We start from the raw sequence: 123801 nt of genomic DNA on the forward strand, positions 1-123801 counted from the left end.
GTTAACTGTTCCAAATGTCCGAACTGAATTTGGTAAAAGGGTTTTTATGTACTCTGCGCCATCGGCTTGGAACACCTTACAAAATACTTTTAAATTGGAAGAACTTGTTTCGATTGGTGTTTTTAAATCACTGATGAAGGATTTTGAGACTGATTCCCTGACCTGTCACTGTTTTTAATTTGCTGTTTTATGATTTTGTTATACTCTTGTGAATTCAATGTTTTTTACTAGATTACCTGTAGTTTTTCATGTTGTCTGTCTGTAATTGTGTAGTGACTTGGTGCTGCCTATCTTGGCCAGGACACTCTTGAAAAAGAGATTTCAAAACTCAATGAGCCCTTCAAAGTAAGGTTAAATAAATAAAACATTTTTTAATAATCTTCAGAAAAAAACAACCAGTCCACCTGTCTTCTCAAAACTGTCCAATAGATGGAGAAAGAGGATCCTATGTGGTCATGCCTTTCACTAATACTTGTTATTCAGACCTGTGGGATCAATAGTACTCTGTTTATTTTTTCATTCAAAAACGCTCCTTAGTCTGTCTCTGTGTTAACGTCCCCCCTTGATTAGATTCTAACCCTGCTATTTTAACTGTCGTACTATATGAGATCTAAAATGTGTGGTTAGTGTGGTTGTACCTGCATATCTTTCACAGTTTTGTTTTGTCAATATGCTGATATATATATATTACTCTGAATTGTTGGAGAACCTCATCATCCTTTGTCTTCTAGAAATGACCCTTTTACTACAGAGTTAAACTTCATAGAAGACAGAGTATGTGGGGACAAATGGGAGTTTGTCACCATATACTAGTCTTAACCCTACCAGAACATCACCATAACCCTAACCCTTGCAGAACCTCAATCCTAACTTCAACCCTATCCCTAACCTAATGCCTTTTCTTCCTCTCATTGTTGTATTTCTCTCATTGAACCATCGCAGGTGACCCCTCTGAGCTCTCGGCCTCCATTGACCCCTCAGACAAACAAACGCCCCATGTTTTCCCACCCTCTCCTGACCAATTTGCAAAATGCAGAGCAGGAAGTTGGAATAGGCCTGTGCAACCCAGGGTTTGATACCAGCACAAACAGAAACCCTCTGAAACCGAATACTAGCACTAACTCTAACCTTAACCCTTACCCTAGCTTCATGTCCACATCCCAGCTCAACCCTAACCCTTACCCTAGCTTCATGTCCACATCCCAGCTCAACCCTAACCTTAACTTCATGTCCACATCCCAGCTCAACCCTAACCCTAACCCTTACCCTAGCTTCATGTCCACATCCCAGCTCAACCCTAACCCTTACCCTAGCTTCATGTCCACATCCCAGCTCAACCCTAACCTTAACCCTTACCCTAGCTTCATGTCCACATCCCAGCTCAACCCTAACCCTAACCCTTACCCTAGCTTCATGTCCACATCCCAGCTCAACCCTAACCCTTACCCTAGCTTCATGTCCACATCCCAGCTCAACCCTAACCTTAACCCTTACCCTAGCTTCATGTCCACATCCCAGCTCAACCCTAACCCTTACCCTTACCCTAGCTTCATGTCCACATCCCAGCTCAACCCTAACCTTAACCCTTACCCTAGCTTCATGTCCACATCCCAGCTCAACCCTAACCCTTACCCTTACCCTAGCTTCATGTCCACATCCCAGCTCAACCCTAACCCTTACCCTAGCTTCATGTCCACATCCCAGCTCAACCCTAACCTTAACCCTTACCCTAGCTTCATGTCCACATCCCAGCTCAACCCTAACCTTAACCCTTACCCTAGCTTCATGTCCACATCCCAGCTCAACCCTAACCCTAACCCTTACCCTAGCTTCATGTCCACATCCCAGCTCAACCCTAACCTTAACCCTTACCCTAGCTTCATGTCCACATCCCAGCTCAACCCTAACCTTAACCCTTACCCTAGCTTCATGTCCACATCCCAGCTCAACCCTAACCTTAACCCTTACCCTAGCTTCATGTCCACATCCCAGCTCAACCCTAACCTTAACCCTTACCCTAGCTTCATGTCCACATCCCAGCTCAACCCTAACCTTAACCCTTACCCTAGCTTCATGTCCACATCCCAGCTCAACCCTAACCTTAACCCTTACCCTAGCTTCATGTCCACATCCCAGCTCAACCCTAACCTTAACCCTTACCCTAGCTTCATGTCCACATCCCAGCTCAACCCTAACCCTTACCCTAGCTTCATGTCCACATCCCAGCTCAACCCTAACCTTAACCCTTACCCTAGCTTCATGTCCACATCCCAGCTCAACCCTTACCCTAGCATCATGTCCACATCCCAGCTCAACCCTAACCCTTACCCTAGCTTCATGTCCACATCCCAGCTCAACCCTAACCCTTACCCTAGCTTCATGTCCACATCCCAGCTCAACCCTAACCTTAACCCTTACCCTAGCTTCATGTCCACATCCCAGCTCAACCCTTACCCTAGCATCATGTCCACATTCCAGCTCAACCCTTACCCTTACCCTAGCATCATGTCCACATCCCAGCTCAACCCTAACTTAATGTCCATACTCTGGTTCAACACAGCCTAGTTTCATGTCCACACCCCGGTTCAACCCTAACACTAGTAAACTGTTTCATATCAACAGTTGTGGTTGATAGTTTAATGATTGAGTATCTATAGACCAAATAAGGCTCTCCAAATACAGTTTGACCAACACGTCTTAATTTTTAGCTTCTGAATTTCTCATTACCACTTAGCAGACACCTTTATCCAAAGTATTTTAGTAACTACACTGAACAAAAATATAAACGCAACATTCAACCATTTCAAAGATTTTACTTACAGTTCATAAATGGAAATCAGTCAATTGAAATACATTCATTATGCCCTGATCTATGGATTTCACATGACTGGGCAGGGGTGCAGCCTTAGGTGGGCTTGGGAGTGCATAGGCCCACCCACCTGGCAGCCAGGCCCAGCTAATCAGAATGAGTTTTCCCCACAAAAGGGCATTATTAAAGACAGAAGTACTCCTCAGCACACCAATTCTCTTGCAACAGCTCTGGTGGACATTCCTGCAGTCAGCATGCCAATTGCAAGGCTCCCTTAAAACATAAGACATCTGTGGCCTTGTGTTGTGTGACAAAACTGCACATTTTAAAGTGGCCTTTAGTCCCCAGCACAAGGTGCACCTGTGTTATGATCATGCTATTTAAATCAGCCTCTTGATACGCCACACATGTCAAGTGGATGGATAATCTTGGCAAATGAGGAATGCCAACTAACAGGGATGTAAACTAAATGAGAAATTTGCTTTTTATTCATATGGATCATTTCTGGGATTTTTTATTTCATCTCATGAAACATGGGACCAACACTTTACATGTTGCGTTTATATTTTTGTTCAGTGTACATAGGATCCCTGCGGGACTGGAACACACAACCTTAGGCCACGTAATGCAAGTTTTAAAGGCAATGTTTCTGCAGGCAATGTTTGCAGAGACAACATTCACAGTTATATGTTGTCTCAATCGGAAATATTGCATTGTCTAAATCGGCGATGGGATTGAATCCGAGCTTTGATACTGCAACTTGCTAGTGTGCTATACTCTTATCATGGTAATATATCATTGTCAAATTATAGAATATTTCACAAAAAGACAGACACCACATCTATGTAAAAAAAAATATATATATATATATATATACATATATACAATTGAAATCGGACGTTTACAAACACCTTAGCCAAATACATTTAAACTCAGTTTTCACAATTCAAAAATCTAATCCGAGTAAGATTTCCCTGTCTTAGGTCAGTTAGGATCACCTCTTTATTTTAAGAATGTGAAATGTCAAAATAATAGTCGAGAGAATGATTTTCTTTCTTTCATCACATTCCCAGTGGGTCAGAAGTTTACATACACTACACTCAAATAGTATTTGGTAGCATTGCCTTTAAATTGTTTAACTTGGGTCAAACGTTTCAGGTAGCCTTCCACAAGCTTCCAACAGTAAGTTGGGTGAATTTGGGCCCATTCCTCCTGACAGAGCTGGTGTAACTGAGTCAGGTTTGAAGGTCTCCTTGCTCACACACGCTTTTTCTGTTCTGCCCTCAAATGTTCTATAGTATTGAGGTCAGGGCTTTGTGATGGCCACTCCAATACCTTGACTTTGTTGTCCTTAAGCAATTTTGTCACAACTTTGGAAGTATGCTTGGGGTCATTGTCCATTTGGAAGACCCATTTGCGACCAAGCTTTAACTTCCTGACTGATGTCTTGAGATGTTGTTTCAATATATCCACATAATTTTCCTCCTTCATGATGCCATCTATTTTGTGAAGTGCACCAGTCCGTCCCTCCTGCAGCAAAACACCCCACAACATGATGCTGCCACCCCCGTGCTTCACGGTTGGGATGGTGTTCTTCGGCTTGCAAGCCTCCCCCTTTTTCCTCCAAACATAACGATGGTCATTATGGCCAAACAGTTCTATTTTTGTTTCAGACCAGAGGACATTTCTCCAAAAAGTACCATCTTTGTCCGCATGTGCAGTTGCAAACCGTAGTTGGGCTTTTTTGTGGCAGTTTCGGAGCAGTGGTTTCTTCCTTGCTGAACGGCCTTTCAGGTTGTCGATAAAGGACTCGTTTTACTTTGGATATAGATAATTTTGTACCCGTTTCCTCCAGCATCTTCACAAGGTCCTTTGCTGTTGTTCTGGGATTGATTTGCACTTTTCGCACCAAAGTACCTTCATCTCTAGGAGACAGAACGCGTCTCCTTCCTGAGCGGTATGACGGCTGCGTGGTCCCATGGTGTTTATACTTGCATACTATTGTTTGTACAGATGAACGTGGTACCTTCAGGCGTTTGGAAATTGCTCCCAAGGATGAACTAGAATTGTGGAGGTCTACAATTTTTTTTCTGAAGTCTTGTCTGATTTCTTTTGATTTTCCCATGATGTCAAGCAAAGAGGCACTGAGTTTGAAGGTAGGCCTTGAAATACATCCACAGGTACACCTCCAATTGACTCAAATTATGTCAATTAGCCTACATGAAGCTTCTAAAGCCATGACAATCTTTTCTGGAATTTTCCAAGCTCTTTAAAGGCACAGTCAACTTAGTGTATGTAAACTTCTGACCCACTGGAATTGTGACACAGTGAATTATAAGTGAAATAATCTGTCTGTAAACAATTGTTGGAAAAATTATTTGTGTCATGCACAAAGTAGATGTCCTAACCGACTTGCCAAAACTATAGTTTAAGAAATGTGTGTGGAGTGGTTGAAAAATGAGTTTTAATGACTCCAACCGAAGTGTATGTAAACTTCCGACTTCAACTGTATTTATTCAGTTACACAGTACCAGTCAAAAGTTTGGACACCTATTCATTCAAGGGTTTTTCTTTATTTTTACTATTTTCTACATTGTAGAATAATAGTGAAGACATCAAAACTATGAAATGACACATAAGGAATCCTGTAGTAACCAAAAAAGTGTTTAAAAAAAATTCAAATCTATTTTAGATTCTTAAAAAGTAGCCACACTTTGCCTTGATGACAGCTTTGTAGAGTCTGGGCATTCTCTCAACCAGCTTCAATGCTTTTCCAACAGTCTTGAAAGAGTTCCCTGCTTTCCCTTCACTCTGCGGTCCAACTCATCCCAAACCATCTCAACTGGGTTGAGGTTGGGTGATTGTGGACACCAAGTCATCTGATGCAGCACTCCATCACTCTAATTCTTGGTCAAATAGCTCTTACACAGCCTGGAGGTGGGTTGGGTCATTGTCCTGTTGACAAAAACAAATGATAGTCTCACTAAGCCCAAACCAGATGGGATGGTGTATCGCTGCAGAATGCTGTGGTAGCCATGCTGGTTAAGTGTGCCTTGAATTCTAAATAACTCAGTGTCACCAGAAAACCACACCATCACACCTCCTCCTCCATGCTTTACGTCGGGAACCACATATGAGAGATCATCCGTTCACCTACTCTGCGTCTCACAAATACATGGCGGTTGGAACCAGAATTTACACTGGTCTAATGTTCATTGGTTATGTTTCTTGGCCCAAGCAAGTCTCTTCTTATTGGTGTCCTTCAGTAGTGGTTTCTTTGCAGCATTTCGACCATGAAGCCCTGATTCACGCAGTCTTCTCTGAACAGTAGATGATGAGATGTGTCTGTTACTTGAACTCTGTGAAGCTTTTATTTGGGCTGCAATTTCTGAGGCTGGTAATGAACTTAACCTCTGCAGCAGAGTTAACGCTGCTGCTACTCTCTTTTATCTATGCATAGGCACTTTAATAACTCAACCTACATGTTCATATTACCTCGACTAATCTGTGCCCCCCCATACATTGACTCCGTACTGGTACCATCTGTATAGAGCCTCGCTGTTCTTATTTTACTGCTTGTCTTTCATTATTTGTTACTTTTATCTTTTTTTTCTTTTCTTAAAACTGCATTGTTGGTTAAGGGCTTGTAAGTAAGCATTTCACTACCTGTTGTATTCGGCGCATGTGACAAATACAATTTTATTTGAACTCTGGGTCTTCCTTTCCTGTGGCGGTCCTCATGAGAATCAGCTTCATCATAGCACTTGAAGAAACTTTCAAAGTTCTTGAAATTTTCCAGATTGACTGACCTTCATGTCTTAAAGTAATGATGGACTGTCGTTTTTCTCTGCTTATTTGAACTGTTCTTGCGATAATATGGACTTGGTATTTTACCAAATAGGGCTATCTTCTGTATACCAACCCTACCTTGTCACTGATTGGCTCAAACGCATTAAGAAGGAAAGAAATTCCATAAATTAACTTTTAACAAGGCACACATGTTAATTGAAATCCATTCTAGGTGATTACCTCATGAATCCAGTTGAGAGAATGCCAAGAGTGTGCAAAGTTGTCATCAAGGCAAAGGGTAGCAATTTTGAAAGCTCTCAAATAAAAAAATTAATTTGGATTTGTTTAACACTTTGACTACTACATGATTCCATGCGTTATTTCATAGTTTGATGTCTTCACTATTATTCTACAATGTAGAAAATAGTAAAAAATAAAGAAAAACCCTTGAATGAATAGGTGTGTCCAAACTTTTGACTGGTACTGTATATAAAGATTAACACCATACACAGTCCCTACTGAATCCTAAGATCCCATACAGTATCGTGTTAATGTTCCACACTGTTAGACAATGATTCAAGGCCACACTTCCCCCACTTAAAATGCAAGGCCATTTTTATTGGTCATAAACCGAGCAGCTGAAGATATGAGGACAGGTTGGGTGGAATGGACGCAGTAAGGCCATACAGGGTTTTGGACACCAGCCTGGGTTTACAGACCATGGGTGTTGTTATGCAGGCTCAGTGCAGGTCCCTGAGTGGTCCAGCTCTGACCTCTGACCACACCTCTCCAGAGGGACCCTGGGAAGATCTCAATTGCATACTCCATACTCCAAATCCCATTGGATGAGAAGGTCAGAGGGGAGGGTCCTATGACTTTCTCATCCAATGGGTTTTGAGAAGGAGACAAGGCGAGAGGACACGGAGTATGCAATTGAGATCTTCCCCCTGTGACCATGCTCAGTCTAGGATTGTCAGTGACATGCTGTAGATAGCTAGTAATAATATATGGTGTATTACTATTCCCACCAATACAGAAAGTAGCCCTACATTCCATATGACAAGTGGCTTGAAATGTAATGTACAAGGCCACAAACATGGCTGCTGAGCTGATGGCATTCACTAATAAAGTTACTGACAACTACAGATGTCATCCTCATACACTCCCAGTCTGAGTCTCACACACACACACCTCCTACCAATCCACATCTTACAATGGTGGCTCACAGTCAGCTGCATAGTCCAAGTTAATAAAAAGCCAGGTTCGTTTCAGTAGCATTGAAAGTGTAAAGTAAAACTGCTCATGGTGATTTGGAAGGGACCTTGGTTCTATGAAGAGAGTCAGATGTTCTAGAAATTAAAATTAAAAATGGAACCACCATAACCACGTTTCCAAATAGAACCACCATAACCACGTTTCCAAATAGAACCACCGTAACCATGTACAGTAATGGAACCCCCGTAACCATGTACCCAAATGGAACCACCGTAACCATGTACAGTAATGGAACCCCCGTAACCATGTACCCAAATGGAACCACCGTAACCATGTACCCAAATGGTGCCCCCGTAACCATGTACCCAAATGGAACCACCGTAACCATGTACCCAAATGGAACCACCGTAACCATGTACCCAAATGGAACCACAGTAACCATGTACCCAAATGGAACCACTCCCTGAACAGAGGACTGATGCTCAAGAGAATTCTAAAAGGTGGTACTATCATTTAATATCCACAATAAACCTTAGAAAATATTTCACTGACCTTGATAAAATAATGAATATACTTAACATTATACAAGTTGCCTATGTCCTGCATATTTCAACATTGCTCTGGGGTGGCTAACCATAGTAAACCTACAGATTGTGCAGTATATAGAATAATTTAAAATACCAGAATCTCAGTGAAAAAAATGACAGTTTAGGCTAGGCGTAGAAAAAGACAGTAGGGGTCAACTCCACTTCAAGTCAAGAGATTCATTATTATTCAAAAAGAGAACATTTAATTGAAATGGAATTTAACCCAACCCTGGTAAAATATGTTCTGAGCTTGAAATAATGTTAACCAGAATTATTGGCCCTGATCCAGAAGTTGTACAGTAGTATTTTGCTCATGTTACAGTAAATTAGCTTAATACAAAACAAAAAGGTGATAATGCATTCATTCTTACACACGGTGTTCATTGTCTAACGTTGTTTTTGCATCAATTTGGCACTTCTCCTTCAGAGAGAGACAAGGTTTGTGAACAAACCTCCAGACACATTATGAAAACAGTATGGCACATAGAGAGCGCCAAGTTAAGACTGAGTGTATCTTGGGTATCACTTTGCAGTTGTCTTTACAGTGCATTTAAAACACTACATTAACATGGTGCCCCATTGCAGCCAATTCAAATATGAGAAAAAATACAATATCGATTTAAAATTGGAAATTATATTTGAGGCATGTGGCTCGTGGTAAATGCTTGTCCAGGTTGGTCCTCCAGTCTGCCTGCTGAGTTCTTCAGACCAGTAGCACAGGTGATATTAAAAAGGGAGCGCCCAATCAGGCTGCAGACAGTGAAAGCCTGTTGGTTTCACCTTGGTAGTGACCATAGTGCCGCAGTCCTGCAGTCCATAGGTCTCCAATCGAGAACAGAGAGTCTGACCTGATCATCAGGGCATTTCTACATCAGTGGTCGAGTCACTAAACCTCGAGTCCCAAGTCCCCTGTGCTCGAGTCCGAGTCAAGTCACGAGTCCCTATGGCTGAAGTCCGAGTCAAGTCATGAGACAAGTCACTAGTCCATCAATTTATAATAGGTCTTATTAAGCCATTGTTTCTAGTTGCCACCAAATGGCTGATTATCACCACTCCCCCATGAAGAAAAAAACCTCACTTACTAATCATCACTACCTCACAAGTTCTACTCTATACTTGTGTTTCACTACTTATTTACTACATAAATTAAGTCAGGCTCTCAGCTACCGCCCACTGACATTTGATTAGGTTTTTTATTGCAGAATGAAAACTAAAGGGAGACTTGTCAGAACCAGGGCTATAACCATTAAAGTTTTGCAACAGAATCGGTTTTCCAAATCATTTACTCCAAACGGACACCGCAAACAAGAGTTTCTATTGGACAAATTCAGGTACTTCCCTCCCAGTTTCCTTTTCTCTGTTTGGTTCTTAAACTGTAAGTGGTTTCCGTAATGAATACACCCCTGGTTCTTAAACAGTAAACAGTTTCCGTAACGAATACACCCCTGGTTCTTAAACAGTAAACAGTTTCCGTAATGAATACACCCCTGGTTCTTAAACAGTAAACAGTTTCCGTAATGAATACATCCCTGGTTCTTAAACAGTAAACAGTTTCCGTAATGAATACATCCCTGGCGATGGAATGCAGGGGGGGAAGTGGGCGGCTAGAGCGAGACGACAAATTCAAAGACAACTTACTTCTCTATCCTCAGGGTAGAGAGAGAGAGACAAAAAGCTACAATGTTGTTTAACTATTAAACTCAACCATAGTACTGTTTTACATTTCAAAAACCAAAAACCAGGCAAAGCTAAATAGTAAGCTGGTGACTAATGGTTATGGGGAAACAAGAAAGTTGCTTGCGCGATGTGTAGCGGCCAATGATTGGAGGCGGCGCCTGCCTTCCGGTCTTGCTCCCCCGCAACTCACCAGCTGATGTAGGCTGTGTGTGGCACGTCCTTCCCACTGCTAGAGAACAGAACCCTCGATGCTCTGCGCACCCAGTGCTGCTAATATTCTCCTTATTATTGTAGCCTATCCAGTCCAAGTGCAAATACAAAAAAAAATACACAAAAAAATACAACAAAATAATCAGGACTTGAGTCAGACTCAAGTACTACAACACTGCCAGAGCTCATTGTTGGTTTGAGAGGCCCGTGTTAGCACAATGTGTGTCTGCACGGTCACAGTCCCACGCTGCAGACTGACTGCAGTCTAGTTTCCCAGGCCAATCAACAACCTTCTTCTTGGTCCTAGCTCATTTAGTCCATCCCTTAAAACAAGGCCAGTTTATTTCCCCCTCTGATCAGTTGTAACAAGTCCGAGGGGAGTGAGGCCCTCCTAATACTAATGTAGCTAAATGGCCCCCTGTGAGGCTGAAGGAAAACAGGCCCCCTCCAGTCTTAAGACACTCTGATCCAGGCAGATTTGTTGAGTCTTGGGGTCATTTTGACCATGGAAACCAATGTCTCTCTCAAGTCCACTCTGCCTGGAAGGAATGCAGTTACAGTTACAGGGCTGAGACTGCAGCTCCGCAGAGCACTGTCCGGGCTGGGGTCTCCCTCCCTCCTGAGCCACCCGTCAAGCTAGTGTTACTCCATGGAGTTGACTGTGAAATCAGACGTCTGTGTGGCTCCCTTTGATTGCTACCTGTGGCTGTGGGGTTCTGCTGCCGTCGGGGCCTGATAGTCATAAAGGCTTGTCTATAACGGATACACCTTGAGTGGATATAGCAGGGTATATCAGGACAACGATTAATAACACACTAAATGCAGCATAACACATTCAACACCAAACAATCTCATGACCAACATGTCTTAATTCTTCAAAGGAGAAGGTTCTGAGTTTGGATGCAGAGACAAGCATTTGAAAGGTGGTATGAAAGGTAAAAGGTGAAAGGTTACCTGCATAGCTTCGGCCGTTTCTCATATTGGTGGGTATGAGGCTCCACTTGTCTGTGGCAGGGTTGTAATACTCCACTGAGGAGAGGTTACAAGAGCCGTCGTCTCCTCCAATCACATACAGCAGTCCGTTTATAGCACACACACCTGCATGAACACAGGGGAGGAGATTAGTGAGTCACACACACATACATCTGCATCAACACAGGGGATGAGGTTAGTGAGTCACACACACACACTCTAGAGACAATGATATGCAGAACATTTGGGCATAGGGGAGTGTGTGTGTGTTGCATCAGACTACTCACCAGCGTTCCTCCGACACATGTTCATGTCACACACCTGTCTCCAGGTGTTACTAGGTGGGTCGTACACCTCCACACTCTTCCTCACCAGGGGCCCATCATGACCCCCTGCTGCATACAGCTGCCCACTTAGCACCCCAACACCTGCACACACACACACACACGTCTGGTTATATCTATTCCCACAAACACATGTACTTGCACAAGCTACAGATGTTTCCCAGCAATAACTGCAGTCCATTAACTACCCACAAGGAGGAGCGATCACTCCCAGTAATTCTCTTGTTAAGTGGGCCATCTACCTCTATGGCAATAATCTTATTTCAGTGCTCATTGGGTTTAGATTGGTGTATGCCTACGCAAAGAAAATATTGCTTGCAGTGCATTAAAACCACATCCTGTATTGTCTCATTTTCAGTGATATGGTTGTGCTGTTCCTTCCTAGCTAATGGGCCAGTAAGTTAGTTAGCAGTAGAGTCCTGGATGAACCCAGGCAGTGTCCATAGGAATCAACGGGCTGCATTGTGTTGGTGCTACTTCCTCTGGCCAGCTGAGCAGACTGCACAATGAGCACAGGACACTCTCACACATTCAGAGCCAGGAGGCTCACACACAGAGAGGCCAATGGACCTCCACCAGATCACATTCAGAACAACAACCTTCACTGAGACAGAGACACTCTCACAGGACCAAGCTAACAGAACGGGGGGGAATACACAACAGAACCCTTTGGGAAAGAGAGAAACCATCCCAATAGAATATTTGTATGTACAAGACCTTGGGTCTTGTGACACCTTGCCTATTTCCAAGGATCTCTGTAGAGAGTAAGAGTTACTGTGTGAGGTTAGTCGAGCCCATTACAACTCTATATATAGTCCTATACCACATATCATACTGCACAGCTCCATTACACATTCCCTGGACTTAAAGTCACAGCACTCCCATGTCTCTGTGGACACTGACAGTGTGAGTGCAGTGTGTCTGTGCGGCACAGAGGTAGCATTGCCTGCTTCTAAACACGTAGGATAGCTAGTCTGTGATAAGGAGAGGGTTGTTGATGATGAGGACTGTCTGCACCTGCTCCGCTGCGTCTGGTGCTCATGTCAGCCATGTAGCCCCACTGGTTACTGACTGGGTTGTACTCCTCCACCGTGCTGAGACACTGCCGTGACGCCCCGTCGTAGCCACCCACCGCATACAGCTTCCCTGTACAACACAATACACACCCACTGAGGAATACAACGAGGAACACATACAAAGAGATGCTCAAAGTACAACCACAGACAGGAAACTGACAAATACACAGGCACAGAAACACTATAGACACTAAGTGCACAAAACATTAGGAACACCTGCTCTTTCTATTACATAGACTGACCAGGTGAATCCAGGTGAAAGCTATGATCCCTTATTGATGTCACTTGTTAAATCCACTTCAATCAGTGTAAATGAAGGGGAGGAGACTGGTTAAATAAACTTTAAGCCTTGAGACAATTGAGACATACATTGTGTATATGTGCTATTCAGAGGGTGAATGGGCAAGACCAAGAATGTAAGTGCCTTTGAACGGGGTATGTTAGTAGGTACCAAGCGCACAAGTTTGTGTCCAGAACTGCAACGCTGCTGGGTTTTTCACACTCAACAGTTTCCCATGTGGATCAAAAATGGTCCATCCAGACAACTTGACAAATGTGGGAAACATTGGAGTCAACATGGGCAAGCATCTCTGTGGAACACCTTCGATACCTTGTAGAGTCCATGCCCCAGTGAATTGAGGCTGTTCTGAGGGGGTGTGGGGGTGCAACTCACTATTAAGGTGTTCCTAATGTTTGGTATGCTCTGAGGAGAAGCTCTCTATAGACACTGAGGAGAAGCTCTATATAGACACTGAGGAGAAGCTCTATATAGACACTGAGGAGAAGCTCTATATAGACACTGAGGAGAAGCTCTATATAGACACTGAGGAGAAGCTCTATATAGACACTGAGGAGAAGCTCTATATAGACACTGAGGAGAAGCTCTATATAGACACTGAGGAGAAGCTCTATATAGACACTGAGGAGAAGCTCTATATAGACACTGAGGAGAAGCTCTATATAGACACTGAGGAGAAGCTCTATATAGACATTGAGGAGAAGCTCTATATAGACACTGAGGAGAAGCTCTATATAGACACTGAGGAGAAGCTCTATATAGACACTGAGGAGAAGCTCTATATAGACACTGAGGAGAAGCTCTATATAGACACTGAGGAGAAGCTCTATATAGACACTGAGGAGAAGCTCATAAGAAGCACTGTTGACACTATTCTTCTCTTACCGTCCACCACTCCCACTCCGACACTACTGCGTCTCGTGTTCATGGGAGCAACAAACATCCACTCATTGGTCTTATAGCTGTAGGTCTCCACTGACGACAGGCCTGAGACGGAGGGAGAAAAGGAAGGAGGGAAAAGGGCGAGAATAAATAGTTAACAAAGCAGCTCTAAATTACCTTCTGAAAGCAGGGCACAACACTTGGCCAACACTAATGCTCTCTCCTCTCCCCTGCCCTCTTTCCTCTCCACTGTATCAGTAACACTAATGCTCTCTCCTCTCCCCTGCCCTCTTTCCTCTCCACTGTATCAGTAACACTAATGCTCTCTCCTCTGCCCTCTTTCCTCTCCACTGTATCAGTAACACTAATTCTCTCTCATCTCCCTTGCCCTCTTTCCTCTCCACTGTATCAGTAACACTAATGCTCTCTCTCCCTCCCCTGTCCTCTTTCCCCTCTCCACTGTATCAGTAACACTAATGCTCTCTCCTCTCCCCTGCCCTGTCCTCTTTCCTCTCCACTGTATCAGTAACACTAATTCTCTCTCCTCTCCCCTGCCCTGCCCCCTGCCCTCTTTCCTCTCCACTGTATCAGTAACACTAATTCTCTCTCCTCTCCCCTGTCCTCTTTCCTCTCCACTGTATCAGTAACACTAATGCTCTCTCCTCTCCCCTGCCCTGTCCTCTTTCCTCTCCACTGTATCAGTAACACTAATGCTCTCTCCTCTCCTCCTGTCCTCTTTCCTCTCCACTGTATCAGTAACACTAATGCTCTTTCCTCTCCCTGTATGTCCTCTTTCCTCTCCACTGTATCAGTAACACTAATGCTCTCTCCTCTCCCCTGTCCTCTTTCCTCTCCACTGTATCAGTAACACTAATGCTCTCTCCTTTCCTCCCACTGCCCTCTTTCCTCTCCACTGTATCAGTAACACTAATTCTCTCTCCCCTCCCCCTGCCCTCTTTCCTCTCCACTGTATCAGTAACACTAATTCTCTCTCCTCTCCCCTGCCCTGCCCTCTTTCCTCTCCACTGTATCAGTAACACTAATTCTCTCTCCTCTCCCCTGCCCTCTTTTCCTCTCCACTGTATCAGTAACACTAATTCTCTCTCCTCTCCCCCCTGCCCTCTTTCCTCTCCACTGTATCAGTAACACTAATGCTCTCTCCTCTCCCCTGCCCTGCCCTCTTTCCTCTCCACTGTATCAGTAACACTAATTCTCTCTCCTCTCCTCTCCCCTGCCCTGCCCTCTTTCCTCTCCACTGTATCAGTAACACTAATTCTCTCTCCTCTCCTCTCCCCCACTGCCCTGCCCTCTTTCCTCTCCACTGTATCAGTAACACTAATTCTCTCTCCTCTCCCAGTCCCCTGCCCTGCCCTCTTTCCTCTCCACTGTATCAGTAACACTAATGCTCTCTCCTCTCCCCTGTCCTCTTTCCTCTCCACTGTATCAGTAACACTAATGCTCTCTCCTCTCCCCTGCCCTGCCCTCTTTCCTCTCCACTGTATCAGTAACACTAATGCTCTCTCCCCCCCTGCCCTGCCCTCTTTCCTCTCCACTGTATCAGTAACACTAATGCTCTCTCTCCCTGTCCTCTTTCCTCTCCACTGTATCAGTAACACTAATGCTCTCTCCTCTCCCCTGCCCTGCCCTCTTTCCTCTCCACTGTATCAGTAACACTAATGCTCTCTCCTCTCCCCTGTCCTCTTTCCTCTCCACTGTATCAGTAACACTAATGCTCTCTCCTCTCCCCTGTCCTCTTTCCTCTCCACTGTATCAGTAACACTAATTCTCTCTCCTCTCCCCTGTCCTCTTTCCTCTCCACTGTATCAGTAACACTAATGCTCTCTCCTCTCCCCTGCCCTGCCCTCTTTCCTCTCCACTGTATCAGTAACACTAATGCTCTCTCCTCTCCCCTGCCCTCTTTCCTCTCCACTGTATCAGTAACACTAATGCTCTCTCCTCTCCCCTGCCCTGTCCTCTTTCCTCTCCACTGTATCAGTAACACTAATGCTCTCTCCTCTCCCCTGCCCTGCCCTCTTTCCTTTCCACTGTATCAGTAACACTAATGCTCTCCTCTCCCTCTCCACTCTCCCCCCCTGCCCTCTCCCCCTGTCTCTTTCCTCTCCACTGTATCAGTAACTTTCCTCTCCACTGTATCAGTAACACTAATGCTCTCTCCTCTCCCCTGCCCTGCCCTCTTTCCTCTCCACTGTATCAGTAACACTAATGCTCTCTCCTCTCCCCCCTGCCCTCTTTCCTCTCCACTGTATCAGTAACACTAATGCTCTCTCCTCTCCCCTGCCCTGTCCTCTTTCCTCTCCACTGTATCAGTAACACTAATGCTCTCTTTCCTCTCCCCTGCCCTGTCCTCTTTGTATCCTCTCCACTGTATCAGTAACACTAATGCTCTCTCCTCTCCCCTGCCCTGCCCTCTTTCCTTTCCACTGTATCAGTAACACTAATGCTCTCTCCTCTCCCCTGCCCTCTTTCCTCTCCACTGTATCAGTAACACTAATGCTCTCTCCTCTCCCCTGCCCTCTTTCCTCTCCACTGTATCAGTAACACTAATGCTCTCTCCTCTCCCCCCTGCCCTCTTTCCTCTCCACTGTATCAGTAACACTAATGCTCTCTCCTCTCTCCCCTGTCCTCTTTCCTCTCCACTGTATCAGTAACACTAATTCTCTCTCTCTCCCTGTCCTCTTTCCTTTCCACTGTATCAGTAACACTAATGCTCTCTCCTCTCCCCTGCCCTGTCCTCTTTCCTCTCCACTGTATCAGTAACACTAATTCTCTCTCCTCTCCCCTGTCCTCTTTCCTTTCCACTGTATCAGTAACACTAATGCTCTCTCCTCTCCCCTGCCCTCTTTCCTCTCCACTGTATCAGTAACACTAATGCTCTCTCCTCTCCCCTGCCCTGTCCTCTTTCCTCTCCACTGTATCAGTAACACTAATGCTCTCTCCTCCTCTCCCCTGCCCTGTCCTCTTTCCTCTCCACTGTATCAGTAACACTAATGCTCTCTCCTCTCCCCTGTCCTCTTTCCTCTCCACTGTATCAGTAACACTAAGGCTCTCTCCTCTCCCCTGTCCTCTTTCCTCTCCACTGTATCAGTAACACTAATGCTCTCTCCTCTCCCCTGCCACTGCCCTGTCCTCTTTCCTTCTCCACTGTATCTCCACTGTATCAGTAACACTAATGCTCTCTCCTCTCCCAGTAACACTGTCCTCTTTCCTCTTTCCTCCACTGTATCAGTAACACTAATGCTCTCTCCTCTCCCCTGTCCTCTTTCCTCTCCACTGTATCAGTAACACTAATGCTCTCTCCTCTCCCCTGTCCTCTTTCCTCTCCACTGTATCAGTAACACTAATGCTCTCTCCCCTGCCCTGCCCTCTTTCCTCTCCACTGTATCAGTAACACTAATGCTCTCTCCTCTCCCCTGCCCTGTCCTCTTTCCTCTCCACTGTATCAGTAACACTAATGCTCTCTCCTCTCCCCCACTGCCCTCTTTCCTCTCCACTGTATCAGTAACACTAATGCTCTCTCCTCTCCCCTGCCCTGCCCTCTTTCCTCTCCACTGTATCAGTAACACTAATTCTCTCTCCTCTCCCCCCTGTCCTCTTTCCTCTCCACTGTATCAGTAACACTAATTCTCTCCACTCAGTAACTCTCCCCTGTCCTCTTTCCTCTCCACTGTATCAGTAACACTAATGCTCTCTCCTCTCCCCTGCCCTGCCCTCTTTCCTCTCCACTGTATCAGTAACACTAATGCTCTCTCCTCTCCCCTGCCCTCTTTCCTCTCCACTGTATCAGTAACACTAATGCTCTCTCCTCTCCCCTGCCCTGTCCTCTTCCTCTCCACTGTATCAGTAACACTAATGCTCTCTCCTCTCCCCCTGCCCTGCCCTAATGCTTTCCTTTCCACTGTATCAGTAACACTAATGCTCTCTCCTCTCCCCTGCCCTCTTTCCTCTCCACTGTATCAGTAACACTAATGCTCTCTCCTCTCCCCTGCCCTCTTTCCTCTCCACTGTATCAGTAACACTAATGCTCTCTCCTCTCCCCTCCCCCTGCCCTGCCCTCTTTCCTCTCCACTGTATCAGTAACACTAATGCTCTCTCCTCTCCCCTGTCCTCTCTCTCCACTGTATCAGTCCCCCCTGTCCTCTTTCCTCTCCACTGTATCAGTAACACTAATGCTCTCTCCTCTCCCTGCCCTGCCCTCTTTCCTCTCCACTGTATCAGTAACACTAATGCTCTCTCCTCTCCCCTGTCCTCTTTCCTCTCCACTGTATCAGTAACACTAATGCTCTCTCCTCTCCCCTGCCCTGCCCTCTTTCCTCTCCACTGTATCAGTAACACTAATGCTCTCTCCTCTCCCCTGCCCTCTTTCCTCTCCACTGTATCAGTAACACTAATGCTCTCTCCTCTCCCCTGTCCTCTTTCCTCTCCACTGTATCAGTAACACTAATGCTCTCTCCTCTCCCCTGTCCTCTTTCCTTTCCACTGTATCAGTAACACTAATGCTCTCTCCTCTCCCCTGTCCTCTTTCCTTTCCACTGTATCAGTAACACTAATGCTCTCTCCTCTCCCTGCCCTGTCCTCTTTCCTCTCCACTGTATCAGTAACACTAATGCTCTCTCCTCTCCCCTGCCCTGTCCTCTTTCCTCTCCACTGTATCAGTAACACTAATGCTCTCTCCTCTCCCCCACTGTATGTCCTCTTTCCTCTCCACTGTATCAGTAACACTAATGCTCTCTCCTCTCCCCTGCCCTGCCCTCTTTCCTCTCCACTGTATCAGTAACACTAATGCTCTCTCCTCTCCCCTGCCCTTTCTTTCCTCTCCACTGTATCAGTAACACTAATGCTCTCTCCTCTCCCCTGTCCTCTTTCCTCTCCACTGTATCAGTAACACTAATGCTCTCTCCTCTCCCCTGTCCTCTTTCCTTTCCACTGTATCAGTAACACTAATGCTCTCTCCTCTCCCCTGTCCTCTTTCCTCTCCACTGTATCAGTAACACTAATGCTCTCTCCTCTCCCCTGTCCTCTTTCCTTTCCACTGTATCGGTAACACTAATGCTCTCTCCTCTCCCCTGCCCTGTCCTCTTTCCTCTCCACTGTATCAGTAACACTAATGCTCTCTCCTCTCCCCTGCCCTGTCCTCTTTCCTCTCCACTGTATCAGTAACACTAATGCTCTCTCCTCTCCCCTGTCCTCTTTCCTCTCCACTGTATCAGTAACACTAAGGCTCTCTCCTCTCCCCTGTCCTCTTTCCTCTCCACTGTATCAGTAACACTAATGCTCTCTCCTCTCCCCTGTCCTCTTTCCTCTCCACTGTATCAGTAACACTAATGCTCTCTCCTCTCCCCTGTCCTCTTTCCTCTCCACTGTATCAGTAACACTAATGCTCTCTCCTCTCCCCTGTCCTCTTTCCTCTCCACTGTATCAGTAACACTAATGCTCTCTCCTCTCCCCTGTCCTCTTTCCTCTCCAATGTATCAGTAACACTAATTCTCTCTCATCACATAAAGTCAGGGTGACATCACCACTGTGCCCAACCACACAATCTAGACATTCATCCTGGGGGTACTACTGTTCCCTGCTCCATTCAGTCACACTGCAACACGCTCCACTGCCTCTCAAAGGACTGCTGGGACACTTAGACAACACACTTTCTTAGACTACACACTGGTCTTGGGCAGTGGTGATGCGAGGGGAGAAGAGCGGTGTAGGACTGTGTACCTGTGCTCCCGTCGAAGCCCCCCACAGCGTAGAGCAGGTCCCCCAGCACGGCTGCACCCAGAGTGCTGCGCCGCTCTTGCATGCTGGGAACTGTGGTCCACTGGTCTCTCATCCCGTCGTACATGTCCACCGTCCTGACCCGCAACGAGCCATTGAAGCCTCCCACAGCGTACACCCTCCCTGCCATGAACACCACACCTGAGAGAGAGAGCGCAAGAGGAAGGAGAGAGAGAGATATTAAAAGCTTTTAGGTTTGCCCAGTAGAACAGACAAGTCAGAGAGGAGTGTGTGATTTCAGAGGTAGCAGCGGCCAGAGGGAGGTGTGTTTACCTGCTCGACAGCGTCTGGACGGCAGGTCAGCCACCTGGTACCAGCGGTCCTCCTGGAAGTCATAGCACTCCACACTACGGATGGCCTTAGGAGCCTGCCCACCCACCACTATCATCACCTAACACAACAATAGGGCTCCGGTTGGTTCAGTCAGTGGGTATGAATAACTGTGTGTGAGCTTGTATTGCTCCCCTTGAGGGTACCAGAAATCCCCACAAGGATACTAAAACAAGAAACATTCTCACTCGTGGGGACATTTCCCAGTTCCCCACAAGTAAAGTAAAAAAGGCTAATTTAGGCTTAGGGGTTAGGTTTAGAGTTAGGAGATAGGGGTTAAGGTTATGTTAAGGAAAATAAGATTTTATTTTAAAGGTTTTATTGGAATAAATGTTTTGGTCCCCACAAGGATAGTAAAACAAACGTGTGTGTGTGTGTGTCCATGTGTGATGCAAGTGTTGTCTGACCTTGGGCATGCTGATAGGCGTGCGTGGGCGTGTCCGGTCGGTCTTGATGAGGTGGCGCTGGTCAGCGGGTAGGAGGTGGTACTTCATGGCCTCGATCAGGAAGTCCTTACAGGAGTTGTTGTTCTTGATCAAGGCCTCCTTCTCCACTATCTGCTCCACAGGACACAGCACAGTGAGCAATACAGACACATGAAACAAGTTCACCATCTGTCAAGTACACCATCTTGAATAAAACAATGCAGTGGGTTTTCAAATATCACAGTTTGATTTGTATGATGGAGCATGTGGATGCTTGATTAATTATTCATGCTATCTGACAACAAGGTGAATGGTGGTGCTGAGTGACCCACCTGTACTAGGTAATCTCTGGACCGTAGTACCCACCTGTACTATGTCATCTCTAGACAGTAGGACCCAGCTGTACTAGGTCATCTCTGGACAGTAGGACCCACCTGTACTAGGTAATCTCTGGACAGTAGTGGCAGACGAACGTGCTCCATCAGCTTTGGCATGTGCTCCAGACGAGCCTCCTTGTCATGCTTTATCCATGCAACAATGGCCTCAAATACCTGAGGAGAGAGAGAGAGAGCACAAAGGGTTAATTACATTTACCAAGAGGGGAACAGGATCTAACTTGTGCTGACTCCCCTCCTTTATCTGAACACAGACTGAGACAGCCATCTACCATCCCTCGCTATTTCTCATCCAACCTGCTCCTCCACTCTCCTGCTCTAATCCCTGAAGATAGAGGATCAGAGCTGTGAATGGATAGATAGGAGACGGGGGCCAGATAGAGACAGGGCTGGTGTCATGTTGCTGTGTACATCGGTTGAAGAGGAGGCGGCTACTTTGCTTTGTAAGCACATTAGCAAGTGGAGCCTGAGGCCTGGAGTGGTGGGTCCGCAGCAGTAGTGCCAGCAGTAGTGCCAGCAGTAGTGCCAGCAGTAGTGCCAGCAGTAGTGCCAGCAGTAGTGCCAGCAGTAGTGCCATCAATAGTACCAGCAGTAGTGCCATCAATAGTAACAGCAGTAGTGCCATCAATAGTAACAGCAGTAGTGCCATCAATAGTAACAGCAGTAGTGCCATCAATAGTAACAGCAGTAGTGCCAGCAGTAGTACCAGCAGTAGGAGTAGCAAGAGCAGCAGCATCAGCAACAGTAGGAGTAGCAACAGCAAGAGTAGCAGTAGTGCCAGCAGTAGTAAAAGCAGTAGCAGCAACAGGAGTAGCAACAGCAGTAGGAGTAGCAACAGCATCAGCATCAGTAGCAGCAGTCGGAGTAGCAGCAAGAGTATCAGCAGTAGCAACAGCAGTAGCAACAGCAGTAACAGCTCAGGTACAGCTCTCTCTCCCTCTGTGGTAAGTCACTCTGAGACTTGGACCAGGCTGTTTGTGACAGGGCTGTCCTCTATTACAGCAGGACGGGGACTCTGCCGTCACGGGGAGCGATCGGGAGTCGGATCTGTTGTCATGGTGAGAGATGGGGAGTCGGATCTGTTGTCATGGTGAGAGATGGGGAGTCGGATCTGTTGTCATGGTGAGAGATGGGGAGTCGGATCTGTTGTCATGGTGAGAGATGGGGAGTCGGATCTGTTGTCATGGTGAGAGATGGGGAGTCGGATCTGTTGTCATGGTGAGAGATGGGGAGTTGGATCTGTTGTCATGGTGAGAGATGGGGAGTCTATTGTCATGGTGAGAGATGGGGAGTCTATTGTCATGGTGAGAGATGGGGAGTCTATTGTCATGGTGAGGATGGGGAGTCTATTGTCATGGTGAGAGATGGGGAGTCTATTGTCATGGTGAGAGATGGGGAGTCTATTGTCATGGTGAGAGATGGGGAGTCTATTGTCATGGTGAGAGATGGGGAGTCTATTGTCATGGTGAGAGATGGGGAGTCTATTGTCATGGTGAGAGATGGGGAGTCTATTGTCATGGTGAGAGATGGGGAGTCTATTGTCATGGTGAGAGATGGGGAGTCTATTGTCATGGTGAGAGATGGGGAGTCTATTGTCATGGTGAGAGATGGGGAGTCTATTGTCATGGTGAGAGATGGGGAGTCTATTGTCATGGTGAGTGATGGGGAGTCTATTGTCATGGTGAGAGATGGGGAGTCTATTGTCATGGTGAGAGATGGGGAGTCTATTGTCATGGTGAGAGATGGGGAGTCTATTGTCATGGTGAGAGATGGGGAGTCTATGGTGATGGGGAGAGTCATGGGGGGAGTCTATTGTCATGGTGAGAGATGGGGAGTCTATTGTCATGGTGAGAGATGGGGAGTCTATTGTCATGGTGAGTGATGGGAAGTCTATTGTCATGGTGAGAGATGGGGAGTCTATTGTCATGGTGAGAGATGGGGAGTCTATTGTCATGGTGAGAGATGGGGAGTCTATTGTCATGGTGAGAGATGGGGAGTCTATTGTCATGGTGAGAGATGGGGAGTCTATTGTCATGGTGAGAGATGGGGAGTCTATTGTCATGGTGAGTGATGGGAAGCCTGTTGTTATGATAAGTGTTGTCTGAGGAAGACCAGGAGGAGAGAGATTGAGAGCTGAGCTGTACTGAGCTCATTGATAGCAAAGAGAAGAAGGAGTTGCCACAATCCTCACTTCACAGGTTAGAATAGGATATGAGCCTGCATTGTCCCTGAACAGAAAAGAAGGGGTTGGTTTGGGATGTTCTGGTAGCTGGCCTACCTTCTCCTCTGTGGACACGGTGAGTTTGTCGCTGGATATGAGACCGCACACATGCTGCAGAGACAGGCCCATGAACTCCTCTCCCAGCATCACCTCGGAAAAATGCTGCTCTGTTAAACAAACAAGCACACAGTTAGACAGACAACTAGACTGTTCACGGTCTGTTACACCCCTGAGCAATGACAAAGGTTATCAGCATACGGCCAGCAAGCCCCAGCAGTTTACCACGTCTCTACAACGTAAGGTCAAATTTGATATTCTGTTGACATTTAGATGGGTTACAAGGTTTGAGCAGAACGAGGTCCATGCAAAACAGAGCCAGGGTGGGTCACATCTTCTAAAAGCAGTCTGAGTCAAGAACTCCCTTCACTTGAAGCTCAAAGTAGTCTGTCATAAATACCCACTGTATGCTTTTTAACGGCAATCTGTTCATACTGACTGACCAAGACAGAGGGCAGTTTCTCCATCCCCTCCGCTAAGCTTACACTCTCTGCCTGGTGAAACGTAAAAGTGAGGTGGGGCTCCACTAACCAGAGTAGGCATGGGACTGGTTGAGGAGCTGTGTGCAGGTGTGGAGGTCGGCGAAGGCTTGAATGCCCAGACAGTTGGTGGGGTGCAGCTGGCTCTGCAGGAACTCGCAGCACACCTGCCTCACGTCCATCAGCTGCAGGAGGCTGGCTGCAGGCAGGAGCACCTACAGAGACACAACACAGGGATCAGAACACGCAGCAGGAGACTGGATACTCTCAGTTCAGCCATCAGAGAGAGAAGGCGGGCCCAATACAAGACAATATCATTTGGTCAATTAATAGAATACACAGCAGGAAAATGCTCTCCTTGTCATTCATTTCTAACACCAAACAAATCTCCATGTTTTCAATTAGAATTCAGAGGATTTGAATACTATTCAATGGTTTGAGGAATCTATGGGAAGCAAACTTATTTCAGTCGGGTTAATACCAAAATTAAGGGCAACCCAAACGGAGCCCCAACTTCATCTACAGGGGGCCATGATCCATAATGTCAGTGCCACTCAGAATGGACAATGAGTCAGAAACAGCCACATATTTACTAGGATAAGAGCTTAAGCTGTGAAAAACCCAAAACAGAGACAGCAGGGATAACAGGAGAACTCTGCAGCCCTGGCTCTCAGACTATAGCCGGACAACTAGAATGATGTGTACCGGTGGTACACGGTGGTCAATTCTAAAGGAGACATTTGGCTTCTCTGGTTTATTAGCCTCCAGCCTGCCAGTCCTTCAGTAATATTGTGTCCTTTAACAGGCAGCCCAGCTCTCCCATTTGTCCACATCCCCACACAGGCAGGCACACAGAAACTAGGTCACTCAGCCAGGCTCTCCTTTAATTTAGGCCTGTAATTTCATTTTTGCCTGTTGCCCTTAGGTCTGAACAGGGAACTGCAGGCTAACTATTATAGTGGGTGTTTTCAGCAGTTGTGGCCCACACATTCTGAGAGCTAAAATGAAAAATACCGTAGCACCACACACACATACAATGAAAAATGAGCCAATCTAATGACAAGGCTTGGATGCCATTCTAAAACAAACGCACACACGCACACAAAGCAGGCATGTTGCAAACATTGAGAGCATTTCCTCTCCCTCCATGCACATTTCCTGAGCTAATAATAAGAGGAAAAGCCCTGCCTGCAGAAACCTTGGCCTCAACAGCAAGGAAGGAAGGAGCAGACTGGTAATGCTGGAGAAAGGGAAAGGGCTGGTAGGGAGAGACAACTTCATGCCACATAAAAAGTATAATTCTAAAGAGACCAATGAAGGAATGCCAAAGCAACATGAAAGAATCACATGACTCCACTGCTGTAAGCACTTAGACATGTCGGAGGACACAGATAGGGACGCTGTAGCTCACCTGAACGTTGTCCTCCGTTACTTCAATCATAGCTGTATAGATATAGTCCACCAGTTTTTTTAGTGTTTGGCCATCCACATCCCTGATCTCCACCTGCTGGGCTTTGCTCTCACTCATGTCCCCTGTCCACCACACACAGTGAGAGAACCCACTTGAGAAGGTTTTATGTGACATGAGGAAAAAAATAATCTCACTGTCACAATAAAGTGGGCTTCACATTCACAACATCTTTCACTTGACCCGCGGCTTTCACAATGATTACAAATGTAGCCTATATACACAAATACCTGTGAACATGGCACAGAAGTAGGGGCTGCAGGAGGCTAGCACCAACTTGTGAGCTGTCACCTCTACATTTCCTGCCACCAACAGAACGTCGCACAGCATATTCTTACTGTAAACACAAAAGATGGTTGAACAGTGTTTTCCCAAATCACCATACTGAGCGATTTCTAAATAACTGTCAACATCATACTGATGATTTATAAATAACTGTCAACATCATACTGAGGATTTATAAATAACTGTCAACTGTAAATAAGTGCTCCAGCTGTGTGCCGAGGTTACTGTAGTATTAGGTCATTCATTGCAAAGTAGACTATTCGGTGCCAAGGATAAGCCATTATGGATAATGTGAAGGCTATTACTGTGTCTAATGACACTGGGTTATATCAACATCTTACAAAGGCCATCACATGGCTTATTTTCAGTGATGAAAAAAGGGGATACTAGGCAGGGGTGAAACCAACCTACCTCCTCATGTCATTCATCAGCTGAAATGCCTTTCTCATATGGGTGTGGTTGAAGGTGTGCATCCCCACATCCATGGCATCTTCCTCGGGGTCACAGGTTGGCTGCTGGTCATTAGATTCTCGACTGGTCAAGGACAATAAACTGGACATTAACAGGCCCACCCAAGATAACTCAAGATCATTAACCTCATTCATAATAACCCCAGCCCTTTGACTTGTACAAAAATGGTATTAACAAAACTGTCATTCCAAAGACAATGCTAGAGATAAGTTCGTGTTACTCAAAATAACTGAACACGCATTTTAAATTACAATGAAGTATTGTAATGTATGCTTCAACAGTAGCTAGCTACAGTTGCTAACTGGCTAACACAGTAATTTAGCAGTTGATTTTCGTAGCTAGTAATTTGTCAGCTCTTTCGCTAGCTAGTAACGTTACTTGGTTACTAGAACCACGTTACAATAAGTATGTGCCACTCTTATTGACGAACGTACTAACAAAGTAAGGTAGGTAACATACAGTTGTCTTGGGCTACCTTTTACTCACGCTGTTCGCTTAGATTGCTAATACTAGAACTACATTGACAAACCAACGAAGCAGTGCAGTACAGTAACGTTAGTTAGCTAAGCTAGCAAGTCATCCAGCTATCATGGAATATGCCAAATCTCTCCAAATCATGTAGCAAGTAATCCGACAACAGCTGTACTGAATTCATCGGAAGCGTACACTTTCATCCCGACTATTATGTCAACTTACCCCAAGGTTATACAATCCATGATATCAGATGTGCTAAATAAATACAGGGGCTGGCAGCGGGCATATGCACAAAATGTCTCGTCCAAACTAAGTCCAACGCAACACTAGCATGAAATTGCTTATAATCGAATATTGACTCATTCATTAGCTGACAATTAAACCTAGCAAATAATAAGCAAGCATCTTCCCATGGTTACTGCTTATTTCCTTTTTACCTTAAACTATTACATGTATTTTCTGAGAACTGATTAAGGAAGGGTAGAGAATGTTTTCCCCAGTCACCACTGCTGCTTCATGCGGCCCCATTTCAATCGGCAAAGCGTTGTTCCACGGAGGAACATCTTGGTTCCACTTGCTTCCGCGTTGCTAGGTTACGGAGTGTCGGGTGAGGAGAAGAAGAATCCACCCAAGAGAAGTCGTTGGGACAGTCGGTTACAAAGTAGCCATTCATGAGGTAACTTTATAGCTAATAGTATCAATATTCATCATATCAACTTTAGAATATTGATATACATACAGTGCATTCTGAAAGTATTCAGACCCCTTGACTTTTTCCACATTTTGTTACCTACAGCCTTATTCTAAAATGGATCAAATGGTTTTTTCCCCCTCATCAATCTACATACAATACCCCATAATGACAAAGCAAAAACAGGTTTTTAGAAATGTTTGCACATTTATTAAAAATTAAAAACGGAAATATCACATTTACCTAAGAATTCAGACCCCTTCCTTACTCAGTACTCTGTTGAAGAACCTTTGGCAGAGATGACATGACAGCCTCAAGTCTTCTTATGTGTGAAGCTACAAGCTTGGCACACCTGTATTTGGGGAGTTTCTCCCATTCTTCTCAAGCTCTGTCAGGTCGGATGGGGAGCGTCGCTGCACAGCTATTTTCAGGTCTTTCCAGAGATGTTCGATCGGGTTCAAGTCCGTGCTCTGGCTGGGCCACTCAAGGACATTCAGAGACTTGTCCCAAAGCCACTCCTGCATTGTCTTGGCTGTGTGCTTAGGGTCATTGTCCTTTTGGAAGATTAACCTTCGCCCCAGTCTGAGGTCCTAAGCACTCTAGAGCAGGTTTTCATCAAGGATCTCTCTGTACTTTGCTTCGTTCATCTTTCCCTCGATCCTGACTAGTCTCCCAGTCCCTGCCGCTGAAAAACATCCCCACAGCATGATGCTGCCAGGTTTCCTCCAGAAGTAATGCTTGGCATTCAGGCCAAAGAGTTCAATCTTGGTTTCATCAGACCAGAGAATCTTCTTTCTCATGGTCTGAGAGTCCTTTAGGTGCCTTTTGGCAAACTCCAAGTGGGCTGTCATGTGCTTTTTAGTGAGGAGTGGTTTCCATCTGGCCACTCTACCACGAAGGCCCGATTGGTGGAGTGCTGCAGAAATGGTTGTCCTTATGGAAGGTTCTCCCATCACCACAGAGGAACTCTGGAGCTCTGTCAGAGTGACCATCGGGTTCTTGGTCACCTCCCTGATGGGCGGCCAGCTCTAGGAAGAGTCTTTGTGATTCCAAACTTCTTCCATTTAAGAATCATGGAGGCCACTGTGTTTTTGGGGCCCATCAATGCTGCAGACTTTTTTTGGTACCTTTCCCCAGATCTGTGCCTCAGCACAATACTGTCTCGGAGCTCTATACTTCAATGGCTTGGTTTTGCTCTGACTGTAAGACATTATATAGAGAGGTGTGTGCCTTTCCAAATCATGTCCAATTAATATAATTTACCACAGGTGGACTCCCAAGTTCTAGAAACATCTCAATGATGACCAATGGAAACAGGATGTACTTGAACTCAATTTTAAGTCTCATAGCAAAGAATCTGAATACTAATGTAAATAAGATATTTTGTTTAAATTTTTTATACATTTGCAAAAATGTCTCAAAACCTGTTCTCGCTTTGTCATTTTGGGGTATTGTATGTAGATTGATGTGGATTTATTTAATCCATTTTAGAATAAGGCTGTAACGTAACAAACTGTGGGAAAAAGTCAAGGGGTCTGAATACTTGTATAAGCTAAACAACATTACTTTATTTAAGTGAACTATTGTGAATAGCCTAACTATCTCACTCAACGCTTTAGCTAGCAAAATAGCGTAGAAGCTATTGGCTGGCCTGAGGGTCAGCAAACTTGAAATGTGATCATGTGTTTCACTTTGTTTACAAGACATGGTTCAAGGTGGCTTACAAGATAAAACAGCATGCATCTAAAATGACATTAAAAAAAGGAGCTTAATACACAGTCATAAGCACCACTTGACAGTTTAGAAGAATTATCAATGTATACGTTTTAAAAATATCGATATTTATTGAATTGACTAATAACCATTAGAGTACAGTACAAGCAGTGCAATTGATTCCACATACTGGAATACAAAACAAGGATACACATCTGAATGATTCAGTGAAAGTTTCAACTTTCCCAACAGATGGATATTAGGTCCTTCAAAAAACCTGCATCTTTCACAGACATCTTTTTTCATCCTGTGATGACAGGACCACAAGAGCTGGATCAGCACAGTCTTGGGTCACACCTGTCAAAATACATTGGAATTTGATAACCATTAAAACAATTATAAAACCCATGTAGTACCCAGTTAGCTATCCATTGGCACTTTAACCAAAATAGTCATTAACCCTTTATGAGCAAAGAAATGCTGCCCTCCATAGGCTAAAGACAAAACACATAAGGAAGTTCCTTTGACTTAAATTAAGCACTGTGAATCAATGAAAATGTGTAGGCCATATCAAAGTATGTGCATGTAAACAAAATGCATCTGTAATAAGAGAATTATTAAACTCACCTTAGTCGTCCCGATGCCATAGACAAGAGTTTTCCTCCTCATAGGAACTTGTCCTCATCTTGGTCCAATCAATCCCTGGCGATCCATTAACCAGCAGGACATAGGAAGAATGTGTCATAATCTATCAATTTTGATAACTCTGTGGAAAGTAAGAGAACATTTTTGAAATTGTCATCCAGACAGATAAAAAATATGTTTCCCAGTGAAGTGGAATAGGCCCAGGACTATTTCAATTATGCATGTATTGTAACAAACCTGATATCCTATGGAAGTATATCCTATGGACTTTCAGCTGGAATTCCAGAGCTCGGAATACCCTGGAGATTCCCATGACATAGAAGACACAGCTAAGGTATCCAGCCTATTTGTTCACCAAGGGCCCGATTCCAACCCAAGTTAAGCGTGTGTAAATGGAACATAATTCCCTTTTTATGCACCTCTCTCTATGCGTATTCTGAACTTGAATATAAGCATGAGAATAGTATTCTATTCACCTACTATTTGTTTGGGGTGGAGATTGAATAAATGAAGGTGTGGCAGAGGTGTGTCAACAGATACGCTGTATTCTGACCTTGACTTAATTCCACCACTTTTACACGTGAGGAAACCATGAATAAGGTCTAGCAAACCTACAGGTTTCAATTGGGAAAAGCATCCACTTTTTTATTAGAAATAACATTGACTGTAATTTACAACTTAAGAGCTAGGTAAATGAGTAATCCGTTTGGATAAGGGAATTGCAAATATAAATGACACTCGGTTTAGATATATTTTTACCTTGTAGTCGCTGGAGACAAATGTACAACAAGTCATATGGCAGCAAACTGAAGCATATCAACTTTCCTACTGTAAAGTTTATAAAATGCTGTGCCATTATGCAGAATTTAAATTGTACGGCCATTTGACTTGCAGGGATGGCCACTCAAATGTCTTAAACATAGGCTACCCCATCTTTCTCAGTTTCCTACTTCTATCATGTTAAATGTTAGCCACTAGTAGTATCGATCGTCAGTAGGCCTAATAACACATATTCAACTGCCAATTTACTGATAGTTCCCTTCAGTTGGTATAACCTACATTATCATTCGATTTAATGACATTGTTTCGTTTACCTTAATTTGCTTCCTGTGTAAACGCCGTCATGACCTTGTGGTTGTTGCTGAGGATCATTAGTAACAGTTGATTATACACACTACATGACCAAAAGCATGTGGACACCTGCTCATTGAACATCTCATTCTAAAATCATGGGCATAAATATGGAGTTGGTCCCCCCTTTGCTGGTATAACAGCCTCCACTCTTCTGAAAAGGCTCTCCACTTGATGTTGGAACATTGCTGCGGAGACTTGATTCCATTCAGCCACAAGAGCATTAGTGAGGTCAGACACTGATGTTGGGCAATTAGGACTGACTCGCTGTCAGCGTTCCAATTCATCCCAAAGGTGTTCGATGAGGTTGAGGTCAGGGTTCTGTGCACGCCAGTCAAGTTCTTCCACACCGATCTTGACGAACCATTTCTGTATGGACCTCGCTTTGTGCACGGTGGCATTCTCATGCTGAAACAGGAAAGGGTATTCCCCAAACTGTTGCCCCAAAGCTGGAAGCACAGAATCGACGAGAATGTCATTATATGCTTTAGCGTTAATATTTCCCTTCAATGGAACTAAGGGGCCTAGTTCGAACCATGAAAAACAGCCCCAGACCATTATTCCTCATCCACCAAACATTACAGTTGGCACTATGCATTCAGGCAGGTAACGTTCTCCTGGCATCTGCCAAACCCAGATGCGTCCGTCAGGACTGCCAGATGGTGAAGCGTGATTCATCACTCCAGAGAACACGTTTCCACTGCTCCAGAGTCCAATGGTGGCGAGCTTTACACAACTCCAGCCGACGATTGGCATTGTGCATGGTGATCTTAGGCTTGTGTGCAGCTGCTCGTCCATGGAAACCCATTTCATGAAGCTCCCAACGAACAGTTATTGTGCTGAAGTTGCTTCCAGAAGCAGTTTGGAACTCGGTAGTGAGTGTTGCAACAGAAGACTTTTATGCGTGACACGCTTCAGCACTCAGTGGTCCTATTCTGTGAGCTTGTGTGGACTACCACTTTGTGGCTGAGCCGTTGTTGCTCCTAGACGTTTCCACTTCACAATAACAGCACTTACAGATGACCGGGGCAGCTCCAGCAGGGCAGAAATTTGACAAACTCACTTGTTGAAAAGGTGGCATCCTATGACGCTGCCACGTTGAAAGTCACTGATCTCTTCAGTAAGGCCATTCTATTGCCAATATTTGTCTATGGAGATTGCATGGCTGTGTGCTCGATTTAATACACCTGCCAGCAACGGTGTGGTTGAAATAGCCAAATCCACTCATTTGAAGGGGTGTCCACATACTTTTGTGTGTATACATACAGTTGAAGTCAGAAGTCTACCTACACTTAGGTTCGAATCATTAAAACTCGTTTTCCAAACACTACACAAATGTCTTGTTAACAAACTATAGTATTGGCAGTTAGGACATCTACTTTGTGCATGACACAAGTCATTTTTCCAAAAATTGTTTACAGACAGATTATTTCACTTTTAACTCACTGTTTCACAATTCCAGTGGGTCAGAAGTTTACATACACTACATTGACTGTGCCTTTAAACAGCTTGGAAAATTCCAGAAAATGTAATGGCTTTAGAAGCTTCTGATAGGCTAATTGCATCATTTGAGTCAATTGGAAGTGTACCTGTGGATGTATTTCAAGGCCTACCTTCATACTCAGTGCCTCTTTGCTTGACATCATGGGAAAGTCAAAAGAAATCAGCCAAGACCTCAGAAAAAAAAATGTAGACCTCCACAAGTCTGGTTCATCCATTGGAGCAATTTCCATAAGCCTGAAGGTACCACGTTCATCTGTACAAACAATAGTACGCAAGTATAAACACCATGGAACCACGCAGCCGTCATACTGCTCAGGAAGGAGACTCGTTCTGTCTCCTAGAGATGAACATACTTTAGTGCAAATCAATCCCAGAACAACTGCAAAGGACCTTGTGAAGATGCTGGAGGAAACAAGTACAAAGGTATCTATATCCACAGTAAAACGAGTCCTATATTGACATAACCTGAAAGGCCGCTCAGCAAGGAAAAAGCCACTGCTCCGAAACCGCCATAAAAAAGCCAGACTAAGGTTTGCAACTGCAAATGGAGACAAAGATCATACTTTTTGGAGAAATATCCTCTGGTCTGATGAAACAAAAATAGAACTGTTTAGCCATAATGACCATTGTTATGCTTGGAGGAAAAACGGGGAGGCTTGCAAGCTGAAGAACCCCATCCCAACCGTGTAGCACATGGGTGGCAGCATCATGTTGTGGGGGTGCATTGCTGCAGGAGGGACTGGTGCACTTCATAAAATAGATGGCATCATGAGGAACAAAAATTATGTGGATATATTGAAGAAACATCTCATGAGATCAGTCAGGAAGTTAAAGCTTGGTCACAAATGGGTCTTCCAAATTATACAATGAACCCAAGCATACTTCCAAAGTTGTGGGAAAATGGCTTAAGGACAACGAAGTCAAGGTATTGGAGTGGCCATCAAAAGCCCTGACCTCAATCCTATAGAAAATGTGTGGGCAGAACTGAAAAAGAGTATGCGAGCAAGGAGGCCTTACAAACCTGACTCAGTTACACCAGCTCTATCAGGAGAAATGGGCCGAAATTCACCCAACTTATTGTGGGAAGCTTGTGGAAGGCTACCCAAAACATTAAACAATTTAAAGGCCATGCTACCAAGTACTAATTGAGTGTATGTAAACTTCTGACCCACTGAGAATGTGATGAAAGAAATAAAAGCTGAAATAAATCACTACTATTATCCTGACATTTCGCATTCTTAAAATAAAGTGGTGATCCTAACTGACCTAAGACAGGGATTTATTTTTACTATGATTAAATGTCCAGAATTGTGAAAACTGAGTTTAAATGTATTTGGCTAAGGTGTATGTAAACTTCCAACTTCAACTGTATATATAGCATGTAGGCTAATTAAATCGTTATGGAGCAGAGTGCAGACCAAGCCATAACTGTTTCAACCCAACAAATGGTGGAACACTTTGCTGTATCACAGTTCAATGGTTAGTGCAGGCAATCGATAAGGGTATAACCTACTATTGTACACTATTCTCCCTATTATAATGTGCTTGAATTAAATGTATTAGGAACCACACCTGCAATGCCTGTTGCACACCTTCATAAGGTAAGTCTGAATATCAGCTACTGAGAAGTGCGTAGGAAAGTCGTGTGTAAGAAAGGCGTTATTTCCTAAATCGGAATCGGGCCCGTGGAGCTTTGGAACAGAGCTCTAGCATTAATTTCATGGAGGAATAAAGACATTCTGGATGTAATACATATATGTTCAAAGACAGATATATAGTCTATTCATTACTCTACCAAATCTGATTGATTTAATATATTTTTTGGGACCTAAGAGCTACTTGAATATCAAACATGAGTGGCTAGCAAATCCAATTAGTATGAAGAATACATTCATCAAAATCTAGGAATTAATTTTAAGGTGCTTAAAGAACAAACCCTGATAACGTTTTCTGTACCACAGCAGGTTACTTACTGTTGTTTCATACCCTAAGTTTTACCTGATTTAATTCAAAGTACTTAAGGTCTAATTCATTTCTATATAGAAGGGTTTATTAGATGGATATATTACACACAGTTTACTGAAAAACAATAATAAGTTTAACTCTGTTCACCAAAAATACACAAGACAGAAGCATAAAGATATATCCTTGTTACTGAAATATTTGTGGTTCTACAGTAAAATAGAAAAACCAGAAAGCTTAGGTAACATCTGTTTACAGAATTTGAAGTAGTTGAGAAGTGAGAATATGTAATGGTTAACAACTATAACATAATGATCATAGTAATGTTACAATTATTTAATATTCAAACTAAATGGGAATTACAAATCAAACACTACAACAAATAGCCTATATTTCAGTAACAGCAGTGAACCTTGAATACTTAAAAAGTGTGACCTAGTCCTTAGTCCAAAATAAATACTGTGTGGAGATTCCCCTTTGAAACCAAATGGTATTGGGCAGATATGTCATATACTTTGGTATAGTGCAGGGGCAAGTAAGAAATGTATGGGCAAAATAACTTAAGTTACCTTTAAACTACTTAGATGCAGAAAAGGACGTCATCAAGTTCACTGCAATTGACTACATGGCTAAGTCAAACAAGGGGTCCCAAATTAATAACACTCCAACTTAAATACAAATATTTTAAAACAAAATGTAATTTAGTTACAACACATTAAGGTAAATATAACAGATCTACGATAACAAGCAGAGACGTATTAACTTAATTTTTACAGCATCTTGGCAAAATATAAACAGTGGTCCACTGCTCAAAATAAAAGAATCCAAAGGAGTAGTCCTATTACTTGTGGTGGATGGACAATGGCCATTTACAGCTAAGATATTTGAGAACTTTGGAGTGATGACATCTGCCTCTTAGAGCTCAGTAGTTGCTATGGGGTGAAGACATCTGCCTTCTAGAGAGAGATCTGTAGTTGCTATGGAGGTGAAGACAGCTGTCTCCTAGAGAAATGTTGTTGCTATGAAGGTGGAGACATCTGCAGTTGCTATGAAGGTGGAGACATCTGCCCCCAAAATAATCTGTAGTTAGTTGCTAGATGGCCCTAACGTTGCCTATTTGGGTCATCTTTGAATAAAGAATACTGTAGTAACTTTCCTGTCTGAACCACTCGGGTTGCGTTCAGTCACTCTCGTACCATTATAGAACGCTTGGTGGGAACTATGTTATGAGGGTGTAATCATTTTTGCTAAGGGAACGAGGCTGCTTTGAGTAAGATTTGCTGGGGCTCTAGTAAGCGCCATCGTACCCCCCCCTGCCGTAACCACCACCACCTCGGGTGTAAGGTGCGCTGCTTCTGCCCGAGTAATTACCTTTCATGGGGCCATAATTAGATGACTGGTCGCTATAGCCACCTCCAAAATCACTGTAGCCGTTCCCACCGTAGCCACCCATTTGGTCACCATAGCCTCCACTGTACCCCACGCCGTATCCACCGTCACTGCCTCCATAACCTCCTCCATAGCCACCACCGTATCCATTTTGAAACCTTCCTCCCCTCCCGCCACGGGTGCCAGCAGCCTGCATTTCTTGCTTGGTGAGGGCTTTTTTCACCTCTACTTTATGGCCATTTATATGGTGGAACTTCAGTACCACCGCTTTGTCGGCAGAATCATAATCTTCGAAATAAACAAAACCAAACCCCCTCTTCTTACCAGTTTGATTATCGCTAATAACCTCGGCCTTCTCGATAGTACCGAACTGAGAGAAGTACTCGTTCAGATGTCCATCCTCTATGTCTTCTTTCAGACCCCCGATAAATATTTTCTTAACCTTAGCCAGAGCCTCAGGTTTTCCCGCATCTTCACGTGCCACTGCTCTTTTCAGTTCAACATTGTTGCCGTCCAGGGCATGAGGCCGGGCGGACATTGCAGCGTCTGCCTCATCAGCAGTAGCATAGGTTACAAAACCAAAACAGCGAGACCGCTGTAGTTGCTGGTTCTGAACAACTACGCAGTCGGTCAGCTGGCCATACTGTTCAAAGTGTTTACGAAGACCACCGTCAGTGGTGTGAACATTTAGTCCACCAATAAAGAGCTTGCAGAGTTGATTTTCCATCTCGCTTTGATGCAATTTATATGGTTATGTCAACGCATAGACTTGACAGTGCTTTTGGTGTCTAAAATGGCGGATGTAGATAAATGGTTGGCGTCGACGTAATGCTTACACGTCTACGAGCCTCCTAGGGGCGAGCTATTGTAAATTGATTAACTCCAATAGAACTACATTCTAGCAAAAAGTTACCCATTTTGCAGTTTTCCATAATCATAAGGACACAATGATCGGGCACATTGGAATCAAATTTGGACAGGACAAAAAACTAGAATACAATCATATGGACTGGTTTACATTTGGCACGTATGTAGCAAAACAAAAAGGTATTGATAAGTTTTATAAACTGGGTGGTTCAAGCCCTGGCATAATCAGACAACGCAGAGTACCTGGATACAGCCCTTAGCCATATACCAGACCCCTTGATGCCTTATTGCTTGAGTATAGCCAATGTACTGGAGAAAAATAACAATCCTCACTGCTATCCAATCAAATTAGATGTTAGACAACCAAAAATCCCACATTGATGAGGATAGACCTAGTATTAGAAAAGACAGCCTTTGGTAGTGTAATGGTCTTGCCTCCAATCAGGTTTGTCACTCCTCCCTCAATGAGGACTGGTTGTAGACAGCGTAACAGGAAATTCTGGAAGGTCTGAAAATTTTGTTTTTTTATGCATGAATGTAGGCCAGTTTCACATGTGCCAGATTAGTCTATTCTTGAACAGGAAAGTAACCAGTGATGGTGTTTCATTCTGTAGGGTGTGCAACCGCTTCATGATATAACCAATCCTGAATAATCCTTTTGAAACAAAATGCCATATGGTTAAATTGACAACATTAAAAACTTTATTACAGGCAAAGGAGTGAGACTCAAGAGTCAACTAATTCAGGATTTTAGTAACATTCCACAACTGCATTGATTTACAAGGTATTGAACAGCACATATTGGACGGAGAAAAGCATTAGGAGGTAACCATTAAAAACAATAACCATAGTTCTTTCAATTCCTCAAAACACTGTCACGAAATTTTATGATCTTAAACCACTCAAGCATTCATGAAGATTGCTTTAAACTCCACTAATACCCCTGAGTTTCATGTTGCAAAGCAATTTGACTTGTTATTAACCTTGCTGGTACTAAGGACAGAGCACAGGTGTCAAACTCATTCCACAGAAGGCCGAGTGTCTTAGCTCCTCCCTTGTACTTGATGAATTAAGGTCAATAATTAGTAAGGAACTCCCCACACTGAAGCCTAGGGCGTAATTGAAAAGGGGGGGAAAAGGCTGGAAACACTAGACCCTCCATGGAACGAGTTTGACACCCCTGACATACAGTATCATAGGAAAGTCTTGAAGCAGGGAAGTTAACTACAATTTAATAAAAAAAAATGTTTAAAGAACCACGAAACTACATCGACAAGTCATAAAGTTGAACTGGTAACAAAGTCCATAATGTCTTTAGTAACGCCGCCTAGGGACAATGGTGTAGTCCAGATGGAGGGAGTAGGATAGGGGGTTAAATCAGGGTGGGTGAGGGGCGCGAGTCCTTTTAAATTGGAGCAACAAAGAAATAGGGCACTCTGGCCCGTGTGTAAATTCAGTTCATTGAATCAGAAATTATGAACATTTCAAATTGGGGGGGTTGAGAGGTCAACGGCATCTAATAACCACCATATCCACCCCTACCATAGCCACCGGCACCTCCACGGGAGTACGGTGCAGCGCTCCTGCCTGAATAGCTACCCCCCTTCATTGCACCATAACCGGAAGATTGCTGACCATAATCTCCGCCAAAGTCATTGTAACCGTTCCCACCATAACTGCCCCCCATTTGATCGCCATAACCTCCTCCGTATCCCCCTTGGTTACCGTAACCACCTCCGTTGCCGTATCCTCCACCGTAGCCGCCATCGTTTCCTCCATAGCCACCGCCATAGCTGCCGTAGCCGCCACCTCTTCCGCCGTCGTAGCCATTTTGAGACCCCCTCATTCCTCTCCCACCCCGGCCACCACGACCACCGGCTGACTGCATCTCTTGTTTGGTGAGGGCCTTCTTCACCTCCACTTTGTGTCCATTGATGGTGTGGAACTTCAGCACTACCGCTTTGTCGGCAGAGTCATTATCTTCGAAGTAGACAAAGCCGAATCCCCTTTTTTTGAAAGTCTCTTTGTCGCTGATGACTTCGGCCTTCTCAATTGCGCCGAATTGAGAGAAATAATCATTCAGATGTTCGTCTTCAATGTCGTCTTTCAGCCCACCAATAAATATTTTCTTTACTTTGGCGAGTGCCTCAGGCCTACCAGCATCTTCCCGTGCAACGGCCCTTTTTAACTCCACGTTGGTACCATCGACGACATGTGGCCTGGCGGCCATGGCTGCGTCGGCCTCCTCCGCACTTGAGTAGGTTACAAAGCCGAAACAGCGGGACCTTTGTAGCTGCTGGTTCTGGACCACTACGCAGTCGGTTAACTGGCCATACTGCTCGAAATGTTGACGAAGGCCATCGTCTGTAGTCTCGACGTTCAAGCCACCGACAAATAGTTTGCAAAGTTGGTTAGTCATGATTACTAGCAGAGTTGTTTTACAGCAAATAAAATGTAACCTGACAAAATCGCATCGCTTTAAAAGAAGCTACCGGCGACGCAATGACGTCTGGCGTAGGTTTGGAAATACGTCAACAGTTCTGATTGGTTGTTCCCTTCAAATCCCACCTAATTTTATTCAAATTGCCGTTCTCATCGTTTGTAAATTCATCCTTCTCGTTTTATACAATCTCTTCATATATGATCTGAATATCCATTATCTACTTAGCTTTCACTAATCCAGGTCTTTATTCACATCAGTACTCTGGTCTCTGGCCTGACATTCATGTCAGTTCTGTTCTAGCACATGACACTGCTGTGCGCATTCAAAGCAGTATTGATGCCAAAGATTTTTGGTTGATGCTCATTTGTGGACGACCTTTCATTCTGAACTACATCTGTTACTCCTTTGTTCCCCCTAACCATTAAAAAAGACTGGCATTGAACATTCAAGTGTAAAAAAAAAAATAGGCAACTTGAAAACATTCATTCAGCACTCTTATCCAGGGGGTCTTACAGTAAGAATAGCATAAACTATAACACGAGAGCTGTAATGTTTTGTACATTTTGACATTCGAGGAGAAAAACATCTTACCTTCAGAAGAGTATATATTTTTCATACTGGTCCACTGTAGGAATTGAACCAAAAACCCTGGCTGTTGGCAGCACCATGCTCTACCAACTGAGCCACAGGGGATTAGTGTGAGTGCGAGTGTGAAAAAAGATGTGAATACATTATAGGACATGCAGATGATCCTGGCAGTGCTCAGCATGCCACAATGCTGTTGAATTTGCATATTTAAATTTATTTTGCTAAGAAAACACTAGTGTCCATCTTTCCTATTCATTTAGGATTGAGGTATAACACTACAGATACCATGCAATATAGGCCCATTTCAGTATTAAGTGGCTTTTGAGATCTGAAGACATCTGCCTAAATTTAATTTGAATTAAGTTACAGTACAAGTAAATGTGCATCAATAACTGCATGAGACAGGCAGCCCAATTCAGAGCATTCACTTTGAACTGCATCTTTGGAGCTCAGAGGTTGAGTCACTGTACCTGGCACTTAACTATGAAACTAAGATCTAATGACTGCTCAAAATAGCAAATTAGTGGACTAATAGAATTGGGCTGCATGTCCAAAGTTCAGTAAATGTAACTTGAACATTGGATTGCATTAACTCTTCCAAAGGCAAAAACTACCATAAAATAATATTGCCCTTCAAACCCATTGCACATGTCCCAATAAAACAATGTAAATATTTTAAAAAAAATAGTTTTATTTAAATTGCAACAAATTAAAAGCATAGCACACCAAAGCCATCATTGGTGTCCATTTTTCCATAGTATGCAATGATCTAACATTTATAACCCACTTTCCTACAATGGGTAAGAACAGAATAAGTAGTCAATTACATCACCCTCCTAGATTGACTAGAATAAACCCACTGGCAATCATTGAAACCTGGTAAATACAATAAAGATTTTAATGCACACATTAGGCAGAATGTCCAGGGGTTCCAAATCACCCATGGAAGTGGGACAGCCTTAACTGCAATCCCCCAGTCCTGAAGGAAACCAAGGCTTTGCCAGATTGGTGTCCTGGCAGTCAGGTCACCATGGCTACCTGGAGGAGAGAGGAAAAGGGTAAAGAATGAGACAGTGCAGATAAATACATCAAGCCAAGTCAGGAGGTAACACCATGTGCCATTCCATATATTTGCATTAATGTAGGAAGTGCACTTAGTCTCCTCAGACCATTATTTTAGATTTAGGACCAAGTGAGTGGAGTAAAATCCCCTCTTAAAAGATGCATAAGGCCAAAGACCAACTACTGATAAATGCAAAAAACTATCAATAAATTAATCCTAATCAGTACAGTTGAGTACCATTTCAAATCCATATCTTTAATACTTGACCAACACATAGTGAAGACAGTTTGATTTACATACCTAGTTTGCTGATGTGATCCTAAAGAGATATTTCAGAGTCCTATGACAATCGACCCCAGGTATAGAACAGGGTCCCTGTATAAAGTCAAACTGCTACTGCTATGTTGACGTACTTGGATAACAGTATGAACACCTAAATGTAGGAATCAAAGATAAATATGAGAGCCCTCAGGTCCACAAGTTAAAAGCCAGTTAACTTTATGGAACAATTTATGTTAATGCCAACCAACAAAGCCTCCATGCATTGGTCATGGGCAAACTTAACTGCAATCCATTCTTCACCCCCTTAGCTGGGAAGAGCAATGGAAGAAACGCCATGAAGCTAATATTAAATATATAAAATAAGTCACATAATATAACCAATCAGAAGTAGACTTAGATGGATAGTTCAGGATTTTTTCCAGTGATATTTACTTGTAGACACCATTTATATGCACCTGCGTGCAGCTTGAAGGAAGTATTGGCGCTCGAAAGCACCAACTGCCTTCATACTGGACGCTGATGATTACAAATGGTATACCTTGATTTGACTTTGGGGAAGTAGATCAAGCTGTCAAAAACCCGAACTATCCATTTAAGACATCCTGGTAAAATGAGTAAAATAACTAAGTTTGTTTAACTTTTTATTTAAAATGAACATACATATGCATACCAATGCTTAACAATTGTAGTTTGATCTTCAGACAGATTATACAATATACATGAGATATTGCTGAAGTAAATGAAAGGAACATTAAGCTGATAGCGGACGCTATGTATGTGTGTTGGGAAATTACTGTGACGTACTTCGTTGATTTACAAAACATTGTCAAGAATGAAACGTTTAAACTGGATCCGCCCCACCACCTAAGCGTCACCTAAAACCTATAGGCTAGTAGTGGATAGAATACAAATTTACATCAGAGTCATAGCTAATAAATACAACTCCATAGCACATGCGTCCCATTCCCCAAACATTGAAAAAAAGATTAGATCCCAGGGAAATTCGGAACTAATTGCTTAAAATGTAGATAAGAGAAAATATAGTATCAAACAAAACAATCCTTGACTAAACTCAAAAACGAATGTACGCAAAACTAAAAAAAAAAAAAGCCAACTAACGACAGCTACACGCCCTCAACTTGGAACAAATGATAAATGGGTTTTGCAATCGAACTTTTCTTACAGCAACAGCTGGTCGTGCTAATCAGGTTCTGGGTCGGAAGTCATCTTCCTACCTGTTTGGTTTTGAGGTCTTCTTAATGATTAGGTTTCACAGTGTCGGCATTTTGCCAGTACTTTATGGCAGATGCCCGATGACTGAATTTTTTTTAGTTCGGTTTGAGGTCGTCCGATCCGACGGTTGAGGGTGTAAAAGACATTTCTTTGCAAATAGTCTGTCGTAGCCACGGGTTTAGTAGCCGCCATAAGCCCCTCTGTTGTAGCCACCCGCACCGCCTCTGGGGGCGTATGGAGCGGGGCTCCTACCGGCATAGTTGCTGCCGCCTTTCATGGGCCCATACCCGGAGGACTGCTGGCTGTACCCACTGCCAAAGTCACTGTAGCCATTGCCGCCACCATAACCTCCCATCTGGTCGCCGTAGCCACCTCCGTAGCTTGCGCCCCCATAACCACCGCCATAGCCTCCACTTCCGTAGCCGCCGCCATAACCGCCGCTATTGCCTCCGTAGCCCCCACCGAAACCGCCCCCGTAGCTGTCGTAACCACCTCTGCCGCCACCGAAGCCATTTTGTCCTCCTCTCATGCCTCTCCCCCCTCTTCCACCCCTGCCGCCACCACCAGCTTGCATCTCCTGCTTGGTGAGGGCTTTCTTCACTTCCACCTTGTGCCCATTGATGGTGTGGAACTTAACAACCACTGCCTTGTCGGCCGAGTCGTTATCTGTGAAGTGAACAAAGCCGAAACCCCTTTTCTTTCCGGTTTCCTTCTCCGCGATTACTTCGGCCTTCTCGATCTCGCCGAACTGGGAAAAATAATCATTCAGATGTTCATCTTCGATGTCGTCTTTCAGTCCACCGATGAATATTTTCTTGACCTTGGCGAGTGCCTCGGGTTTACCAGCATCTTCACGAGCGACCGCTCTCTTCAACTCCACGTTGGTGCCATCAACGACATGTGGCCTAGCCGCCATTGCTGCATCGGCCTCCTCCCCGCTCGAGTAGGTAACAAAGCCGAAACAGCGGGACCTCTGTAGCTGCTTATTCACAACCACAACGCAGTCGGTCAGTTGACCATACTGCTCAAAATGCTTGCGGAGCCCGTCATCGTCGGTATCTACGTTCAATCCACCGACAAAAAGTTTGCAAAGTTGATTTGCGGCGTCCATTTCTTGACAGAAAATACTGCGTAGCTAGCTCGACAGAAAACCTGTATCAGCAAAGCTTGGAGGTAGGGAAATGGCGTCCAGGCCGTATTTATAACACAGTTATAGTGACGTCAGACTACAGCAACATCACCGTTACGCCCCTGACATTGGAGTTGTTCAGGAGGGTAAGGTTGAAGCAAAACGCTGCGCAGATGATCGTATCTGTCGATCACCACAATTTCCGAAGTACTCCTTTCAATGTAATTCATATACAGGGAGGATTAGCGAATTTACGCAGCCCCTAGTCACCCGTTGATTGTTGTGAATAAACTGATAATCTTTTGTTCTTTTGAGGGTTGGAAAGTAATTTTGCGGGACAGGGGCCTGGGATTAAAATAAATAAATACAATATTAATATAGGACAAAACACACATCACAACAAGAGAGACAACACAACACTACATAAAGAGAGACCTAAGACAACAACATAGCAAGGCAGCAACACATGACAACACAGCATGGTAGCAACACAACATAACAACAACAACATGGTAGCAACACAACATGGTACAAACATTATTGGACACAGTCAACAGCACAAAGGTCAAGAAGATCGAGACAACAATACATCACACAAAGCAGTGAATTTCGACCACCCATTCACATACTTTACGTAAATTCCCCTCCTTGTATAACCCTACCTACATGTACAAATTACCTGACTAACCTGTACCCCCGCACCGGTACCCCCTGTATATAGCCTCGTTATTGTTATTTTGTTGTGTTGCTTTTTTATTAGTATTTTATCTTTTACTTTAGGTTATTTAGTAAATATTTTCTTAACTCTATTTCTTGAACTGCATTGTTGGTTAAGGGCTTGTAAATTAGCATTTCACGGTAATGTCTACACCTGTTGAATTCGGCCCATGTGACAAATAAAAATTACTTTTGTTTTCTTTGTATCCCTTCAAATTGCTTATATAAATTGCAGTGTAAAATGATACCCCAAGCCAGCTTCCAACCAGCTATTGTATGGTTAAAGACTGTTTAGAGTGTGTTGATGTCTGCTTCAGACTTAACATTTGAGAGAGAAAAAAACAATAACAGACATTTAAGCTTAATAGTTTTCCTATGAAGTTAGTGAAAAACATTAGCCTTTAACTTTGACATAATCTAAACTGCATTTGGGAAAAATAGTAAAAGGCAACAAACTATTTATTTTCAAGGTCCACTATGGAGCTAGTGCATAAAACAAAAGTCATAATTTAATAGCATATAACCTTTACATAATCTAAAATTTAAATGATGCTGTTCCTGATGTAAATGGTTAGACTGATTGGATGTATTTGCACAACAACAGAGGTAGCTTCTGTGGTCAGCTCCTCAGACAATGGCATGGTATGCTGCTGCTCATTTGTGTTTGAATGGGGAGGCCCCTATTCTCTGGAGATGCGAAATCGGGGCTTTTGGTCCCACCAGTGTTCAAACTATTATGTTCACTGATGAGCAGCCTTCATCATGTGCATCATCTTCCACATGTTGATTTAAGTACTCTGTCTCTCTGAATATTCCTGTTTTATGAGCTGAATGGTTAGAGACTGTTCAGTGCTCTATATATTATACACAATGCACAATCTGGAAATATGTGGTGTTAAATATGGATATATATATATATATATATATATGAATATATATATTTTTTTATTGAAACTTTTTTAAACTTATTTAACAGTTAAGAACAAATTCTTATTTACATTGACGGCCTACCGGGGAAGAGTGGGTTAACTGCTCTGTTCAGGAGTAGGATGACATATATTTACCTTGTCAGCTCAGGGATTCAATCCAGCACCTTTTCGGTTATTGGCCCAATGCTCTAACCACTACTAGGCTACCTGCCGATATTCAGCTTATTCAGCAATATCTCCTTGTCAAACAATTATTTTAAGACTACATGAATTAGATTCAGGCTAGATGGTAAGAAATAACTATTTCTTTCAGCTTATGGTTAGAATATAAAAATCAAGCAGAATATCAAAGAATAGTAATACTTCCCTCTAGTGGAACACATTTGGCAACTCTGCAACACTAAGAGGCAGTACAAATGAGATAAAAATATATCCGATCTGCTAAACCTACTAAATAAGTATAATAGTAAGCCTTCATGATGAGATTATTAAATTATTTTGGAGTAATTACATGTAGCTAAAACCAGTTGACAAAGTGGCACAGGGTTAACATAGGTTTTGTTCTTATATGAGGTTTGTGTGCTACTTTGATTTAATTTTAGTGTTTTAGTGTTTGGTCCTGCAGTCACTATAGTCTAAGCTTTAGTGGATTGCAATAGTTTGGAAGATTGGACATGGTTTCAGTATGAGGTGAAAGAATGCATATTCCATTGAATTTCCACCACAACAGGGGGTGTATCCCTGGACATGGTTTCACAAAGGTTATGTCACACCCAGAGATGCATGTGAAAGTGTCTGGTGCTCAAACCATCTCGAGCACCAAATCAATAGGCATAGCCTACATTGTTTACCATGTCTGTTTGGCTCAATGACTTTATCCAAATGCCTAGAATAAAATACAATATGTTAGAAAGACAATGTAAGTATTGTAATAGTGTTCATATTAAGTAAATCATGCTTTTTTTAAAGCCAAGAAAATGACACATTGACACAACTGAGAGAATAACATCAGATTATTGGATAATATAATCATAGCAATAAACATGGTGGACTGTATTATATGTTCATAACATTTTCAAACACACGTTGTGCATTATTGACATAAAGTATTGATCCTTGTAAAAAGGCAGAGCAACAGACGTATCATTATCTGTCGCGATATTTGGCTTGTGGCTGGAGCTGGATCAGAATTCAAATCGTGTTTCGTAAATGGTGGAAAACCTAATAATATTTGAGGTGTGGTGGTTCGGTGCCCTATTTGACGGCATGTGGAAAGGTATGCTAACAAGCTAGGCTGCAAGCTAAACAGTTTGACAGTTATCCTCTTCAAATATGATCACTTACAACTTTTCGGAGGATAACTGTCTTTGTGCAATCAACAGTTAGCTTGCAACTTTGCAAGCTAGCTAGCTAACCGTGTCCCCAGGCTCGATTGCTAGAGAGACAGCCGGCTGGTGGACGAGATTACAAGTTTAGCTATCGGAGCTAGTGAACTTGAATATCAGGAGGGGAAAAAAAGCTTGATATCGTGTTACTAGCTAGCTATGAAGCCTAGCTTGTCAGATAAACATATTTGATCTAATGTTAGTTTTGTTTATCAGTTGTATGTTGCATTGTTCACTAGAAAGCATATGTATACAATCGTTTTATCCAGTTTCGTGCCTACTGAAAAGGACCCAGTTACTGAGTCCAAGTTATAGAGCAGTTACTACTAGCTACAACCTTTATCCATTGTTCTCTCAACACGGTTTAGCTCCAGGTTTGTCTTTAGTTCACCATTAGACTCATATCTATTTGGCATCCTTGTTTGTTCTGTTCATTTAAATCAGATATTGTAATCACAGAATAGCCCACATGCGTTACATAATTGAACAACTATTCCACCTAACACCATATGAGCCATTGCTGGACTTAATGGGTGTCCCACACCTTCCTTAATAAGTGTTCCTGTTAAGTTTCTCTCTTTTTGCTTCTCTTCAATTGTAAACGATGTCTACTTCAGGAGATGATTTTGATCCAGCGACTACAACACAAGTTGAAAGAAGAAGAATGTGGACTGCAGAAAGCAGCCCAATATGGCCTTCAGCTGCTGGACGGGCAGCTGGATCTGCAGAACAAGTTGGATAAACAGAGGATAGAGATTACCAACAATGTGGAGGTGATCATTCACACTAGGCAATTACTGACATCATTAAAGATCATCCTGATATTGCATGACAGGAATCTTGTTACTATTGATATCACAAGCATGTTAAACAGGGTTAAGATGAGAACACAGATAGAGTGGGTTGATGTTAGAGGTATGACTATAGTCTCTTGTGTGTCGGTTCTCAGGCCCTGAAGGAAGAGAAATACTCTGCAGGAGAGGGATGAAAAGCCGTGTGCTGGACAGCCTGCGCTCCGACTACGACTTGGTCAACAGCCAGCGAAGGCTGCAGTGGGAGAAACAGGAATCCATGCTGGAGAGGAACCATGCTATGGAGCTCAATGAGAACAAGGTTGGGCTGCCAGTGATGTGGTTTGGGTTACCTGTACATCTCTGTACACCATTTGCAGTATTTGGGGGATGTGCTGAATCTAGACGAGGAAGAATGAATGCAAAGTTAATTGTTGTGGAATTCTGCACACTGAAATCATCTCTGCTAAGGACATCACAAGTTGTCTTTGAGTCAATTCGTTTTCCCTGACAATACATAGTGTGTTTGGCCATAGGTGGAGAAAATGACAGCTGAATTGGATGAGGCGCAGCTCATTGAGAAGCAGCTGAAGCATAAACTGGAGCTCCAGACAGAGACCCTGAGGAACAAGATGGAGGACCTGCGTTTGGTCACAGAGCGGACTCATGAAACCATGTCCTTAGAGTTGATAGAGTTGCAGGAGGAGTGGATGGAGCTGGAGGATGCTAAGGTGAACAAAATATTTAATATTACACTCTGTAAAGACCCATAAAGACTCAGGATAAACAGAAAAATAATTTGTTCATCCATAGCTGATTAAAATCTTGGTAAACAATGATTACATGTGGTACAGTATAGGTAGCCAATTTCTTTTTGTCCACTCAGGCCACCTTGGAGCAGGCACTTCAGGAGGCCCAGTACAAAGACCAGCATCTGGAGCTGACCACTCTTTCTACGGGTGATTCTCTGATCCATCTCTATGCAGACGACACCATTCTGTATACATCTGGCCCTTCTTTGGACACTGTGTTAACTAACCTCCAAACGAGCTTCAATGCCATACAACACTCCTTCTGTGGCCTCCAACTGCTCATAAAAGCTAGCAAAAACCAAATGCATGCTTTCAACCATTCACTGCCCATACCCGCCTGCCCGACTAGCATCACTACTCACTAATCACTACTCGTGGACAACTACAAATACCTAGGTGTCTGGTTAGACTGTAAACTCTCCTTCCAGACTCATATCAAACATCTCCAATCCAAAATCAAATCTAGAATCGGCTTTCTATTTCGCAACAAAGCCGCCAAACTTACCCTAGTAAAACTGACTATCCTACCGATCCTCGACTTCGGCGATGTCATCTACAAAATAGCTTCCAATACTCTACTCAGCAAATTGGATGTAGTCTATCACAGTGCCATCCGTTTTGTTACCAAAGCGCCTTATACCACCCACCACTGCGGCCTGTATGCTCTAGTCGGCTGGCCCTCGCTACATATTCGTCGCCATACCCACTGGCTCCAGGTCATATATAAGTCTATGCTAGGTAAAGCTCCGCCTTATCTCAGCTCACTGGTCACGATAACAACACCCACCCGTAGCACACGCTCCAGCAGGTATATCTCACTGGTCATCCCCAAAGCCAACAACTCCTTTGGCCGCCTTTGATTCACGTTCTCTGCTGCCAGTGACAGGAACTAATTGCAAAAATCGCTGAAGCTGGAGACTTACATTTCCCTCACTATCTTTAAACATCAGCTATCTGAGCAGCTAACCGATCGCTGCAGCTGTACATAGTCCATCTGTGAATTGCCCACCCAATCTACCTACCTCATCCCCATATTGTTTTTATTTACTTTGCTGCTCTTTTACACACCAGTATCACTACTTACACACCATCATCTGATCATCATCTGCTCATCTATCACTCCAGTGTTAATCTGCTAAATTGTAAATACTTTGCTACTATGGCCTAGTTATTGCCTTACCACCTCATGCTATTTGTACACACTGTATATAGGCTTTCTTTTTTTTCTATTTAGTTATTGACTGTACGCTTGTTTATTCCATGTGTAACTCTGTTGTTGTTTCTGGCACACTGTTTTGCTTTATCTTGGCCAGGTCGCAGTTGTAAATGAGAACTTGTTCTCAACTAGCTTACTTGGTTAAATAAAGGTGAAAATATATATATATATTATGCATGCGTTACACTAGATTCATAGTCATTCATGCTAATGACACTATTGTTCCTATTTGCCTGCTTTAGAAAGCCCTGGAGGCCAACGAGATCTCCAGATTCAACTGGATCAGGTGTTGAAACAGGCACAAGATCCAAACAGCAAGGGAAATTCTTTATTTGGAGAGGTAGGTGCAACATTTCTCTTTAGCTTGAGGACAAGCGAGCAGCGATTAAAAGACAGTTGATCAGTATGAAAGTACTGGCCCCTTCAGAAGCAGCATGTGATCTCAGAACAACATCTTCATCATATGAAGGTACAATACAAAACACTTTCCCTCATGTTTCCAGTCAATCACTCCTAGTGACAATGTGAGACTGAACCAGAGGTACATTTGGAATTTATCTGCTTTTTCCTCTTGTTTTTTCCCTCCGGGTTCAGATAGCCACAATGATGCAGCTGCAAGGCTCCAGGGCAGGCCCTGCTCACTTGGAGAGCCTTCAGTCCATGCTCTCAGAGAAGAACAGTGAGATACAAGCTCTCAAGATCAAACTACGTCGCCCGGAGAAAGTAGAGGTGATATCCTCTTGTTTGGGGTCACTTTGATAAAAATCCATAACACTACAACATGTGATAGGACAACAGATTCACAGTATGAAGTGATTGTGTAGTTATGTCAATTGTTGGTTACTTTGTCTATGCAGATGACATTGAAGGCACAACCCTCTTCAGCCCCAGTGGAAATGGGACTTACTACACTGACCTGAAAATCCAACTTTTGAACTCTGTGTTATCTCTGGTTTTAGTGTAGAGTTAGTATTTACATGCTGAGTGGATGAAGGCCTTCAGTTTAACCCATAAACGGTCTGCATTTAAAGTTCACTATACAAATTGGAGCTGTCATACCTGCGTCAGCATTTGATTGTTGTGATGTGTGATGTTTGTGTGTGTAGGAAGGATGCAGAGCGACTGGGGGATGAGTTGTTCATGCAAAGAATTAAGTCACTCTCTGAGAGTCAAAGAGCACTGGAGCTGGAGAGAAAGCTATTCAGTGTAGTGAGGGCCCTCAAACAGAGCCAGAGTGACAACATCAAGCTGCAAGTCAAAGTGGAATAGTTTAGGTGGAAATATGAGCCCAATGGTAAATTTGCCTATATAGTGGCATTCACTTGAACACAGGTGCAGTGATTACTTACATATTTCAAACATTTAGACAATAGGTAAGATGTATTAATTCAATGATGTTGTGTTTTTAGTATGGAATAAATATCTTATTCAGAAGCGCAAGTGCGAGAAACTCCTTATAGACATGCCTAGTGACCTCCCAGAGGTGAAGAAAGAGGAGCCCATGGTCCTGGAGATGGAGCTCCCCAAGCACATGAAAGAGGAAACGGAAGCAGAGGCCCACCCTTGTGTAAAGGAGAGGCCCACCGTTACCCCTCTGCACCCCCCCCCAACAGCCCCAAGCCTAACCCTGCCTTGCCTGGAGACAGCAAGTGTGTCCGCATCTGTGAGGAGCCCCCAACCACTATCCCCAACCCCCCCCATGTCAGTGTTCCTATGGTGCTGCAGACCCCTGTCTGTCCTCCGCTGTTCAACTTTGGTTTCTTGGTGTTCTTCCTGGGTTTTGTTTGGGCTCTCGCGACTCGTCCACCACTGCCTACCCTTCCCCTGCCTTTCGGGAGGGCTGTCACAGGAAAGAGTATTCACTGTTTTGTACTGATTTGCCTTCGACTTCCAGTAGGGGCAATTATGCTGCCACCTGACCTAAAAATTGTATTAAGATACCTTTTTATAAGTATTATACTTTTCGGGACATTTTTCCTACAAAGCTGACCGCCTGGATTAAGGATAGAATTGCTATTAGGAGAACCGTTGTAACTTACTGTATACAGTGTACCATGAGTCAGTGTGTAACTTGTTCTTCCGTTGTATGTACTGTATTAGATGCATGTCATTTAAGTACTAATAATGGTTTACAGCCTGCTGCCTTTGGGAACAGTTTAAATTATGTTTTTCATTGTTTTAGCATTTTTTTTGTTCTTACTAACACATGTACTTGAATTTTGTCAAGTGGTTTTGGAATTAGCCTGTTTACCTTCAATCTAATGGGGTTTATTGTATGGCGTACCACGTAGGCCTAGAAAATTTGTTTGTAAATTAATTGTTTTATATTTATACTATAAATGAAGACGACAGGGTTGTAAACCTCATCTGTATGGCTTTACATTTGACCATCTTTATACAAACGGAATGGTTTGCAATTGCCTTTAGGTCTCTTTTAGCTGACTGTAAAATCAAGACTAAGGAGATGGAGGAGGAAGGCACTTAAACATTTTGTCTTGCTCATTCACTCTCTGAATGGCACACAAACACAATCCATGTCTCAAAGCTTAAACATCCTTCTTTAACCGGTCTCCTCCCCTTCATCTACACTGGTTGAAGTGGATTTAACAAGTGACATCAATAAGGGATCATAGCTTTCACCTGGTCAGTCTGTCATGGAAAGAGCAGGTGTTCCTAATGTTTTGTACACTCAGTGTATATTTTAACAGTTTGTAAATATATTAATACAATTACCAGAAAATATGGATTTGAGTCTGATTTAATCTAATTTAAGTGTTCAAATTAAATATTTGGTGAGATGCCTTTTAACCCCTATCTGATATCAAAGCACAGTCAATTAGCATTTTTTTTAAATGTATTGTTAAATTAGTCTATGGGCAGTTTTGGGAGGTGCTCTATCATCACTTAGTACTTAGATGATAACTAACACAATGTCACACGCAACAAGGAGACCCATTGAGAAAGTTTTTTTGGTTGTATAGTCATCATATATTAAGCCAGGATTAAATTATATTGCACAAAAATATAAAAGCAACATGTAAAGTGGTGGTACGATGTTTCATGTGTTAAAATAAAAGATCCCAGTAATGTTCCATGCGCACAAAAAGCTTATTTCTCTCAAATTTTGTGCACAAATTTGTTTACATCACTGTTAGTGAGCATTTCTCCTTTGCCAAAATAATCCATCCACTTTACAGGTGAGGCATGTCAAGAAACTGATTAAAAAGCATGATCATTACACAGGTGCACCTTGTGCTAGGGACAATAAAAGGCCACTCTAAAATCTGAAGTTTTGTCACACAACACAATGCCACAGATGTCTCAAGTTTTGAGGGAGTGTACAATTGGCATGCTGACTCCAGGAATATCCACCAGAGCTGTTGCCAGATAATTGAATGTTAATTCCTTTACCATAAGCCGCCTCCAACATCGTTTTAGAGAATTCGTCAGTATGTCCACCTGCTTCACAACCGCAGACCACGTGTAACCAAGCAAGCCCTGGACCTCTAGTATAGATCAGGGTTAACCCGCTATAACCGACACACGCAAGAGTATTAGTCTCTTCTCCTGCTTATCTCTGTCTTCTGAGAAGAAAACACTATAGTTACTTTTTCATATGTTGTAACATTCATATACATGTTTACAGTACCGTAACTGTTTTGACAAATGGGCACATGGGCTATATGTACAGTTGTCAGTTCATGAAATAAAATGAAATAAAACTTCTAAAAAGACTGATGAAATGTCACGTAATTGCGTCACAACGATTATACAGGGATCTCCATTAGCCAATCCGATCGCATAGATTTGAAAACGAGTGACACTCTTTAAAATACGATTGGCTCCCGGTCGTGATGACAAATACGGTAGGAGTGGTCTAATTTCTGACAAGTATCAACGTTACACGTCCATGCTTAAATCTGAAATGGTGCGGTCGGGTAAATAAATAGTGCAATGCGTCGTAGTTCACATGAATTGTATTTGTTACTCTATAGTGTTATGATATCGATATTTTCACCATCAATATATTAGTTGTGTTAGCTATACAACAGCCAGTATGTTGACCGGATGCCTGAGAAAAGGAAGTAAATCTACCAGGCTGAAGATGGCACTCATGCTCTTAGTACTGAGTTGTCAATTCGTCTATGTTCTCAGCGAAAAAGTGAGTAATTAATGAGTTAATGATATACTACTCGATATACTACTGTATAAATATATTGTTAAACAGTTTGTGTGTAACCTACCAGAGTTTGATGAGAGTCTGTAGCCTACACGAGTCTGATACAATCCCCTGGCCCTGTAGTCTTCCTCTGCGTTGACTGTTGTGGAGAGCACTGAGACCAGCCTGGATGATGAGGATGCGCACCACATGGAGGAAGAGAGCGATCCTGAGGATTTGGATGTGTTCCGTCCCACGGACCAGTGGCAGTCTCTCAAACCAGGTGATTGTTTTGTTTTTTTAAGTATTAATGCACAGGTGCCTCATGAAGTACACACAGTAGTAATACATGTATTTTATTAGGATCCCCCTTAGCGACTGTTAAAGCAGCAGCTACTCTTCCTGGGGTCCAGACAATATAAAACATGACATAATACAGAACATTTAATAGACAAGTACAGCACAAGGACAGAACTACATGCATTTAAAATAAGAATGCACACATTCATATTTGTGCCTTAGCATTCCATGTACTCAGTATAGTAGAAATACTGCAGCCATTTATTTTCCCATATATTGCAATCCTTTACTCTACTGTTACAATTGCTTTGTCTAAGCAGGTCCTGATATCATAATCTCACAGCACTAGTTGTTCTGTAAACACCAGAGAGAATCTCACAACATCATGAACCATCCATGTCCTTGGTTCTTCCATTTGATGTCAATAATAATATTAATAATCATGTGATTCATAGATGCCACTGAATGCAAGTGCAAAACACAGAAACAAGAAACGGCATGGAGTATTAATGTGTATGGCAGAATCAAAAGTATTCACTGTACAATATTGTTATCACTCAGGCCAGGCAGTCCCAAGGGGCTCTCACGTAAGGCTCAACCTCCAGACAAGACAGAGGGAGGTCAAACTTGGGGAACATCAGATTCTCAAATACCAGATCGATGGACAAAGGTAAGGATCCTGTTGAAGTGTTTCTGTCAGTTTGAAACACTGTATAACATTTTTGCCATGTAGCTATTGTACAGAAGAGGGCCATACTATCTTTGCTTGAGATTACAACAGACTACCCACAGGTGTTTTCTCTGAGTCAGACAGGGGAAGGAGAACACACCAGGCCCATCCTTCAATGCTGAGGAGCTGAAGAAGGCTCTGAAAAATATAAAAGAAGGAGTGGATCCTGAAACTAGTGACAAAGAAAAAGAAGAGAAGGTATGGCCTGATTTGATGTGTCTGTAGTCTCTTTTCACCGCGAAGACACGCAGCTGTGAAAAGAAATGGGTTCACAGAGGCATTAGTCTATTTTTGATTTCCTTCTCGGTTGGCAAACTATTACTTACGGTTCTAGTGTGTTTCCCTGTGTGTTTAGGAGGCTCTCAGAGCCCAGTTTCGTCCCATGGAGGAGCTGAAAAGAGACATGGCCAAACTGGACATGCTGATGGAGTCAGACTTCCAGGTTATTAGCAGACTGATGTCCCAATTCAACAGCTCAAACACCACTGTGGAGGAGAAGATAAAAGCTTTACATGACCTAGAGTACCTTGTCCATCAGGTGAGCAACGAGATACTAATGAGGTGGGAGGCAACGAGATACTAATGAGGTGGGAGGCAACGAGATACTAATGAGGTGGGAGGCAACGAGATACTAATGAGGTGGGAGGCAACGAGATACTAATGAGGTGGGAGGCAACGAGATACTAATGAGGTGGGAGGCAACGAGATACTAGTGAGGTGGGAGGTGGGGTGGGAGGCAACGAGATACTAGTGAGGTGGGAGGCAACGAGATACTAGTGAGGTGGGAGGCAACGAGATACTAGTGAGGTGGGAGGCAACGAGATACTAGTGAGGTGGGAGGCAACGAGATACTAGTGAGGTGGGAGGCAACGAGATACTAGTGAGGTGGGAGGCAACGAGATACTAGTGAGGTGGGAGGCAACGAGATACTAGGTGGGAGGCAACGAGATGTGAGGTGGGAGGCAACGAGATACTAGTGAGGTGGGAGGCAACGAGATACTAGTGAGGTGGGAGGCAACGAGATACTAGTGAGGTGGGAGGCAACGAGATACTAGTGAGGTGGGAGGCAACGAGATACTAGTGAGGTGGGAGGCAACGAGATACTAGTGAGGTGGGAGGCAACGAGATACTAGTGAGGTGGGAGGCAACGAGATACTAGTGAGGTGGGAGGCAACGAGATACTAGTGAGGTGGGAGGCAACGAGATACTAGTGAGGTGGGAGGCAACGAGATACTAGTGAGGTGGGAGGCAGATACTAGTGAGGTGGGAGGCAACGAGATACTAGTGAGGTGGGAGGCAACGAGATACTAGTGAGGTGGGAGGCAGAGATACTAGTGAGGTGGGAGGCAACGAGATACTAGTGAGGTGGGAGGCAACGAGATACTAGTGAGGTGGAGGTGGGAGGCAACGAGATACTAGTGAGGTGGGAGGCAACGAGATACTAGTGAGGTGGGAGGCAACGAGATACTAGTGAGGTGGGAGGCAACGAGATACTAGTGAGGTGGGAGGCAACGAGATACTAGTGAGGTGGGAGGCAACTACTAGTGAGGTGGGAGGCAACGAGATACTAGTGAGGTGGGAGGCAACGAGATACTAGTGAGGTGGGAGGCAACGAGATACTAGTGAGGTGGGAGGCAACGAGATACTAGTGAGGTGGGAGGCAACGAGATACAGTGGCTTTGGAAAGTTTTCAGACCGCTTTACTTTTTCCACATTTGTTACATTACCACCTTATTCTAAAATGGATTGAATGCCCCCCCCCCCAATCTATACACAATACCCCATAATGACAAAGGTTAAAGGGTTTGAAATTTTAGCACATTTATTTTTAAACTAAACTATAACATTTACATAATTATTCAGACCCTTTACTCAGTACTTTGTTGGAGCACCTTTGGCAGCAATTACAGCCTCGAGTCTACCTGGGTATGAAGCTACTAGCTTGGCACACCTGTATTTGAGGAGTGTCTCCCATTCCTCTCTGTCCGGTTGGATGGGAAGTGTCGCTGCACAGCTATTTTCAGGTCTCCAGAGATGTTTGCTCCGGTTCAAGTCCGGGCTCTGGCTGGGTCACTCAAGAACATTCAGAAACTTGTACCGAAGCCACTTGTCTTGGCTGTGTGTTTAGGGTTATTGTCCTATTGTTTGGTGAACCTTCACCCTAGTCTGAGGTCCTGAGCGCTCTGGAGCAGGTTTTCATCAAGGATCTCTATGTATCCTGCTCTGTTCATCTTTCCCTCGATCCTGACTAATCTCCCAGTCCCTGCCACTGAAAACATCCCTACAGCATGACGCTGCCACCACCATGCTTCACTGTAGAGATGGTGCCAGGTTTCTTCCAGATGTGATGCTTGGCATTCAGGCCAAAGAGTTACATCTTGATTTCATCAGACCAGAGAATCTTCTTTCTCTTGAACAGAGTCCTTTAGATGCCTTTTGGTAAACTCCAAGCGGGCTGTCACTGAGGAGTGGCTTCTGTCTGGCCACTCTACCATAAAGGCCTGATTGGCGGAGTGCTGCGGAGATGGTTGTCCTTCTGGAAGGTTCTCCAATCTCCACAGAGGAGCTCTGCCAGTGTGATAATTGGGTTCTTGGTCACCTCCCTGACCAAGGCCCTTCTCTCCCGATTGCTACGTTCAAAACTGTTTCCATTTAAGAATGACGGAGGCCACTGTGTTCTTGGGGACCTTCAATGCTGCAGAAATGTGCTTCAACACAATCCTTTCTCGACGCTCTACGGACAATTCCTTCAACCTCATGGCTTGGTTTTTGTTCTGACATGCTCTGTCAACTGTGGGACCTTTTATATAGACAGGTGTGTGCCTTTCCAAATCATATCCAATCAAATGAATTTACCACAAGTGGACTCCAATCAAGTTGTAGATAGATCTCAAGGATAATCAATGGAAACAGGATGCCCCGGAGCTCAATTTGAACTCTCATAGCAATGGGTCTGAATACTTATGTAAATAAGGTATTTCTGTTTTATTTTTAATACATTTTTGAAAATGTCTTAACCTGTTTTCACATTGTCATTATGGAGTGTTGTGTGTAGATTGAGGGAAAACAAGTAATTTAATTCATTTTTGGAGTAAGGCTATAATGTAACAAAGTGGGAAAAGGGAAGGGGTCTGAATATACTAATGGTTTGGGAGTATAAAATGTTGAGACAATAAAAGATGCAACACTGATTTTATTTTTTGTTTTAATTTGATTGTAGAAGCAACAATATAATTAGTTTCCTTGTTATCTGTGTTGTCAGGTGGACAATGCCCAGAACTTGGCATCTAGGGGAGGATTGAAGCTTGTGGTTGATGCTTTGAACAGCACAGACTATCGCCTTCAGGAGAGTGCTGCTTTTGTCTTGGGGTCAGCTCTGTCAAGGTATAGCAGTCTCTATTAACCCATACCAACAGTCTAATTGTAAATACCATCCAAAAGACAGCATGTTTGTATTTGTGTGTGCGTCAGTAACATTATCATCAATTTATATTCTTCCTAGTAACCCAGTGGTGCAGGTGGAGGCAGTTGAAAGTGGTACTCTGCAGAAGCTGTTAATGTTACTCGCCACTCCACGACCCATGTCTGTTAAAAAGAAGGCAAGTCTTGTTCCCATGTAATCAAATCCATTTGTTAGTACTCTGATTGTAAATGTAGCACTGCTAATTATCCAGTTGGAGACTCTTTCCATTTTAAAATTGTAAGGTTTCCTCACATCTGTCTACAGTGAAGTTTTACAATTAGCACACTATTTTGCATAATTCTCTTCCTGGCACATTACTGATGCTAATGTTTGTCTGTATACAGGTGTTGTTTGCTGTGGCCTCTTTGCTACGTCACTTCCCCTTTGCCCAAAGCCACTTCCTGAAGCTGGGTGGGCTGCAGGTGTTGGGGGATCTTTTCCGAGCTTCCGAAGGGGGGGCCCTCCGTGTGAGGATTGTAACCATACTCTATGACATGATCAATGAGAAGGTGAGTGGTGCTCTTATGAAAACCTTGCCTATAAATGCAAGGCTAGTCATGTGAAATCAAATGATGTGAATGGCACATTCTCTATTCTAGGAGCTGATTTCTCAGACTGGACTTGACCCCATTCCAGATGCTTCTCACAACGAGCGGTTGCGGCAGTACGCACAGGTCTCCCTCATGCCACTGTTGGCAGAGCAGGGCTGGTGCAGCCTGGTGCCTGAACTGTTGGCCTCCCCAGAGCACGACTGGAAGGAGAAGGCCCTGAGAACTATCCTGGCCATGATGCCTCACTGCCAGACTCAGTATCGGCAGGACTACACCCTGTCTTCCTCCCTCCACACCCTACAGGAGCAGTACCAGGAACTGGTGCTCTCAGAGCAGGTCCTCGGAGACGAGGATGGGTACTTTGGGGAGATCCTGGCTCTGTTGGAGACAGTGCTGCTGAAACTGAAGTGAGCATAGGGCTGGGTGGAGAAACCCCATCAAAGGACAATAAAAAAGTCTGCAGCTCTGTAATGTAATATTTAGTGTGTAAAATGATCACACATCTGCAAATCAGAAGGTTGCTGCCTCAGAGGGCTTAGCCTTCCTTACAGTTTTTTTTCTGCATCTGTGATGCCTCATGCTTTGCCTTGTCTCAAAATAAGGCTCTCTAGTCCTCCCTGAGGAATACCTTTAGCTGGGCTAAATTTCATTTTCCCTTATGACATGTTTCTTATTCACAGTGTGCTCTATCGATCTTCTTGTTGGATTGCCCACTAATGTGAGACTGGTGCGCCTGTGGGTGGCGGGTAGAGCATTGGGTTAGTAACCGAAAGGTTGCTAGTTCGAATCCCCGAGCCGACTAATTGTAAAAGTTGTCGATCTGCCCTTGAGCAAGGCACTTAACCCTAATTTGTACAGGGTTGGCTTATCTCAGGCCGTGACCCCTCTCTGCAGATGTCTCGGGGGGGGATACGCAACAAAAACATTTCCATTTCACACCACACACTTTTACAAGTTACGTACTTGTACATGTGTGACAATTATAAGCACCCCCTATTTATCCTGCTGCTAACAGTAATGAAATCAGAACTATATTGAACATAAATATAAACTTAACAATTAATTCATAAAAGGAAATCAGTCAATTTAAATTAATTAATTAGGCCCTAATCTATGGTTTTCACATGACTGGGGAGGGGTGCAACCTTGACAGGGCATAGACCCACCCATTTGGGAGCCAGGCTAACACACTGGGGAGCCAGGCCCAGCCAAACAATTAGTTTTTCAACACAAATGGGATTTATTACAGACAGAAATACTTTGTCTGTTTCATCAGCTGTCCGAGTGGCTGGTCTCATACGATCCTGCAGGTGAAGAAGAAGGATGTGGAGATCCTGGTTACACATGGTCTGCGGTTGTGTGGCTGGTTGGATATTCTGCCAAATTCTCTAAAATGAAGTTGGAGATGGCTTATGGTAGAGAAATTCACATTAAACTCTCTGGCAACAACTCTGGTAGACATTCCTGCAGTCAGCATGCCAACTGCACGCTTCCTCAACCTGACATCTGTGGCATTGTGTTGTGTGACAACTGCAGATTTTAGAGTGCCCTTTTATTGTCCCTAGCGCAAGGTGCACCTGTGTAATGATCATGCTGTTTAATCAGCTTCTTGACATGCCTCACCTGTAGAGTGGATGGATTATTTTGACAAAGGAGAAATGCTCACTAACAGGGATATAAACAAATGTGTGTGCAAAATTGGAGAGAAATACGCTTTGTGTGTGTATGGAACATTTCTGGGATCTTTTATTTCAGCTCATGAAACATAAATGCAACATGTAAAGTGGTGGTCCCATATTTTTGTTCAATATACTTCCATAATATTCTATTAGTTTTCATAAGAGAAGAGACTACATTTTCATGCTTCATAATTTTATTAGTTTACAGATTTCGAAAGCTGGTGTCCAGTGATACTCCTCCTTCCTCTGGATCATTCCAGCAGGACAGGTGTCCAGAGAGACTTCTTGTTATGCCTCACACACTCCTCCATGCTTGACCAGGACTTGCTTGTGTTTAAGCCTGTGAAAAATAGGTGTTCTGTTAACAACTTAAAATGGAAGGTTCAAATATGGCACCTACAATTCAAAAGGGCATGATTGAATGTAAAATGCTGAACAGAAACCTCAAGGATTGATGAGTATAATATTGAGTATACATCTCTCAAATACACACTTTATTCTAATAATTTGAGAAGTCTTTTATTTGAAACTTTTTGGGGGTACAGATCAGCTTTAAATTGCAGATTGTAGCTTCCGTCAATGTAATTGTCTGTATCATTTCCAATCTCCCATACACACACACATATATATAGTTGAAGTCAGAAGTTGACAAACACCTTAGCCAAATACATTTAAACTCATTTTTTCACAATTCCCAACATTTAATCCTAGTAAAAATTCCCTGTCTTAGGTCAGTATCACTACTTTATTTTAAGAATGTGACATGTCAGAATAATAGTCGAGAGAATGATTTATTTCAGCTTTTATTTATTTCATCACATTCCCAGTGGGTCTGAAGTTTACATACACTCAATTAGTATTTGGTAGAATTGCCTTTAAATTGTTTAACTTGGGTCAAACGCTTCGGGTAGCCTTCCACAAGTTTTCACAATAAGTTGGGTGAATTTTGGCCCATTCCCCCGGACAGAGCTCCTTGCTTTTCAGTTCTGCCCTAACATTTTCTATAGGATTGAGGTCAGGGCTTTGTGATGGCCACTCCAATACCTTGACTTTGTTGTCCTTCAGCCATTTTGCCACAACTTTGGAAGTATGCTTGGGTTCATTGTATAATTTGGAAGACCCATTTGTGACCAAGCTTTAACTTCCTGACTGATGTTGCTTCAATATATCCACATAATTTTTGTTCCTCATGAAGCCATCTATTTTGTGAAGTGCACCAGTCCCTCCTGCAGCAAAGCACCCCCACAACATGATGCTGCCACCCCCGTTCTTCACGGTGGGGATGGTTTCTTCGGCTTGCAAGCCTCCCCCTTTTTCCTCCAAACATAACAATGGTCATTATGGACAAACATTTCTATTTTCGTTTCATCAAACCAGAGGATATTTCTCCAAAAAGTATGATCTTTGTCCCCATTTGCAGTTGCAAACCCTAGTCTGGCTTTTTTATGGCGGTTTTGGAGCAGTGGCTTCTTCCTTGCCGAGCGGCCTTTCAGATTATGTCGATAAAGGACTCGTTTTACTGTTGATATAGATACTTTTGTACCCGTTTCCTCCAGCATCTTCACAATGTCCTTTGCTGTTGTTCTGGGATTGATTTGCACTTTTCGCACCAAAGTACGTTCATCTCTAGGAGACAGAACGCGTCTCTTTCCTGAGCGGTATGACGGCTGCGTCGTCCTATGGCGTTTATACTTGTGTACTATTGTTTGTACAGATGAACGTGGTACTTTCAGGCGTTTGGAAATTGCTCTCAAGGATGAACCAGACTTGTGGAGGTCTACAATTTTTTTCTGAGGTCTTGGCTGATTTCTTTTGATTTTCCGATGATGTCAAGCAAAGAGGCACTGAGTTTGAAGGTAGGCCTTGAAATACATCCACAGGTACACCTCCAATTGACTCAAATAATGTCAATTAGCCTATCAGAAGCTTCTAAAGCCATGACATCATTTTGGGGAATTTTCCAAGCTGTTTAAATGCACAGTCAACTTAGTGTATGTAAACTTCTGACCCACTGGAATTGTGATACAGTGAATTATAAGTGAAATAATCCGTCTGTAAACAATTGTTGGAAAAATGACTTGTGTCATGCACAAAGTAGATGTCCTAACCCACTTGCCAAAACTATAGTTTAAGAAATTTGTGGAGTGGTTGAAAAACCAGTTTTAATGACTCCAACCTAAGTGTATGTAAACTTCCGACTTCAACTGTATATTATTATTTTCCACCACCCCTCCCCGAATTGGAGTAAACTTATGAACAACACTCCGGCTTCTACTTCCAGCTTAAACATACTATATACATTTTACAGACACAATCTATTTCACAATAGTTATCTGTCGTTTGTTATTACTCCTATCCTTCCGCTACCCTCAACCTCTCCCATCTATATTTTTCTATTTGAAATGTCTTAACTAATAATGTCTAAGTTATTTGTTTACTGTTTATTTAAGCGTGGTTTATATGAATAAATGTATCGGGTATAAAGCATGATCTTCCTTTAACTGTTTAAATGTTTGAATCTTTAACAAACCCTGCTAAATTTCTAGCCACAGTCAATAGGTAAGATTTGTGCGTCAGTGGCACGTTCCTTTCCTGATGATGCAACTGTTCCTAGAACAAGGTCACGTAAAGTTACCTCACCGGAACTGGGGTAAGGTTTGGAGGTCCTTATCATTGATTCTAGGTGCATCTAGCACCTGCTTCATCATCTTATTTTCTCAGACTTCTGGGGAATTTGTTCTTATTGACATATTGCCTCACCTTTCTGTGTGGTCTGGCATCACTTTGCCAGTGTTTCCTAGTGATTGAAATAGCCTAAAAGACAGCATCAATCATCTATATTATATAGGGAATAATTCTCTCCAAAGCTTTCTTTACTGCAGGTAAATAACCTCACCCTTGTGCTTCATACTTATATTTCAGCACATAGTAGGATAGGTATAAAAGGAATAATACTCTCTCAGAAACCCTATTTACACAAGGTAAATAACCCATGTGTTTTATACTTACTTGTTCTCACGACACAGCACACACTCGGTGGTGTACGTGTTGCCATCGCTCCCACACACAGGATCAAACTCTCTGGAGCACATGCCACCTTCATACACCTCACACTGAGGCTGTTTTAGGCAGGGGAAGAGCAGTCTATTATAGTTCTTTTGACATACACATCCTCATAAAAAGTATTGTAATGGCCTTGTTCCCAAAGAATAACTATTTCCTAATGTATCTCACCTCTCTGGGCTGTGGGCGTCTTTCTTCAACCATGGCAAAAACTGTACAAAACATGAGAAGAAAGGGGTATTCACTTTTTCCTTGATGTGATTCACAATATTTAGTGTGGGGGAAAAGGTTGGTGGAATGTTGCTCAGCAACTGTCTGAAAAGTATGCCTTCTTTTATTATTGGTCTTTGAAACAAGATCACATTCCACTTCTTTAAATATCTTATTGTTTTCCAGATTAAATTACTGTCCCCTGTTGAACTTACTCAATGTGTTATCTTTAGCTCTATGATGACACAGCCAGTGAGATACATACCAGTAACCCTAATGTCAAGGTATCTATCTTGGAAATAACTTTTATCTTTGTATTAATGGCGTGGGGTCTGAGACTGTTGTCCATATTCTATCACCAGTGTCCTGTGACACATGCATATAATTAGGAATTACAATAATTATTCATAGGAATTTAATAGGATCATGGCTCCCCACATGATGAGCTCTCCCAGAGTCAGCTTCATGGAAGTGCCTTGGTAGACAAAATTATATCACCTGACATTATTTTCTTGGTGCAACTCTGACTTTCCATTTGTGTGGGCTCTTACAACTGGGTATTCTATCCTAAACGTAGATAACCTAAGCTATCACCACTTCCTTATAGGCTACTCTTCATTCTTAAATTCAGCTGAAAGCGTGTAAAGGATCCAACTAGCATCGCTCACAGTGAAGAGTTGTCTGATTATTCCCAAAACCTCATTGATCTAAGTACAGAATAAGGTGAAATGTTCAATGTTAAAATATCAGGCAATATTTTTACATGTATGTCAGAACAGCTCGTAAGTGCTTTTGGTTATGGCAATATAGTACTCACCAGAGAGCGAGAGGAGCACGATAGCACAGAGCAGTATTGTCAGCTTCATAGTCTCTGTGAAGGTATGGCTTGGAGTTGTGAGTCTGTAGGTTTGTGTTTCCCTTGCCATCTAGCCTGCCTTTTTATATGGTGCTTTTGGGACTTGACCTGTCAGTTAAATATCACTCCTCCCACCTCTCCATCTCTCCTCCTAGCTGGTTTGTTTGTTATTGCCACTGAGTTTTTGTCACATAGCAGTGTGTTGGCCAGCAGGGGCCATTCAGCATGGTCATCATAACTAACACAGATCTGGATCGTGGGCCCACAGAATAAAACTAACAATAAGTACTGCAGTTTTATGTTCTTGTGTACATGTTCTGCTTTCATTTGCTCAATACTTATTTATTAAATCTCTGCAACAAAACAAACACAGTACATATCTTCCCTTTTTCAATTCACATTGTCAGAATAAGATGTACTTATTTCTAAATAAGTATTTTTCTATTGTGTCTGTATAGGAATAAAAAAGGGACAAACCATTATTTTTCAGGCAAACCCCAGTTTCACTACACAGCTCCCAAAGTGAGTGACTGTTCATTGGTTGAAAATGAGTGGAATGACTGGAAGAAGTTGAACTTGCTTTCTGAAGAGGTCAATTGTGCTTTGAGACTTTAACAATGCAGGATATCAGTCATCCTTTGGCTTTGTCAATGTAATTTGTAGTCTCTTAATGAAAACGTGCATCCACAAATGACTCAGAAAGATAACCAAGTCACACAGTACACCTTGTGCATTCTCAATTGAATCATTGCTCAAGAAGATAATCCCGTATATTTTAGAATGAATGGAAATATCAGAGTAGTATGTAGCTAGGCTACTAATTTCTAAGGCATCTTTACAGCAGGTCATATGCAGAGTTTAATCTTTTTCCCTCCATTTTCAGATCACTTTGAGGGGAGGCGTTAAACATGGTTAAAACTATCATTTTGATTTCATGGACGGTCAGTCCTTGCATCCATAGCCCCGTCTATGAATTTGACATTGGTACCATTCTGTAGGCCCATCCGTCTGCTTTTTACTTAAACAGAGGCAGGTGACCACTTTGTTATTGTTTCAATTAAAGGTAGACTCGGCGATATGAGGTAGACGCAGAAAGTAAACAGCATAGTGGATCAGTTTACGCATCAACTAAGAGAGTTGAAGCGTGAGGCTCAACTTCTTCCATTTTGTTTGCAATACATGTATCTCATGCAACCCTCTGTCCTTGGCTTGAACTAAATACGTATTTTTGACACACCTATGTTAGAATTTAGAGATCACAACATTAGTGTTATAAGCAGTTTTAGAAGGACATGTAATTACTTTCAGAACCAACAAAAAGTTACTTTTTCAAATCCTACAGATACAGGTAAGATGTTCTGATTTCTATATAGTATCAGAAAGAGCAGATTCTGAGGTTTCCAACACATTTACCTTTGCCGAATAACTCTCAAAATTGAAGATATGAACTCTATTTCAAAATCTCACTTTTTTCCAAGAATAACCACTGGTCCTTTATGCTCAACACAGTGAGCATGCAGCAATAGATCATCTACAGCAGTGGTTCCCAAACATTTATAGTCCCGTACCATTTCAAACATTCAACCTCCAGCTGCGTACCCCATCTAGCACCAGGGTGTCACGTTCTGACCTTAGTTCCTTTATTATGTCTTTGTGTTAGTTTGGTCAGGACATGAGTTGGGGTGGGTATTCTATGTTCTTTTTTCTTTGTTGTATTTCTGTGTTTGGCCTGGTATGGTTCTCAGAGGCAGCTGTCGATCGTTGTCTCTGATTGAGAATCATACTTGGGTAGCCTGTTTTCCCCATTTTGGTTGTGGGTGATTATTTTCTGTTTAGTATTTTTTCATCACCTTACAGGACAGTTGTTTGTGTCATCTGTTTCGGGAAAGTACCTGTGTAATTGCGCAGGTACTTCGCTAAATCACATATGATATTGTCCGTAAGCTTGAGTTCATTTGCACACAAAAAGTCATACAATGATGGAAAGACATGTTTGTTGTCCTTGTTAATGCAGTCAGAGAAAAGCTCCAACTTCTGTATCATAGCCTCAACTTTGTCCCGCACATTGAATATAGTTGCGGAGAGTCCCTGTAATCCTAAATTCAGATCATTCAGGTGAGAAAAAACATCCCCAGATAGGCCAGTCGTGTGAGAAACTCATCATCATGCAAGCGAAGCGGTCAGACAAGTGAAAATGATGGTCAGTAAAGACAACTTGAAGCTCATCTCTCTATTAAAAAAAACGTGTCAATACTTTGCCCCTTCATAACCAGCGCACTTCTGTATGTTGTAAATGTGTTACATGGTCGCTGCCCATATCATTGCATAGTGCAGAAAATACACGAGAGTTCAGGGGCCTTGCTTTAACAAAGTTAACCATTTTCACTGTAGTGTCCAAAATATCTTTCAAGCTGTCAGGCATTCCCTTGGCAGCAAAAGTCTCTTGGTGGATGCTGCAGTGTACCCAAGTGGTGTCGGGAGCAACTGCTTGTACGTGCATTACCACTCCACTATGTCTCCCTGTCATGGCTTTTGCGCCATCAGTACAGATACCAACATGAGCAGCAGCTACGTTTGGCAACATACAAACCGTTAGTGGAATTGCCGCAAGAGAGAATGTTAATTATTTGACTAGGCTACCTGTATTTGACATTGTGCTGTTATTTTGCCGAACACTAGACGGTTATTTTATTTTATGGCAGTGAAACGAGGCAACGCAGGCGAGAAAAAAACCTCACCCAAATGATTAGCCCCGTTGGAAAATACACTGCTCAAAAAAATAAAGGGAACACTAAAATAACACATCCTAGATCTGAATGAATGAAATATTCTTATTAAATACTTTTTTCTTTACATAGTTGAATGTGCTGACAACAAAATCACACAAAAATTATCAATGGAAATCAAATTTATCAACCCATGGATGTCTGGATTTGGAGTCACACTCAAAATTAAAGTGGAAAACCACACTACAGGCTGATCCAACTTTGATGTAATGTCCTTAAAACAAGTCTAAATTAGGCTCAGTAGTGTGTGTGGCCTCCACGTGCCTGTATGACCTCCCTACAACGCCTGGGCATGCTCCTGATGAGGTGGCGGATGGTCTCCTGAGGGATCTCCTCCCAGACCTGGACTAAAGCATCCGCCAACTCCTGGACAGTCTGTGGTGCAACGTGGCGTTGGTGGATGGAGCGAGACATGATGTCCCAGATGTGCTCAGTTGGATTCAGGTATGGAGAACGGGCGGGCCAGTCCATAGCATCAATGCCTTCCTCTTCCAGGAACTGCTGACACACTCCAGCCACATGAGGTCTAGCATTGTCTTGCATTAGGAGGAACCCAGGGCCAACCGCACCAGCATATGGTCTCATAAGGGGTCTGAGGATCTCATCTCGATACCTAATGGCAGTCAGGCTACCTCTGGCGAGCACATGGAGGGCTGTGCAGCCCCCCAAAGAAATACCACCCCACACCATGACTGACGCACCGCCAAACCGGTCATGCTGGAGGATGTTGCAGGCAGCAGAACGTTCTCCACGGCGTCTCCAGACTGTCACGTCTGTCACATGTGCTCAGTGTGAACCTGCTTTCATCTGTGAAGAGCACAGGGCGCCAGTGGCGAATTTTCCAATCTTGGTGTTTTCTGGTAAATACCAAACGTCCTGCACGGTGTTGGGTTGTAAGCACAACCCCCACCTGTGGACATCGGGCAATCATACCACCCTCATGGAGTCTGTTTCTGACCGTTTGAGTAGGCACATTTGTGGCCTACTGGAGGTCATTTTGCAGGGCTCTGGCAGTGCTCCTCCTTACACAAATGCGGAGGTAGCGGTCCTGCTGCTGGGTTGTTGCCCTCCTACGGCCTCCTCCACTTCTCCTGATGTACTGGCCTGTCTCCTGGTAGCGCCTCCATGCTCTGGACACTACTCTGACAGACACAGCAAACCTTCTTGCCACAGCTCGTATTGATGTGCCATCCTGGATGAGCTGCACTACCTGAGCCACTTGTGTGGGTTGTAGACTCCGTCTCATGCTACCACTAGAGTGAAAGCACCGCCAGCATTCAAAAGTGACCAAAACATCAGCCAGGAAGCATAGGAACTGAGAAGTGGTCTGTGGCCACCACCTGCAGAACCATTACTTTATTGGGGGTGTCTTGCTAATTGCCTATAATTTCCAACTGTTGTCTATTCCATTTGCATAACAGCATGTGAAATGTATTGTCAATCAGTGTTGCTTCCTAAGTGGACAGTTTGATCGAGAAACAAAGGCCTTGGTGGAAATCTTGAAATTGAGCTTAAAAACAACCAACCTAAAGCTATGAATGTACCTAGTAAGGTAACATAGCTAGCTAGCACTCCTGTCAGGTAGCTAGCATGCTACATTTACCCATAGCTGGCTAGCTAGTTTTATAGTTTGGTAATTTATTCCAATAAATTTGAAGCTAGCTAGGTTTTATAGGTTCCTCACTACCGGACTAAGCCAATTTGCCAATGCTGAAATCAATGTCATCTATATATTTTTTTTATTAACCCTTGTGAGTACTTCCGGCGCCGACAGAGATGGCCGCCTCGCTTCGCGTTCCTAGGAAACTATGCAGTTTTTTGTTTTTTTACGTGTTATTTCTTACACTAGTACCCCAGGTCATCTTAGGTTTCTTTACATACAGCCGACAAGAACTACTGAATATAAGATCAGCGTCAACTCACCATCAGTACGACCAAGAATATGTTTTTCGCGATGCGGATCCTGAGTTCTGCCTTACAACCAGTGTAACCGAGTGGATCACATGCAGCGACCAAAAAAAAAAAAAACGACTCAGAAAAAGAGGGAAACGAAGCGGTCTTCTGGTCAGACTCCGGAGACGGGCACATCGTGCACCACTCCCTAGCATTCTTCTTGCCAATGTCCAGTCTCTTGACAACAAGGTTGATGAAATCCGAGCAAGGGTAGCATTCCAGAGGGACATCAGAGACTGTAACGTTCTCTGCTTCACGGAAACATGGCTCACTGGAGAGACGCAATCCGAAGCGGTGCAGCCAGCGGGTTTCTCCACGCATCGCGCCGACAGAAACAAACATCTCTCTGGTAAGAAGACGGGCGGGGGCGTATGCCTTATGGCCAACGTGACATGGTGTGATGAAAGAAACATACAGGAACTCAAATCCTTCTGTTCACCTGATTTAGAATTCCTCACAATCAAATGTAGACCGCATTATCTACCAAGAGAATTCTCTTCGATTATAATCACAGCTGTATATATCCCCCCAAGCAGACACATCGATGGCTCTGAACGAACTTTATTTAACTCTCTGCAAACTGGAAACGATTTATCCGGAGGCTGCATTCATTGTAGCTGGGGATTTTAACAAGGCTAATCTGAAAACAAGACTCCCTAAATTTTATCAGCATATTGATTGCGCAACCAGGGGTGGAAAGACCCTGGATCATTGTTACTCTAACTTCCGCGACGCATATAAGGCCCTGCCCCGCCCCCTTTCGGAAAAGCTGACCACGACTCCATTTTGTTGATCCCTGCCTACAGACAGAAACTAAAACAAGAAGCTCCCACGCTGAGGTCTGTCCAACGCTGGTCCGACCAAGCTGACTCCACACTCCAAGACTGCTTCCATCACGTGGACTGGGAGATGTTTCGTATTGCGTCAGACAACAACATTGACGAATACGCTGATACGGTGTGCGAGTTCATTAGAACGTGCGTTGAAGATGTCGTTCCCATAGCAACGATTAAAACATTCCCTAACCAGAAACCATGGATTGATGGCAGCATTCGTGTGAAACTGAAGGCACGAACCACTGCTTTTAATCAGGGCAAGGTGTCTGGTAACATGACTGAATACAAACAGTGCAGCTATTCCCTCCGCAAGGCTATCAAACAAGCTAAGCGCCAGTACAGAGACAAAGTAGAATCTCAATTCAACGGCTCAGACACAAGAGGTATGTGGCAGGGTCTACAGTCAATCACGGACTACAGGAAGAAACCCAGCCCAGTCACGGACCAGGATGTCTTGCTCCCAGGCAGACTAAATAACTTTTTTGCCCGCTTTGAGGACAATACAGTGCCACTGACACGGCCTGCAACGGAATCATGCAGTCTCTCCTTCACTGCAGCCGAAGTGAGTAAGACATTTAAACGTGTTAACCCTCGCAAGGCTGCAGGCCCAGACGGCATCCCCAGCCGCGCCCTCAGAGCATGCGCAGACCAGCTGGCCGGTGTGTTTACGGACATATTCAACCAATCCCTATACCAGTCTGCTGTTCCCACATGCTTCAAGAGGGCCACCATTGTTCCTGTTCCCAAGAAAGCTAAGGTAACTGAGCTAAACGACTACCGCCCGTAGCACTCACATCCGTCATCATGAAGTGCTTTGAGAGACTAGTCAAGGACCATATCACCTCCACCCTACCTGACACCCTTGACCCACTCCAATTTGCTTACCGCCCAAATAGGTCCACAGACGATGCAATCTCAACCACACTGCACACTGCCCTAACCCATCTGGACAAGAGGAATACCTATGTGAGAATGCTGTTCATCGACTACAGCTCGGCATTCAACACCATAGTACCCTCCAAGCTCGTCATCAAGCTCGAGACCCTGGGTCTCGACCCCGCCCTGTGCAACTGGGTACTGGACTTCCTGACGGGCCGCCCCCAGGTGGTGAGGGTAGGCAACAACATCTCCTCCCCGCTGATCCTCAACACCTCCTCAACCCCACAAGGGTGCGTTCTGAGCCCCCTCCTGTACTCCCTGTTCACCCACGACTGCGTGGCCATGCACGCCTCCAACTCAATCATCAAGTTTGCGGACGACACAACAGTGGTAGGCTTGATCACCAACAACGACGAGACGGCCTACAGGGAGGAGGTGAGGGCCCTCGGAGTGTGGTGTCAGGAAAATAACCTCACACTCAACGTCAACAAAACTAAGGAGATGATTGTGGACTTCAGGAAACAGCAGAGGGAACACCCCCATCCACATCGATGGAACAGTAGTGGAGAGGGTAGCAAGTTTTAAGTTCCTCGGCATACACATCACAGACAAACTGAATTGGTCCACTCACACAGACAGCATCGTGAGGAAGGCGCAGCAGCGCCTCTTCAACCTCAGGAGGCTGAAGAAATTCGGCTTGTCACCAAAAGCACTCACAAACTTCTACAGATGCACAATCGAGAGCATCCTGGCGGGCTGTATCACCGCCTGGTATGGCAACTGCACCGCCCTCAACCGTAAGGCTCTCCAGAGGGTAGTGAGGTCTGCACAACGCATCACCGGGGGCAAACTACCTGCCCTCCAGGACACCTACACCACCCGATGCTACAGGAAGGCCATAAAGATCATCAAGGACATCAACCACCCGAGCCACTGCCTGTTCACCCCGCTGTCATCCAGAAGGCGAGGTCAGTACAGGTGCATCAAAGCTGGGACCGAGAGACTGAAAAACAGCTTCTATCTCAAGGCCATCAGACTGTTAAACAGCCACCACTAACATTGAGTGGCTACTGCCAACACACTGTCAATGACACTGACTCTACTCCAGCCACTTTAATCATGGGAATTGATGGGAAATTATGTAAATATATCACTAGCCACTTTAAACAATGCTACCTTATATAATGTTACTTACCCTACATTGTTCATCTCATATGCATACGTTGATACTGTACTCTATATCATCGACTGCATCCTTATGTAATACATGTATCACTAGCCACTTTAACTATGCCACTTGGTTTACATACTTATCTCATATGTATATACTGTACTCGATATCATCTACTGTATCTTGCCTATGCTGCTCTGTACCATCACTCATTCATATATCCTTATGTACATATTCTTTATCCCCTTACACTGTGTATAAGACAGTAGTTTTTTTTTTTGGAATTGTTAGTTAGATTACTTGCTCGTTATTACTGCATTGTCGGAACTAGAAGCACAAGCATTTCGCTACACTCGCATTAACATCTGCTAACCATGTGTATGTGACAAATAAAATTTGATTTGATTTGATTTGATTTGGTGTAGTTTTTCATTCTGTATAGTCCCCTTGTCCTAATGGTCAAAGATGACCCGCCTTCACTAAACCCCTAAAATAAAGCAGCTTAATTGAATTTTAAACCCCAAATCTATTTTGCATGAAGAAACAATCTGTCATTCATCACAAACGTTGTGAATATCTGGGTTTTCCCTCTTCGCAATGCAGAAAGACTGCATTTAATCAGTGGACACCACTCATTTTTATTACAACACACCTGTTATAATTGTTTATTATTATTATTATTATTATTATTGATAAAGCTACTGCAAGCAATAGCACTTGTATAGCCTAAGAAAGTAGCAGAAATTTGCAATAACAATAACAGTCTTGAACTTTTTTGGCAACATCATGATATATTCTTATATACTGTACAATGAGGAATTCAACTACAAAATACTAGTTTTCTCCCATTTTTTTAATCATTGCCCCCACCCACAAGGTGTATAAACAATAACAATAAATAAGAATAAAATAAGATAATAGTTACAAAACTAAAATGTGAAGAATATAAATCAATCAACTCTAATTAGCACATGTAGGACAGTATGTAAGTGTGGGTGCATGGACTTTGCAGATGTATTTCTCACATGTGTAGCGCACAGTATTTGTTTTACAGTCCTTCTTTGGGGGGCAAAATTGCCATCTCCTCCTCTTGCCTGCCCCAGCTGCAGCCTCAGGTGGATCAGGACAAGATTCAGCCCCCTGAAAAGCTTTCACAAGCTCTGCAGAGGCTGCTGTGCGGGCGAGGGGCTCCCTTCTTTGAATGTGTGGGGTTACAAGTGCCTTTCCCAGCTGCTCCACCCTCGTCTTGTTCCGCTTATCAGGCATCCAGGTAGGGTTGATCTTGTTCCATATCACTAAGGCATTATATGAGGACACATCAATGATGTTATGGAAGATGACCAGGGGCCAGCGGGCAGTCATCCTCCTGCAGCTGCACGTTCCAATCACCTTGTCCAGGTTGTCTATGCCTCCTTTGTTGTGGTTGTAGTCCAGGATGATGACTGGCTTCCTGTCCTCACGATCACTAATCTCAGCCGTTTTGTGCAGTGTGCTCAGGAGGACCACATTCTTGTTCCTCAATGGAAGGCTTGTTCTTTCTAACTTTGCAGACCATGGTGATCTTCCTCTTCAGGAGCTGCTGACTGAGTTCAATCAGTAGCACACATAATCTAAATGCCTCATTGTTTGTGTGTGTGTGTGTGTGTGTGTGTGTGTGTGTGTGTGTGTGTGTGTGTGTGTGTCTTTGTGGTTTTAGTGGTGTGTAAATCGTTTTATAACTGCCTTGTCAAAAATGACCCTAAGACAGTCTTTGTACCCTGGTGGTGTACAGCTTTCATGGAAATATGTACAAAGGAGATGTTTAACTTTTTCGAGTCACTAGGAAAAGTCATACATTTCAAGTTGAAAAAATACAATTTAGGGGGGTTTCTTTGCTGTTAAACATAGTGGTGGGTCATATTTTTTACCCTTAAGACAGCACAAGGGTTAAGCTAGCTTCATAATTATGTCTGACATGCCGAAAATGCAGCCGTCGTATGCTTCAGCCACCGAAGTATGAGTACAGTTTGCATTGAATTGTGGGTCATATCAACCCCACAAGTGATCATGGTTCTTCACTCGCTACCTCAAGCTGAATCGAGAGCTGAGGGGGTAACGTTAGTGAAATGGACCTCCACTTCAGATGGCAGTCAAACTGCATCCGGCTAGCGCAAGGGCTGAGGGGTCAAAAATAACATGTTTGGACTGCAGGCCCTGTCTCATTTCCCTGCTCAGATATTGCATGCATTAACCAATGGTTGTGTGCCACGTTATCAACTGTGTCTTCTTGTTATGCCTCAAACACTCCTCCATGCTTGACCAGGACATGCTTACAGTTGAGCCTGTGAAAAATAAATGGAATGTGGTACCTTCAATTCAAAAGAGCATGATTGAATGTACAATGCTTAACAGAAACCTCAAGGATTAATGAGCGTAATACTGAGTCTACACTCTTTCTCTTAAATTACAAGATTTATCTAATGATTTGATGTTTTTTAATGAATTATGATGTCTATAAGTTATTTGTTTACTGTTTATTTAAGCATGGTTGATCAGAATAAAATGTATCGGTTAAAGGACCGCTCATGATGTGTCTCTATCCCAAAATATGTTTTCATTTTTTTAATCACCCTACCAAATTTCTAGCCACAGTCAATACATAAAATAGATATGTGTGTCAGTGGCACATTTGTGCATCAGTGGTCCCTTTGATGATAGGGAAAATGTTTCTAGAACATCACGTAAAGTTACCTCACCGAAACTGGGGTAAGGTTTGAAGGTCAGTATCATTGTTTCTAGGTGCATCTAGCACCTGCTTCATCATCTTATTTTCTCAGACTTCTGGGGAATTTGTTCTTATTGACATATTGCCTCACCTTTCTGTGTGGTCTGGCATCACTTTGCCAGTGTTTCCTAGTGAATGAAATAGCCTAAAAGACAGCATCAATCATCTATATTATATAGGGAATAATTCTCTCCAAAGCTTTATTTACTGCAGGTAAATAACCTCACACTTGTGCTTCATACTTACATTACAGCACATAGTAGGATAGGTATAAAAGGAATAATACTCTCTCAGAAACCCTATTTACACAAGGTAAATAACCCATGTGTTTTATACTTACTTTTTCTCTCTGGAGCACATGCCACGTTCATACACCTCACACTGAGCCCATTTTAGGGAGGGGAAGAGCAGTCATTACTACTCTCATAATCATGACTTATATACTGTATCTCATAATAGTGTCTTACTATCTCATTATTATGACTTACATATCTGTATGAGCTCCATTCAAGACTATCCTATCAACGTGATCTGAAGAACTATAATATCCTATGTTTCTATGAGTTGTGGCTGAACAAGAAAATGGTAAATATAAATCTAGCTGGTTTTTCTTTACATCGGCAGCACAGAATGGCAGCTCAAGGGAGGGTGTGTGTGTATTTGTATTTATTATGGATTACCATTAGCTGCTGGCAAAGCAGCAGCTACTCTTCCTGTGGTCCAGCAAAATTAAGGCAGTTTATACCATTTTAAAAACATTACAATACATTCACAGATTTCACAACACACTATGTGCCCTCAGGCCCCTAATCCACCACTACAACATACTGTATCTACAGTACAGTACTAAATCCATGTGTATGCATAGTGCATCTGTTATCGTGTGTGTGTGTTTGTGTGTGTTTATGCATGTGTCTGTGCCAATGTTTGTGTTGCTTCACAGTCCCTGCTGTTCCATGAGTTTTTTTTAAAATCTGTTTTTGAAATCTAATTTACCTGCTTGTGTCAGTAACTTGATGTGGAATAGAGTTCCATGTAATCATTGCTCTATGCAGTACTTTGTGCCTCCCATAGTCTGTTCTGGACTTGGGGACTGTGAAGAGACCTCTTGTGGGATGTCTTGTGGGGTATGCATGGGTGTCCGAGCTGTGTGCCAGTAGTTTAGACAGACAGCTCGGTGCATTCAACATGTCAATATCTCTCATAAATAAAAGTAATGATGAAGTCAATCTCTCCTCCACTTTCACCCAGGAGAGACTGACATGCATATTATTAATATTAGCTCTCTGTGTACATCCAAGGGCCAGCCGTGCTGCCCTGTTCTGAGCCAATTGCAATTTTCCTAAGTTATTTTCTGTAGCACCTGACCACACAACTGAACAGTAGTCAAGGTATGACAAAACTAGGGCCTGTAGGACCTGCCTTGTTGATAGTGTTGTTAAGAAGGCAGAGCATCGCTTTATTATAGACAGACTTCTCCCCATCTTAGCTACTATTGCATCAATATGTTTTGACCATGACAGTATACAATCTAGGGTTACTCCAAGCAGTTTAGTCATCTCAACTTGCTCAATTTCCACATTATTTATTACAATATTTAGTTGAGGTTTAGTGAGTGTTTTCTTACAAATACAATTCTTTAAGTTTTAGAAATATTTTGGGCTAATGTCCCGACTTCCGCCGAAGTCGGTCCCTCTCCTTGTTCGGACGGCGTTCGGCGGTCGACGTCACCGGTCTTCTATCCATCGTCGCTCCACCTTTAATTTTCCATTTGTTTTCTCTTGTTTTCTCGCACACCTGGTTCACATTCCCCCATCAGACTAAATGTATATTACCCTCTGTTTCCCCCATGTCTGTATGTGGAATTGTTCTTTGTGTAGGGTTTTACGCTACAGGCTGGCTTGCGCTAGGTTTGTTTCAAACCTAGGTTTGTTTGTCTTCTTTTATCCGATTCATGTTACCGTGGTTGTGCTTTGTGCTGCCTCGCCTGTGCCTTTGGGCCAGGGTGTAAATTAAAGTTCTCCGGTTATCACCCATCTCTGCTCTCCTGCACCTGACTTCCCGGAAACCAGTCACTCACCCCGTTACAGAATTACACACCCATCAATGGAGTCAGCAGGAGCGGGTGCCCCCGTTGTGGGGGTAGAGGAGCACGTCCGGGAGCACGCGGCGATGCTTCACCATCTCGGCGCTGTCATGAACCGTGTCGTCCAGACTATGGACCGCTGGGAGAGACAGGGAGTCCCTCCAGCGCCTCCACCAGCACAACCTAGGTCTCCAATACTCGCCTCCCCTGCTCCCGGGTCCCAGTGGGATTCGTCTCGCCTTTTCCAGGGAGTTTGATGGGACGGTGGCACGCTGCCAGGGGTTCCTGCTGCAGCTGGACCTGTATTTGGGGACCGTCCACCCGGCTCCTTCGGGACGTGAGAGGGTGTCCACCCTCGTTTCGTGCCTCTCGGGGAAAGCCCTGGAGTGGGCTAACGCCGTGTGGGTAGAAGGAGATGTGGCGCTGAACCACTTCGAGGAGTTCACCCGCCGCTTCCGGGCAGTCTTCGACCACCCGCCCGAGGGTAGAGCGGCAGGTGAACGTCTCTTCCACCTGAGGCAGGGGACGAGGAGCGCCCAGGAGTTCACCCTGGACTTTCAGCATGCTTATAGGGAAGGAAACTCAACAAGCACAGAACTTACACAAATGACTGACGATTGGCTGAGAGAAATTGATGATAAAATGATTGTGGGGGCTGTCTTGTTAGACTTCAGTGCAGCTTTTGACATTATCGATCATAGTCTGCTGCTGGAAAAACGTATGTGTTATGGCTTTACACCCCCTGCTATAATGTGGATAAAGAGTTACTTGTCTGACAGAACGCAGAGGGTGTTCTATAATGGAAGCCTCTCAAATATAATCTAGTTAGAATCAGGAATTCCCCAGGGTAGCTGTTTAGGCCCCTTGTTTTTTTCAATTTTTACTAACGACATGCCACTGAGTTTGAGTAAAGTCAGAGTGTCTATTTATGCAGATGACTCAACGTCATACACGTCAGCTACTACAGCGACTGAAATGACTGCAACACTCAACAAAGAGCTGCAGTTAGTTTCAGAGTGGGTGGCAAGGAATAAGTTAGCCCAAAAATATTTCTAAAACTTAAAGCATTGTATTTGGAACAAAACCCTCACTAAACCCTAAACCTCAAATAAATGTAATAAATAATGTGGAAATTGAGCAAGTTGAGATGACTAAACTGCTTGGAGTAACCCTGGATTATATACTGTCATGGTCAAAGCATATTGATACAACATTAGCTAGGATGGGGAGAAGTCTGTCCATAATAAAGCACTGTTCTGCTTTCTTAACAACACTATTAACAAGGCAGGTCCTACAGGCCCTAGTTTTGTTGCACCTGGATTGCTGTTCAGTCGTGTGGTCAGGCGCCACAAAGAGGAACTCAGGAAAATTGCAATTGGCTCAGAACAGGGCAGCGTGGCTTGTCCTTAAATGTACATGGAGAGCTAACATTAATGATTGGCATGTCAGTCTCTCATGGCTCAAAGTGGAGAAGAGATTGACTTCATCACTACTTGTTTTTGTAAGAGTTGTTGACAAGCTGAAGGCGCCAAGCTGTCTGTTTAAACTACTTGCACACAGCTCGGACACCCATACATACCCCACAGACATGCCATCAGAGGTCTGTTCACAATCACCAAGTCCAGAACAGACTACGGGAGGCACACAGTGCTAGACAGAGGCATGACTACATGGAACTCTATTCCACAACCAAGTAACTGACACAAGCAGTAGAATCAGATTTCAAAAACAGATTAAAAAAACACCTTATGGAACAACAAGGACTGTGAAGAAACACACACACAGGTACAGATACACGCATACTCACACACACATTTTGTGTTGTAGATATGTGGTGGTGTGACAGTGTTATATGATGGACTGTTTTATCTTTTGTTTTATGTGTAATATAAGTGTCTTAATGTGTTTGGACCACAGGAAGAGTAGCTGCTGCCTTAGCAGGAACTAATGGGGATCCCTATAAAATACAAATACAGGGCTTGCAAACTATTATGGATTATAAAGGGAAACTCAGCCGGAGAGCTGTCCAGGAATGCGAGTCTACCAGACAAGCTAAATACCTTCTATGCTGCTACGAGGCTAGCAACACTGAACCATGCATGAGAGCACCAGCTGTTCCGGACGACTGTGTGATCACGCTCTCCGTAGCCGATGTGAGTAAGACCTGTAAACAGGTTAACATTCACAAGGCCACAAAGCAAAACTGATTACCAGGACGCGTACTCAGAGCATGCACTGACCAACTGGCAAGTGTCTTCACTGACATTTTCATCCTCTCCTTGAACCAGTCTGTAGTACCTACATGTTTTAAGCAGACCACCATAGTCCCTGTGCCTAAGAATATCAAGGTAGCCTGTTTAAATAACTATTGCCCCGTAGCACTCACATCTGTAGCCATGAAATGCTTTGAAAGGCTGGTCATGGCTCACATCAACCCCCTAATCTCAGACACCCTGGACCCACTCCAATTTGCATACCGCCCTAACAGATCCACAGATGAAGCAATCTCTATTGCACTCCAAGACAAAGGAGCTGATCGTAGACTACAGAATGGCTGAGCACGGCCCCATCCACATTAACAGGGCTGTAGTGGAGCATGTCGAGCACTTTAAGTTCCTCTGTGTCCAAATCACTAAGGAATTATCAAGGTCCACACACACCAACACAGTCATGAAGAGGACACGACAATGCCTCTTTCCCCTCAGGAGGCTGAAAAGATTTGGCATGAGCCCTCAGATCCTCAGAAAGTTTTACTGCTGCACCACAGAGAGCATCTTGACTGGCTGCATCACTGCTTGGTATGGGAACTGCTTGGCATCCGACCGCAAGGCGCTACAGGGGGTAGTACGTACGGCCCATTGCATCACTGGGGCTGAGCTCCCTGCCATCCAGGATCTCTATACCTGGCGGTGTCAGAGGAAGGGCCTAAAAATTGTCAAAGACTCCAGACACCCAAGTAGGGCTGGGCACTGTGGCCTATAAATCATATCTAACTTATGGAGATTCACAATATATATCTTGATTTTTAAAATATTTTTCTCTAAACAAGCTTTGTTGCACAATTGAAGGTCAATACACTGCATTTCAAACAGTCAGGAATAATCTAATGAATTCAGGGCTTCTAAAATTATACCTAGGCTAAGCATAAGCCTTCAACCATAAGACCCACTAATAATTGTATTATTTTATCAAAATAGTGTAACCTAATTTGTTTGCAATAATCATTGATCTGGCTTTCAAGTCTATCTATGAAAATGCAGTTTTTGTTACAAATCTAACCAGAACCATGCACAATGCACATCCACAAATAATGGCCAACTTCTGGTAGCAGGCATTATAGAAAATGAACATAGGTCTCTCAAGCACAAGTCCACTGCTAGTGAGTAGCCAGTTAGTCTTTATATTTAAAGTCTAGCCAACGTGGATCTATTTGCTTGCTAACAATGAATACACCTTCCTGTCTATCTCTAACTGTTTGAACAACAGCCTGTTCACTTTGTTTAGATGTTGAAATCAAGTGGCCTGGCTGGATAGGAAGATGATTTGCCAATTCCTTATGCAAATAGATATGTTTATGCTCATTGGATTAAATACATTTTTTGTCTCACCCATCTACACACAATACCCCATAATACCAGGAGTGTAAATACTTAATTAAATGTAATATTTGTCTACATAATTTTGAAAGAAAATCAAAAAATGTCTAAGAACATGTTTTCGGACATTTTTTGATTTTTTTCTAAATTAAATAGAGAAATATCTCATTTAATTAAATATTTACACTCCTAAGTGAATACATGTGAGAATCACCTTTGGCAGTTATTACAGCTGTGAGTCTTTCTGGGTAAGTCTGTAAGAGCTTTGCACACCAGGATTGTACAATATTTGCACATTATTATTTATTTTTTATTCTTCAAGCTTTGTCAAGTTGGTTGTTGATCACAGCCATTTCCAAGTATTGCTATAGATTTTCAAGCCAATTTATGTCAAAACTGTAACTTGGCCACTCAGGAACATTCAATGTTGTCTTGATATTGTAAGCCACTCCAGTGTAATTTTGGCCTTGTGTTTTAGGTTATTGTCCTGCTGAAAGGTGACTTTGTCCCCCAGTGTCTGTTGAAAAGCAGACTCAACCAGGTTTTCCTCTAGGATTTTGCCTGTACTTAGCTCTATTCCATTTCCTATCCTTGCCAATGACAAGCATACCCATAACATGATGCAGCCACCACCATGCTTGAAAATATGAAGAGTGGTACTCAGTGATGTGTTGTCTTGGATTTTCCCCAAACATGATGCTTTGTATTCAGTTTTACTTTAATGCCTTTTTGCAAACAGAATGCATTTTTATGAATACTTTTATTATATACAGGCTTCCTTCTTTTCACTCTGTCATTTAGGTTAGTATTGTGGAGTAACTACAATGTTGTTGATGCATCCTCCGTTTTCTCCTATTACAGCCATTAAACTCAAAAACTGTTTTAAAGTCACCATTGGCCTCATGGTGAAATCCCTGTGCGGTTTTCTTCCTCTCCGGTGACTGAGTTAGGAAGGACACCTATATCTTTGTAGTGACTGGGTGTATTGCTACACCATCCAAAGTGTAATTAATAACTTCACCATGCTCAAATGGATATTCAATGTCTGCTTTTTTATTTTTACCCAATCAATCAATCAACAATTATTTTTAAAGCCCTTCTTACATCAGCTGATGTCACAAAGTGCCGGAGAGAAACCCAGCCTAAAACCCCAAACAGCAAGCAATGCAGGTGTAGAAGCACGGTGGCTAGGAAAAACTCCCTAGAAATGCCAGAACTTAGGAAGAAACCTAGAGAGGAACCAGGCTTTGGGGGGGTTGCTCCTATCAATAGGTGCTCTTCTTTGCGAGGCATTGGAAAACCTCTCTGGTCTTTGTGGTTAAATCTGTTTGAAATTCACTGCTTGACTGAGGGACCTTACAGATAATTATATGTGGGGGGTGCAGAGATGAGGTAGTCATAAAAAATCATGTTAAACTATTATTGCACACAGAGTCCATGTAACTTATTATGTGACTTGTTAAGCACATTTTTACAACTAAACTTATTTAGGCTTGCCATAACAATGTTTTTTTTTTTACTCAAAACATTTCAGCTTTTCATTTATCAATTTGTAAAAAAAATTAAAAAACATAATTCCATTTTGACATTATGGGGTACTGTGTGTAGGCCAGTGACACAGAATTTCAATTTAATCAATTTGAAATTCAGGCTGTAACACAACAAAATGTGAAAAAAGTAAAGTGATGTGAATAGAACCAACTTTCTGAAGGCATTGTACATATCTACATTTGTCACGTTCGTCGTATGGAGGAGACCAAGGCGCAGCGTGATATGAATACATATTACTTTTAATAAAGACGGACACTAAATAAACTTACAAAACAACAAACCGAACGAATAATACTAATGCAGACACAGGCAACTAGACATAGACAATAACCCACAAAATACCCAAAGAAGATGGCTGCCTAAATATGGTTCCCAATCAGAGACAACGATAAACACCTGCCTCTAATTGAGAACCAATCTAGGCAACCATAGACATATATAAACACCTAGATGATAAACAACCCTATAAACCTACAAAACCCCTAGACAGTGCAAAAACACATACATCACCCATGTCACACCCTGACCTAACCAAAACAATAAAGAAAACAAAGAATACTCAGGTCAGGGCGTGACAACATTACCTTAATTACTTCGTACCCCTGCACATCGATTCGGCACTGGTACCCCGTGTATATAGCCAAGTTATTGTTACTCATTGTGTATTTATTCCTTGTGTTATTATTTCTCTATTTTTTATTGTTTCTCTTTTTTTCTCTCTGCATGGTAGGGAAAGGCCCATTAGTAAGCATTTCACTGTTAGTCTACACCTGTTGTAACTAAGCATGTGACAAATTTGATTTGATTGATTTTACTTACTATCACATAACTATAATGACTTAGTATCGCATTATTACGACTTACTATCTCATAATAATGACTTATGATCTCATAATTATGACTCACAATATCATTATTATCACTATCTCATATGACTTATTATCTCATAATTATGACATGGTATTTCATTATTATGACTTACATATCTAATAATTATGACTTACTGGAAGGATAGTGATCTCATCCGTCAGTAGAGGATGCCTGGTTATTTTTTTTAAATGCCTTCCTCACCATCTTAAATAAGCATGCCCCATTCTAGAAATTTAGAACCAGGAACAGATATAGCCCTTGGTTCTCTCCAGACCTGACTACCCTTAACCAACACAAAAACATGCTATGGCGTTCTACATTAGCATCGAACAGCCCCCGTGATATGCAACTTTTCAGGGAAGCTAGAAACCAATATACACGGGCAGTTAGAAAAACCAAGGCTAGCTTTTTCAAGCAGAAATTTGCTTCCTGCAACACAAACTCAAAAAAGTTCTGTGACATGGAGAATAAGAACACCTACTCCCAGCTGCCCACTGCACTGAAGATAGGAAACACTGTCACCACCAATGAATCCACAATAATTGACCATTTCAATAAGCATTTTTTCTACGGCTGGCCATGCTTTCCACCTGGCTACCCCTACCCCGGTCAACAGCACTGCACCCCCCACAGGAACTCGCCCAAGCCTTCCCCATTTCTCCTTCTCCAGAATCCAGTCAGCTGATGTTCTGAAAGAGCTGCAAAATCTGGACCCCTACAAATCAGCCGGGCTAGACAATCTGGACCCTTTCTTTCTAAAATGATCTGCCGAAATTGTTGCCACCCCAATTACTAGCCTGTTCAACCTTTCTTTCGTGTCGTTTGAGATTCCCAAAGATTGGAAAGCAGCTGCGGTCATCCCCCTCTTCAAAGGGGGGGACACTCTTGACCCAAACTGCTACAGATCTATATCAATCCTACCATGCCATTCTATGGTCTTCGAAAGCCAAGCCAACAAACTTGGCTTTTGCTATGCAATCTGGTTTCAGAGCTAGTCATGGGTGCACCTCAGCCACGCTCAAGGTCCTAAACGATATCTTAACCGCCATCGATAAGAAACAATACTGTGCAGCCTTATTCCTTGACCTGGCCAAGGCTTTCGACTCTGTCAATCACCACATCCTCATCGGCAGACTCGACAGCCTTGGTTTCTCAAATGATTGCCTCGCCTGCTTCACCAACTACTTCTCTGATAGAGTTCAGTGTGTCAAATCAGAGGGTCTGTCGTCCGGGCCTCTGGCTGTCTCTATGGGGGTGCCACAGGGTTCAATTCTTGGACCGACTCTCTTCTCTGTAAACATCAATGATGTCACTCTTGCTGCTGGTGATTCTCTGATCCACCTCTACGCAGACGACACCCTTCTGTATACTTCTGGCCCTTCTTTGGACACTGTGTTAACAACCCTCCAGACGAGCATCAATGCCAAACAACTCTCCTTCCGTGGCCTCCAATTGCTCTAAAATACATGTCAAACTAAATGCATGCTCTTCAACCGATCGCTGCCTGCACCTGCCCGCCTGTCCAACATCACTACTCTGGACGGCTCTGACTTAGAATATGTGGACAACTACAAATACCTAGGTGTCTGGTTAGACTGTAAACTCTCCTTCCAGACTCACATCAAACATATCCAATCCAAAGTTAAATCTAGAATTGGCTTCCTATTTCGCAACAAAGCATCCTTCACTCATGCTGCCAAACATACCCTTGTAAAACTGACCATCCTACCAATCATCGACTTTGGCGATGTCATTTACAAAATAGCCTCCAATACCCTACTCAATAAATTGGATGCAGTCTATCACAGTGCCATCAGTTTTGTCACCAAAGCCCCATATACTACCCACCACTGTGACCTGTACACTCTCGTTGGCTGGCACTCGCTTCATACTCGTCGCCAAACCCACAGGCCCCAGATAATCTACAAGACCCTGCTAGGTAAAGTCCCCCCCTTATCTCAGCTCGCTGGTCACCATAGCAGCACCCACTTGTAGCACGCGCTCCAGCGGGTATATCTCTCTGGTCACCCCCAAAACCAATTCTTCCTTTGGCCGCCTCTCCTTTCAGTTCTCTGCTGCCCATGACTGGAACGAACTACAAATATCTCTGAAACTGGAAACACTTATCTCCCTCACTAGCTTTAAGCACCAGCTGTCAGAGTAGCTCACAGATTACTGCACCTGTACATAGCCCATCTATAATTTAGCCCAAACAACTACCTCTTTCCCTACTTTATTAATTTATTTTGCTCCTTTGCACCCCATTATTTCTATCTCTACTTTGCACATTCTTCCACTGCAAATCAACCATTCCAGTGTTTTACTTGCTAAATTGTATTTACTTTGCTACCATGGCCTTTTTTTTGCCTTTACCTCCCTTATCTCACCTCACTTGCTCACATTGTATATAGACTTATTTTTCTACTGTATTATTGACTATGTTTGTTTTACTCCATGTGTAACTCTGTGTTGTTGTATGTGTCGAACTGCTTTGCTTTGCCATTATTATGACTTACTTATCTAATAATTATGACTTACTTTCTCATAATGACTTGCTGTCTCATAATTACTTTATATCTCATAATAATGACTTACAATTTCATAATTATGACTTACTATGTCCTTATTATGACTAACTATCCCATAATGACTTATTATCTCATAATTATGATTTACTATTGCATAACTCCTAGTCAGATTTTTTTTTTTTTTTTTTGGGGGGGGCAGCTTCCATAAATTCCACTTCTTTAAAGACCTTATTGTTTTGTAGATGTGCTCCTGACTAGAAATAATATTACCAACACCAATGACTGTTCCTTGTTTGACTTTCTCAACGGCACCAGATTGATATAATTTATGTGATTAGCTGATGTAAAATACCTATCCAGCCGTTGTAAAATATGGTATGCGTCAGCAATGTCTGGGCAGGAGAATACAACCTAATAAGTGTTAAGAGGGAGGATAATGTCAAACAGGCTAGGATTTGTTTCACGAAAAAGATCTGTGAATCAGTGAGGCAATAGATGGCACCAGTGAACCGTTGTAACACCGGTGACACTTATTACAATGACGTTGTCAATATAGTAGCCTATGTAGAAATAACTGTCACCAAAATTAAACCGACATTTGTAAAAATGGGTTCTCTAATGTCAAGTCCCAACGCATAGGCTTTGGCTATATGATCCATGGCATAACATTCGCTTAGATTTGAAATGTGTCCCGAACATTAAATGAAAAGTTAGAGCGCGGCTTTTGATCTGAAAACATCAGTGGAAAGTACTTGATATCTTGCACACTAATTACAATGCATACATTGAACGTTGTAATATGCTAAACTGTTTCTTTATTTTTCTCACGCGAACTTACTAGGCAAGGCTCTCTTTCGTAAGCGCAAATTCAAAACGTCACAAGGCGTCCTCTGCGCTCGCGCCCCCCAGTGTTCCTCGCGCCCGCCTGCGCCTTGTTCTGAAGCTAAGCTAGCTAGAATCACCTCGAGACGGACAGTGCATTTTTGTGGAGTAGTGACAAGAAAATGGCGGAGTGAGTGGGTTGCGCTTTGAAGGAAAGCAGCGACCCTAGGTTTCCGTAAAATATAATACGAACAAAGGAGAACCACATAAAAGCTGTAACTTTCATCGAAAATTTAACAAACAAGAACAATATTGCCCCTCTCGCGGAGGTGGTACAAACAGATTATAGAACGGGGCTTCGCAGTACCACTGGTGTCATTTCGATAGCTCGACGCTAGCAGGCTAGCGACGAGGCACTGGGCGACGGACTAACACGGCACATTAGAAGTGTTTTCAGAATAATTGTTTGGCCTTTTTCGTGATATGTGTTGGGTTAATTTTGTATGTTTTTTTACTAGCTAGTTTGTGAATATCGCATGAGAATAAACAAAGTCTGTCCTAGTTAGCTAACATTACATTGTTTCAAGTACATAGCCCACGACCAACCAGGATTGTATGTTCACGATATGTTCTGATAACGAGCTGGCCGAGTAGGGGAACCGACGGAGCAGTCCCAGAGAATACTATTTTAAACTGATTGGGGTTGCTCGTGATTTTGAGGATATGGCAAGCAGCAGCGGCTCAAAAGCCGAATTCATTGTTGGTGGAAAATACAAACTTGTAAGAAAAATTGGATCTGGATCATTTGGTGACATATACCTGGCGATCAACATCACAAATGGAGAGGTAATAAACATTTAACTAGTGCTTAACTAAGTGTTCGCTGTGTTAACCAACAGCCAAGCCGACTCCGAGATTGAACAGAAGATTGCTTAGTTGGCCTTCTTAACGTTAGCTAGCTAAGCTAGCTGAAATATTTGCCAACTATGCTCAATGAATACCCAGCTAACATTAGCCTAGCTAGCTAACTGTCATCTAAGATACTTGTCGATATTGGCCACACTAAAACGTGTAACTGACTACATAACGTTCGTTTCTTAGAAATAACAGGTTTGTTGTACCTAGTTAGTAAATTACGATAGACTGCATATGTGACGTTAACAACTAAACGCTGCCTAGCTAACGTGGCTAGTCTAAAGTGTTACTAACTCGGTGGACTACTACGTTAGCTAACTTACTGATCATTTTGTTTTACAGGAGGTAGCTGTAAAATTGGAATCTCAGAAAGCCAGACACCCACAGTTGTTATATGAAAGCAAACTTTACAAAATATTACAAGGAGGAGTTGGAATCCCACACATAAGGTAATATACGTTTTCATTATTTTGGACAATTTAATATCGGAGATGTATGTGGAGAAAAGTCATAGCTAATTGTACAATATATGTACAGTTACATTTCTCATGCAAACATACTCGTTTACTTCCATATGCCAGTTGTAGTTGGTAGGTTAAACTAGTTAGCTGGCATTAGTTAGCTTTAATCGCCAAGGCTTCATGATTTTCCTTGATCTTTGCTTATGTAAACGTTCCACTTACATTCCCTTTTCACGTTAATATTATTCGAATGACCAATCCTTCATGAGCCATGTATATTTTCACAAAATGTGTGTTCACTGCTCTAGTTTTAACGTGCAAAAAAATCATCAGGCCATGAAAAAAAATCGGTGTGCTGGAAATGGCCGCTCCTCTTTTATTGTTTGTTCCAACATGTCTTCCTTCCCTGTTAGGAAATGGCGGCTCAGCACTAGCGAAAACAACTAGCTATCTGGGCCAATTGCTTTTGTCTCAAGGTGACTTAAACGCTGAAGTAGGACCATATCTCGCTCTCATTAAACACCTACAATTCGTTTATTTTAAATTTCATGGGTTATAGGGCAATATGTAGAGTAGAACTTGGGTAATGGGTTAGTTCACTGACACATTGGTGAAATTAATAATCGAGGCAGGCAGGCTGTAAACTGTCTGTTTACGTTTAAAACAACTGAGTTAGGCTCAATTACCCAGTTGACTTATAATTTATCGATATTATCAGTGATACACAATTGTTTTATGGTGTTGTGACAAGATACACCACTTGTTTGCATTTGACTTGGAAAAGGGACATAAGGATACGAAAGCCATCAAAGATGATAGGATCAACTTTAATGTCCCCAGGGTGAAAATTCTTGGACACAGTACTGCCGTTTACAAAATACACTGTACATTACACATTCAGCATGATACATGCATTAAACCTTACCCAACGTACACATTGTGCACTTCTCAAATAGCCACATACATAATACATATTGCACATTTCTCCTATATTCAGTAGAGTACCGAATGTAGGGAAATGTGGAATATGTATGTGGCTATTTTAAGATTGTGTGGAGGTGAAAGAAACGCACACCTGCTTTGGTGAGGTGCTGGCTTGGGTAGAACACTTGAAAAAGAAAAGGAGAGCCGCACACTAGGAGCTCAGATGCAATAATGCCCCTTCATCCTGGAACATGCTTCAAAATATATTCAAGTTGGGAGATTTAGTGCCCTTGTCGATCAGTCTAAAAACAGGCAACACGGTTTGTGATAGCTGCAGTTGTTTCTAATCTTCAATTGTATCTGCGACTTGTGACTGTTTTTTTACGAGTATATTCTGTAATTTTCTGTCATTTATGTACATGTTGCTATTTCCCTTTTGCTTTCTTGCCAGGTCACCTCGTAAAATATGCTTTTAACCTCCAATGGGTTTTACTTGGTTAAATAAAGGTAAAACATTTTTTGATAATTTAATTACCAACATTTCAACAAACAAGCTTGTCTTCATCAGGGTATAATGACAAACACTGCAGGTCACTAGTTTATATAGTTTCAAGGGAAACACAGGTGTCTGTAATTATGGCTGGGTGTGGCTTGATTTCATTGGGTAATTTACAGATAATCACTACTGGTCAGAAGTTTTAGAACTTCATTCAAGGGTTTTTCCTTATTTTTACTTTTTTCTACATTGTAGAATAATAGTGAAGACATCACAACTATGAAATAACACATAGAATCATGTCGTAATGAAAAGTGTTAAATAAATCAATGTTATAGTTGAGATTCTTCAAATAGCCTCCCTTTGCCTTGATGACAGCTTTGCACACGCTTGGCATTCTCTCAACCAGCTTCATGTGATAGTCACCTGGAGTGCATTTCAATTAACAGGTGTGCCTTCTTAAATGTTAATTTGTGGAATATTTTAATATTTGAGCCAAACTTTGCACACTCTTGGCATTCTCTCAACCAGCTCCACCAGGAATGCTTTTCCAACAGTCTTGAAGGAGTTCCCACATATGCTGAGCACTTGTTGGCTGCTTTTCCTTCACTCTGCGGTCCGACTCATCCCAAACCATCTCAATTTGGTTGGGATTGTGGAGGCCTGATCATCTGATGCAGCACTCCATCACGCTCCTTAGTAGAATAGCCCTTACACAGCCGGTAGGTGTGTTGGGTCATTGTCCTGTTGAAAAACAAATGATAGTCTCACTAAGCCCAAACCAGATGCGATGGTGTTTCACTGCAGAATGCTGTGGTAGCCTTGCTGGTTAAGTGTGCCTTGAATTTGAAATAAATCAGTGTCACCAGCAAAGCACCATCATGCCACCACCTCCATGCTTTACGGTGGGAAATAAACATGTGGAGATAATCCGTTCACCCACAGTGCGTCTCACAAAGACACAGTGGTTGGAACCAAGAATCTCCGATTTGGACTCTAGACCAAAGGACAATTTTCCACCAGTCTAATGTCCATTTCTCGTTTCTTGGCCCAAGCAAGTCTCTTCTTATTGGTGTCCTTTAGTTGTGGTTTATTTGCAGCAATTTAACCATGAAGGCCTGATTCATAGTCTCTGAACAGTTGATGTTGAGATGTTTGTTACTTGTACTCTGAATTTATTTGGGCTACAGTTTCATCATGGTGCTTGATGGTTTTTGTGACTGCACTTGAAGAAACTTTCAAAGTTCTTAATTTTCTGTATTGACTGACCATGTCTTAAAGTAATGATGGACTGTCATTTCTGTTTGCTTATTTGAGCTGTTCTTGCCATAATATGGACTTGGTCTTTTACCAAATAGGGCTATCTTCTGTACCCACTACTTTGTCACCACACAACTGATTGATTCAAACGCATTAAGAAGGAAAGATATTCCACAAATGAACTTTTAACAAGGCACACCTGTTAATTGAAAGGCATTACAGGTGCCTTTCCCATGAAGCTGGTTGAGAGAATGCCAAGAGTGTGCAATGCTCAAGGCAAATGGGTGGCTATTTGAAGAATCTCAAATATATTTGGATTTGTTTAACACTTTTTTTGGTTACTACATGATTCAAAATGTGTTATTTCATAGTTTTGATGTCTTAATTATTATGCTACAATGTAGAAAATAGTAAAAATAAAGAAACCCTTGAATGAGTAGGTGTTCTAAAACTTTTGACCGGTAGTGTAAATAGAACATATAAAAGCATGAATGGATAACATACCATATATGAGATTGTGAACATAGCTAGATTCTGGTTAAAATGTTGTACCTATTTGTTTCAGGTAGGGCTGTCAATGCTGTTTAGGCCTAATGGTGAATTGTTCATGCCCAGATTTATGCTGGGATATTGCTGTGGTTGAGGGTCAGGGTAATTTTGAATGTTTTTACAAAAAATGTATTAAACTAGCCAAGTCAGTTAAGAACAAATTCTTATTTATAATGGCGGCCAAACCCGGATGACGCTGGGCCAATTGTGCGCCGCCCTAAAAAACATCTAAACACAGCCGGGTGTGATACAGCCTGGTTTCGAACCAGGGGCTGTAGTGATGCCTGTTGCACTGAGATGCAGTGCTTCAGACCGCTGCGCCACTTGGGTGCCCTCGATCATTAGGCTCTGGTATTTAGAATGATTTAATAGTAAGATAAGACTACTGGCCCCTCCATGGCCCTTCTGGATAACTTTTTTCCCACCTTCTAACGAGGCCTATTTACGGTGCCTTTGGAAAATTTTCAGACCCCTTGACTTTGTCCACATTTTGTTACATTACAGCCTTATTCTAAAATGTGTTAAATAAATAAATATTCTCAGCAACCTACACACAATACCCCATAATGACAAAGGAAAAACAGTTTTTTTTAGATATGTATTAAAAATAAACATACCTTTTATTTACACAAGTATTCGGACCCTTTGCTATGAGAGTCGACATTGAGCATAGGTGCATCCTGTTTCCATTGATCATCCTTGAGATGATCCTACAACTTGATTGGACTCCACCTGTGATAAATTCAATTGTTTGGACATGATTTGGGACTGCACACGCTTGTCTATTTAAGGTCCCACAGTTGACAGTGCATGTCACAGCAAAACCCAAGCCATGAGGTTGAAGGAATTGTCAATAGAGCTCCTAGACAGGATTGTGTCGGCACATCTGGGGAAGGGTACCAAAAAATGCATTATTGAAGGTCCGCAAGAACACAGTGGCCTCCATCATTCTTAAATGGGAGAAGTTCGGAACCACCAAGACTTTCTAGAGCTGTCCTATGGTGAACTGTGGTGGCAGCAACATGCTGTGGGGATTTTTTTCAGCGGCATGGGCTGGGAGTAGTCCTGATCGAGTCAAAGATGAACAGAGAAAAGTATAGGGAGATCCGTATTTTTAATTTAAAATAAAATTCTCCCCAATTTCGTGGTATCCAATTTCTGGTAGTTACTGTCTTCTCATCGCTACAACTCCCGCACGGACTCGGGAGAGGGGAAGGTTGAGAGCCAAGCCACATTGCTTCTTAACACAGCGTGCATCCAATCCGGAAGCCAGCTGCACCAATGTGTCGGAGGAACAAAGTACACCTAGTGACCTGGTCAGAGTACATTGCGTCCGGCCCGCCACAGGAGTCGCTAGTGCGCGATGAGGATATCCCTGCCGGCCAAACACTCCCTAACCCGGACGACGCTAGGCCATTTGCGCACTGCCCTATGGGCCTCCCGGTCGTGGCCAGCTGCTACAGAGACTGGGCTCTAACCCAGAGTCTCTGGTGGCACAGCTAGCACTGCGATGCAGTACCTTGGACCACTGCGCCACCCGGGAGGCCTAGTATAGGGAGATCCTTGATGAAATCCTGCTCCAGAGCGCTCAGGACCTCCAACTTGGGGTGATGGCTCATCGTCCAAGAGTACAACGACCCTAAGCACAAAGCAGGCTTTGGGACAAGTCTTGGAATGTTCTTGAGTGGCCTAATGTGCAGCAACGCTCTCCATCCAACCTGACAGCCTGCAAAGAGGAATGGGAGTAACTCCCCAAATACAGGTGTGCCAAGCTTGTAGCGTCATACCCAAGAAGACTTGAAGCTGTAATTGATTCAACAAAGTATCGAGTAAAAAGGGTCTGAATAGTTGTGATTTGTGGTTTTTATTTTTAACAAATGTGCAAAAATTTCTAAACCTGTTTTTGCTTTGTCATTATAGAGTATTGTGTGTAGCTTGAGGGGGGAAAAATATGAAATACATTTTTGAAAAAGGCTCTTAACGTAACACAATGTGGGAAAAAGTCAAAGGGGTCTACATACTTTCCGAATGCACTGTATACATTGTTGAATAATATGCACTACCCAACTAGATCAATTTAGACAAGAAATGTTGGGGCTGCCACACTATTCTATCTGCTGTTCTGTACTCTCATAGCCAGTTGTTTTTTAGGTACATCAGCATCTGGCTGGTGCACCTGTCTAGGGACCTTTCTGTTATGCAACTCACCTGACATTTTCAATCTGGAAAGTTCTCCAATTCTTTTCCCCATCTCCTGTTTTCATCATTTTAATTAGACCTACTTATACCCATTTCAGACAGAATATGTGATGTTACATGTAAACAATACAAGGCCATGTTTATGACCCTCTTTCAAACATCCCCTTGTTTAGATTATTTGCAGGTATACATACCCCTTGCATACATATCGTGGGTAACTGTCAAAGTGGGGGTGTTGGTTAACCATGCGGCTGTTTGCATTTAAAATTAGGGAGGTGTTAAACCATTTTTAATTAGGGAGGTGTTCAACACAATTTATGAATTGACCTGCTAAAAAGCAGAGAACCATTCACACAGACCAGTACTTGTATTTTGGTTACAGGGTCTGTGAAATTGCAGGAATCATGACTGTCTTTAGGTGGCTTTTATTATTATTATTATTATTATTATTATATCTATATTTTTTTTACTGCTTTCAGATGTTTGAAAAGGCTGGTATAAAAATGCAGGCATGGTATATTAGATATATTTTGGTCTGTGTATGAAAGGGATATTAGACTAGAGCCAGTGATTAAACTTAAGTGCAAACATTCTGGAAAAATGGTACCACTTAATTGACTGAAGGGTTGTAGAGCCAAGTTATTGAGATGGAAATAATTCCATTATTACCTGCTTCGGGAGCTTGTGCAAACATTTTATTTTTTTATTTAGCAGATGCTCTTATCCAGACTGGCTTAAACTTAAGTGCCTTGCTCAAGGACACACTGCTCTTAACCACTAGGCTGCCTGCTGCCTCAGAGAGCCCAACTTCCTCTTTAGTAAAGAAGACCATCAACAGATGAAGTCCACTTGAAACCTAGCCAACTACCGGCTGTGTGTTGGTATATTCAAACTAAGTTGATGCTTGTTGACCAAGGCATGGTGGCTTACTGGTAACCTAATCTCTAGAGCTGCATTCTGTTACTTAGCTACATACAGTATACAGATAAGACCCATTTTGTGTTGGTTAACTATTCATGGATATGCCCAGCCATTGGCTGTTGGTAGGTAAGGAGGGGGTTGATGATTTCTAATTTGCACAACTGAAAGCTGGTTATCAGCTGGTACCTCCAGCAGATACTGGGTTTTACCCAGGCAGGTGACTTCTTCTCTTGGGCACCTCAAAGGGCTAAAGGCCATTGCAGAGTTATTGGTACATGAGTGTCAATTGTACATTAATGTGCAGTGCAGGCTTTGAGGTAGTATCAGGAGCTGTATAGTGCTTTTGAATTGAGTCGTTTTAGAATGTTTGTTTGTGAAGGTTACTGTAGGAACTAGCTGAGAGAGTGAAAGAACTCATGGAACTTTGTCAATGCCAGAACAACCTGCTGAACAAGCCTCCCCACAATCAACCAATAGGAAGCCCTACGCAAATAACTTCGGTTCATTTTAAGTCGGAGGTTCCTCGTTTCCGACATGACGTCAACGCAGCATAATCAACAAAGGGAAGTCTTGTGCTTATGCATTTTCTCTTGGGTCCATTGAGATTATGAAACTCTGCTCTTTTTAAAATTCCACCTTAAAAAATGCTAAGCCTATCGGTTAATGACTTGTTTCTTTCCTTAATTTAGTTTCCTTTGGAGTTACATTTTGGATTGTTTCTAAAGCAGCCTGAGTTTCCACTGATATTATGCCCATATTTCTCCTGTTTAAAAAAAATTCAGCTTATTTTAGAACTATGGAACTATTTAAGAAAAGTGCAAGGGTGCCAATATATTTGGCCGCAACTGTACATTGTCTGTACAATTTATATTTCTATGGTGAGTTTGAGTAAAGAATTGAGTTTACCCAGATCTGCCAGGATTATCTTTGTATTCACAAGCTATTGTTTGACTGTCAACCCTCTTTGACATTCTCAAATGTAGGAGGATGCTACCTTCAAGACCTCACGCCACTTGCTTCATTAGCATATTGATTTTTTAAATTCTTGTTTTGCATTCTAAAGATTAAATTGTTCTGTATCTGAACTGTCTTTAGGAGTGTTGACCGAGAGTCGTCTGTTCAATTGCCCAAATTTTAAATGGTGTATTTTTCCATATATAGAGACACCCTGTTTGAATAAAATCAAATCTATGTAGGCTACTGAGCTTTTCAGATGCTTTAGGCACTGTGATTTAATGATGAATCAATGTAGCCTAAACAGAAGGAAAATAGTATTTTCAAGGAACTAGAAACATTGTATCAACTAACTTAATCCAGTCAGAAGCTAGTGCTAGCAAACTTACAACATTGTATAAAATATTCTGGGACCTCAGTTTCCCATGCCAGTGAGCTCCAGACAGACACAGCTGTCGGCTATTTGCGCTATGCATAAGAAGTAATCAGGTAGGTCTATTTTATGACGTTTCCCCGGATCAAAATATGACATGTCCCCCCCCACACACACTTTCATGCTGAGTGGTTATGGAGAGAGCTGGAAAGATTTTTCAAATAGGCTATGTTAAGGAATTATGGTCATTCTCAATGGATGTAAAAACAGACTGTTTACTTGCTGTTTGACACACAGGAAAAATAACTTTCTTTCTTTACTCATCACTGGAGCTTTTAAATCAGAAATGGTATCAGATCTCCAAATGGGAACATTTATAGACCTACATTTGCACGTAGGCCAGGTAGCCTAGGCCTACTTCTATGCGTAATCAGGTGCGTGTCCTTACAAGATTGACAGGAACGAGCCAAACAAAAGACAATTTAATAAATTGACAACTCGTAAATTGAATGAAATAATAAACCCAAACCTTTTTCTCACAAGTATAGCCTAGGTTGTGCGCTTTGCAAACAATGTGTCCACTCCTACAATGACAACAGTGGGACTGTAATAATAATGTGTTTAATGCATTAACAGAAATGACCGTAACCAAACACTGGATTATAATTTATGATAAGTAACTGTAAATGTACTACTGGTGTGCCATACCCACTGCCCCTGCAATGGATTAGTCCACTCAGACACACCTGAATCAGACAGGTGTCTCGTGTGCCATACAATTTTTAAAATATATATTTGTCACTGCTTGACTAAAAATCTCGGCCGACCATCAGCCTATTGACCAAACATTCAAGAGCTTTGCATAGACCTACCAAATTCTAGCACCATACATTTTGGCTGCCACATGTTGGCTGTTACGCTTGTGCTTGGGAGTGTGTCCTGGGTGTGTGTAAGCTCATAGAAATGCAGAGTTTGGAACTGTTTACTTTATTCAAAGTGTATTTTCTTTGCTGCCACCATGGACGGTCTTGTGAAAGTGTTATTGACTAACCACACCCGTAGCTAATTCCGCAAACAAGATCTGTCAGAGTAGCGAAATGGCTGTGTCGACTCTTGCAGTACATCATTCCCAGACAATACCTCTTTGTTTAGAGGAATCTTGGACCAGATGGTTGCCTGGCGACTGCTGGCCTGGCAGTGTACTGGAGAAGTGTTGGGAGTCTCTTTGACCTCGAATGTCAGAGCTGTGAGGATTAGACCGACTCTAACTCTGTGCTCTCTAACCCTGTTTCTAGAGAGCTACCCTCATGTAGGTTTTTGCTCCAACCCCAGATGTAACTAACCTGATTTGACTTATCAACCAGTTAATTATTAGAATCAGGTGTGCTAGATTGGGGTTGGAGTGAACCTACAGGATGGTAGCTCTCCAGGAACGGGGTTGAAGAGCCCCGCTTTAACTATTGTCAGGCCAGCCTAAAAAAAAGAAGCATCTCTGTTAATGATAGCTGAGGCCTCCTATAATAACTCACTGGAGTCCTAGGGTTTGGGATGGAGTTATTATGACCTCCATACAAACAGTTTTTGTCCTAAAGACTAAAGTTCAACCTCCACATACATTTTTGCCTCTGGTTTTGAAATATGAGCTTTGACCACACAGAACTGTTGCATTAACGGTTATTTTACATAGGCCTAATAAATTACTCTGCAATCGCTATGTAAAGTTTTACTTAAGAAAACACTGAAATAACATTTTATGGTTATTATGAATATTGATGCATGGCTGGTGCTGTCTTGCAGGTGGTATGGCCAAGAAAAGGACTACAATGTCCTAGTGATGGACCTGCTGGGACCTAGTCTGGAAGACCTCTTCAACTTCTGCTCGCGCAGGTTCACAATGAAAACTGTACTAATGCTCGCAGACCAGGTAAAACTTAATTTAATCATCGCTCTTCATCTTCCACTTTGGCCCTTTGCTTAACTTTGTCTGGTTACAAAAAAACAAACATTAATTCTTTATTTGCCAAAGGGAGAATATTACTTGTACATTTCTCATTCTTATGAAACGTTTGAAAATGGACTAAGAAGACCAGTCTATTTTGAAGTTCTGCGTTAGCTGATTGACCGGCGTTTTCCCCACAGATGATCAGCAGAATCGAGTATGTGCACACAAAGAACTTCATTCACAGAGATATCAAGCCAGACAACTTTTTAATGGGTATTGGCCGTCACTGTAACAAGGTAAGCTTTCAGCAGTTTCCCCCTCCTGAGATGCAGTAAGTGGAGTGAATCTCTGACCTAGTTTCACTTTTATTTTATACACCATTGTGTGAAGTGATACAAGTAGCCCATGTTGTTAATAGAACTCTCTTCTTTTGGTGGTTTCATGTATTTTCTTGTGGAAATATTGACTATCTAATCCTCTGAGGCCAATGTGATAAAAAATATATATTTATTTGACTTCATGTCCTGGTAATGGACATTTTCAAGGCTAATTGTTTGTGGTTGGTTTAGTCCACTTGTTATGTGGATGGAATTGTTAGTCACATTTAGGTAGTTTTACAATCAGGTAATACAGGCCCTCTTAGACAGCACCATAGGTGTGGATCTGTTTGAGTTCTTAGACAGGACAACAAAAAGGTTTCTGCATGATGTGTAATCCCATTAATTCTTTCCCCTTTGCAGAAAATATTGTTAAGGCGTTTTTTTGTGATTCTTTTTTCATATACAAACTGTATCTCAAGTTGCCTGATTTGTATTTTGTTTTTAAATAACTCACTATTTTGAGCCCTTGCAGACAGGCAACATTTGGCAAAGTTAAAGCATGATGTGTGTTTTAACACGGACCTATCCACACCAGCTGTGGCTGTCGTTAGTGTTACTTGATATAAACTCATCAGACTAGTCTAATCAAAATGAAACGGTACCTTTTGAGTATTCAAGCATTGAAGCCTGTATTACCATTTTTGGCAGTGCTGTCTGGAATAAGTGTTTACCATTGTGTGTCTGTGTGAATGCCAGCCTAAAGCGTATTTTATTTTTTTCATACACATGAAATTTTTCACTTTGTTTATTTATCAAGGGTGCGCATACAATCCTTTTGGATTGCAAGTTCTGACACTGAACTCAATGGATGGGAAGACTGGCATAGCAGTAGCTTCTGCGATCCCCACTCTATCCTAATGTGTAAATCAACTGCCTTTCTCTTCACCTGAACTCACTTTGCATTCTGCTTCCTATCTGCTGTTTTACAATGGTGCTTATATGCCCCTTAGCTTGTGCCCAATAGGGTGGTCGCCTTTAATTTAGGAAGTGTGTTTCTGAAATAGTCTTCATTTGGACATGGCTCCATTGGTGAAAATAAATCTCTGCCGAAGAGCAATTGTTAAACCTTAACCTTAATCCCCCCTCTTAATAGATTGCATGTGAACACTGCACCAACACTAGCTTCCTCTCTATGGTTTGGAGAGTGATACTCCGCTTGTTTTGTTGCTTTGTCCAGGGCTGCTCTATAGAAATCCTCTAATCAAGAGCCACTATCATAAAGGCTGTCATGCGTTTCTCGCAGCTGTACTAAATCTACTCTATGTATTGACGGCTTCATGCAGATTAGTTCATGCTTTTTTCTTGTACTGCACGCTTTTCCTCTATTTGGCGCTGTAGAGCTGCTAATTGCCAGATTGGGCTTTTCCAAAGTCTGCCAAAAGTATTCTACCCTCTTCCTTACTGAAGGCGTCTACTGTTTCAAAGCCGTTTCAGGATAGTACAAAAAAAATATTTTCAAAAATTGGGGGACCCATTGCTTCCTGTGAGATCTCAAGGAGGTGGTGGGTTGGGTGGCTGCATTTTTTAAAGCCTTTTCACGCCTTATTGCTAAATGAGTACCCATGTTAGGGAATGGCCTTCATTATTTGAGTTCTCTTTTAACCCTAGTTGTGCCAGTCAGTCAACTGCGTATTGTGTTCTGTACTCAGGCAGACTGTTGGCCCAAATTTTTTAGGATGATTATGGTACAAAGCAATTATACTGTGGCCAATGGTTGCATTAAATGCTGCAATATCAAAAAGCCAATGCAAAGTCAAAAACGCAAAACAGGCTTGGAAATACTGGGCGTTTTTTTACATGAAAGAATAACATCGGGATTGGGCCGTTATATTGTCTTCAATTCTGCCTCTGAAATTGGTATTGTAGTGTGGACTGCATATCCTGCAGGACATCTCCCTCCCGCCCCCATCTGCCAAGCCTAAATACTGGCTTGCATCTAAGCCCAGGCTAACTCCTAGGAAGTCCTACCACAGACTCCTCTCTGATTTTAGCTCATGCTTTGCTGGTGGATGAAGGATGGCCTTTGGCTTTCTCTTCCCCTTCTCCTTCCTCTCCTCCCGTTCTTTTTCTGAGCCTTGGTGTTGCCTGTCTGCGCTGGCCTTGTGGGATTGTCAGCAATCCTGTTTGATGCACTGCACCCTCTATTTGTTCAGTGTTTGGAATCTCCAGTGGGGAAGAGGAAAAGAAGCTTGGCTGTTAGTTCTTCTCAGGACCCATCTTTCTCAGGATTAAACCAGGTCTGAAACTACAACCGCCTCTTAATACTCCCCCAAATTCTGTTTGCTTTTGGGATTTATTTTACCCATTTAGGAGTACTACTTTTTTATTTCATTAATTTGGTGAACACCATATTGGCATTAAACCAGACACACATGCTAAACAAATCTAGAGATGAACACCTACTCCAGATTGCAGGGATCTGTGTTGAGGTGGATGAAGGACATATGGTGACTAGTAGTTGAAGATGCTGTCGGATTTTGTGAGGAGGACGTGCTCCTCATTTGAAGTCGTCACGGCGCCCACTAGGCTAATTTTATATTTTGGTTCTTTTCCATTTCTTTGGCGCTGTTTCTTGAGATTTACTTGCCAGTTAAACAGGATTATATTTCTCTTGGTTTCACAAATTATTATCTCTTGGTGTTTCAGGATATGTCATCACAGGAAAATGTGTGTTGGCCAAAATGAGCCAACATTGAGTTGAGGGCAATTTTCTTAAATTCCTACAGAATTTTTGTAGGCTCAGCAGTACTGTAGCTACTTGGTTTACTTGACCTGCATGTAGCATTATAGTGGGTTAACTGCCTTGTTCAGGGGTAGAAAGACAGATTTTTACCTTGTCAGCTTGGGGATTTGATCCAGCAATCTTTCGGTTACTGGCCCAACGCTCTAACCACTAGGCTACCTGCTGACCCATGATGAGACGGGAAAAAAATCATGTTTGGAAAATGTAGGACCTGAAAGGCCAGATCGGGGACCAGCCAGGCAGACGGGTGTGGTTAGCTTATGCTTGCTCGCAGATTAGCAGACCTAGAGTTCAACATTTTTCAGTTCCTGTTTTTCAAAGGGGAAGAGAACTTGACTCCTTGAAGGTTAATTACTAGTATGGCTTTGCAACCAGAATGCTCAGTCTGAAACTCTTCTGATGAAACATACTTTGACTTTTAAAAGTATCTAGGTTTGTGCTGCTTTGTTTCACAGTTTGCTTGGTTAGAGTGGGGCTGTGAAGTCTTTGGTTGCTTTTGAAACGGTTGTGAATGTTCAGGTAATGGTATGTTGTTGAAGATTGAACCAAAATTCAAAGAAATGGAGTGACTCGGCATGTTAGAGTTGAAACCAACATGTAGCCTATTTTGAAAGTCATTGGCTTGTCAGATTCAGTTCTGATGTTGAAGTATTATTTACAAGGTAACTGACCACCCATTCACATTGACCTTGAATATGGAGATGGAGAAGAAAATGGGATGCTTTTCATCAGAAAAGTGTTTTTTTTGGTGAAATTGTCCTCCACACATTGGATAGATTGTGTATTTGGACCACATTCTCATTTCTACTGATGGTTCAAATGATGAAACTAAGTTTCAGCAATCCTTTGACTGTACGCATTGCTCATGCAAGTGCTGTAGTGTAATGCTTGGCTTATTTTCACATTTAAAAAACTCACTTACCATATATGTAGTTCTTAAGGACCTAGGTGAAGTCAGTGAATGTTCAAATGTCTTACCAGATAGCATCTTACTTCAACTTAACACTTCCTTGATTTTCTATTTCAGCTCTGCAGGTTTAATGGAAGCTCCTCCAGCCCCTGCTTTTGTTCTGTGAACACTGGAAAATGCTATTTAGAGTGGCCATTGTCCTTGCTATGTTGTGTATTTATAGAATCTGAAATGTTTCATTCTGCCTGCAATGTTGCTATTGAACACCAGCTGAAGGTATATCAAGGTAGAGGACAAAGGTGTAAGTTAATGAATACTGCGGAAAAGGGAGTGTTACTGATATTACAGCAAGTGGACGGTTGCGTGTGAAACTGACTTTCCTCCCGGCCTGACTTTTCAGATCGAAGCGTCACAATATAACGTTCCGATAGGCGTAGACGGGAGGAAATAAGGTTTGAATCCCCAGCTGAGCCAAGCAGGCATAGGCACGGCTGAGTGGATCTGCCAGTCCGGTCACTGCTGCCTCAGTGAAAAACGTCTGTTGGGTGAGGCACTCAGGGACTGCAATCTGCAGTTGTGTGTGTGTGTGTGTGGGCAGTAGAGTGGAGAAGTATGGCAGGCAGTCAACAAATGAGATCATTCTGATCTGAGACAAGACTGTGATGGCCGGGGCTTTCAACAACCATAAAGAGCTGTTAGCAGGCAGGGAGCTATTAGTGAATGAAAACCTTCGTGAGTTTGCTGCAGAGATTCCATCTGACTCTGACCCCTGGGTGTTCCCTGATCCTGCCAGCACAGTTTTCATAGATGATAAGCAGGGGCCTTGAGGATGGCTGCCTCGCTAGTAAAATGGTACACGGAGCAGAGCAGGATATTTGAAGAGTAGATCCATGATCTCGCACAGTGGCAGCCTCCATTTTGTCAATCGTTCCCTGTGAATCAGGATATTTCTAAAATGTCCATGTTTTTTCCTTCCCCCATCTTTTCAGTTGTTCCTCATCGACTTTGGTCTGGCCAAAAAATACCGGGACAACAGGACACGACAGCACATACCTTACCGAGAAGACAAGAATCTCACCGGCACAGCACGCTATGCCAGCATCAACGCGCACCTGGGCATCGAGCAGAGGTAAGAGATCACCACCCAGTAACTATAGTCATCTGGAATCTAGTTCAGCCTTCGCTGGATATTCTCTTCTCACTCCTTATCGTTTGCACGCTTTCAGCCGGAGTGATAGGATTCCTAGGGCTTAATATAGAGGTTAATGGTCTTTTCTGCACTTCATGCGACATTTTTGAGTGGCATGAAGGAGCTTTTGATGTTCAGACTGTGTGTTCCAGCTGGGGCTGCAAGCTGGCTCTCTAAGGACTTGCCCTCATGATGACCAAGCTGCACTCATTGGTCGTGTTAGAATCTAGCCTCCACCAACAGCTTGGCTGACCCAGAATCCTAATTTTGACAAACAGGGCTGTGTGATTTCGCCAGTCATGCTTCCATTATATACAAAAACTCTGCATTGAGCTGTACAGTAGGCATGGGAGTCCAAGACTAGATGTTTTTATTTGTATTGCATATTACAGCAACGTAAGCGTGGAGTAATTTTCTTTAAACCTTTGATACGTTGTGAGCATTGACTTTCGTAATAAGATAGAATTCAACATTGCTAGAAATCCTTTTGTTCCTGTCTAAACAGGCTTTTTATGAATGCTGGTTTTCATGTTATTTGACGCATTCAGTTGGGATATAAAAAAACAGTATGTGGCTTCTCTACTGAGCCGTGCTCCAAAAACAAAATATGTGAAGTAGTGGAGAAGGATTGCCTTCTGTTGAAACACCGTAACAGGATAGACATCCCACCCTCTAATTCAAGTGAATTATTCAATGACAGTCCCTGCTTGAACTTTACCAGTTAAATGCTATGTCACTGGTCTGAAAGTTAGTGTACAGCTTAGCCATTACAATTACAAAGGGCCTTGAGATTAATGTCAAATGTGTTGCTCTTGAACCAACCGTGATGTTACCTTTTTACGTGCTGAATGCTAAATGTCTCTGCTTGTTTGTTTCCAGTCGCAGAGATGACATGGAGTCGCTAGGCTACGTCCTGATGTACTTCAACAGAACCAGCCTGCCCTGGCAGGGTCTAAAGGTAGGCCAGGCAGGTACTCTAGGGCTCCCAGTCCACTATATAAGTGGTTCATATTTCACCAACTCACATTGAAACCAACTTGCTCGCTCGCCACAGCTTTTCCTCCATGATTCTGCTACTATACCCCCCACCCCCAATAAAATAAACTGATTGTCAGCTGTCTCCATAACTTGATTTCAGATTATTTACCATTTTTATGACTTATTCACATTTGCATGTTTTATTTTATAGTTGGATTCTCTGACAACTTCAGGAATTAAATTGTTTAGCATGACATAATATGCCTTGTACAATGCAGAATGTTAGCTAGTCTTGTAGATAACCCCTAATGTTCCATTCAAGTTGTAGTGTGGAGGTCAGCTACTTCCCAAAGGTTTAGCTAGATACCTTTTTTTAAATGAATAAATACTCCAGAGATATGGGGTGCCTTGAGTGTACTCTGTTATATGCTTTTGTAAAGTCACCAAGACTTGCATTTGCAGCATAATGCGCCTTCCCCTTTTCTGACGCTACAAGGGTTAAATAGGGAACACGAGAGATCTGTGTTGTGTGTTAATGTAATTGCATGGAACAGCAGCCTACAGTGATAGAAACTCAAGTCCTCAGCAAGGTGTTAGGTACATACCTACAGAACCAAGCCATTCTTCATATACATACAGCCCCAGTTGCCCGGCCTATCAAGATAGGCTATGTCACAAAACACTATGTATACATATTTGTATTACTGAGAAAAATACGAAACTTCCTCAAATGTCCCAATATTTTCCTGAATATTTCCCTTAGGTGGCTCTTTCACGGTGCTGTAAGTCACATCAGGCCAAACTAATACATTACATTCTGTATGGACCACTGACCTCACCGGCAGTGACAAGCTTGTGTGTGTTGAGAAATTGCAAAGGGTAGTGTTAAACTGTGGTGCACAACATTTTCATTTCTCGCCCACATGTTCCACAGGCTGCCACAAAGAAACAGAAGTACGAGAAGATTAGCGAGAAGAAGATGTCCACTCCAGTCGAGGTTTTGTGTAAGGTGAGTGAACATAGAAGAATCAACCTGGCACGCCCACCAGCGGACTGAGTTGTTCCTATTTTTATTTGGTGCCTCCGGGTCAGAAAGGTAGATGCTTACTATGGAAGTCCTTGAGTAGCCACATCTGCCAGTGAAGTACGAGCCTGTTTGAAGGAGTACTAAAGGCCGTCTTGTAGCGTACGAGAGTAGAGATGTTGGCTGGTGTCGCTAATCTAATCCAGTCTTTAAATAGTGGCTGTTATGCATCCATCACCTTGGACCTGAAAGCATGATGGCCATTGCTCATTAAAAGACTTAAGTAGCTGGCTGAGAAAGTGTGCTGCTAAACCTGATGCCTTGCATTAGGCTGTGGACTAACTTGTGAAACACGCTCGCTCTTTTCTTTCGGTAACTTGCCTTACCAGAATGCATCTCAAGAGTATTTTTAGGCACCGACTGTCATGGTAAATAATGTATACATGACCGTAAGCCAGACAGTTGGGCATGGATCGATAGATAACCTTCCTACTTTCCTGCGGTTGTTTCCAGGGTTTCCCAGCAGAGTTCGCCATGTACCTGAACTACTGCCGTGGGCTACGGTTCGAGGAGGCGCCTGACTACATGTACCTGCGTCAGCTGTTCCGCATTCTCTTCAGGTGCTTGTCATTTCTCATTTCTCAACCTCTAACATGAACGTCTCTGTCCCCAAGGGAGCTGAAACGCGCGTGCACCAAATCACATGTTTCTCTCACTGTCAATACCCACGAGGCAGGAAAAATGAATTGGTTGCATTGCATGTAAAGCATATGGAGTCCTTAAGGTGTATTAGACGTTAATAATGAAGTGTTCTTTATGAAACAACAGTGAAAGGAGCAACCTCTAGACCTGTGTTTTTCATTTAGTCTCTTTCTGCTTTTATGTATGTTTAGGCTGAAAACAAGTTGTCCTTTGGCAGCAGTAAAGAGTTGATGAATATAGGTGAGCTCAGTGTGACTGCATGTCTGAAAGTGTCTGTTTGTCCAGGACTTTGAACCACCAGTACGACTACACGTTTGACTGGACGATGCTGAAGCAGAAAGCAGCCCAGCAGGCTGCGTCCTCAGGGGGACAGGGGCAACCGGCACAAACCCCCTCAGGCAAGCAAACTGACAAACCCAAGAGTAACATGAAAGGTTAGTAGCAAAAAGCCAAGCGACGTTTCGAGTGCAAAAATGGAGACGCCAATTGCTTTCATTTTCGTTCCCCCTTCAAAGTGTTTGGGAGAAAAAAGAAAAAAAAAGTGGATTTGGAACATTATTAACTCCCAGCGGATTAATGAGACCACAAACAACACAACAGTGTTAGTTCGAGGAGGCCCCTGAAAGATAAAGAGAAATTCAATTGGTCTGTCTTGCAGATGCAAAGGCGTCCTTGGGAAATTTGACTACTAACTTTGTACCCCAATGTCTTTTATTCTTCTCTGGGACAAAGGGTTGTGGCTTTATTATCTTCTGTGGATGTTAAAATTGATTTCCCTCTTGAATTAACCCCTTCTCTAAATGACGTACGATTGATTGACTCTTGATTTCTCACTATCATTGTTTCTGGATCTAACACTTGTTAATCGTTATTGTAATGCTCTCAGATACAGTGGGAGTGAGATTCTAGCCACACACTGCACACATGTATGATACAATTGTTCATGGTAATAAATGGCCACCTGTTTTGATGTGGATTTTAGTGCTCATGTGATGTGACTCTTGAATAACCTCTTTTAATTCCAGTCTCTCCCCTCCCTCTCGTAGAGGGTATCCCGGGTGCCCAGGGTTGATGGCAGAGGAGTCAACCCAATTTTTCAAAAAACCTGAAGCAGTTTTCATCAGGTGATGACTAGGATTTCCACAGGGATTAGGCAATAGCCCATTTAGGTGTGTAATCTCTGGCATGAAATTGCAGAGCAGCCTTCCACTTGACCTGTATTGGTAGTAAAAGGAACGCTTAAACCAAGTCAATGCCTCACCCCCTTTTACTTAAAACCACCGTGGTGGTGTTTTATTTGTCCCCACCCCAAATTAAACAGCGACTTCGCCTAAGATGCAATTTATCATTTTCAAAATGGCGTATATGGCATCGATTTGATTCAAACATTGATTATAGTGTCAAAATTCACTACAAAGTGTAAATAGGATCATTTTGGTCTTAGTCTTGTCCAATATTGAGATTTGAGAGATGATAGGAAAGAATTATGTTAAATAATGAAGGGTACCGTAACATTTTCCGTCGGTTGGGTTTATTTTAATCCTACCCACAGCTGCCAGCACCCAAGTAATCATCAATTCAGAGCGCAGCGGCACACAACCAGATCATAATGCACATGGTTAATTTAATGACATTCGATATCCCAATGGGGTTAGATAATTAAGGACCATCGGTAAATTACACAATGTTAATGGGACAATTTTAAAAAGTTGAACTCCAAATTTCAATGACTTAAAAACCAACTAAATTGCAGAAATTCATATACAATTATTGAAAGCATTTAATGAGAAAAGATGTGCAACATAAAAATATTGTCCCATTTTGCATTGTGTAATTTATTGACGGTCCCTAACTATCCCCAGAGATGGGCTATCCAAAGTTTAACCAAATTTGCCATGGTCACACAACAACAGGCTGAATCGAATTGGCTAAATAAATTGGCTAACTCTTCCCACCTGTGAACACCCACATGAAACTAACTCACATTTGAATTCAGTTATGGCCGCTAGCATTTCTTAATGAACCAAATCTAAAATGAGGCCAAATCAGGAAGTGTAGTTGCCCTTTAAACCATGGCTGTCACATTGGCCCAGAACTCACTGCTCCACACACACCATGTGTTTGTGCACACAGTGCATGGAGGACTCAAGTGAAGCCCTCCCTCCCACGTGTATTAGTCCATAAGTGCCTGGTTCCAACATTTTAGGCAGGGCTGAATTAAATTCTCAATACACAATCGGACTAAGTGTTTATTAGACAAAAATGTTTTGGGTTTGAATGCAGGTTGATTGGGGAGAAAGAATGCCAATGTAAATGGATGACGTGACCTGGATGACACCCCTGAGAGGGCTCAGTGTGTATTGGTCCTGCTCTTCCCCAGCACTCCAGCCCCTCTGACTTAGCACATTACATTTTCTGCTTCTCTACCATTTTGTTTGTGTGACGTATTGTTGGTTAAACCGTGTTTCGAACAGGGCTTCCTGTGGCTTATATTTACTGTGGGTTACAGTTTTTTTTTGTATTAGATGTTCTCTCGATGACGTCAGGCAAATCATTTTTGGCCCGACTTATACCAGTGCTGTGTCTTCACTGCTGAGAAGAGCTTTGAAATCCATTAAATATGAATAGGAAATCAAAGCACAAGGACTCTCTATGCCCCCCTTTCAAGGAACATCCCGCATGATGGCACTGAACAAGTGCTGTGAGGGGCTAGCTATAAATATGATTTTGCTGATGACGTGGTATTGGTCTAATCCATTGTGTAGACGGTGTCTGTTTTAGTATGTGGACTCCATGCACACAGTAGCCTGCAGCACAGTTGAACTCTGCTTATGTGCCTTTCATGCAGGGGTGGAGAAATCAAAGTTTTTTTCCTCTGGAACTGATTAAAAAAAGTGCCTTTGTAAATGGACCCCCAGCCTTTTTATCTCATGTTTTTGTTATGAAGATGTATAGAAAGGACAAGTTATTTCCTGGTCTGGTGGTTAGTGTTCTCTCCTGCAAGCTGTCCATTTAAGATAACACTGCCAGTGAAGGTGCGGAGTACCCACAGCCAGAAATTTAAATGGCCGAGCTCTGGCTTATTGAAGCTTGAACAAACTTGCTGGTTTCTTGGGTACCAGTTTGACTTGGCCGCACTTAGCCTTGTAATAATGGAAACGTTGTTAATTTGAATTTGCATTTCAGCCCTCCTGTTTTGCCCAATGGTCTTGTATTATATGATATTTGTTTAGAGCAAGCCACGTTGACAATCAGGCAAACACAAGTAGCCAAAGCTCAAAGCAAACTCCGTTAACCCAGCCATACTCTCAAAACATTTTGATGATCGCTTGGTCTTTAGTGTCTGTAAGGCCTAAATATCATCACCATGTTGCTGTGAAGTCTCCTAAGGGCTATTTGCTATATTAGAAGAGGCTTGATCTGTTAATGGTTTGCATATGGAGAATTGAGCTGCCCCTTTCACCTGTGAGTGAGACTTGTCTGTTGCATCAGCTGGCCCCTACAGACACTTAAAACGCCAGGAACATCCGTCAGATCCGTGTTAGGTTTTGAATTGAACCAACAATTCACATTGAGCGAAAGCTGCAGACCATTTCATGTGTAATTAAGACCCATTACTTTTGCTTATTTGCATGGTGGATTAATCCTCTGACTCTGTAGACACCCTCCCCTGTCATCCCTGCAGCAAAACGACCTTTCCTTTGAGTCAAACCACATTGGAGGGTACAGCTGTAGAGGAACGTGACTCGTGAGAGCTTGTGTCAAAAATGCTTCTCAAATCACTCAGATCTGAGTCCCGACTTGCGCCGATCATGTCCCGACTTGCGCTGCACTCATTTAACTTCTCTGGGATATATGGGACGGTAGCGTCCCACTTCGCCAACAGCCAGTGAAAGTGCAGGGCGCCAAATTCAAAATGACAATCTCATAATTAAAATTCCTCAAGCATACAAGTATTTTACACCATTTTAAAGATAACATTCTCATTAATCTAGCCACAGTGTCTGTTTTCAAAAAGGCTTTACAGCGAAAGCACCACAAACGATTGTTAGGTCACCACCAAGTCACAGAAAAACACAGCCATTTTTCCAGCCAAAGGTAGGAGTCACAAAAAGCACAAATAGAGAAAATTAATCACAACCTTTTGATCTTCATCAATGACACTCATAGGACTTCATGTAACACAATACATGTATGTTTTGTTTGCTAAAGTGCATATTTATATAAAAAAAAATCTTGTTTTACATTGGCGCGTTACGCTCAGTAGTTCCAAAAGCATCCAGTGATTGTGCAAAGAGACACATCAATTTACAGAAATACTCATCATAAATGTTGATGAAAATGAAAGTGTTATACATGGAATTAGATATACTTCTCCTTAATGCAACTGCTGTGTCAGATTTTTTAAATTTTATTTATAGACCATGCAATAATCTGAGTACAGCGTTCAGACAACAAAGCAGCCAAAAATATATACTCCATATTGTGTAGTCAACATTAGTCAGAAATAGCATTATAAATATTCACTTACCTTTGATCTTCATCAGACTGCACTCCCAAGAATCCCAGTTCCACAATAAATGGTTGATTTGTTAGATAAAGTTCATAGTTTATGTCCAAATAACTTCTTTTGTTAGGGCGTTTGGTAAACAAATCCAAACGCGTGTTCAGGTCCAGCTGAACGTCGGACGAAAAGTTCCAAAAGTTATATTACAGGTCGTAGAAACTTGTCAATCTTTAGGATGTGTTTATCATAAATCTTCAATAATGTTCCAACCGGAGAATTCCATTGTCTGTAGAAAAGCAATGGAATGAGAGCTAGCTCTCCTGTGACCGCGCCTCACAAGCATGTGGCACTCTGCCAGACACCTGGCTCAATCCCCTCTCATTCGCCCCCACTTCGCAGCAGACGCCTCAAACAAAGTTCTAAAGACTGTTGACATCTAGTGGAAGCCTTAGGAAGTGCAATATGACCCCATTTACACGGTATATTGGAATGGCAAAGTTGAAAAATTACAAACCTCAGATTTCCCACTTCCTGGTTGGATTTTTTTCAGGTTTTTGCCTGCCGTATGAGTTCTGTTATACTCAGACATCATTCAAACAGTTTTAGTAACTTCAGAGTGTTTTCTATCCAATACGACTAATAATATGCATATATTAGCATCTGGGACAGAGTAGCAGGCAGTTTACTCTGGGAACCTTATTCATCCAAGCTACTCAATACTGCCCCCGTCACCAAGAAGTTAAACCCACTGGATGAGTCTCGCCATGCATCATCAATGGGCGAAGGCTTGCTTGAGGAAGACGAGATTGTAGGAGCCCATAAGAAAGATGAAGGAATCCTCACATCTTTTAGGATTGTTGTGCCCATGTTTCTGTCCTGTGGATTGGCACCTCTCTAAAGGCCAACTGCTGCATGGGTGTGCTGCATGTAATTGGTTAATGGCTGTCTTTAAAGGTTACCTTCCACTGCAGACAAGTATGAAGGAAGTGTGGCTCACATAAGCAGGCCACATCCCTATTTGTCTTTTAACTGTGTTTTTGTTTGATCTCTGTGTAACGTTGCCCTTTCAAATAGGATTATTGATAAGCCGCATTGTTTCCTTCATGACCGTTCCACTAGTGTCTCTCTGTCTGTACTCACTCCCCGGTACACTGCACAGCTGCTGTTGTCACCTGTGCTAGTTGTGAACATCTATACCCACTCCCCAGCACACTACACAGCTGCTGTTGTCTCCTGTGCTAGTTGTGAACTTCTTAAGCTGAAGCGGTGGTTAATGTTTTCATTACAGGAGGCTCAGAGTAAAGGCTGCATAAATGTTTGATTCCCCCATCTCAGGCACTCTGCAGCAGCAGGTCCCAGCTTTGCTGCAGAGCGGGACTGGTGACTGGGCACTTATGTTACAGGGATGGAAAATTGCAGTGACTTAGTTGGCCTCGTTTATAGCAGTCTCTCAACCCTGTTTGATAACCTGTTCTACTTGATGTGTAACCAATGGCCCCTCTCTGTCTCTTCATTTGTCTTGCAGGTTTCTGAGCAGTAAGACAATGAAAGGAAGCAGAGCAGAGAGGCCGTAGCAGGATTTGCCTTCCAATCACACCCCGGCATCTAGGATCAAATTCACCAGAACCTGCCAGGCATTGTGGGCAACCCTTTTTTCCTGTTAAAGAACTTTCCTTCCATATATACTATATATGTAATCGCTCTATATAGATAACATGCTCTGCATATATCTATATATTGGTATGTATATACTATATCCACACAGAAAGCAGGCTTTGGTATGGAATTTTCCGAAGCTGTAGCCTTCTCTATTGTCCTGTCCCTGAAGATTTTTTATTTCTTCAAAACGGAAAACTAAGAAATGGTTGGCTCACTGCGGATGTTTGTGCACCTGCCAATACTTTCCCCTTGATACTTTCTCCCTCTGAGAGCTGCTGTTTGGGTGCCTCCCTCACCTCATGGCTGCCTGTCAGAGCAGCTTTGCCCCCATTCCCTCTGTCACCGAGTGTGGCATGATGACCCAGACACACGTCAGTCAGATTGAACATTTGAAACAACCATTTTCTCTTCCTTATTCAACTTTTTTCCCTCATCCTCAAGCAAAATGAAAGAGTGTAATCTGAAACTGTTTCCTTTATGAAAAGGTAATTAAGATTCTGCCTGCAGATATGTGCTAGAAGAGCTTCTAATGTGAAGATGAAAACACTAGGTTTCTCTTTAGAATGCTGCATTAATATTGTACTTCTGAAGTCTCAAACAACAAATAAAAAATATGAACTCCACAAAAGCATATTCATTATAAATTAGGCACCACTTGACTAAACCTGTTTGTAAATTGCTTAGAAAAAAATGATGCATCAATGAATTTATTTTGAAAATGTTTTTGTTTTATGTAATTGCTATGATGGATGGCCTCAATGTTCCGTTTTTGAGACAGACAAACGTGCTCACTCCACCCGCCCTTCCTGTTTTTATATATATATATATATATATATATATACTTTTTTTAAATCAGAACTTTTTTTTTCTTTCCGTTTTATAGTCGTCTTTCCCTGTATTGAATTGATAATTTGGGGGAAAGGGTGTTTTTGTTACTTTCTAAGGGGAAGCAGATCCTGTTGTAAAATACTCTGGGACTTTCTCTCTGCAACTACATATTGCTGCTGCATAGAGTAGCAACCGTTTCCTAATTTTCCTTTTTTTTTTTTATTGCGAAGAAAGTGTTGTTGTTTTTTTTATATTTATATATATATATATATAAAGTGTTGTTGTTTTTATATATATATATATATATATATATATATATATATATATATATATATATACTTTGAGTCTTGTAAGGCAAGTACCATTTGGATTTCAGTCAGCCTGTAGTCACAACAGATGTACACCATGGGGCAGTTTGTCCTATTCCCGCCCCCCCACCTCCCATTATTCCCCCTGACCCAGCATTAGCTATTTTACAGCTGGACGTTCTATAAAAGTGTAATTTATTCCCTTTTAGCATGTCAGAATAAATTCAAATGACTTGTCAGCACCACTGTCCCAGTCTGTAATTTGAAGAACACACTGACTTCTTATGCCTTATGCCTGGATGATGATGATGGCTGTTGAAGAAAAAGAAAAAAGGCATTTTTTTTGCTTTCCATTTGCTTGTCTACACATTTACCTGTTGACTACCACACAACTTTAGTATTGTAAGCATTTGGAAACTGGAGACATCGGCAGGATTGGGGATAGATAAGGAAAGACTTTCTTTCAAAGACATCAGACTCCGATTGCTCTAGACAAAGGGACACATTTGTGGAAATGGTCTAAAAAGGTATTGCTGTAATCTAGAAAAAGCAGTTCCTGGTAAATGATGTTGGTGGGTAGTTGTAGGTGCTTGTGGTGGTGTTTTGAAAAAAAAATCTTCCAGGATTTATATCTGTAAATATTAAAATGGCTTCAAATGGCTGTCGTGGAAAATTGTTTAATTATCTACACCTCATCAACTCTACATAAAACTGGCCAAAGCAAAGAAGAATCTGGCCTAGCAGTAAGTCTGCTGTATGAGACTCAGATGCCTCATTATACACTTGTAGGACAAAGGTAGTGTCAAGGGTTAGTGGGACAACTGCGAAGGAATGTGAGAACTACACAATAGGTTTAGGAGCAAAGTGCAATGCAACAGAAGGTATTTCTCCCCCCCCCCCACAGCATGGAAATGGGACTATTTCAAGTAAAAGTTGACATCTGTATTAGATTAAACCTCCCCCTAACAACATTGTTGGGGTGTTTGCATTGTTCTGTAGGATCTGTCAGTGTAGTCAGTGCATTGCCAATCCTGCATGGTCACTTCCAAAGCTGGTAGGATATGTAGCAAAAGTGAAGTGATCTAAGATGCTGTATCTCTCAATAGCACACTGGCAATATATCCCCCAGTGTGTTTTCTGGTTTTGTGTAAATACCTAACTGCCTTTGGAAAGTCAGAGTCCTAGAAGGGACCTTGTGTGTGGCCAGGGATTTGTCAACCATGGCACACTAGACACCAGACTGCTTAGAGAAATGGATGGAGTGGAGGATGTGAGGGTTTTTAGACGTCATTCTCCAGGCTAGGAAGACAACACCACAAGGGTTGCGGCAGGGTGAATGAGGCATGTTTGTCATTTTATCCATTGTGAGGTGAACACATGCAGAAAGCAGCTGTTTGCAGAGAAAGAGAGAGGCCCCAGACAGCCTTCTGGCCAGACAAAAGGGGCCAAAGGGATGACACTGTGTAGAGAGTAAAAAAACAAGGCTAGTATGTGAGCTAGGTAAATAAAACAGTAGGTCAAACTTGAATCTCACAATTTGTCACTGTTGACGTTTTAAAGGTACGATATCATCCGCCATTTCAAACTTCAATTCAACCATTATTGACCCACAGCAGTACCCCAGTGTCTTGGAAAGGATAGTATTTTCAAAAACAGTATTCATAATTTTTTTTTTTGCTAATTAACCAATCCCATTCAGGATCAAGATTAATTCACCATCTCAGTAATAGAGGATTTATATAACTACCTCGGTGCCGCCTCTTCATAAAAGGCTCCGAAGCAGAGGAATGGCCTCCACGTGATACAGGCAGATCGAGTGGTTGGGAGGTATCACACGCTGATCTGGCTCCCCCCTTTCCCTCTCCCTGATGGGGTTTTGTCTAGATGGGATACAGTTTATGCTAAAATTGTATTTTCGTAGCAGACTAGGAGAATTAACGTAACAGGTTAGGAGAATTAGGTTACGGTTCTCTAAAATAAAATATGTATCCCTTCTAGACATGACTGCCTGCTAGAACTGCTACTGCGGTGTAATGTAATACCTATGCCATACTAACTAAACCCTAGCTCTCTCTCTCTCTGGCCTTGTCCTCCGTTATACCTTTTCTCCCTCTAAAAAGCAGGCAGGCACTACCCACAAAACAAAGAATTTCAGCTGCATGTGGGCACTAGAAAGTGGAATTAGAGAACTGTTGTATAATGCTGGGAGGTGTTAGAGAGGGAAGGGTCCATTGTATGAGGTGGTGAAGCCTGGTTGCTGGGTTTTGTCTCGAAGGGATACAGCTTTTAAGAACATACGCAGCAGGTGAGCAGAATTAATGTAGCAGGTTAGGAGAAATAAGTTAAGGTTAGGAAAAGAGTTAGGGTTAGCTAAAATGAAAAAAATACTTTTGAAATCAAATTGACAAAAGCTATAGGGAAGAGTGGGATAAGTTGAGTCCTTTTTTACATTCAGCATCACTCTGTCAAGTGTAACATAATATTATTTCTAACAAAACAGTTTAAGTCGTAAGTTTACATACACCTTAGCCAAATACATTTAAACTCAGTTTTCACAATTCCTGACTTTTAATCCAAGTAAAAAATTCCCTGTCTTAGGTCAGTTAGGATCACCACTTTATTTTAAGAATGTGAAATGTCAGAATGATAGTAGAGAGTTATTTATTTAAGCTTTTATTTCTTTCATCACATTCCCAGTGGGACAGAAGTTTACATACACTCAATTAGTATTTGGTAGCATTGCCTTTAAATTGTTTAACTTGGGTCAAACATATCAGATAGCCTTCCACAAGCTTCCCACAATAAGTTGGGTGAATGTTGTTCCATTCCTCCTGACAGAACTGGTGTAACTAAGTCAGGTTTGTAGGCCTCCTTGTTTGCACACACTTTTTCAGTTCTGCCCACAGATTTTCTATAGGATTGAGGTCAGGGCTTTGTGATGGCCATTCCAATACCTTTACTTTGTTGTCCTTAAGCCATTTTGTCCAAATTTTGGAAGTATGCTTGGGGTCATTATCCATTTGGAAGACCCATTTGCAACCAAGCTTTAACTTCCTAACTGATGTCTTGAGATGTTTCTTCAATATATCCACATAATTTTTGTTCCTCATGATGCCATCTATTTTGTGAAGTGCACCAGTCCCTCCTGCAGCAAAACACCCCCACAAAATGATGCTGCCACCCCCGTGCTTCACGGTTGGGATGGTGTTCTTCGGCTTGCAAGCCTCCCCCTTTTTCCTTCGAACATAACAATGGTAATTATGGCCAAACAGTTCTATTTTTTTTTCATCAGACCAGAAGACTTTTCTCCAAAAAGTACGATCTTTGTCCCCATGTGCAGTTGCAAACCATAGTCTGTTTTTTTTTATGGCGGTTTTGGAGCAGTGGCTTCTTCCTTGCTGAGCAGCCTTTCAGGTTATGTCGATATAGGACTCGTTTTCCTGTTTATATAGATACTTTTGTACCTGTTTCCTTCAGCATCTTCACAAGGTCCTTTGCTATTGTTCTGGGATTGATTTGCACTTTTCACACCAAAGTACAGTAATCTCTAGGAGACAGAACACTTCTCCATCCTGAGCGGTCTGACGGCTGCGTGATCCCATGGTGTTTATGCTTGCATACTATTTATACAGATGAATGTGGTACCTTCACGCATTTGGAAATGGCTCCCAAGGATGAACCAGACTTGTGGAGGTCTACAATTTTTTTTCTGAGGTCTTGGCTGGTTTCTTTTGATTTCCCATGATGTCAAGCAAAGAAATTGAAGGTAGGCCTTGAAATACATCCACAGGTACATCTCCAATTGACTCTCAAATGATGTCAATTAGCCTATCAGAAGCTTCTAAAGCCATGACATCATTTTCTGGAATTTTCCAAGCTGTTTAAAGGCACAGTCAACTTAGTGTATGTAAACTTCTGACCCACTGGAATTGTGATACAGTGACGTATAAGTTAAATAATCTGTCTGTAAACAATTGTTGGAAAAATTACTTGTGTCATCCACAAAGTAGATGTCCTAACCGACTTGCCAAAACTATAGTTTGTTAACAAGAAATTTGTGGAGTGGTTGAAAAATGAGTTTTAATGACTCCAACTTGTGTGTTTGTAAACTTCAGACTTCAACTGTACATATATTTCAGGATGATGTGTATCCCTGGAAATAATCCTAATGTTGTTAATGATGAGGGAGGTTGCAATTTTTTTTTTACGAGCATGGCCTTATTTCTATTACAGCATATTGGATGACTGTCATTCAATATTCCGTTCACCCAGCTCAATGTAACATCGATAGGTACTCAAATGTTACAATACCCATCATGAAGTTGCTACAACCTAACCTATGAAAAATTTGAGAAGAATTTGAGTAATCAAGGTGACAGACACATTCAATACCGCCTTGCACAATATTGCCTGCATCTGGCTGATCTAGGGTGTAATCATTAGTCCAACATTTCCAAACAATAGTTTCTATGGGACAAATTCAGGTATGTTTATCCCAGTTTCGTTCCGTTTAAGAAAATGTTTTCAACAGAATTGGCGGAATGAATACACCCGTGATCACACGCAAACACAGTTCACTTTCATAGCAACCAGATTGTTGCATAATTCCTTCTCGCATCTATGCTTTCTCCTCCTCTCACCTCTTCCCTTTGCTTGTGGACTTCATTGCACAACAAATCAGCTGTCAGTGACCAGGCAAAAAAAAACTTTCCAAGCCAAATCTTCATATCATAACTGCTACACACAGCCTACGTTGTTGTCAGCATATTAGCTAATGCCAAGTCAACAACATCTACTAGAACTAACGCGTTAGTAAACCCGCTACAATCATGCAGTACAGTGTACAATTAGCAAGCAGTTTAGCAGTTATACCATCAGGCCCCGGTGGCAATAAATTAATAAAACCTTGACTTGGAAGAGTTCCAGTGTTGGATAGCCATAGCCAGCTAGGTAACATAGCATCTATCTATTTGAGCTGGGTGTTTGAGTAGGCTAAACTAGCTGGCTGCATTCTTGCTTCTCCTTAATTTTTAAATAAATTAATTTATTAACTGTACAACTGTTGTTTTTCTATCTCTTTGAGTCAACTACACACCACATTTTATGCACTGCAGTGCTAGCTAGCTGTAGTTTAAACTTTCAGTACTAGATTCATTCTCTGATCCTTTGAATGGGTGGACAACATGTCAGTTCATGCTGCAAGAGCTCTGATAGGTTGTAGGACGTCCTCCGGATGTTGCCATAATTACTGTGTAAGTCTATGGAAGGGGGTGAGAACCACTAGCCTCCTAGGTTTTGTATTGAAGTCAATGTACCCAGAGGAGAACAGAAATTAGCTGTCCTCCGGCTACACCACTGTGCTACCCCACAGAGTGCCGTGGAGGCTACTGTAGACCTTCATTACAAAACAGTCTTTTAATCAATTATTTGGTGACATTAATATATTTAGAATAGTTTTATCTAAAAATGATAACTTTTTTAATGTTTCACTATTTTTTTTATTTTGAAATTCACTGAGGAGGATGGTCCTCCCCTTCCTCCTCTGATGAGCCTTCACTGAGTGTTAATGCTTACTTACAGGCCCCTCACAACAATGCAGAGGGAAAAAATGAGAAATAATAGAAAAATAATAACACAAGGAATAAATATGGCTTATGGCTTGGGGGTAGAAGCTGTTCAGGGTCCTGTTAGTTCCAGACTTGGTACATCGGTGCCGCTGCGTGCGGTAGCATAGAGAACAGTCTATGACTTGGGTGGGTGGAGTCTTTGACCATTTTTAGAGCCTTCCTTGTTCAATTGATTCATTTTGTGAATGGTTTCTTAGAAACAAGGGTGGCTCAACTTATCCCCTATTGACATGACCTGGTTGCTATTGTACAGTAGACTGAGCTTAGGCTGCTGGTGTGGTGTGGGGGAAGGGCTGAAGGATTGTTAAAAGCTCTGCTGCTCTGCTCTCTCTTGCCAGGTTAAAATTGAGTAGCAGCACCACCACCCATCTAATTTCACAGATATTTTAATTGAAGATACCTATGTTGTTACCCCAATCCTAGTAATTTATTTGTCTTTGTAATGTTGTTTAGCCACATCTTGTACATCATCAGCTTCTGCAAATACATGAACAGTGAAGACATAATACGGACCAGATCCCCAAGGATTTGTGTCTGCAGTGCATATTTCAGAACATGATTTCAGCATTCCACGTGGGAGGGGGATGTCTTTAGGACAAAATGTAACCTTTTAACAAGGCTAACACTCTTTTCACGCCACTTCCATACCGAAGTGACTTTTTGGTAGCAGGCTAGGAAAACACGACAGGTTAGGAAAATTAACGTAGAAGGTGAGGAGATTGAGGTTAAGGTTGGGAAAAGGGTTGGGGTTAGCGAAAATCACTTTGTATCGAAGTGGCGTGAAAAGAGTGTGTCCCGTTTTATCAAGGCCGCATTGTATCTCAGCTGCTGATTGGACGTTCGATATTCACCCGCGATTACAGGTTGTACAATTGATGTGCGGAATGCTACATTTATAGCAGCAGGGTGTAACGTTTGTGTTCACTGTGAAACAGAAACGTTATCATCTGCGATGTGAACCTTGTACTATGCCCCACAATATGACAGATGTAGCGTCCATGTGAAACTGCGCGACAGCATTGTGTATGAACACAATTATTACATTTCTATCTGTCATATCCATTCCTCAGCTGGTTGGCAGAACGTTGCAATTTTTGTTGCTTTACATATTTTTTTGCAGGCCTACAGAACGGTCTATTTGTGAACACGAATAAATATCCCCCTCCAATAATACCACCCCCACCATATGCAGATGTTTTTGTCGGTCAGCCAACCTGATCAATATAAAAAAAAATGTTTTCCCTTTTTATAGTCTCTCAATTATGTTGTTTACTGTTGATGGTGCAATGGGCTACTGTTATTTTCCAGTGCATAAAGTAACCTCAGAAATGCTTGCCCACCTCATTTTCCAGTTTATAGCCAACTTAGACTTTTACTTCAGTACATTCCCAAAGAAAATAATGTACTTTTTACTCCATACATTTTCCCTATCATACTCGTTACAGTTTGAATGCTTAGTAGGACAGGAAAATTGTTATATTCCCTGGTCATCGCTACTGCCTCTGATCTGGCAGACTCACTAAACACATGCTTCGTTTGTAAATGATGTCTGAGTATTGGAGTGTTCCCCTGGCTATCCATAAATTAAACAAAACAAGAAAACCGTGCCGTCTGGTTTGCATAATATAAGGAATTTGTACTTTTTATATTTAAGTGTATTTGAGCAATAACATTTACTTTTGATACTTAAGTATATTTGAAACCAAATAGTTTTAGACTTTTACTCAAGTAGGATTTTACTGGGTGACTTTCACTTTTACTGGAGACATTTTCTATTACAGTGTCTTTACTTTTACTTAAGTATGACAATTGGATACTTTTTCCACCACTGTGTATATCCTACCAATAGCTAGGCGGTGTAGTTTACCTCCTTAAGTAATGTGAAAGGATTGGGTCAGTGAAATACCCCCATGCACAGTAACACAACAATGTTGCTTTCTTTATGTCCCACATATTAGGTAAACCTTTCCTGCTACATAACCTAATCCTGTCTTTATCTCAAACCAGCTCATTTGTGTGCTGGTATGAAGCAGCAAATCACCTCAGATTGTTTTTTGCCAAGTTGTTTGGTATAGGATGGCTTTGTGTGACCTGTATTTTCCTTTTCACTTCTTTGTAGGTTTCCTGTTTGGGGTCTTTCTAATCCTTGCAGTACCCAGGTACTGTATCATCTTACATGTGGCCTAAAGTGGGTCATATACATGTAGGAATACACAGAATCTATGCTACCACTTTCATTATAAAATATGAGGTCGTCTATGCGGGTAGAGAGACCCCACCCCACACACTTCCTGTATATCTCTCCCCTGAAACCTTGTAGGGATAAAGATGGATGATGGGAGGAGAAAGCTGGCACAGTAGCTGGAAAGGCTTTTTATCAATGAGGGAGGCTATAAAAAGATGAGTTGCGCCTAGGGGAAGCCCACTCTCTCTGCTACAGTTGTGTGTGAATGCAGTCCTGACTGAAGCATTCAACACATCATCAGAGAGGACAACGTTATGTTTTTACTAAATCTATGTATTTTATAGCTTCTTTAGAACATAATCTCTGGGTCTTGCTCAGTCTTGCTGGTACTACTTTGTGTATATGTACAGTGCAGTAAGAAAATATTCAGACCCCTTGACTTTTTCCACATTTTATTACGTTACAGCCTTATTCTGAAATAAAAAATGTTCTTCATCAATTTACACACGAAATTCCGATAATGACAAAGCAAAAACAGGTTTTTAGAATTTTTTGCAAATGTATATATATAAAAAAAGAAATATCACATTTACATAATTATTCAGACCCTTTACTCAGTACTTTGTTGAAGCACCTTTGGCAGTGATTACAGCCTTGAGTCTTCTTGGGAATGATGCTACAAACTTGGCACACTGTATTTGGGGAGTTTCTCCCATTCTCTGCAGATCCTTTCAAACTCTTTCAGGTTGGATGGGGAGCTTCGCACAGCTTTTGTCAGGCCTCTCCAGAGATGTTTGATTGGGTTCAAGTCCGGGCTCTGGCTGGGCCACTCAAGAACATTCAGAGACTTGTCCCGAAGCCACTCTTGTCTTGGCTGTGTGCTTAGGGTCCTTGTCCTGTTGGAATGTAAACTCTTGCCCCAGTCTGAGGTCCTGAGCACTCCGGAGCAGGTTTTGATCAAGGATCTCTCTGTACTATTCTCCATTAATCTTTCCCTCAATCCGGACAAGTCTCCCAGTCCCTGCCTCTGAAAAACACAGCATGATGCTGCCACCACCATGCTTCACCGTAGGAATGGTGCCAGGTTTCCTCCAGATGTGATGCTTGGCATTCAGGCCAAAGAGTTCAATCTTGATTTTATCAGACCAGAGAATCTTGTTTCTCATGGTCTGAGAGACCTTTAGGTACCCTTTGGCAAACTCCAAGTGGGCTGTCATGTGCCTTTTACTGAGGAGTGGCTTCTGTCTGGCCACTCTAACATCAATGCCTGATTGGTGGAGTGCTGCAGAGATGGTTGTCCTTCTGAAAGGTTTTCCCATCTCCACAGAGGAACTCTGGAGCTCTGTCAGAGTGACAATTGGGTTCTTGGTCACCTCTCTGACCAAAATTGTCCCCTTCCTAAATTATCCATGGATGGAGATTTGAACTTGTGGTTTTACTTAATTCTCTGTACTGGCCGATGATTATAACGGTGATTCAGATCCAACCATTAATTCATACATTGTTGTGCCCCTGGCCTGAGATGATGGAAGTTCAATATGTAGCTAAATGTAGAAGGCTAATGTTAACTAGCTAACATTTCCCACAAATGGAAGTTAGGCTAGCAAGCATTTTAGCCAGTTAGCCCTGGACAACAAAAAATAGAAGCGTGTACATATGAGTGAAAGACCGTTTTGTGAACGTGAAAGAGAAGATGATGGCATTGGCGTTTCTGTTCAAGTAGGGTGAGTCAACATGTTTTTCTACTTGCATGAATGTGCACACACACACACACACACATGCACACACATCATATTTAGTTTACATTTATTGGACTAAATTTTTTTTTTTTTATCTTACAGTTGTCACTGTATTAGACTAAGCAGAGGAGATTTGATGATGTTGAAGTTGAAATGGTTTTGGAATTAGTGGAGGCAGCTCCTGTTTTCTTTGCGACTTGCGGTAAATATCAATGGTTCTAAATCAATAGTTGTTTAGTTATCCAAAAATGTTAGAAACATTAACTTGCTTGACCATGCTGTAAGTCATGTAACTGTCTGTTACTGTACATACAATATGCTTTGTGGACTTCACTGGACAGAGGTTTTTGTGATAAAACAAAGGTGTGTGTGTGGGGAGGCTTGGCTTCCCCAGTGATTTGATCCACGCACCGCTACTGTTAGGAAGTCCCACCCAGTTGACTACTTCTAAATAATAGTAAACATCCTCAATGGCGCTTCCCATGCTAAAACTGGCTTTTGGGCACTAGATTCCTCTATCTCTACAGGAATAGCCAATACCCGTCCTGCACCTGGCCCAAAAAGTCTGACTGCATGAAGAGCACTGGGAGTCTTCCTTTCACACTAGCAGAGAGTGACCTGTCGACGTGGCAAGGTGCTGGTCAAACGCTATGGTTTGATTTTGGCACAGCCGCGTCAGTCACCCTTCCCTTATCCACTCTCCAGTCTGGATGTAAAAAGTTAGACTCAGCTTGTTCTGCCTCTGATTCCAAGGCCTTGACAGCAGCTGGTGACTCAGCGAGGGGGTTGAACTGGGCCGAACCCAATTCAAGGTGTGTTGCAGTCAGCTTTATCAGCAGGTAAGGGAGTTTGGGTGTGTATTCAAGTGCCTCAACGCTAAGTGTGCCCCCCCCCCCCATTGATGACTCAATGGGAGGGAGCAGATAGCAGGAGGAGCAGATTAACCAGACCAACTTAATCAGATAGCATGAAACAGCTAGGCCTTATCTACAAGGTTATATGTTTGTTGTATTTGAATTCTCATTCATTGGTGGGACACATGCTATGCTACCTTTCATAGGTTACTTTAGAAACATTTTGTGTACCGTGGATAACATTTAGAGCCTAGTGAGTTAGCTGATCTGTGACATGGCATGGTTGACATGGAATCTGGGAAATGCTAATACCCTAGTCCAAAGAGGCAATGTTCAGACAGAAAGAATGCCACTAAGAGTAAAGTGTTAACTTCCTTATGTATCTATTAATGGTTTAAGTATTGTCACTTGATGCTGATAATTGTTTTATTCATATTGCTAACATCTTTGTCTGTCTTGAATGCAGCAGTTCATCTCCACAGCAAATATAAGTCCTCTCTGATACATACGGCCACCCACAGTCTTACAAAGAGCCATTGAAGTCAACAGATTCAAAGTATGAATATGTTTATTTACTGCTGTGAATTACATTACCTTCTCTGTGTCTCCACTGTTTCTCACAGTAGGGAACAACAGTAGGGAACAGTATTAACATTTCAAATCAACACAGTAGTGGATTCCAGTTGGCAAGTAGAGCCAAACATGACCAAGAGCTTACAGCATATAGGCATCCCAGAAGTGCCTTGTGTGTCTGTGTGTGTGCACTCCCCTCCCCCACCCTCCTTTGAGGAATGGGCTTCCACAGTTGGTTGGAAGAGGTCCCTGAGGATTCTCCACATGATTGAAAGACGTCCCTGAGGAGTCTCCAGATGGTTGAAAGAGGTCCCTGAGGAGTCTCCAGATGGTTGGAAGATGACCCAGAGGAGTCTCCAGATGGTTGAAAGAGGTCCCTGAGGAGTCTCCTGTTGATTGGATGAGATCCCAGAGGTGTCTCCAGATAACCTTGAAGGGAGTGAGTTTTAAAGGGCCACCCTCTCCCTGTCTCTCGTTACCTGCCTTCCTACTCATACGCTGTGCCTGTTATATTCCCCCTCCCGTGAAGACCCTCTTACAACTGACTGCAGGCAGGCGACAGCAGAGCTAGGGAACATTTACCGAGGGGGTGCTCGTCTTTCTTATACCAGGCTGGAGAAAGCTCAGATTTCTGCAGCCCACACAATGTTCTATGTCTAGTAGACGGTCAATGGATGAACAGATGATATTGTGTAGCGAAGCTATTATGAATGTGACTATCTACCCGCCTACTTTGACACGTTCTTCCTGAATGCCTGAAGGGGTAAGGTTGTATAGCACCTGTTTCTGGAGCCCAAAAGAACGCTATATTCCCAGAGATTTTCTAAATCTCTTCATGAGTGATTTCATGTCAAAGCACTTTCTTCTCCCTTTTCCCAGTGCCCAAATAAAGGTTTTTATTGTTTCACATATTATATTAACATTGTACAGTCCCCTGCCTGAAGTCATATGAGCTTTGTCCAAGTTACCCATTTGAATAAATTGATACATACAAAAGTGATTTAG

At 42.5% G+C, this 123801-nt stretch overlaps 7 protein-coding genes, 1 long non-coding RNA gene and 1 pseudogene across 18 annotated transcripts; 3 read left to right on the forward strand and 6 right to left on the reverse strand.

Moving 5' to 3' along the window:
* Positions 1-7195: 7195 nt before the first annotated feature.
* LOC112256052 (kelch-like protein 3) lies at positions 7196-27030 on the reverse strand. 2 transcript variants are annotated; one of them, XM_042325883.1, is made up of 15 exons: positions 26692-27030; positions 25721-25843; positions 25255-25361; positions 24968-25089; positions 23609-23771; positions 23078-23187; positions 20839-20955; positions 20387-20536; positions 19923-20040; positions 19593-19790; positions 13863-13964; positions 12621-12749; positions 11547-11687; positions 11242-11385; positions 7196-11055 (listed from the first exon to the last, which is right to left on the reverse strand). In XM_042325883.1, the coding sequence occupies exons 2-15, from the start codon at positions 25792-25794 to the stop codon at positions 11027-11029; spliced, it is 1704 nt and encodes a 567-aa protein (XP_042181817.1). In that variant the 5' UTR covers positions 25795-25843; positions 26692-27030; the 3' UTR covers positions 7196-11026. The 2 variants fall into 2 exon arrangements, with proteins under 2 accessions (XP_042181817.1, XP_042181816.1); XM_042325882.1 differs by having other exon boundaries at positions 26477-27030.
* A 1735-nt stretch (positions 27031-28765) lies between these two features.
* On the reverse strand, positions 28766-36684 carry LOC112256051 (heterogeneous nuclear ribonucleoprotein A0). 2 transcript variants are annotated; one of them, XM_024428998.2, is made up of 3 exons: positions 35271-36684; positions 29286-29360; positions 28766-29015 (listed from the first exon to the last, which is right to left on the reverse strand). In XM_024428998.2, the coding sequence occupies exons 1-2, from the start codon at positions 36013-36015 to the stop codon at positions 29287-29289; spliced, it is 819 nt and encodes a 272-aa protein (XP_024284766.1). In that variant the 5' UTR covers positions 36016-36684; the 3' UTR covers positions 28766-29015; position 29286. The 2 variants fall into 2 exon arrangements, with proteins under 2 accessions (XP_024284766.1, XP_024284767.1); XM_024428999.2 differs by lacking the exon at positions 28766-29015 and having other exon boundaries at positions 29294-29424.
* A 150-nt stretch (positions 36685-36834) lies between these two features.
* LOC112256050 (heterogeneous nuclear ribonucleoprotein A0) lies at positions 36835-38654 on the reverse strand. The gene has a single exon (XM_024428996.2). The coding sequence runs from the start codon at positions 38572-38574 to the stop codon at positions 37672-37674; it is 903 nt and encodes a 300-aa protein (XP_024284764.1). The 5' UTR covers positions 38575-38654; the 3' UTR covers positions 36835-37671.
* Positions 38655-39857: 1203 nt separating this feature from the next.
* Positions 39858-42953, reverse strand: LOC112256049 (heterogeneous nuclear ribonucleoprotein A0). The gene is made up of 2 exons (XM_024428995.2): positions 40550-42953; positions 39858-40224 (listed from the first exon to the last, which is right to left on the reverse strand). The coding sequence occupies exon 1, from the start codon at positions 42873-42875 to the stop codon at positions 41943-41945; it is 933 nt and encodes a 310-aa protein (XP_024284763.1). The 5' UTR covers positions 42876-42953; the 3' UTR covers positions 39858-40224; positions 40550-41942.
* Positions 42954-45534: 2581 nt separating this feature from the next.
* Positions 45535-53071, reverse strand: LOC112256048. The gene is made up of 3 exons (XR_002954360.2): positions 52988-53071; positions 47069-47116; positions 45535-46646 (listed from the first exon to the last, which is right to left on the reverse strand). It is a non-coding gene; the product is annotated as an uncharacterized LOC112256048 (long non-coding RNA).
* Positions 46545-51319, forward strand: LOC112256046 (annotated as a pseudogene).
* Positions 52624-59294, forward strand: LOC112256045 (nucleotide exchange factor SIL1). Its single transcript, XM_024428994.2, has 9 exons — positions 52624-52905; positions 53047-53185; positions 53764-53872; positions 54013-54130; positions 54288-54470; positions 57195-57316; positions 57435-57531; positions 57740-57904; positions 57995-59294. Exons 1-9 carry the CDS (start codon positions 52801-52803, stop codon positions 58355-58357), a joined length of 1401 nt encoding a protein of 466 aa, XP_024284762.1. The 5' UTR covers positions 52624-52800; the 3' UTR covers positions 58358-59294.
* A 507-nt stretch (positions 59295-59801) lies between these two features.
* On the reverse strand, positions 59802-63829 carry LOC112256044 (serine protease inhibitor Kazal-type 1). Its single transcript, XM_024428993.2, has 4 exons — positions 63716-63829; positions 62860-62900; positions 62635-62744; positions 59802-59965 (listed from the first exon to the last, which is right to left on the reverse strand). Exons 1-4 carry the CDS (start codon positions 63822-63824, stop codon positions 59914-59916), a joined length of 312 nt encoding a protein of 103 aa, XP_024284761.1. The 5' UTR covers positions 63825-63829; the 3' UTR covers positions 59802-59913.
* A 21847-nt stretch (positions 63830-85676) lies between these two features.
* Positions 85677-111773, forward strand: LOC112256043 (casein kinase I). Of its 9 annotated transcripts, none has more exons than XR_006083921.1 (12): positions 85677-86442; positions 86854-86960; positions 96446-96572; positions 96788-96886; positions 99124-99207; positions 101613-101752; positions 102692-102779; positions 103725-103799; positions 104328-104434; positions 104802-104950; positions 105542-105640; positions 110549-111773. XR_006083921.1 is itself a non-coding variant. In XM_024428990.2 (11 exons), the coding sequence occupies exons 1-11, from the start codon at positions 86320-86322 to the stop codon at positions 110554-110556; spliced, it is 1071 nt and encodes a 356-aa protein (XP_024284758.1). In that variant the 5' UTR covers positions 85679-86319; the 3' UTR covers positions 110557-111773. The 9 variants fall into 9 exon arrangements, 4 of the variants coding, with proteins under 4 accessions (XP_024284758.1, XP_024284755.1, XP_024284757.1 ...); XR_006083923.1 differs by having other exon boundaries at positions 104802-104914; XR_006083922.1 differs by having other exon boundaries at positions 85681-86442; positions 102692-102770.
* Positions 111774-123801: the final 12028 nt, after the last annotated feature.

Source organism: Oncorhynchus tshawytscha, linkage group LG08, assembly GCF_018296145.1.
Source record: "Oncorhynchus tshawytscha isolate Ot180627B linkage group LG08, Otsh_v2.0, whole genome shotgun sequence".
NCBI classification, from domain to species: Eukaryota; Metazoa; Chordata; class Actinopteri; order Salmoniformes; family Salmonidae; genus Oncorhynchus; species Oncorhynchus tshawytscha.

Excerpts from the sequence above, each read along its gene's own strand:
- LOC112256052 (XM_042325882.1), bottom strand. The coding sequence starts at position 26,496 with ATGGATTGTATAACCTTGGG. Across the intron at positions 23,188-23,608 it reads CCAGTCCCATGCCTACTCTG|AGCAGCATTTTTCCGAGGTG; the intron begins GTTAGTGGAGCC and ends TTTGTTTAACAG. Across the intron at positions 20,041-20,386 it reads CGCCTATCAGCATGCCCAAG|GTGATGATAGTGGTGGGTGG; the intron begins GTCAGACAACAC and ends TTGTTGTGTTAG.
- LOC112256051 (XM_024428998.2), bottom strand. The coding sequence starts at position 36,015 with ATGGAAAATCAACTCTGCAAGCTCTTTATTGGTGGACTAAATGTTCAC. Across the intron at positions 29,361-35,270 it reads TAATTATGGCCCCATGAAAG|GGATTGATTGGACCAAGATG; the intron begins GTAATTACTCGG and ends ATGGATCGCCAG.
- LOC112256050 (XM_024428996.2), bottom strand. The coding sequence starts at position 38,574 with ATGACTAACCAACTTTGCAAACTATTTGTCGGTGGCTTGAACGTCGAG.
- LOC112256049 (XM_024428995.2), bottom strand. The coding sequence starts at position 42,875 with ATGGACGCCGCAAATCAACTTTGCAAACTTTTTGTCGGTGGATTGAAC.
- LOC112256045 (XM_024428994.2), top strand. The coding sequence starts at position 52,801 with ATGTTGACCGGATGCCTGAGAAAAGGAAGTAAATCTACCAGGCTGAAG. Across the intron at positions 54,131-54,287 it reads ACAAAGAAAAAGAAGAGAAG|GAGGCTCTCAGAGCCCAGTT; the intron begins GTATGGCCTGAT and ends CTGTGTGTTTAG. Across the intron at positions 57,317-57,434 it reads TTGGGGTCAGCTCTGTCAAG|TAACCCAGTGGTGCAGGTGG; the intron begins GTATAGCAGTCT and ends TATTCTTCCTAG.
- LOC112256044 (XM_024428993.2), bottom strand. The coding sequence starts at position 63,824 with ATGGCAAGGGAAACACAAACCTACAGACTCACAACTCCAAGCCATACC. Across the intron at positions 62,745-62,859 it reads GACGCCCACAGCCCAGAGAG|CCTCAGTGTGAGGTGTATGA; the intron begins GTGAGATACATT and ends TGCCTAAAACAG. Across the intron at positions 59,966-62,634 it reads GTGCTGTGTCGTGAGAACAA|GCTTAAACACAAGCAAGTCC; the intron begins GTAAGTATAAAA and ends TATTTTTCACAG.
- LOC112256043 (XM_024428987.2), top strand. The coding sequence starts at position 86,320 with ATGGCAAGCAGCAGCGGCTCAAAAGCCGAATTCATTGTTGGTGGAAAA. Across the intron at positions 86,961-96,445 it reads GTTGGAATCCCACACATAAG|GTGGTATGGCCAAGAAAAGG; the intron begins GTAATATACGTT and ends GCTGTCTTGCAG. Across the intron at positions 96,887-99,123 it reads TTGGCCGTCACTGTAACAAG|TGTTTGGAATCTCCAGTGGG; the intron begins GTAAGCTTTCAG and ends CTATTTGTTCAG.